This window comes from Halichoeres trimaculatus, unplaced genomic scaffold (assembly GCF_033239565.1).
Source record: "Halichoeres trimaculatus isolate MK-OKI-2021-1 unplaced genomic scaffold, fHalTri1.1 fHalTri1_scaffold_16, whole genome shotgun sequence".
NCBI classification, from domain to species: Eukaryota; Metazoa; Chordata; class Actinopteri; order Labriformes; family Labridae; genus Halichoeres; species Halichoeres trimaculatus.
This window is the reverse complement of record NW_027437194.1, coordinates 21,907,286-22,051,464: the sequence shown is the minus strand read 5'-3', so window position 1 is coordinate 22,051,464 and position 144,179 is coordinate 21,907,286. Positions and strand designations below refer to the sequence as shown.

At 40.9% G+C, this 144,179-nt stretch overlaps 4 protein-coding genes across 5 annotated transcripts; 2 read left to right on the top strand and 2 right to left on the bottom strand.

Moving 5' to 3' along the window:
• Window positions 1-74,291: 74,291 nt before the first annotated feature.
• On the bottom strand, window positions 74,292-81,300 carry foxd1 (forkhead box D1). The gene is made up of 2 exons (XM_074690856.1): window positions 81,267-81,300; window positions 74,292-76,320 (listed from the first exon to the last, which is right to left on the bottom strand). Exon 2 carries the CDS (start codon window positions 76,019-76,021, stop codon window positions 74,975-74,977), a length of 1,047 nt encoding a protein of 348 aa, XP_074546957.1. The 5' UTR covers window positions 76,022-76,320; window positions 81,267-81,300; the 3' UTR covers window positions 74,292-74,974.
• Window positions 80,468-85,545, top strand: btf3 (basic transcription factor 3). 2 transcript variants are annotated; one of them, XM_074690857.1, is made up of 6 exons: window positions 80,468-80,607; window positions 82,207-82,275; window positions 82,638-82,751; window positions 82,846-83,047; window positions 83,458-83,514; window positions 85,297-85,544. In XM_074690857.1, the coding sequence occupies exons 2-6, from the start codon at window positions 82,207-82,209 to the stop codon at window positions 85,341-85,343; spliced, it is 489 nt and encodes a 162-aa protein (XP_074546958.1). In that variant the 5' UTR covers window positions 80,468-80,607; the 3' UTR covers window positions 85,344-85,544. The 2 variants fall into 2 exon arrangements, with proteins under 2 accessions (XP_074546958.1, XP_074546960.1); XM_074690859.1 differs by having other exon boundaries at window positions 80,471-80,544; window positions 85,297-85,545.
• An 829-nt stretch (window positions 85,546-86,374) lies between these two features.
• Window positions 86,375-89,438, bottom strand: ankra2 (ankyrin repeat, family A (RFXANK-like), 2). Its single transcript, XM_074690475.1, has 8 exons — window positions 89,155-89,438; window positions 88,907-89,065; window positions 88,759-88,824; window positions 88,307-88,404; window positions 88,092-88,217; window positions 87,939-88,005; window positions 87,721-87,801; window positions 86,375-86,537 (listed from the first exon to the last, which is right to left on the bottom strand). Exons 1-8 carry the CDS (start codon window positions 89,429-89,431, stop codon window positions 86,482-86,484), a joined length of 930 nt encoding a protein of 309 aa, XP_074546576.1. The 5' UTR covers window positions 89,432-89,438; the 3' UTR covers window positions 86,375-86,481.
• A 2,649-nt stretch (window positions 89,439-92,087) lies between these two features.
• On the top strand, window positions 92,088-131,678 carry arhgef28a (Rho guanine nucleotide exchange factor (GEF) 28a). Its single transcript, XM_074690559.1, is given in 38 exon segments — window positions 92,088-92,313; window positions 95,023-95,080; window positions 101,148-101,292; window positions 101,378-101,770; window positions 105,610-105,799; window positions 106,352-106,541; window positions 106,984-107,035; window positions 108,720-108,735; window positions 109,818-109,860; window positions 109,944-109,993; window positions 110,216-110,256; window positions 113,362-113,447; window positions 113,547-113,818; window positions 114,250-114,412; window positions 114,523-114,634; window positions 115,043-115,123; window positions 115,713-115,755; window positions 117,408-117,530; window positions 118,129-118,252; window positions 118,722-118,842; window positions 118,912-118,967; window positions 119,086-119,146; window positions 120,743-120,878; window positions 120,969-121,084; window positions 121,888-122,028; window positions 122,195-122,445; window positions 122,521-122,646; window positions 123,726-123,843; window positions 123,929-124,183; window positions 124,277-124,353; window positions 124,452-124,630; window positions 124,719-124,810; window positions 124,914-125,099; window positions 126,167-126,387; window positions 126,702-126,749; window positions 127,109-127,627; window positions 128,418-128,706; window positions 129,780-131,678. Coding segments are annotated over 37 exon segments (5,322 nt in total). The 5' UTR covers window positions 92,088-92,313; window positions 95,023-95,047; the 3' UTR covers window positions 129,953-131,678.
• The last annotated feature ends 12,501 nt before the right edge of the window (window positions 131,679-144,179 follow it).

Sequence of the window (144,179 nt, the reverse complement as noted above, 5' to 3'; positions counted from 1 at the left end):
TATCATAAAAAGGAATAAAAACTGTGTTTTGAATCTTTTTCAAAACCAAATGATGATGATTTTTTTTTGCATTTTCAACAAATGTAATGAAGACGAATCTGTTGTATTAAATTTTGTCCTTCAGCTCAAACTTTTTAACCATGATATCATTAAGACCTGAAATTAATATCTTATTGATTCATTTAGTCATGTTATCTTGTCCCTTTCATCACACTGTAGCTAAACTGCCGCAGTGTCTTCCTGCTTCCTGCTGTCTCTCTGAACTCCCTCTATGGGAGCTTCGAGCTAAGCATGTAGGTGCAGCCGCATCACCAAATCTGACACAGTGATACCCAGGAGAGAAGATCAGGACAGAGCTGAGGATGAGACTGAATCAGGGTTAGATACAGACAAATTGATGAACGAGAGGAACTGGCTTCAGTCAGTCAACAAAAAGTTTTACTGCTAAGATTTACTGTTCATGGTAAAATGAACTAAAAACTTTTTCATTGTGCAAAAAAACAGAGTTCTAAACATGGGATCAAAGATTAATCAAATATTTAAAGGCATATGACTTTATATCCCTAATTTTCTATAAAACTGAACAACTTTACTCAGACTTTATTTTTTTCTTGTTCCTTACTGATGATGTGAGCACTGGTGTATTATGGGAGTTTTTTTGAAAATAAAGTAGAAATTACTTATGTAGGCCTATATGTTGTTTTGATTTACTGCATCAGAGGAAAAAACCTTCAGAAGATCAAAGTTTTAAAGTGAATTGATTTGAAGTTTGATGATGTTAAATGAGGGATAAACTCAGATCATTGTATGTACGAAGGGAAAGTGACGCTGAGCGCTGCCCCCGTGACGGTCTCTGAGGTTCCCTCCTCCTGTCGCTGAACCAACAGTAAGTCTAACATTTCACACTAACACAGATTAGGAGCATGGACTAAAGTCAACACGGCTGGATGTGGAAGCTGAGGTTATTTTGGAAAAGAAATCCTGTGTTTGTATTAATATTTCACCCCTGGGAAAACTTCTGTCACCGACAATTTAAAGGGCCCACGGCCAACATCACGTCAATTTACCGCTATGCACAAATTCAGGACTTTATTCAATCAGGACAGAAAGTCTGTGGTGGGTCAGAGAGGAGGGAAAGAGAAGAGGAGAAGAGAGAAAAGAGGGAAGAGAAGGAGAGAAAGGAGAGGAGGGGAAAGCGTGTTGACTTATTTCAGTCCGAGGCGTGTTCCTGTCCACATATGGTCCTGGTTTTGGCCTATATACTGAGAACCTCAGAGGTGACCCCTGACCCGGCTCCTCAGACTAACATGATTCTGGCTGTCTCACTTTGAGTTCAATTCGACCCCCGAGTCCCCCAGAGGTCAAAGGTCAGCTCCAGGGAGCAGCAAATTAACCCAATGTGTCAAAGCTGGCATGACACCATGTTCAGCAGAGCTTCTTTAAATGTTCTCCCTTTTCTTCTCCTCCTTTCTCCTCATGCCTCCTCCTCTCTGCTCCTGTCTCCACCCCTCCTCCCTTCTCCTTCTCCTCCTCCTCTCCGCAGGTTTTTAGATTCAGGGTTTATGGTGTGTGACTAATTTCCTCCTTTTAACCTCCATCATCCTTTTCTTTTCACAGTCCTCCTCTCCTTCTCTCTTTTTTTCTTCACTGACATCTTTTTTCCTCCCTCCTTCTGATCTTGACTATTTCTCCCTCTTTCACCCTGTCTCCCCCCTCATCTCCCCCCGGTCTCTGCGGTTGGAGAGACGTTTGAGTTGAGCTGTCACAGATTACGTCCGCCCGCCCAGCTGTCCAAACAGGGGGTGTCCCTTTCATTCCAGCTCACGTAGTACGAAAGGAGTCGGAGGGAGGCGGGGGGGGCTTTAACGCTCGTGTTTGGACACAAGCAATTATCTCTAATTATTGTTTTTCTTTTCAGTTTCCCCGTCCCGATGGAGGTCTGACGAGACGTACATGCAATAATCCGCTCCAGTCGTCCAGAATCAGCAGGCCCTTCGGAGTCCGGGCTCTGGTCCTGGGACTCTGCGGCTTTCATCTCAATGTGAGTCAGGAGTTGATTCAAACGTGGAGTGATGGGAGAATTAACCCCTGGGACCCAGCTTTCAATGGGCTCAGCTAAGAGATTATATGTGTTGATGGCAGCCTTTTATACGCGCTGGGCTTTTTAAAACTCCAGGCCCCGACACATCTCTGCTCTCACCTCGTGTTTCATCTTTCAGCCTGAAAATGTGCGTAAGACTGACGAATATTACCTAAAACAGAAACACTGCTCAGGCTTCTCCTCAGACGGCCACGGGGAGTTTACGTTTGGCGTGCAGCTACAGATTCCCATGACCGTCGCTGAGCCTCTGGGAGTCAGGCTCCTTTTAGCACATGTGAAATCGTGCCTGAAAATAAATGCACACAAACATGAACCGAGGAGCAGAAACATGTCGCTGATGTCACCCGAACCAGAACATCCTTAAGACTGTAATTAATGTGAAGCTGACATCTTTGGTGGTCCCCAGAAAGCTTCTTAAGCAACAGTGGAGGGGAAAAGAGACAAACAGCATCCGTCTCTGCAGCTCCACGACATGTTGCATCCTCTGGTTTCTACAGCTGAGCCAAACCCCAAGGATGGCAAAACAAAAAGCCACACGACTGAAAGATGCCTGACAGGAAGGGTGTCAGAGCAGCAACACTTAACTCAGAACAGATCAAAGTTCCCACAACTTTAGGAAAACGTTTTGTTTAGGATCAGGTGGAAAGACCCCCTGCTGGGCCTGGTCACACTGTCATTGATACGTCCCTGAATCAAATCATCTCAACTGAAAGAAAACTGTTCACTAAGATCTCAACATACTTTTCATGCAGAGATTAACTTTGCTTGATAAAAGTGAGCCGTCCTGACAGAGCTGACCTTTCCCAGAACAGAGAACAGAGAGCCAAGAGAAGAAAGCTTTTGTAGAATATTAGCTCAGTTTCATGTCTGCTTTTATAAAACCCTCAGTGGGAGAGAAAGCCCGCAAAGAACTCAGACCACAGAAACAACCCAACAGATATGCTGGTTTATGTCTTCAATAAACTCTTTGAACCCAGAGTATGAAACGTGGCTAAGCAGCTAACTGTGGGGTTAGCAGCTGCTAACTGTTAGCAGACTGACCATCAGAGGAGGATGACCATGTTTTGGTTTAAACCCTGGAACACAGGTAGCATAGCTTAATTTTAACTGCTAAAAGTACCTGAAAGTGGTGAAAGGCTAAATGAAGCAATTTAGCTTCTTGTTTGTCATCAAACCGCCTTCTTTTCAATCTCAAAGATGGAAACATGTTAGTGTGTGTCTTGAACAAATCTCAGTGTGTCATGTTGTATTTCTGTCTCTGTCCCTCAGTGTCTCAGGAGCTGTTTTGTAGGATTTTACCTTCAGTTGTGTGTCCTGTGTTTCTGTAGTCTTTCTGTACTTGTGGCCATCATGAGTCTTCACTTTCCTCTTTTATTTTGTAGGACTTACTCCCACTGTTTCCTGTTTTTTTTTTCTAGTAATTTTTGTTTGGTATCTTGGTTTTGTTTGTGAAATATTTTTGTTTTATCTGCAGTAGAAATAGAGTTATTGTCTTGAATTATATCTTTTAAAGACATTAATATCCAAATGTGTGCACAGTTTAGCTGATATTGATATACATTTTTGTATAAATTGACATAATTTTTTTAAATGAGCTCCTGGAGGAGTGATTTAGTTTATTTATTTCAAATGATGGGAATAATTTCAGTTTAAATCAACAAAATTTAAGTTTAAATAAACAAACTTTATTTATACAGCACTTTTAAAAAGCAATGTTACAAAGTGCTGTTCAAAATGGAAAAATAAAACAGTAAAAGAAATAAAAAAGAAGAAATGAAAGTTAAAGAGAAATGTAAGGAACTAAAGAAAATATATAATATATAGCTATAAAAGGCTAAAAACCACCACCAAATAAAGGAAAGGAAAACATCGGGAAAATAAATAAATAGATAAAAAATAAATAAATAAAAACAATCCCAACAACGATCCCTCGTGTTAAAGGCCGGCCCTGAAGCTGATCATTCTGACGCACACTGTTTGCTCATAAACTAAATAATAGATTTCTAAATGTTAAGAACATTACACAGACCACCAAGAAGTATATATGAGAAGTCTATAAGTGACTTTCACACATGTGAGCATGTTTGCTTCACTTCATGGAATAATTCTGACTCTGTGAAACTCATCTATGGAGTGAGCCGGGCCGCACTGAGCTATGAGCTCTCTGCGAGCTGTAAAGACTGAGAGCTCAGTGATCCTCACAGAGCCAGGGGAACTTCACATGACGTGTGGTCAGTTTGTCTCTGGTGTTCCTCACGTTACTGTGAATTAATAGGTGATGTCAAGGGGTTTCAACCAATCAGAATCATCTATCTAACACAGCCTGTTAATAAAAATTAATGATATATGTCTGTCTATACTTCAACCCTGTTAAGATTTAGATTACTCTTACTCACTGCGTTTACATGCAGCTTAAGAAGTCAGAGATTAGTCAGCACAAGATCAGACCATTACAATGCATGTGAACAGCTTAGTCAGACTGAGAACGGACTGAGCACAGCTCGATCAACACATGTAAGTAATGGGATTGGTATCCTATTCGAAACGTGCATGTAGGCTCTATCGGACTGCGGACTAGTTTATGACCATGATAAATAGGGTCCCTACATTCTAACACAACAAACAAAGAGCATGACAGCAGAAAGCAACAAGTCTCATTTTTGAGGCCAGGACAAAACAACCTTACTCAAGGAACTCCACATTTTTAAATTCATGGATGGGACGAAAATGGACACAGTGCTTCCTATCCAAGCGGGGTGCCACGTTCTCGGCCAGAAGTCTGATTTTCTTTTCTGCATGTATACACAGACCAAACGGGCATCTACATGTGGACCTGACCGGGCATAGGCCCACCCGCTTCTTGCCTCGGCCAATCAAGCTGCTTTTTCTGTTAATAAATCTGGGAGGCAAGGGGAATCTTTGGGCCTACAGCAGCGCTAAATGCTATTGTGCAATTCATTAAATTAATTCTGAGGCCTTGTTCACCATTTAGGTCCTGCTGCAGGTTGATTTCTGCCTACACCCCTGACATAGACACACTGGATTCCCCATTGATTGTACGATCGAGCTTTGACCTTAGTCAAACTGCTGCAAGCATGTAAACGTACGGATTGTTTTTTGGTTTGTCGGAGTATGCAACAGAAGTCTGAAGAACCCCTTGCAAAGAGAAAATATAACACTAACAGCTGCTAACAGCTGCTAACTCCCTCCTAAGATGTTTAAATCCTGGAAGTTTTAGAGAAACACTGAACTTTGAAAAACGATCTTTATTTTATCTTTTTATGGCTGTAAATGCCTCAAACAGAGACTAGAACGTGTGTGTGTCCTGAAATGTGTCAGTTTGGTGGTTAGAGCAGACAACAGTGTACACGTACGAGTTGACATGTATATGTGTTTGTATGCACATACATGTGGACATGCACATGTGTGTTTGTGTGCATTTGTCAGAGAAAGCTTTGTTTTGAGGCGTGTGTGGCGGTGGTTTGATTTCAAGGCGGGTGAAACATGAAACTGGGGAAAGCTGACTAAACAAGCCGCTCCCAGGTGGTTAATGGGCAGAGGAAAAATGACCAGTTGACCCATCAGAGACGATCCCATCTGCTAGATATTACACCTTCAACTGTTGGTCCCACATGTGTCTCAGGTGGGTGGTCCTAAGATAACATGGAGGACAGCTCCAGGTTTCAGAGCTGGAGCTGAGGCCATCACACTTTGATGCCTCTGAATCTTTTCTTTCTGTTAAAGCTCCTCCACAGCTCTCCAGTCATCCTGCGCTGCCTCAGAAAAGACTCAGAAAAGAAAAGAGTTTGTCTGATTCAGGGAGAAATGTGTGCTCAGGGATCCGACGTGAGAAAGTTGTCCCAGGTGTCAGGGGTTAGAGGTTGGAGGTCCTGGTAGTGTGGGTGGTTCTGATGAAGACTGTTAGCGGTTAATGAGGGCTGAACAGACACACTGATCACCTCTTTAATTCACAGGGGCTAATCGCTGAATATTCCCTTTGACAAGAGAGATTACACGCAGGCTGTGAGGCCGCACAATGGAGATTTACCATGTAATGTCCTCACTATAGAGCCCCGACACAAAACCAGGGAGGATCAGAGCCCAGGGGAGGCACAGAGGAGGGGGGACAGCGGCCAAGAGGTACAACCTTTGGGACAATGAGGAGGAGGAGGGGGCAGGGACCGGGCGCAGCATCACATGGGTTATACCCTGAAACACGGTCAGAGAGCGTTTCTATAAAGATAATCTGTCTGAACCAGTGCAGAGGAACAGAGTCACATTTTTACTCAGAGGGAGATTTATCTAAAGGAGGAGAGAAACCCCTTTAAAACATCTGCAGCAGAGGTCTTCAACAGGGAGTCCATGGCCCCCGGGGGGTCTGTGGACGTATTGTAGGGGGTCCGTGACATTTTTGGTTAATTAGGAAAATTTTCATATTTTCAAATATTTGTTACTCTCTACTCACTGTACCTCACCAATATTTCAAATGAAAGTGTAAATACACTAACCTGTGTAATTTCTGGAATCGCTTCATATTGAATGCACAATAAAGAGTACATTTATACATGGGACTAGGCCCGGTTTGATCTAAAACACAATTTAATATGAATTATTTATGTATAGTACGAGGTCCGCGAGTACGCTCTCCATCAGTAAGGGGGGCCTTAGTCTGAAAAACATTGAAGACCCTTGATTTATAGGACTGAATCAGCAAACAACACTTAGTCCACAGGGGGCGCTGACATTAACCAAACCTGAAACTTCATCTTCTAAATGTTTATATAGAGACTTTCTTTAATCTATAGACAAAAACTATCAGATACACAAAGTCTCTGAATTTCATTTTGTAGTCTTTGTGTTGCTTTTATTTCATCTCTTTGTGCTCAACCTTCTCCTCCAGGCTGGATCAAAAATACAAACCAAATGTTCTGGGATGTGGAAGATACAGAAGAGGATAAGAGCCACTAAAAAAAAAAAAAATGTCCAAATTTTTTATTACAATTTCTTCCAGAGAAAAATGTCAGAATTCTGACTTTAATCTCATTATTCTGATTTTTTTTTCTCAGAATCTTGATTTTAATTTCAGAATCCAGATTTTTTTCTCGGAGTTCTGAGTTTTAAGTAAGGATCCTGACTTTTTTCTCCATGCACAGTTCACTTCCGCATTGGGGCAAAGTGGCTTGGGCATTCCTGGTTACCAAAAGAAAAGCAACAAAAGACTGCCTTATGACGGCAGAGATCAAATAAACAATTTGTTTGCTGAAGTTGCATTAAGTATCTGTCAATGATTTATGGAGAATCGCCCAAGTATCTAGTACAATACCATGTACAACACCATGAGGAAAAGTTAGAAGTTTTGACTTAAATCTCAGAATTCTGACTTTTTTTCCCCCTAATAAATAAATAAAAATAATAAATAAATAAATAAATACATAAAACATCAATAAATAAAATTAAAAAATCAAAATTAGTAAATAGCAATCAAAAAAATAAAAAAACTTTTTTTTTTCTGTGGCCCTAATCCTCCTTTGTAGGAATACTTATTAAATACTAACTTGCATTGTTAAAATGTGACTCTATGAGGCAGCTTCACCTCTTTTTTGTCTCTTCATAATATTTATAAGATAAGTGTGAACCAGAGGAGAGGAAGTGTCTGTAAAGTGCAGAGGTCACGTGGTTAAGTTTCCCTCTGATGGACTCAGATCAGGTTATAAACACAGACTCTGAACCCTGATGTGGTGAACTTCTGAGCCTTCAGAGCCGATTAAACCCCGGAGAAAGACCGAGTGATGAGTGCGGAGATCTCTGAGGATGAAAGGAGAGCCGGTCGACACTTTCTGAAAATCTGAAACATCTGAGATTCACCTTCCAGCCCGTCACACAGACCATGAGCAGACCAGAGGATGACAAGAGAAGAAACACTCACAAGAAACTGATACGGAGGGTTATATTCCCCAACATCGATCTAGGATAAAGAAGGAGATTGTTGTCAGATGTAGAAGAGAGATGGTAACTCTACCACTTCACACTGCTCACAGTGTTTCAGACTTCATTAATTCTGCAGGAAAAAGAGATTCGAAGAACAACATGTTTTCACAGAAGTTGTTTGAAAGTTTTAATCTCAGAGTCTGAGTTTTATTGATGAGCTGACTGAAGAGCAGGCCCTGAAGTCCAACCCGTGCTGGATGGTTTACAGTGTAGCTCTGACAGAAACAATGCTGACATGTCGTCTGTCATGGCTGAGGATATTTCTCATGCTGTCATCAGGCAGTGAGTCCTTCTGTCCCGTCTGATTTATGATTTAATCCTTTAAGAAGCTCCCTCAGCATGTCTCCTCTCTCTGCGGTTTTCTTTGCATTCATGTTTGTTTTTATCCACATCATGAAGAGATGAAGCTGTGCTCACTGAATGATAACATGAAGAAAAAGGCCGGGTTTGCTTTGACTGTTTTTGGCTTTATTATTAAAGGAAACAATAATTCATGCTCCCTTTAAATCTGTGACAGACTTTGGGGAGACTCGTGTTGTTTTGTTGTCTAACCAGATTAGAAACACATTTTTGGGATCCAGACATCACGGCTAACACTTAAACTTAATGTTTAATTTATTACTGTAGTCATCACTTTTAATTTCATATGTTGTTCTGTATGACTGTCAGATTATGATCCAGAGTTTCATGTGACTCTGAGATCTGATGAGCTGTTACTCTGCAGACTGAAGCCATGCTGTTTCCACCGTCCTCTCTGTAGTTTCTTAACTTTAAGTCTTCTTCAGACGGAAGAGTGAGCTATAATCCCTGAAACCTCTCAGTCCCCAGCCCTAATTTTATAATGATTAATTATGGGTTTTTAACTCCTCACATCTCCTTTCTCCTTCCATAAGAAGATCAATATTAACACTTTCACTCCTCACTCCAAGAAAACTCATGCAGGATGATGAGAGTCAATCGTTCATCCTGTCTGTACGTTATGGATTAAAGTAACCAATGATGGAGCCAGAGGTATATTTAGTCATATTCCCTTGGGTCCATTACTGTCTCATCCATATCCCCTTTCCACCGGTGCTTGCTCGGGGTTGGTTTTAATCACGCTCTTTCTAAGAACCTGTTTGGTTTTCCGCATTGAACCAAGTTGGACCCACGTCACTGCGTCACTGTAAAACGTTGGTACGTCACATACATAGCCATTCTGGAGGGAGGTAGTATCAGCTGTGAACCCTTGGTGTGGGAAATGGCAACAAAGTTAGCTGGGAGCGCTTAAAGATGCTATGAGGAGGATCTGTTTTAATTGGACTGCCTCGCCACCTTCTGGTCCTAAGTCTCATGCACACTGTCGTAAAGACGTGACTTTGAACCAGGCATGTGTTTGTTTTGGAACATATTTCCTTTGTTCAAGACAACTTTTTACCGGATACAACGCGACAAGGTAAGGTATTTATCAACACAGTTACGTAGCGCTGTTTGAAACATTCTACAGTTGTCTAGGGCCATGTCCACACATTCCAGGTATTTGGGAAACCGGATATATTTCTATACATGTACACCTGTCGTCCACATAAAACCGCAGGTTTACATCACTAAAAACAATGTTTTTTAAAAATTCTTGTTTCATGGTTTTGTGTGGAGAGTTTTCGGTTCGTAAATGTCACATCTGAACGACTAGAGGCTCAATCTGATTGACTGGCACGGGTTTTATGTCTGGAAAACACTGCCCATTATGGGTTTGGCATGTTTTGAACCGCACTCACCGGCAGACTTACCCGCTGCATGTGGATGAAAATAATTTTAAGAAACGAATGTGGGGGGAAATTGTTTTTGAAAATACCTAGCTACATGTGGACATGGCCTTAAAATCATATTTTCTGAAAACAATGGCCAAAGTGAAGATTTTGTAAACTTCGGTTTCATGATTTTATGTGGACGCCGGTAAACAGAGTTTTTGGTCTTGAATGTCACAGCTGAACGACGGGGGCTCATTCTGATTGGCTGGCATGGGTTTTACAAACACTGCCCATTATGGGTTTGGCATGCTTCAAGGCACACTCACCGGCGTTTACCCGCTGCGTGTGGACGAAAGTATTCTTAAAGACGAACTGGGGGGATACTTGTTTTTGAAAATACCCAGCTATGTGTGGACATGGCCTAGAAGTGGCCCATACGTAGCGCTACTGACAGCCCGGTGCTGTGAGACATGTCTGTAATGTGTAACGTTAGTGAATCCTGGTTATGTCCTGCCAGTCATCTACCAATCAGAGCTAACGTAACCTCACTCTTCATTTTATCGATAGACTCTCAAGTTTGAACAGACCACTGCAGAATAACTGCTGACTGTGGGTTGGAATAAACATTATCACAAACAGTTAAACCCTTTTAGCCTCTAGCTCGGGCTGTAGCTGTCTCTCTCCTGTTTATCTTTCTTCTGCTCTTCTGTCCTTTTTTTGTCTGACAGTTAGGTTCCACTGTCCACAGTCACAAAATTAATCACAGAAATCGTTTCCAGCAGAGAAAAACTAGATCTCTCTTCTCACTTCTAAACTTTGTTAGCTGGCACTGTTGCTAGCTGTTGTCCTAGAGATTTAAAAGTGCCATAAATCAGTCCAGTCTTGCCAGACCTGATTGTAAAGCTCAGAAGTCGCATTTCGAAATAACCTACGTTGGCGCTGATAATGTCATTTTTAAGCGATGAGCAGGGGAGGAATGTGAACGCACAAGCATGAGGCAGTCATCTGTATAAAATAATAAGGTAAAGACCTGGTATACAAAAGACAAGGCATTGCTGCTTCAGTTTCACCTCAAGTTCAAGTTCTGAATGGGGAAATTCCAACAAAACAAACAATTTGTTAGGTAGCTTTCTTTTTTAAGAACGACTGTTTTCTATGGCTGACTGTTGGTCACGGTAGCCCTGCCCCTGGCCCCTGTCGTGCTTTAATTCTGGCCCAGCAAAAGCTGGTGCTTGCTAAGCACCTGTTTCGAGCACCTGAAGCCAGTTCTTTGTCTGTGACACCAGTGCTACTGACAAAAGTGAGTATTTAATACAGGCCACTTTGACCTGCTTTTGAAGTCTGTTACAGTTATCTGAAAACTTAAGTTACCATTTGGATAAACATATTTATATGTCCCCCTTTTCTGATTTCCTGAGCCTGATATTACACTGTAATGTTCAGTTACTTATTATTATCAGAGCCTAAAGGAACAGCTCTTAAGGAACATCTAGAGGTTTAGTTCTCACCTTTATATAAAATTCTTAGCTGCATTTTACGACAGTCAGAGCTGTTCATAGGAGGGAAATAAAGCTCTTTATAGTTAATAAAGGATACATAAAAGAAGGTTTCACTAAAAATGAAAAGGAATGAAGAGAATCTCAGGTTATAATTTAGTCGAGCAATGTGTAATTTCATCTACTGGAAGTAAAATGTCACCTCTGTTGAAATCTGCTGCCACATTCAGCTCCAACATTATAAATTCATCTCCTTGTGTGTGTGTGTGTGTGTGTGTGTGTGTGTGTGGTTTGGAGGAAAGATGACTGCAACATGTTGGCGTCTGCAGCCGTGAGAACGTACAGGGACCACACGTGAAGCTCTGCTCCATATCGATCATTTCCATAAACTGTTCTTATGAAGCTAATTGAGCTCCTGTTCTTCAGATCGGATCGCCGGCGGCGTATGAAAGTCAATAAAATGTGGTATTTGTGGGCTCCAGGATGAATCCACTTGGAGGTAAACGATCCAGCAGCCCTCTCACTTATTAACTCCTCTGTGATTTGTGTGAACATTGGAAAACCTTCTGGCTGAGAAATGATCGATTTTACCCCCATAGCAAGGGTGTGTGAGAGTCTCTCTTAGCCAAATGTACGCTGAGTAATGGTGCAGCACAAGTAGTTAATGCTCACTCCACTGAGCGGGATAAAAGCAGATAAAAGTGTCGATTATTGGAGGTTTTATTCCACGGGCAGCACGCTGGAAAAGTGGATAAAAAGATGTAAGTTATAACCACTAAGAACCATTATCTGTTGGGATATGAAGGATTTTACTGCATCCTTTGGTGCAGGAAAGTTGGCGTATGTGGATCCAGCTGCGCAGTGAGCCGCTCTGATGAAGCTCTGGACCGTAAACAGTCCCAGCCTGGTCCTGGAGCTGGAGGTTGTTGCAGTAAAATGGCATGGAGAATGCACGCTGTGCTCGCCCCAGCTGAGAGCCACTGCTATCAGATGTAGGGCGCAAACCGCAGAGTGTGGGACTGTGTGGGGCAGACCACCCATGAGTGCGCCTCCCCCTAGTTCTCCTCCTGCTGCAGCTGGAAGGGACACCAAGCTGGAGCATGGGAACCAGCAACGTGCAGCCATGAGCCGAGGAGTTGCTCCTTAAGCGGGGATATTTCTGGTTTAGCAAATGAGAGCGGGTTAATTTGTTTCCATGGCCTGCACAGGTTAGACCTTCCTTTCCCTGGGAAAGTGGAGGTGAAACTTCTACAGCCTGGGAGTCAGTTTGGAGATGAACTTTGTCAGTCTTTAGGGATTAAACTCGAAGTGAAAGGTGTTGGAAAGGAGTTGTTACTAATATTTAATTCAGGCAGAAATCAAAGAGATGAACTGTTCCCTAACATTTGATTGACAGGATTTAAAAAACTTGACAATGATGGTATTTGTCCAACCCTCGGGGACTTTTTTTGATGATTATTGTAGGTTTGGGTTTTGAGGGCTTGAATCAAAGTAAACCAAACTCAGCGTGTAAAGACGTACCTCTGTGGACCATCTCAACATTTCAGGAATCTTCCCCGTGCCCTCAAACAACCACATCCCCACCTGACCTCCTCCTCCTCTGACGGACTGGATCACAGGCACCCCGACCCCCAGCCTCACGCTGTTTGAAACAAGCCCTGTGTTCAAACACAAGAACCCAAAGCTGGAGCGCTGGTCTGTGATGTTTAGGTTGAGTAACCCCCTGGGTTAATAAACTCAACAAAAGTAAACCATTGCGAAATCGCTGCAATGAAAGCCAGGCTGAGTAAACGAAGCAGAGTTTATACCCCGGGATGGGTCTGCATGCGTGAAGCTTTAATATAAAACAGGTGATGAATGTGCTTTCACTTCAGAAAGAGGCTGAGAGGAAGGATCCTGCTGGACTTATGAGAAACCATGTTTGATGCACTTAGAGGCCTTTTACAAGACAACGGTTTTAGGATGAAACGCAAAGGTATCTTTGTGTTTCGGCATCTTGTGTTTCAGTCGACCTTAAATGGAAACTTTTGAAAATGGCCCCCAGAGTGGAATTTTGTTGAAACGTCATCAAGTGGAAACGCTGACGTCACACTCTGCTTTGTGCATCCAACAGTACAATAGTACAGTTATCATGATTGTCGCAGACTACCATGTTGTGCCTGTGTTGCTCAATCTGTTGACTGTCTTTAAACAAAATGAGCATCTGTTGCTCCATTTCTACTCTTAGCATTCACCAATACACCAGATGCTCGGCCCAACTCTACTTCGGTGGAGATCTACCAAAAGCCGCTTCCGGACAAGACAGTTAAGCCGTGTTTCCACCAAGCGGTCTGGTCTGGTTCGGTACGGTTTGTCACGGTTTGGTACAGTTAAGCCTGATCCCATTTGCGTTTCCACAGCAAACTGTGCCCTCTCGTGGTAGGTGGCGTGTAAGCTGGATGCTGAAAGCCACAGCTGTTAAACAATGGCATGACACAGTAGCAGTGCGGCACAGTTTGCCCCGCTAATAAATCGAAAGAAGAAGAAAAACTCGACACACTAAACAAAGAGCATAGATGGAAGATATGCAGCATTTCGTCCTCTCTGTGATTGGCATGTAGCTCTTTGATACAAAGAACAATCAAGCTTTGTTTCAGAAAAGACTGTGAGCCGCCAGGAGAAATGCAGCCGCTGTCGGTGTAAGTGACGATTCTTTCAACCAATCACAGTCTGCAGTGTGTTGCTCCAGTGAGCGGATCAGTTCAGTCTGGCACCCATACGAAAGGGTTCCAAAAAGTGGGACGGCTCGTCTTGGTTATTTGGGGATCTGTCCCGGGATTAGTCAGTGGAAATGCCACAAAATGCGCAAGACGAACCAAACCGGTCTGCTTGGTGGAAACACCGCATTATAGTGCCAACTACAGGCCTAGCATGCTTACCATAGTGTTTCCATACCATCAGTGTTTTTATTTATTAATTTTTGCTTGCTTGTTTGTTTGTTTGTTTGTAATTTTTTTTTTTTTTTTTGGGGGGGGGGGTTGTAAACGGGGCCTTATGCTGCGTTCCATTTGTACTCTGTAATCTAAGTGGGAACGCCCCCCCAAGGTCAGAATTTCTGACTTGTAAGTCAGGGCATCTACACCACCTCCGAGTTCCTAGTCGGAAATTCAGAGTTCAGGGGTAAAAAGTAATTAAGCTCCTGTTAGATTTTTTTTATTTTTAAATTTCTGACCAGTGTTTGTCGCGATAAATCAGCTGTATACATAGTGTTATACCGTGTTTATATACAGAAATACTGCTGTTAAGGCAGGTTTTTCTGATTTGGCAACTTGAACGCTGAACTCAGAGATGACGTGACTCCCAACTTCCCAGTTCCGAGTACAAATGAAACGCAGCATTAGCTTGTTGTAGGTTCTGCTTTTTCTAATGCAGTCATTGGATCTGGCAGCCCTCAAGCAAAGTGAAGCGCCAGCACTTATTTTACAAATGTAAATATGAGCACTGTGCACCTTTCTGTAACCGTAAAGCAGGCTGGTTGACATAACTTGGTGAACACAGGTTGATTAACAAAGTCGCAGATGAATTTAACGGGCTGTCATTGCTGTTTCATTTGGGGTGTGTAACGTCACTGGTTCAGAAAGCAGTTTGATTGTTGGTATGATTTGTGAACATACCACAGTGGATCCACTCACACTTAAGTGGTGGTGGTTTGCTGATCTCTGTGTGTGTGACTTTGAGCTTCATTTTGTTTTACTACTGCTTATTTTCATGGAGCCTGTGAGAAAGAAAAAGTTTCATCCTTGTGTTCAGCTCATGGGCTGAATGAAATTGCTGTAGATGCTATCGTTTCGGTATCATGGGATCTAACATGTACTGCAGGTCTTGGCTCGAGGGTTTAGTGGATTACATTAAGTTATCCCGTTAAATTGTCCGTTTAGTCTTTGCCCAGCGTTTAAATCTGGAAGTTAAACCGTCCAAACATGAAACCTGGCAGCCTCTTTTGATAAAGATCCTGCAGCTCAGAGTTTTCACCTCGCCTGATTTATATCTTATCTGAGCGATTATCCACAGAGTCTTCTGAGAGTTTGTCTTCACTTTCTCTGAGTTATTGCACTCAGGGTTTTATTTTTTCCAGGCGGGGGAACAAACAGCACACGTGGAGCGACTCCAGAGAAAATATGAACCCCAAGAACAACAGAAAGGTTCTTTTTAACTTCTTCAGACCACATCTCCCAATAAAAGCTGAACAAACACACCCTGCCACTTGTCCGGCCAGTTTCACAGAGAGGGAGGGGGCTTATGGGACTCATGAAAACTTCACCTTAACTCAAATAATAAAAAACACACACCATCCAAACAGGGCAGATTTGTTCCTTTGTGTCCTGGTCTCCCTGGGCCTCGGCTCGCTCTGACTCACTTTAATTTCAGCTGCTGTCTTGTGGCCTGTTGGTTCTTTCAGAGGGATAATAGGATGTAGATTTAAAAGATGTGTAATTCTCAGTGAACTGCAGGAAACCACATTGATGTTGCACGTCTTAAACAAGACACTGAAGGCCCCAGACCAGAACCGGGACATGGATTCTCTGAGCTCTTTCAGTGGAGGACAGAGCGGGTTTACGGTCGGTCTGAGGACGGGAGGGCCTGTGAATGGTTACTGTTCAATTTGTATTTGGTTCCCCGCTGGTCGCAGCGCTGAGATCAGAGCTGAAAGTGAAAACACATGGCGAGGGTCAGCCGGATCAGAGGACCACCACACACACGGCAGAGTGAAGCAGAAAGCCAGTGGGAACGTGTGTGAAGAAATGGATTGAATAAACAGAGTCAGCCATCGCCTGCACCCTATTATCCTATAATTTACACTGCATGGGAGCCTGGAAACGCAGCCGGCTGAAGGCGACCCGTCGGTTTCCACTGAAAGAAAACGGCATTCCTCACTTCATGCCAATCAAAGCCCGGGCATTATGGGCCCAGACAAGTTTAGGATTCTTTCAGGACTAATGTGTTTGTTTTACATATCCCAAGGAAATTATTACATCAACGCCAAGATATGTGTGCAGAAACAGACCAGCTTTGAAGATCTCAGCAGCAAAACATACATCTAATTACATAATAACTCTGAAAACTGTGTTTGTACAATCAATACTGAGGATTACATGTGGAGGGAAGAAACATGGTGAGCAAAAATGTGCTGTGCTGTGACAAACCTGCACCAGAGAAAGAGGAAGAAAGCGGAGAAGCAGAGGAAATTATGGGAGATGAAGAATTAAAACATCAGTTTGGGCTCTGTACTGAGTCAAATTATTACTCAGGCACCTTAGACCTCAACCACAGAGGGCATTACACTTTTAATTGAAGATGTCTCAGTTTTCTGTAAAGATGTCACAAATGATCCCAGAAAGATTCAACAGAAAAGCAGCTTTTTTTTAATCTGCAACTCATCTGTGAACACAGAACCCTCTCCAAAGGTCAAATCCAGCAGTTTGGTCAAGACAATGGCTCACTCAGTGCCCCGAAAAACACTTCATCTGAGGTCGCCCAGTGTCATTTCTTGTTGCTTTCCATTAGTTTGTTATTACGATGTATTGCTTTTGTGAAATATTACGACACAGTTTGAAAAAGACCTGGCAGGATGTGGGTGATCCAGGTCGAAAAAACCCCACCAGGGTTTGATTACGAAGTAAGAAGGTTAAGTCAGCCGCAGGTTAATCCAGGTGTTCAAAGTCTCCAAATGTAAGGATAAGTGCCTCGGACACTTTTTGAGGCTGTGTTATGCTTTCTGCACGAATGTGACGCACAGAAATGTGATGCGCAGAATCAGCAGGAGAAAAGGCATGTGGCTTTTATACTTCTCAACACATCCCAAACTACAGAGGGCAGTGTATCACAAATGTCTGTCGTAAACTAGAGTAAAAAAAGTTGTTTACACTGTTGAGACTTTTTTTTTTTTTTTTCAATTCCTCGCAAGGACTTGTTTATCACACAGTTATAGTTATCTCTAACCCCAACACAGTCGAGGCAGATGTCTGTCTAACATGAGTCTGGTTCTGTCCGAGGTTTCTGCCCGTTAAAGGGAAGTTTTTCCTTGCCATTGTAACTTGCTAAATGCTGCAAAGTCCTGTACTCATAGTGGGTTAAGATAAGATAAGACTCCTTATCTTGTCTTGATGTTGGGTTTCTGCTAATAAAATTTTATTAACATTTACGGGTCTAGACCTGTAAATGTTTTTGTAAAGTGTCTTGAGATAACGTTTGTTATGATTTGGCACTATACAAATAAAGATTGGTTGATTGATTCTGTATGAGACAAGTTCTATTTATTTAAGTGTGGTTATATAATTAATATTTTGATATTGTGGTCTGTATAATTTTTTTTTTCTGTCAAAGGAATGTGTTTTGTTGATACAGCTTGACATTTATCTTGGTGTGGTAGTTGGCTGTAGATTTTGGGACTTACGTGAGTTACAGTGGCATTAGGAGGGAACTGATACGGATGAGGCTTGTTCACATTTGTGCAGTTAAGTTTTAACAACCAGCAGTGGAGTCGCACGGTTTTTATACCATGTCCGTGTAGTGTAGCATATGTGAGATTTTGATTTACTCAAGCTTCTGGATAATTTTACGACACTTCTTAAAATAAAAGGTTTTTGTGTTTTCAACCAAAAGAAATGTGAAGTGGCTTAATGCTGCTAGACACAAGAAGACATGCGAATACCATGACTATGGGCTATCCAACAGTTTTTTGACTCCTTCACTCTGTGTGATGAATAATATGTAATTTCTTTTTGCACTTTGGGCTTGAGGAGCTCCGATTTGTCAGCATGGGGACACATGAAAGTTAGAAACTTTGGATGTGCGGGACCTTAAAATTTTCTGCTTTAAAGGGACTGTGTGCGTAGGCGAGGCTGCTGCGAAGACGTCATTCGTAAGCATGATGCGACACAGACCTCGCTGTGCTAGCTTTATAAGTGAGGGATAGAGTTTGCTTAAACCAGTCTATTTAGTTTGTTTATAACTTCTGAATTCATTCATTTGATAGCTAACAGCGCTTTAAGCTAACAGAGCTAATATAAGTTTTGTGAATCATTTTTTTATCAAAGTGTTTGAGGTAATATTTCTAACCACCTTTGCGCTAGCAGGAGCTGTTAGCTTTCTCCTTCGTCAGCGTTCAGCTGGATGTTGGATGTAGACATTAGTAAGGAGCGTTCTGAGGAGGGTCCTTTGTGTTTGTGCTCCCCGCCCTTCTCCCCCGCTGCCCGTGGGGCTGGAGGCTAATTGGAGTCAGTGTTGTCCCATTGGAGGACGGAGCGGGTTTTCGGCCTCTCGTCTGTTTGGTTTGATGGGCACTGGTGGAGGTTATCCAGCCTTTGAATCTCTCTGCTTATTTATCCAACAGCTGGGCAAATACCCGCAGCCCTTCTGCATTAAGGCTCATTTTTAAACATTTAGAGAAGACAGGGCTCAGTGTTTATGCCTCCATCTTCGCTCACATCTGCACTTAATATCATTCTGCAGACTCTACACAGACTCTACGCAGAACAAGGCCCCGACCCTTTGTTATGACAGGAGGATATTTTGAACTTTTTGAGGATTAATACTGTTTGCTTTCCTGCTCACTCCCTCAAACAGCTCCAGGGATCCAATAGGTTAAAGCTGAAGAGAATAACTGGATTTGGCAGGCCTGCAGTGGATGGGATATTGTTTTCAATTCATCTGCCACTTACATTACTCAGCTGGGACCCATTGTCTCTTTATCAATCACTCTTTTTATTCACATTTTCCATTTTCTGTTCGGTGGAAAATGTTCCATTTATTCCCCGTCATTAACTCTAATGATATCTGCTTAGTCTTCATTTTGAAACCCGACCAACGTGTTTTCATGTCTTTAGATTTGAACAGTGTTTTCACTTCTTCATAATAAAATCTCTGGTGTTTATCTTAACTCAGGAACAACCGCAGGCTCATTTCTGAGTTAATGAAAATAAAGTTATTATTTTAGAGATGATTTAAGGTCTGAGTTTGGAAAATAAAAATCCTGATGTAAACTAAATGATTGAAATGATGCAGAGTGATCCCACAGAGCTGAACAACAGCTAACAACACACTGAACTGCTACACATACTTACCCTGCCGCTGAGCAAGGCATCAGATCAGCACCTTATTGTGAGAAACAGTACCTGTGTTAGGGTGAAGTAGGAAAAATAAAGTCTAGTAAAAATAAAGGCTATTTTAACAGAACAAAGTTTTCAACTGTTTCTCACTAAAATATTCAGTGGAGCACTTCCAAACTGAGGTGGTCTCACAGAGTGGTCTGCATTTGTTGTCTATATGTCTGTTTAACATAGGCATGTGTGTTTATGTGTCACTGATACTCAGTACAGGCATGTAACACAGGAAGAGGTTGCAGTTTATACAAAACAGACTATAGTTTATACATGTTAACAGTTTGTAGTTCATACACAAGGGACAGTTTGTAATTTACATACGAGTAAATTTGTAGTTTACACATGAGGAACAGTTTGTAGTTAATACACAGAGAAGTTTGTAGTAAAATAAGGAACAGCTTTTGGATTGTACACACGGAACAGTTTGAAGTTCACACACGTAAAACATTTTGTAGTTTATACAAGAGGATCAGTTTGTAGTTTATACAAATGAAACAGTTTGTAGTTTACAAATTAGGAACAGTAAGTTAAATATACATGAGGAACATTTAGTAGTTAACACATTGGAACAGTTTGTAGTTTATACATGGGAAACAGATTGTAGTTTATGTATAAGGAACACTTTGTTGTTCCAACATGAAGAACTCTTTATAGTTTAAAATGTGGAACAGTTTGTAGTTTATACGCAAAAAAAGTTTGTGGTTTACACATGTTAAAACATTTTGTGGTTTAAGCATGGGGATCAGTTTTTAGTTTATACGCATGGAAAGGTTTGTAGTTTATACACATGGAGCAGGTTGGTAGTTAATTCACAAGAAACAGATTGAAGTTTACAAATTAGTTTATAGAATATACATGTGGAACATTTTGTAGTTAATTCCTTGTGGCCAGTTTTTAGTTTTAACATGAGAAACAGTTTATAGTTAATATATGAGGAACAGTTTTCAGTTGAAACACAAGGAACAGTTTGTAGTTTCAACATTAATAACTGTTTGTAGTTTAAAATGTGGAACAGTTTGTAGAGGAAACACAAAGAACAGTTTGTAGTTAATACATGAGGGACAGTTTGTATTTTATACATGACGACCAGTTTTTGGTTTAAACACAAGGAACAGCTTGTTTTTTTGATACACAAGGAACAGTTTGTAGTTTATACACAAGGGACAGTTTGTAGTGTGTACATAAAGAACAGTTTGCAGTTTTTACGTACGGAACATTTAGTAGTTTAAACATGAGGAACAGTTATTGGTTTGATTGACTGAAAACAGTTTGTAGTTTATACATGAGGAAACGTTTGTAGTTTATACATATGGAACAGTTTTTAGTGTGTACATGAAAAAAAGTTGATTGTATATTAATGAGGAACTGTTTTAGTTTTTATACAAGGAATAGTTAGTGGAATTTTTACATACATTACTATGTATGTAATACTATGTACTATTATTACATAAGGGACCATTTGAATGCCACACACTTTATAGTTTATTCATGAGGAACAATTTTTAGATTATACTACAGTAACATTTTTTAGTTTGTAGTTTTGTCAGATTATTTGACACTCCCTGAGGTTCATTTGCTGTAACTTTAGCCCTTGGACTCTCTGAGGTTGTTTTTCATATGCTATGAATGGGTTGGTCTGCTGTCAGTGGGAATGTGTGTTAGCAGGGCATCAAGCAGAGACACCAACAGAGCTAAAATGTTTGGCAACACATCAAACTAAAGTCTGGTGAGAGACCAACAAGACTTTATGTATGGTTGTGTTGTCTCTGATTTAAAGAAGCCGTCTGATGAAGGCTTCCAGCACATGGTCCCATTTATTATCTTCCCATATTGGTCTGTGGCATCAAGGACTCTGACTTCTCCAGCAAACAAATATTTGGCTGCATGTTCTTTTTGATTTGATTGATTCAAAATATTGTTTTTCTGGAAAATTCAACCAAAGAATTATCAGCTTTTATTGAACTTTAATTTGTTGGTTAAGTGAGCACGGCTGGCTCCCATTTGAGGTCTCACACTGAATGTTCTGTGGGCCAGGGACAGTTCTGTTTGAGGAAAACGGTTAATCCGAGGAACCATTTCAGCTAGAGCAATCAGAGAAGCTGAAAATGTAAAACTGGTCCAACCTTTTACTGTTAGAGCCTGAAACACTACAGCCTACACATTAACAATCAGTAATGCTGGTAAAGCGTTACTCTAATTTGAGCACTTTTTTCTGTAATGACTAATCTAACGCATTGCTTTTTCCAAACCAGTAATCAGATTAAAGTTACTTATCCAAGTCACTGTGCATCTCTAGATATTCTTTTAAAACAAAACATAGAACTTATTATTATTACCTCCGCCAAGGAGGTTATGTTTTTGGGAGAGTTTGTCTGTTTGTCTGTTTGTTTGTCTGTGAACAACATAACTCAAAAAGTAATGAACGGATCTTGATGAAATTTTCAGGAAATATTCAAAATGGGATAAGGAAAAAGTGATTAAATTTTGGAGGTGATCTGGATCACTGTCTGGCTTTAGGATTTTTTTTAAAGGATTCTTTATCATGGTGAGATAGGGCTGTTTTCACCATATGTGTATATGTCAGGGGTGGCCAACCTGTGGCTCGTGAGCCACATGTGGCTCTTTGCCTTTTGGTGTGTGGCCCTTGATCCATTCATAAAAATGTACATGTAAAGTTATGAGTAGCAGTGTGCTGATCAATCTAAAATATTGATATACTGATGCCAACGGTGGGATCAGTGTTGATCAATATTTGGATGGACAGATTGATACTTAAGTTTCAGTTTCTCTTCTCCAGTACAAATCCAAACACACAAACACAATGAATCTCGCTTTGAACATTGGAAATGTATTAATTCTCATTTATTGTCATTTCGTTTATGTGTGAGAGGAAGTGTGTTTGTAAGACCACGTGTGTGATGTGGTTCTTTGTAGTACCACGGTCATTTTTGTGGCTCTTGGTCTCTGACTGGTTGGCCATCCCTGGTATATATGAATGGCCAGAGAGCTTTGCAAAACAATACAAGAAAAGTTCACTGTAATTTCTGACAGTACGATCCAGATCCTGGCAAAATTCTGGATACTAAGATCTGGAATATGAAATATGTACTGGGTCATCAAAATTTTCAACACTGTCAGGTAACAAATTATCGTACAAACCTGCAACTAACACCGAATTGTAGCAGACAGTCTGCTGAAAGGGAGTATAACATTAAAGTAGGACTTAAGTGTTGTTGACAATCACAGTATGCTTGGTGGAGGTCTGTGCTCTCTGAGTGCTTTTCTTGTTATTCATTTTAATTGCTATGCCCAATTTTGCCAAATCCTGCAGCTGCATGTGTTTTCGGCAGCTGCTGAATGTAACTTATAAAGTTATTTTTAATCTAACTTAGTTACTACTAAAACTGAGTAATCAGTTAAGTAACTAAAATCCTTTATATAAAAGAGCAATCAGTTATCAATTACTTTTTCAAGGTAACTGTGGCAACACTGCTCATAATATACACATTCACAATATACACAGTCATGATCTACACTGCAAAGATTATGATATAATGTTGTTTTTGTATTATTTTAGTAAAATTCTTCTAATTAGACTTAATCCCAGCCACATTCACCTGACAAGTCCAGAAAAATGTCTGATATACAGATATTAAAAGACCAAAACAATACCTAAATTGTTTGTACAGAGTAAAAAAAAATAGAGTTAATTACATTTACACATTTACAGATTTACAGTTTAAGTTATCAGACACTTTTGTCTAAAGAACCGTACAACATGTAGCAATTGGGGGAGGGGGGTGCCTTGCTCAAGGGCACCTCAACAGTGGTTAAACTTTGCTGACACCTCTCCAGCTATCAGCCCAATTCCTAATCTCAGTCCATGCTGGGACTTGAACCAGCAACTTTCCAGTTACTAAGATATGTGCCTATGGACTGAGCCACTGCTGCCTGTTTAAATAGAATAATGTCTAAAAAACAATAACATAAGAAAAAAAAGGTTTTCTTTAAAGTGTCTCACACACACACACACACACACACACACACACACACACACACACACACACACACACACACACACACACACACACACACACACACACACACAGCAAGCAAGCGAGGCGAGCTGTAAAGTTGCCATAAGTGATTTCGAAAGTCGTATCTCTCTGAGAGTGAACGTGTTGTTCATAGACGACACATGAGGCGGGAAGTTATGGATGTTTAGTCGAGAAGGCTTCTTTGTGTCCCTTTTTAACTCACACACACACACACACACACACACACACACACACACACACACACACACACACACACACACACACACACACACACAGAAAACATTTCCTCGGCTATAACTCAGATGGACCACCAGCTATGCTCAGGATTTCACATGCTCCAATCCTCCACTCACATTATGAGTTATAGCTCCAGTCATAAGAGACAGAGAAAGCTTCTCCTCCCTTCATAATGAGCAGCATCCTCCTTTTTTGGCCATAATTAAAGGGACCGTCTGAGTAGCATGTGCAGAGATCGATCTTATTTCACATTCTAAATATTTGAGGAGGAAAGGGAAGACATGATTGATCTCTTTTTTTAACACCAGAAAACTGTTTTTATTTGATGTGTAGCTTGTCGGCATGTTGGCCTGATCGTATCATCTCTGAAGTTCTGATTCATTCTGTTTTTCTGCAGTGATTCGACTGACAGTGTCCGCTCTCTAACTCAAACACGTCTGCAGAACCAGGAAAACTTTTGAAGATTTTTATTCCATCCAACGTTTGCTCTGATCACTTCTGATGCTTTTTTTTTTATTTGTGCCAACATGTGAGGCAGACACCAGCAGCTGAGAGAGATTACTGATGATTAACTTTTTGCTCTGTGACAGTCGTTTCCTTTTTGTTCTCATATTTCTGGTCCCGATTTAAACCATCAGGCAACATTACGTATACGGTTATGAGAAATCCCAACTGAGGAATAGTTTCCTCATCTGACTTTTACAGACTGGGTACAGACTCTTAAATGTCGACACGCTAACATTTATTTGTAATAAGAGTGAACCTCACAACCACACCTGGGAGGGGGATGACGCACCAAGAGACGCACTGATGGTCCAGTGGCTAGAACACACCTAGAGCTCACATACAGAGCTCACACAGAGCTCACATAAAGCTTACATAGCTCTAATATCATATGGAGCACAAACCGCATAACGCACACATGAAGTTCTTATAGGAACTAGAAAAGCAATTTCTGAAGAAATTGCGCTGTGAATGCAGAATGCTGAAGCAGCTTGCGCTGAACTGCTAATGCAGAATGCTGAACATGGATGACTGAATATATGTCTGAAAATGGCTGAATGAAGTGTTAAAAAGCTTGCACTGAAATGCTAATGCAGAGTACTGAACATGAATGACTGAAGATTTCTCTTAAAATGGTTGAATGAAGTCTTTAAAAGCTTGTGCTCAACTGCTAATGCAGAATGCTGAACATGAATGACTGAGGATATGTCTGAAAATTGTATAAAGAACTCCTGAAAAGCTTGCGCTCAACTGCTAATGCAGAATGCTGAATTAGCCTGCCATGAACTCTTGGATGAAAGGAAATAAATGGACGAATAAATTGAATGGAAGACTGAATTTAAAGTTGAAATGGTTGTGTCTATTCAAAAATTAAAGGAATGAATCAAATTTTAAAGAACATGGATGGAAATAATGACCTAATTGAGGGTAAATGTAAGTCGGCTATCTTAAACCCTGTTAAAATGTAATCCTGTGTGTCCTGTGTGTGAGTTTTTAAACCATGTAAGCCTGAAGGCTGAGGCCCATCTGAAGCCAGATGTTGCCATGGTGATCATTGTTTACCAACTGCCATCAGAGAGCTGGTGGAGTCTGTTGATTCCCAACACATTCCCTTTGAAATCAGGGTGTAAAGGTGCTTGCAATTCTGACAAAAAGAATGATCATGAAGCATGAATCAGTGTAATCGTAAATTGGATTTAAAAGTTTGAATGGCTGAATCAATTCAAGAATTAAAGGAAGGAATTTAAATTTACAGAAAAAAATCTAGGAAAAAAAGGAGCTGACTCAGGGAAATGGAAGTCAAATGCTGTTAAAGTGTGATACTTTCTGCCCTGTGTGTGTGTGTGTGTGTGTGTGTGTGTGTGTGTGTGTGTGTGTGTGTGTGTGTGTGTGTGTGTGTGTGTGTGTGTGTGTGTGTGTGTTCAATCATGTAAAACTGTCTGCTGAGGCTTATCTGAAGCCAGATTTTACATTGGTGATCACTGATAAATAAACACACACATGCGTGTCTTTGTTCCTGGATGTTTTGATGAGTTAAAATAAACAGCTGCATGAGATCAAAGGTTTCCACGGTGACCAGCTCGTTAAGGGCAGCAGGTGCAGGTGCAGAACTTTGCCCTTGTTACTGTAATCTTCTGAAGATTTTGTGGCAAAGCAAGAGTCCGAATCTCCTGTCACCTTGCCAAAACCGTGAGGGCTAGAATAAAAATGAACACACCGTAGAAATCCTGAGACCCAGAGGAAGCTATCAATCTAAGTTTCATGCATGAAGGTCAAGAAACGAACCCAATAGAGCGATAGATAGATGAGGGAAATTTGACTGATCTCTGAGAAAACCCCTCAGGAATTAACATGGAGGTATATTTGGTTTTTTTTAACTTCTCATGACAGTTGGCCATTTTGTGAAAAAGTGCTCCATCCTTTTGCTTTAGGTTTTGTTTCCCCCTCTCCCCACTCTGTCGTTTGAATCTCCCACTCTGAGCTGAAACATTCCGTCCAATACACACCAATGTTAAACCGCTCGAGCTGAATTGCATCATGACCTTTAAAGGGTCATTGTGAAGAACCTATAAATGCTAGGAAACATTTGAAACCCACTGAATGAAGCCAAAATATAGCTGAATATTTTAAAGTTTGAATGGAGTTTGTAGCTGAATGTATGACTGAATGAGGAGGGTTTGAAGCAGGCTGAAAAAATGTCCTGAAGAGAAGAAATTTTGAAAATTTCGCATTCATCTCTATGGAACCGAAATTTCGTAAATTGTTGAATATCTCGAAAAGTATTTGTGAAAAGTTTCTGAAGAGTCATAGCCCCCTTGTCCCCACTGAAACACACGTTTTGAAGTTTGAACGGTGAAAATCGGTTGAAGTTTGTCTGAGTTTTAGCTGTCCAAAAAAGCGGGCGGAAGAATGAAGAAGAAGAAGAAGATTTTTTTTTGTCACAGAAGAACATATGCTGTGAATGCATTGCTGCATTCACAGCAATTACATAGAGCTCATATTAGGCTTAAATAGAGCTCACATAGAGCTTACATAGTGCACACGAAGATTTCATATAGAGCAAACATACAGCTCACATAGAGCTCGGGGAGCACACATAGGGCTTACATAGTGCACACGTAGAGCATACACAGAGCTTACAAAGCTTACACATAGAGGTCCCATACAGCTCATAGAGCTCAAATGAAGCACTCAGAGTAGAGCACGTATGGAGTTTGCAGAGAGCTCAAGAAGAGCTTACTTAGATAACATATAGATCACACATAAAGCCCACATTGTGCACTCAAAGTACATCTAACATAGATTACACATAGATCACACATAGAGCACATAGAGCTCACATTGAGCACTCAGAGCACATCTTACCTAGATAACACATAGATCACATATAGATCACACGTAGAGCTCACATTGAGCACTCAGAGTACATCTTACCTAGATAACATATAGATCACACGTAGAGGGCATAAAGCCCACATTGAGCACTCAGAGTACATCTTTCATAAATTACACATATATTACACATAGAGCACATAGAGCTCACATTGAGCACTCAGAGTACATCTTACTTAGATAACATATAGACACACATAAAGTTCACATTGAGCACTCATGGTACATCTTACTTAGATAACACATAGATGACACGTAGAGGGCATAGAGCTCACATTGAGCACTCATAGTACATCTTACTTAGATAACACATAGATGACACGTAGAGGGCATAGAGCTCACATTGAGCACTCATAGTACATCTTACATATATTACACATAGATCAATCATAGAGCTCATAGAGCTCACATGGAGAACACACAGCACACACAGAGCATGGCAGCACAGTTCACATAGAGATTTCATAGAGCTTACATAGATCATACATAGAGCTTACAAAAGAGCACACATAGAGCACCTATTGTTTTTCAGACATGCTTCATGTTGTTTTTAGCATGAACCCTGGGAAAGCTGCTTTCTGTGTTCGCCACATCCCTGCCAAATTTGCTGCCGTGCGTTCTATTAATATCTTGCAGGTTTCATGCTGCTGCATGCTCTAACTGTGCACATGCTGAGTGTAATGGGAAAAACCACAACTTAAGACCACTAAACAGTGGGCTATAATTTTTCTAAATTGTTTTAAAAGCCACATAATGTTAAAGGCTTGTATAAATCCCAGCCTTACAGACTCTGAGGGTATTTTAGCGCTGCCCCCGGGGCCTAATTATTATCTATCACCACATCGCTCTGAGCACAGCGTTAGCACAGAAACAGGTTGTCTGCTGCTAATGAGAGGTGGGTGGATGGAGGGTGACAGACTTGCGTGGCCTATGTGTACGCGGCCCACTGCACCCAAACTAAAGAGGGGATGGTGGTCTCCGCCATCAGCAGACATTAGGCTCCGGTGGGGAGAATAAGCCGGCCGTGTCAGGTGTCGGTGGACAACCAGCGTTGGTTAGATCCCTACTTAGGAGAGGACAAGGCCTCCATGGTCAGTGAGTCAGCCCAAAGAGCTGCTCTAATCCAATTAGAGATGATTTTGTTTGCATTTGTGTGTGTATGTGTGCATCTGTCTCTTTATTCCTGAGAGCTGTAAATCCTTTTGGATCAAAAGCTGATTTTATTTTGAAATGTTCAAAGGGACACAAACTGTTCTGGTTGTTCCAGCTCGTGTGAGAAGATGCAGAGGAGGCACTTTGTGCAGTTAAACAGGAAAACAACCAAAGCTGTTGTATATTCTGAAACGACTGAGCCCAAACACATTTATTTCTCAAACCATCTCTCTGTCAACATCATATCAGTCACAAGGGGCAGAAATGCCCGCCACATTTCCTCATGTGTTCCTCTCATCAGATAACCACCTCAGCGCTCTGAGCGGAGGCCCAGATGTGCACCATATGCAGATATGAAGCGGTGGAGGGTGGGAAACGTTGAGACGTGAATGACTGGTGAGAGAAACTCACATACACAGAAACATCTCTGCCGGCGTGGCGGAGCTCGAAATGGTTAATTAGGTTAAACAGCAGCTGGCAGCAGGGGTGGCCAAACATGGCCGACATGATCCGTCTCAGGGTCGCTCTGGTTTGTGTGGGCTGCAGAAATCACTTTTACATGTTTGAAGAATTCAACATCTGCAGGCTGCGCAAAGGAAAGCTTTGTGTTGGTTCATGACAGACTTTAAATAATTCAGGTTTAACGTTTTAGATCTGATCAATAAAATTAAAATAACGTCTCAGACTGACTTAGAGCTCAACACAGCAACACAGCCACAAAGTGAGCCCTATAGTTGAGATCAAAGGTCAGGAAGGAGATAATGGTTACCAACCTGAGGGAGGCCCTCACCTGTCTCAGGAAGGAGCAGGAGGGATGTTCATCACAGGTGGACAGAGATAAAGATACAGTTTCTGGTAACTCTAAAAGCCTAACCTCACACACCTGATATATCACATCTTTATCTCCACCAATGAGGTTATGTTTAGGGAGAGTTTGTCTGTTTCTTTGTCTGTGAGCAACATCACTCAAAAACTAACAAACAGATTTTGATGAAATTTTCAGGAAATGTTCAAAATGGGATAAGAAAGAAGTGATTAAATTTTGGAGGTGATCCGGATCACTGTCTGGATCCAGGATTTTTTTTCAAAGGATTCTTTATCATTGTGAGATAGGGCCGTTTTACCCATTTGTGTATATAACTCGTACGATCCAGATCCTGGCAATATTCTGGATACTAAGATCTGGAATATGAAATATGTACTGGGTCGTCATAATTTTCAACACTGTCAGGAAACAAATTATTGTACAAACCTGCAACTAACACCAAATTGTAGCAGACAGTCTGCTGAAAGGGAGTATAACATTAAAGTAGGACTAAAGTGTTGGTGACAATCACAATATGTTTGGTGGAGATCTGTGCTCTCTGATGTGCTCCTTGACCTTTGTTTGTGTTGAAAATGTAATAACTTTTTATATTTGTTCCTTACAGGCCACCATCCTTTGACCACCTCAGAAAAACATAACAAGTTTTCGTGCATTAAAAAAAACTAAAATGTGATTTTTTGAGATGGAAAAGCCAAGAATATTTTCAGGCAAAGCTGAAATAAAAGCTTCTTTCCTGTTATCAACCTTGAGTCACTAGTGATGACGCTCAGACTCCAGGTCCAAGTCGCTCATTCAGAATTGTTTTGTCTCCGTCTCCTGATGGTGGTCGAGCAAACAAAAGCGCTGAGCAGAGCTGAGGCCCAGTCCACGCATTGAATCTCTATTGTGATCTGAAACATACTTGAGAAACCCTCCACACCCACCGCCTCCCTCAGCACCCATTGTCACATGCAGACGCACAATTAAGACCACATTAGATCTTTTCAAGTACTGGTAATTTCATAAGAGGGCTGTTTCCCTCTCTTCCCTCCTTTTGGAAACCCACAGCTCCTCAAGAGCCTCTCGGGAAAGATGGGAAACAGATATTAACCCTGCGAGTGACGGCTCTCCAAGAGGCCTCCTTATTCAGAGCCCCCACATACTGTGGCACCTCCATTGTGAGACCACACACACACACACACACACACACACACACAAACACACACCTGCAGACTCCAACACACACATACACACACAGCATGGCCCTATATTCACACATGTGACACACACCCCTGGTGCCTATTTAAAGTTGAAACTCAAACAGATCTTGTCTGATTTTCTGTCTCGTGTTTCTAAAGATATAAACGTCCGTTTGCTCTGAGCGTTCATCTTTCTGCTGAAATAATTGAACTTTATGTTTATTTCTGGATCTGATTCCTTTTCTTTGGCTCCTGCTGAGCTCAAAGTCACCTCGTGCTGAGCAGCGGGCCCCTCCGTCCAGCGTGTGGGATGTAAATGATGTATTGTCCTAATTAAAAGAGTAAATATGAGTAATCCTCCCAGCATGCACCCCTTCTGAGGGGGTTTATTATTCCTGCTGAAGGTGCGACTCTGTTTTATTTACTTTGATCTGCGTATTTCGGACTCTTTGGTAATCAGGTAGAAAGTCATTACCATGTTATGACAACTGCAGCCACGGGGGCCGGAGCTCGACGCAGACGTTAACCCCGGTGAAATGGAGAGGCCTTCGCTTTCCTCAGCGGCTCGCCCACACGGCCCGCGGCCCCCGAGGAACATACATCAGAGGGCCAGGACTCCATTACCAGGCGGCCCTGAAAGGAGAGCAGCAGCAGAGGTGTGTGAGGGACCTGGGGGGAGGAAAAGGGAGAGAAAGTTTCTGGCCTTTAGGGACCAAACCCTGGAAATCAAAAGAGAATGAGTGATGGGTGTGATTTCTGAGCCGGCCTCTCCAACCTCCAGCCTCCGCCATAATCACCATTTAAAATCAGTATGTTTAAAAGAAGGACGACCAGAGATTTACGAGCTGTAGATTTCATGAGCTCAAATGAGAGGAAAGTCGATCAGGCTCTGTTTGTTTTCCTCTGAGCTTTGTGTCCATTTCCCTCCAGTTAACTAGAATTATCACAGCAGCTATTTACCATTTACACCCCAATTTAAACCCTCTGTGAAGTCTAAAGGCTTAATAAAACCTGCAAACTCTTTATCTTAATTGAAACAGAGCAAAGACAACATAATAACTTTAAAACTGAAACATGTTTTAACTGTACATGTAATAAATCTGTTATCAGCAGCAGCTCTCAAACAGTTCAGGAACATGTTTACTCTTCTACTCTGCTCTTCTCCAAACACACTCCTGAGGCTTGTACTGTCACAAAACAACAAGCCGGTGCTCCCTTTTACTCTTTGGAGTCCAGAACACCGTGTCCATGGTTTCAAAAAAAAAATGTCAGATCAGAATTCATCAGAACATAGAGGAGTTTTCCACTTCCCTCAGTCAATTTCAACAGGAAAGTCTGCTAGTTCTGGATCAAGTTTAATATGGAGTCATGTCTGTTATCAATGCAGTGATTGCTATACTAGAAATTCCTAAGTTGGGCCTAGCCCAAGTAAAAAAGTAAAAAAGAAGCTTCTCAGTTGGGCCAAGCCCAAATCTTAGATCAAAGGGAGAAAGAAGGAGACAGCAAATGAGTGCTTGGTTCAGTCATCTGACTCTTTCAACTTTATTCAGGTGTGCAGGGTATATATACCATGTGACAAACAAGATTGCATAATTGTGACCTCAAAGATGGCCTCTGAGACCATTAGCTGTAAGTAGTGCAGAGCATATGGGGGTGTGGAGTTACATATTGATCAGTCATGTAAAAGGTGGAGACGAGAGACCAACTTCTTACACAGTATGCTGATGTGGCAGGTAAACCTTGAGACTAGACCCCTGCTCACATTGGGTCTGTGCTAAGCACATCTATGTAAGTTCATTATACCAGTGATCTCTACTACAGAGTCATGTCTGTTGTTGATGGGGTGCTGCCTAAGGTCAATCCAGTCTTAGTCTTAGTCCTTGGATTCTGACAGCATGTTGACAAATTCAGCCCATTTTTTGGGGGGCTCTCTTACCTTTATTTCTCTGAAGAGGACAGGAGAGTGGACTGAGCAGGAATCCTGGGAAGAGGAGGAAAGAGCAGGGAATGATGGGAAAGGGGCACAGGCTGGTATGGAGCCCGGGGCAGCCAGCTCTCAGGCCTGGACCCTTGGTATGCATGGTGCTGTGTGTCTGATTGAAGCATGAGTGGCTGAGATAAAATCTACTTCCTGTTCAGCCTGATCTGACAGCTCTGTGGCCACGCCCTCCCTCAGACATGTTCACTGATGCTCCAGGATTGCATTTCAGCTATAAAACTCATTTCAGGGGGGTCAGACATCCACCCCAGGAGAAGAAACTGCTCAAAGGACTCCCGAAAATGGCCCTAAAGGAGATCATATTTTACCAGTTATTCTCCAAATATCTCACTCACACCTTGATGTAATGAGACTTGTGTTTCAGTCTTATAGGAAGCTGCTTATGTGAACTAAAGATCAACTTTCTGTGTGACCTCATGTGAGAAGATTTGAGCTGAATTTATCAACATGTTGGCAGATCCTGTGGTTGGTGATTGTTTGTCCTTTGTTGGAAATGTCCTCTGTGAGTGTCCAGAGCATTTTCTTACATAACAGCTCTCCTTAGTCACAGTTTTTAGTAGATATTAAACGAAATATCCCTTTAAAGCCAGTGCAGTATTTAAAGCACCAGGCCGTGTCTGTGTGAAGAGAGGCATTGCGTGAGCGGCAGCCGTTTCACCTTGACCGGCCTGACTGACGGGCGATGCCGGTGAGAAAAAGCCCTCATCAGTGTGAAACGTTGCCATGGTTTCAGCTGAGCAGAGACCCCTGATCGCTGGGACTGTGGGGAGGTTTAATACTCCCTCCCTCCCTTTGCTTCTCTCTTCCGTGGCTCCATGCCACAGCCATGTGGGGCTGCATCATGTCTGCCGGCCTTCTCACACGATCCCAGCACTATTGCGTGCAGAGGCTGCACTGAGAGCACAGCATTTTCACCCCACTACCTTACGCATGAGTAGGCTCGGGAGGGGCTGAGTGATGGAGGGAGGGGGCGGAGGAGAGACGAGGAGGGGGGATGCTAGATGGATGGAAGAGGATGAGACAGAGAATAAAGGTCACGTAACGAGGTGAATATCAGAAAAACAAACGGGTGATCGAGAAATCTAACGCAGAGACACGAGACAGAGACGAGGACGAGAAACAAGATAAGCTGAGAGACAGGAAGGGAACCTCCTGATGCATTATTTAGACCATACACAGACAGCCAGAGGAGCGCTTCTGAGGTATTACACACACACACACACACACACACACACACACACACACACACACACACACACACACACACACACACACACACACACACACACACACACACACACACACTTGCCAGCAGAATGAGAGAATAGTCTGAGCACTCAAGCCACAGACAAAACATTGAAAGCATACACACATGCTTCCTGCTCTCTCCATCGCACACAAAGATTCAGTCGCTTACACACACACACACACACACACACACACACACACACACACACACACACACACACACACACACACACACACACACACACACACACAAAGAGAAACAGTTATTTACTCATTCTTCCTGGTGGGAAGCACAGACTCACAGCAGATGTATACTTATCACATTTCATGTTTCAGATTTTGCATCCTGCTGAAAGAAAAAACAAAACCCTCTTTTTCTAACTTCTGCCAGATAACACAACGCCGTTTATATATAAATACAGTTATAAATAAAAACATACAGTTCACATTTCTTAGAGATCTAAGATCAGGTTTATATCTGGTTTCCTCTCTGCCTGTTAAAGTTTTGACAAACTTTGGTGTAAGTTAACAATATTAGCCTCCAGTTAAATCGTTCGGTCTCTTGAGACTTTCTGATGTGTTTTAAAGGGCAGATTGTTGAAATCTCAAATTGTTAACAAAGTTCTCTATATCATTTCGTTTTTCCACAATGTTTAACCAGTTCATCTGGGTAAGGCGGGTCCTCCTTACACCACTTTCTTTTAACAGCTGTCTTTGATGCCACCAATAGTCTTCCAGTCAGGTATCTGTCTTTGCCTTGTAAATATTTCCTGCTTTAGATCTCCCAAATACAACACTTGACATGTCTTTGGAAGTTCATAACCTTAACTTACATTTATCCTTTCCACACATCATCCCAGTACTCAGTCAATAACTTCACACATAGCCTAAAAAAACATAAGCGTGTCCAACATCACACTCTCCACAGTCTCCAGAAAAGCTGTGGGACAAATGAGAATCTAAAAATAAAAATTCTTCCATCCGTGGTATTCCCTCCACGTTCTGGAGCTTGATGTTGTACTCTGTATCCTACATGACATTCCACTCTTCCTTGTTTATTTTTCTCTCTCGTTACTTTTTACCATTTTACCATACAGAGTGGAAGTTTTTCTATTTCTCACCATGTTTCAATACAACCCTGATATTACTTTCTTGACTGTACTTCTATATGCATTACACAGTGTTACCGTCGATCATTTAAATGAATGTGGGGAATCCTCATAAATTATCTCCTTATTGAAATAATCTCTATTTTGTAGGTACATGTATAAGTATTTGTTTTCTTTGTCATATTCTCTCCTTAGTGTTAGAAAAATTCTCCTTTTCAATTTAATTTGTTGATATTGTTGGTTTAAAGTCCCTGGTTTGAAAATTAGTGTCACGGGCCATCCAACTCCAAACTGTTGCCACTTTAAACCAGATTCCCAATGTAAACCCTGTGAATAAGTTCAATAACTCCTTACCTTTCTTATACATGTTTCTGTTTGCAATCATACTCTGCACGACAATCAACATCACACCAACCTACCAAGCCTCCCTCATCTTTGGGTAAGATGGGTAAGTGTAGGTAATCTTATTCTCTGTATATGCCCATTCTAGATGAATCATGTCACTTTTTGGTCCTGCTATTAAAATTCGGAGGAAGGAATTTGCACCTGCAACTACTGAAACAAGTACAAGAGTCCTGGTCATGTTGATGTTTTCAATTCCCCAACTGAAATCCTACAAAAACAGAATATCTCACTGTAATAATAAAAAACTTAAAACTGTTGGCCTGAAAGTGATTTTTTGGTTAAGTAAACTAGGTATTTTCTGTTTTGTTCTTCAAAGTCTCAACTTCCTATATCAAGTTTGTAAAGTTGGTCTCATTTCACAGGTGAAGATGGCGAACTTCAAATTCTAGGTTTGAGGCTATAACTAAATTCTTTGAATCTGCTTTCAGCAACTCAAACCTACAGGGGTCTTAATCCAAATGTTCAATTTCCCCAATGTGCTACAATCTCCCCTGTCCTCGGGAATAAAATGACGGAGGAGTGGATATCATTACCATAGAGGTGAATATTTTTATTTGTATTGAAACTGTAGCTCAGTTGGTCAATTGATCATGACTTGATTAGTTTGTGTTTTTTAAATTAGTGGGGTGGCTTGGGCTCAGTGGTAGAGTTATTGTCCCTCAATCTGAAGGTCGGGGTTGGAATCCTGCTCCTGCAGTCACACAACAAAGTCAGACAGGGGGGTGGAGATGAATATGAACTGTGTGAAATTGATGGACAGTGAAAGAGACTAGAAGTGTAAAGTAACTTTTTGAGAAAAAAAATCCCAGGTTTGTTTGTTTACTTTCTGAGTTTTTAATACATTGGGCTCAGTGCAGACAGTTGCCTTGAATTTTTTTTTTTTTTTACAGTCTATCCACATCCTTAAAGAATGACATGGTTAAGGGTTTGCAATTAATTTCAAACAGGTTGGATAATGTATTTGTAATTTATATTCTTAGTAATGAATTTTTCTTTTCCTCCACTTGAAATAACTTTTGTTGTATTTTTTTTCTAGATGGGAAGTAATTAAATGGAAAGATCTGTGTTTTCTGCATATTTAGTTTACATCCTGAAAGGTAACCCTACTTTAGGAGACAGATGTCTGTCATGTCTGTTTTTAATGCTGCGATCTCCACGACAGCTCCTGTGTTCAGCAGCACACGCCTGCTGTGTGCCCCTCAGAGAGCTGGTGTGATGGGAACAGGTCTGTGCAATGGTCAGAGTGAATACAGCCTTTGATAGATGAGTCATTTAGCAGGAAGTTAGAGTGGTTCCTCACATGTCCGACCTTCTTTTCCTCTTAAGTGTTTTTTCCAGCGTTGGTTCCACTTTCACCCCTTTAAACTAACATTATTATCACAGGCATGAAGAGCTCACAATTATTCACAGCCCGCTCCTTCTCAAGCTCGGAAATCGCCTTGAAAATTAGGGAGGCCTGCAGAGTGTTCACTGTGTGTGTGTGTGTGTGTGTGTGTGTACGTGTATGTATGTGTGTGTGTGTGTGTGTGAGTGTGTGTCCACAGACTGTCAGATCTTGGACCGTAACATAAACCCATTTTCAACAGTTTCTCCTTTAATCATGTTAAGTAACAATAACAACAAAGAGGAAAAGATATCTTTAACTTCAGGACTAAATGAGGTCAAACCTGGTCCACATTATAAAAACCAAGAACCAGGAGAACGACTGCTTCTCCCTTTGCATCGGGTTTGAAATGTTTGGAAGCTGTACCATCACTAACATCCTTTTTAGATGCTCATTCACACGGTTCCAGATCAGATCTTTGGACCCATGAGGAGCTGGACTGAGTCCCTGATGGTCCCTCTGCTCTCCAGCCTCCAGGTAAAAAAGAGAGGTGGTCTTACTGTTGTTGTCGGACGAGCCTTAAACCAATTTGAGTCTGAAGTTTGTCGTGGTAAACTGAAAGGTGTGTATTTGGTTTATGGTGTTTCTGCAGCCAGCCTCTAGTGGACACTTGGAGGAACTGCAGTGTTAAACACTCCTGGCCTTACAGTCTTTGAGAGAGTGCTGCTTTTTCCTTTATGGTCAGATCTTTTTACTTCAGCCTCAGACACCCCAACCTCTGGCTGGTTTATTTCTGGCACCATGCTCCCCACAAGTCCTAACTGAGGCCTCTAACCCTATCTGTGTATATTAACATAAGCGTAAAGGATATTTATCAATTTATTTATTTATTCATTGGGGAAAATGATACATAGGACAACACTTGACCCATGAGACTGGAACATGTGACATTGCATGAGAACCCGAACCCACTGCGTAACCCTCTGAGCTTTTATTTTATTGAAGTGCTGACAAACAGAGCTGGAGGATGACATTTGTTGCTCTTTTGAATGATGAGGTTTGAAATATTTGCTTCTTAAAGCCATAAATCATAAAACAATAACTCTTGCTTTCACATGTCCTTTAGGTGATATTTCATAACCTGATGTTTTTCCTCAAACCCACGCCACTTACGGTCAGATAAACACACCAAAGGTTTAGAGAAACTTGTTTGGCTTTGGTCCTGCACACAACAAAAGGAGTTTTTTTTTCTCAGCTCATATCCTCGCTTTCTGCTAACATGAAGCTGGCCTCTCTCTGTTTACAGGAGGGAGTGAACTTAAATCCCTAAACCTCTGGCACAGGATCGATTCACTCCGGATTCAAAGCAGAAAGGGCCTGACAGTCGGGGAAATGATGTCACAGTGCAGAGAGACAGGTCGCCTGCAAAGCAGAGGCCTGCTTTGAACCAACTTATTTGTTGACAAACCGTAAAACAGGAGAGAAACACAGAAATGTGTTATCCCCTGAAAAACAATGAAACTCTGAGCTAATGAGTCACAGCGAGAGAGAACTGAACCCAGATGAATGTTCCTGCTGCTCCATGTTTGTGCTCCTCTGTATTCCTGTTTCTCTGCGTTCCTGCTTCTCCAGGTTTCGCTGCTTCGTCTTCCTGCTCTTTGCTGGACTTTAAACCCTCTCAGAACTTTCTGTTCCTGCTGGATCTCGGAGCTGCTTCAATGCAGAGACTCTCGCTGTATTGATAGTTTGGAGAAGGGGCAGGGCTTTCTTGGTTCAAATCATTTCTCCATGAAAGGAAATACTTTAGCCGTGTTTCCACCAAGTAGTCCGGTTCAGTGCAGTTTGGCATGGTTTGGTGCAGTAAGCCTGATCCCGTTTGTGTTTCCACAGCAAACTGTGCCCTCCCATGGTAGGTGGTTTGTAAGCTGGATGCCGAAAGCCACAGCTGTTAAATAATAGCATGACGCCATAACAGCGCAACACAGTGTACCTCGGTAATAAATCCAACAAAGAATAAAAATGCGACACAGGAAACAAAGAGCATAGATGGAAGACATGCAGCTTTTTGTCCTCTCTGTGACAATTTTTTTCGACAGTCGGACAGCTTGTCTCGGTTATTTGGGGATCTGTCTAAGGATAGGTCAGTGGTATCACTACAAAATGTGCGCTACACCGGGATGAACAGAACTGGACCAGACTGCTTGGTGGAAACTCGGCTTTTGTCTTGATCAGTAACTGAGTGTCAGATCAAAGCACGACAACATGTGGGGTTCCACAGGGCTCCACTTTAGGACCCTTACTGTTTCATCTTTTTATGCTTTTTCTGGGATAAATTGAACAAAGCAATCAGAGCCATAACTAGCATTGCTACGTTGATAGACACATGCAAACACACGTCTTTCCTCAGTCAGAACAATGTCTGTGAAATACACAGGAAACAACTCTTGTTACAGTCTGAAGAGTTCTCTGATCGTTTTTACCAACATCAAATAAAGGGTTAAAGTTTGAACTGCGACCAGAGACAAGAGGATACACACACACACACACACACACACACACACACACACACACACACACACACACACACACGCACACAGAGTTCCTGGGGGACCTGAGCTCATTCATGGGTTTTATTATTCGTCAGTTTTCAGGTTTTCTCTTAAGATGTGTCATTTTGTGTTTTTTTCTTTTATGTGGTTTCTCCTTTTCCGAGCAGTGAAGACACACACACACACACACACATACACATACACACAGAAACACACACACACACACTTCCCCTGTCCTTTAGGCCTAATGTCGTGTGATCATCCTCAGATCGGTCTCTCAGTGGACTAAGGCTTTTCCCGCTGCAGCAGGTTTTAGGCTGAGTGTTCGATACCTCTGGGCTGACTGGATCCAGATTTCTGGAGGAGAATCACAACAGGTTGTGCGTGAGAAGCGCCAGCCGTTGGTTCATTTGTTTGGAGGTCTGTTTGTCTTACTCATCCATGTGTGATGGTGTGTGAGGCAGCAGCAGAATGTGAACAGTATGTGTTTAATGTAGAAACTCTTTTGTTGATATTGAAGGAGAAAGACGTTTCTTTTGTATTAAACCTTTACTTTGACCTTAATGTTCACCTGCTCCCTCAGAGAGCCTAAAGGAAGCACCTCTGTGAAACAGACAGGTCTCACTCAGAGTGCTCGGGTATGGCTGCTTGGTACCTTGAGTATGGAGGAGTAGGAGATACAAATCATGAATCGGACTTGAACCCCATTCTGTACACTGGATAATATATGAGTCATTGGTGCTCATGAGTGAGGTGTTTAGGTGACATTAAGGAAACTGTTAAACCAGCAGAAAGCCCCAGTATGAAAAATGACCTCTAGGGGCAGAATAAATATAAAGCTGAATAAAATTTACTGTTTGAAGTAATTAAAGATTAAGAGCCCTACATTATTAGTTAAGGGGTGGAGCTTATTTGACTGACAGGTGGGTGAGTTGAATCCAGGCGGCTCTGCTAGATCTGCTGAAAATTGGTCAAGTTTTCCAATATGTCGACTGTCACATTTAGACCTCATCGGACCTCTTCAGAAAGCTGCCTGTCTTGGTTTACAAGCACCAGGCAATGATAAACTTGAGCAAAACATATTCACCCCACGACAATAGGTGAGGATATGACCTCTTTCACTCTTTCACCTACAACTGCTGCTAAACCAACGGACGCCAACAAGGTAGCATTAAACTGAAGGTGAGTTTAACAGTGGCAACAGACAGAAACATGGTCCTCGCTCCTGCACATCCACTGTTGACTGTTTACTTCCTGTTTGCTCTTCACATGTCCTACATGTATGTTATCATAACATTTTAATTCATACATATTAACATGTATTGTAAGAGATCAGAAAACTATATGGGACTCACCTGGCTAAATAAAGGCTAATTTAGAATAAGGAATAGTTTCAAAGAGTCCAGTTTCAGTCGGATTAAATATAATTTTTTTTCTCTCTGACTTGAACAAACAGAAACTGGCTCCTGTTTCAGGCTGCCTGTAATAAACTTATCAGTTTTGGTATGGCTCATCTTTGCAAAGTCAGGAAATGTGATATGTTTGCTGCATGCTTTATCTGGAAAATATCACAGGATAATTCAGAGTAATTAAAAATGCCAAGTTTAGTTTGAAAGTTTGGCTACATGTTAACACATTATTCAGCTAACTTAAGCTTCTGATGATAAACACACCAGGTCTTCATGGTGTCTCAATCTCAGCCTTCTGATGAAGCAGTGTCTGAGGGTTTATGAGTAAAAATGTGTTAATTTGAGGAAGGATGGAGGCCTGTCTTTCAGTCTGAATGTCAAATATTCTTCTTTATTTGTAATATAAACCCTCCCTGTAGCACCTCCATCATAGTCAGTGTGTAATGTCTCTTTTACCCTGAACATCTCCTCCTACCCTCAGACTGTCAGAACCTGCTGTGGATTATTGGATGGTGTCTGAATCCCTCCACGCTTGGTTGGTTCACATGTTGCAGCTCCACTTCAACTTCCTCCTGATGCTCATACGAGATGCAGATTGCACATGAGCTGTGTGACAATAAAGGCCCTTGTGGTGAGGGGGTCTGAGAAGTCTCCTGAAGTGGGCGCCTCTGCGGCCTCATTAACATGCCAAAGGTGTTAATGGGCAGCTGGCAGCAGTCAGAGTCTGCAGCAGGTGAGCAGCAGCGCCTGTTGAACTGAGATGCTCTGAACAGCTCCTAGAGTCACAGGAGGTTTGGGACGGCGATTTACAAATCAATGAGCACGTTCAGGAGGTTAATTCAGTCTGACATCATGTTCCCAACCTCTTCACCAGGTTAAAGAACCAATCCTGGTGTCCAGAGATGAATGAATCACATCACTTTCTGGTTCTCTGTGGTGTTTTTATTCCTTAGACTCAGAAGTCATCATTTGTTTCACATTTTGAGGTTTAAAGAGCGAGCTGAGAACAGAAAACCAAAAGGCTCCTTTAGGCTTAATCCATCCCACATGGAGGCAGGTTCAAGTCAGAGCACTTAAATGAAAGGTGTGAAAAAAGCCTTCACACTCATTCCTCCATGTGTGTGAGCACGGTGCAGTCAGAGGAAACAGAGGATTACAGACTTTCTTTAATAACATAGGAAAGAAATGCACATGGATTAATGTAAATACGATTTAACTGTAGATCAGCACTCCCCATCTGCTATTAAATCCCTTAAACACACATTACCGTAATGAACAGGATTTATTTCTGTAATAATGAAAAACACAAAATTATTCTGTACTCACATCTTTAGAATAAATCATAAACATTTATGCCAAACATACATATATCGATCTTACTTTTTTTTTAGTAAATTAGGCAGGATCTGTTTCATATTTCTGCTTTCTATAAAGAAAAACAAGAAATATTATACAATGTTATTTACAAAAACGTGCATTAAAAACGTGAATAAAACCTTTTCATGGGACAGGAAGATCCAGAAGATCATTTAAAGTCTGATGACACATTTCCCATCTTTCTGCTGAAGCTCCTCGGTCGTTTTTAACGAACTCTCGCGGTGTTTTAACACCTGTCCCGTCTTTCTTTAATTGTTAAGGAGCTTTAAAGTCTCGGCTCCTCTCGGCAGGAGGCCTCTCTGTCGCTCTTCCTCCCCGTCTCCTCTCTCCACCCTCCGGGGACTCTTGGCCCACATTTCCCGGTTTCCCCGTAGACTCGGAGCTCTCTGGTGAATGTGGACCTGAGTGTTCACGAGGAGGAAGAAACACACCGGCATCGCGTGCAGCTCAGACACATCCGGGCGCGTGACGCAGCCTATAGCCTGAGCACGAGGTGCTAATGTCAGGATGTGTTTAACGCTCCTGAGGCCAAGGACCCGGATTAATGATCAGAACAATGATCAGAGATCTGGTATCTTTTTTATTAGTTTCATTCACTTTATCATAGGAACTGCAGTCCGGTATTTTCCTGAGTGACTGTTCTGTGATCAGCTCCTCAAGAAGTTTAGAAACCGTACATTTAGGCTAAACCGCACATTTAAAACTGAAGAGATGGACATTAAAGATCATTTGAAACAAGCTTTTCACTTTTGAGTACGAGAAAAAGTTTCAGTCTAACTCACCCATCTTAGAGATCCTTGAGGAAAGAAAGGTGGACATCTCAGCATGTTGGGAAACAGATGGGATCACTTAACTTACATCTTTCATTTTATGAATAAACTCTCTTCATTTGTTGAACATTAAGGAAGCCTTCACTTTATTTCGTCTCATGTACTGTAAGAGTTTTCCTCCAGAGATCAGCTAAAACTTGCCCTACATGGTTGTGTTATAGGTAAATGTACAAAGCAGCAGAGACAGTTGGTATTGAAACGGGAATAAAGAGGACGGGGCTCTCTGTCGGAGTGACAGGAGACAAAAACTCAGGTTATATATGTCGATTAATAAAATTATAATAAATTATTTTCAGTGTTTTTCTTATTATCCGTTAAAGACACAAAACCTGAATTTGATTTTTCCCTCCTCCGCCATTAAGAAACCCCAGAAGTCTAAGTTAGGCATGTATTTATTAATTTAATATATTCATTGTTTAAAATGTTTTTTTTTTCTCCCAGAATGATAAATAAAGACTATTTCTTGTTTAGATATGACCCGTTTCTAATTTTGAAGTTAGACCTGTCTATTCAACTTCATTGTAGACCTTGTCAGAGTGTCCGGGCTCAACAGACTTCAGTAAGATTTATTTATTTATTTATTTATTTATATATTTCTTTCTTTCTTTATTTATTTATGTATTCATTTTGTAACAGTAAATCAGTAAAAGTGTCATAGACTGTTCGAATCTAACTTTTACAGATATTTTACTCCTGAATTCGTCTTTTGATAAATATCAAAGAAAATTTTAACACGTTTGGGAAGTTTTACAACACAGTTTTATTGAATTATTGATTTTCTCTTGTTGTTCGAAGACCTGATCCCTATCAGTTCAACCTCTCCCCCACTTTAAGCGAAGTCCGCTCTCATTTCTGTCCTTCTTATTAACGTTATATTTCTATTAGTTATTATTATTGTTTATATAATAATAATAATAATAATAATAATAATAATAATAATAATAATAATAATAATAATAATAATACATTAACTTTTTTCATTTATTTGTTATTTGCAGTTTATTGTAGCTTATATTCCGTTGCAGCACACTGGGGGCCTGCAGATGTGCGCTTTTGAGACTTCGATAGATTTATGCTGTCATATTCCTCCTATTTAAAAGTTTTGATATCAATTCTGATTGTCGGATAAAATATGTTTAATTGGTTTGGACATGTTTACAACACGTGACCAGCAGCAGGACAATGTCGTGTTGTTGTTTTGTTGTTGTTGTTTTTGTTGTTGTTGTTGTCTGAACCCGCTGGGTCTCTCTAAACTGTGTCCTGTCTCCAGCTGTCAGAAATCCAACACCTCTTCAATTAAACATTAATCCAAGCAAACACATGTGAGGACGAAAATATTAATACGTTTAAATAGTTTATCAATTATTAATCTATTCAATAATATAATGTGTATCCGAGCTTGAGTTGGCTATTAGCAAGTAAGTTAGTAAGTAAGTAAGTATGTAAGTAAGTAAGTACGTAAGTAAGTAAGTAAATAAATGTTGTCGGTACTCCTGCGGCTCTGAGTTGGGTCTCTGGATTCGGTCTCCCTCTCGTCTGTTTGATGTTAAATGTGACTTTCACATCGTGTTTGGAGGAGGAGGAGAAAAAGGGGAGCAGCTTCCTGAGCTCTGGGCTGAAACACACTCCTCTTTCATCAATGAGCCTCAAACCTCCCACCACGAAGCACCCCCCAACATATTTAGTTCACTTCATGGGAAAACAAAACATCCATTTTTAAACAGCTTCTTCATCGACGGGCCTGCTGCTCATTAATATTTGACTGATGGTGGCCCAGAATCTGTCCACATCAGACCAGTCCTCAGTCTATCAGTCCCCAGACTCAACCAGTCATCAGTCCACATCAGACCAGCCCAGTCCATAAGACCACGGACTCTGGCGCAGGGAGAAAATCTGGAGAGTTTCGGTAATTTATTGAGTTGCGACACTTCGCCATTAATCACGGAAGCATTGTTTCTGCCCTGCTCGGGGCTTTCTGAATGATTAGAGGCCAAACACACAATCCTGCTTAAGGGACACCCGGAAACAGCCGCTCTGCGCTGCCGAGGCGCGTGCGCGTAATGCGTAACTCCAACCAGAAGCAGCTGGCAGCATCAATTATTAACACACGGGCGCGCGCATGGGCGCGCGCACTGCACTTCCTGGGATGGAGCTTTTTTCATGTATGAACCATTACATAAGAGAGAAGAGTTCAGGTGAGCTGCCCGGTGAACATCCACAACATCCACATGAGGAGACAAAACACGGACAGCCCGAAGTAAAAACATCCGAAATGTTTGAATTATCAACAAAATGTTAGAAACTCAGAAAGACTACCGAGAAGTACTCTAAATTACAAATAAATAAATAAATAAAAATCGGGGTTAGAAATAGATAAAAAAACTTTAGGTAACAAAAGAAAATCTCAAATATTAGAAATAGAAAACAACTTCAGCCAAAACATCCTACGTGTTTTACCTTTTTTGAAAACAACTTGAAATGTTGAAAATTAATTTTCTATAACTTTTCGTAACCATGTAAGGAATGTTTTATCATGAAGATGAACGAGCAGAGAGAATATAGATTTTTTCTATTTTGGAGCACGAATAGGGGAGACCGGGGCAGTAAAATTCTTAGTTATCCTGTGCAGAAAACAGAAAACACACACTTGTGATCTTTGGACATAGGAAACATCATTTCAGCTGTTTTATGAAGTTTTTTTTTTTTTAATATTTGCATGTAGCAACTGTTGTTCTGAAACTATGGAGACTTAAAAGAATGAACAGAGTAAAAATGATGTTTCACTGAAAAGATTTTATGACAATTATTCTCAACGCATGTGAGATGGATCAAAGAAACATTTGTGGGTTTACAAAACAGGAAAAACTTTGAGAAGCAAAGAAAATGTAAAGCTCTAAGGACTGGGCTGATAAATGAGTGAGTGTATGGATAAATGAATACAAAAAAAAAAGATCTTTGTGTCAGTTGTGGTGAAGTTATCAATTTCTTTAAACAGACAGCAAGTGTCTAGCTGAGCATGCCCAGAGTGAGTGTCATAACTCTCTTATTTTATTGCGTTATTTTGTCAGTGTCACCTTAATATATAAATAAAGTACAGGAGACTGAAATAAAGTAATCCTTTGAGGAATTATTAAAAAAGAAAAAATGAAGAAGAAAGGCGTGGAGGAGAGAGGAGGAGAGGTGTCTCCATCCTCCAGTCAGTGCCTCAGCTCCACTGAATGGATCAGAGAAAACCGAGAACCAGACAGTTTCGAGCCTGAAGTCCCCAACCGGCAGGTTTACCTCAGCTGGACCAAAAAGCTCCTCCGTGTGAGTCTGAACTGCTCACAAGGATCCCAGCAAGTTTTCTTACCATCATTAAAAACATTAAATAAAGCTGGAGGTGGTCGTCAAGGCTTCCATCGATAGAGAGTGACGTAAAAACTAAAAACACATAAAGGAGGTGAAAATAAAACTACAACTAAATATTAATAAAATTGATATTAGTGATAAATACTAACATTCGATGAATAATGATATTAAATAAATACCATCAGGCTGAGGCCAAATACCTGAGTTTAAAGTTAGAGTTTATTTTATTTTTTCCCGTTTGAAAAAGTTGAATGTAAAACCACAGCTTGTGTTTCTGTCATTATTAAAGATATATCAAAAAGTTCAGAAATAAACTACAGCTCAAATTTTGATTTCTCAGGATTAGAAAACCAATAACCTATCTGTTAAAATACTTTAACCCCCAGAAATCAAACCATCAGAAATCTCTGAGTTATCTTTTTTTTTTTTTTTAACTGTGACTATGAGGAACAACTGATCCCATGAATTTCTTTATTTCTTTTCTTTTCTTTTTTTTTTCTACGTGCTGATGTTTTTCAGGCTGTGACAGAGGGGAGGAAATTCTTCTTTCCCGGTGGGAGCCCGTGGAGCCCTCGTGGAGCCCGTGGACTCAGAGCTCGTGGACTCTCTCCCTGTCTCTGTGTCTCCCTGTTTCTGTGTCTCTGCTGCAGCCTGCATGAATCAAACTGTTCCCATGATGTGTATCGGGGAAATGATCCGGCCTCAAGATATCTGATCCGTCTCGTTCCTCTGCTCTCTGCTCAGTTAAAGGTGCGTTTGTGAAATGTTTGTTTCTGTGTTTAGTCACATTTAATGACAACATAAACTTATCTTGAGGGCCATAATGAACGACCATTAGGACTACAAAGCTTTCCAAATGGAGCGCGTTAAAGGGGAATATTTGAGAGTCATATCAGAATCACAGCTCAAGTAAACCAATTTTCTCCAACAGGAATAAACACAGACTCAGTGAACCGCAGAGATCAAGCCCAGGGAATATCACGGAGTGTTTCCCAAACTGCTGCAGACTTCTGGAGCAATTAGGAGCGTTTGGCTTTGAATGGTAAAGGAAATAGCTTTCCTTGCTGTTAAATGTCACCAGAAACGCGCCCGAGGCGCAAAGTGGCCACTTTGTTTGGTTTAGCGCAAATCTCTCTCTCCGCTACAGCGAGGCTGATATCACAGGAGGACTCAGAGCAGAGTCTGTATCCTGCACAAACACTTCATACAGACTCTCTGTCAGACTGTAAAAAAGTTTTTTTTTTCTTTTCTTTTTTTCTTTCTTTTTTTTCGGTAATCCAAATTAAAATAAATTATTTATCAGATCTTTCTTTCCTCAGAAGATTTTGACCTTGTTATTTTATTTTTCTTCTATCTTACAGCCACTCTCATTAAACTATCTTTTTTTTATCAGTTAAGTAAAACTTCTCTATTCAAACATATATTTTCATTAAAACCACATCCTTAAAAAAAAAAGAAAAAATAAAACATTTTAGTGTAAAATGCAACGCTCTGAGCAGCTTAATGAGGAACATAAACCACAAGAATCACAATACAGAGCAAAACGCAAAGACCCCATCTAATGTTTTAATTAAACATGTATTATGAGGTTAATAACAACAAAGTGATAAGTTTCAACAAGAAAAAGTAATATTTATATGATTTTTGTGGATTATTACTGCGAAATAAATTGATTCAGTCTTTAGATTTTAACTTTAAAGAAGTTTGGGTATTTTACTTCATGTCGTTTTTAGATCTTAAAGGACTCAGACTAAAGCCAACTAAACTTTTTTTTTTTTTTTTTTTTAATATAAAACAGAAGAATTCACTTTTTAAGTTGAGGTTAGTTTCTCTTCATGTCAAGTAAATCCAGAAAAAACTCAAATGACCCCAGTTTAGTGTGCCCTAGTTTCATTAAGAATCTAAATTAGTTTTTGTGTTTCATTTAAAGCAGCAGATATTTTTAATTTATGTTAAACACTGAGAGATATTATTGACATGCCCAAGCGTCTCCAAACAGATCCTTTAAAGGTTTTTGTCCTGTGAAATCTGTCCTTAAATGATCGCAGAAAGTCAGAACCACGCTCATAACTTTCTTTCATTATTTTAGGATTTAGCTGCTCAGTACAAAGACTGATCTTTCACACATTCTACTCTTTCATGTTTCACTTTTTTAACATATATCTCCCAGCTGTGAACATTCAGATTGTTTGGGGTTTTTCCCCTCTAATTGGTGCATTTCTTTCTTTATTCACACAGTTAAAAACTTGTGGTCACACGTCCACAGAGTGGCAGGAATTCCCTCAGGTCAGAGAGAAAGCTGTGTTTTGAGGACCTTCTTAGCAGCCTTTGCCTCACTGGCCTTTGACCCAAACCAGCCCTCTTTAGTGAAGGAGAATAATCCACCTAACATGGATTTAAACAAACAGTGTAATCCATAACACTCAGCCGTTTGCACACCACCTCGTTCAGGTTATGAGCCCTGCTGCTGTTTGCACCGTGCTGCTCTGGGGCTGACTCACACCGTATTGTTCTGCAGCAGCAGGACTGAACTTTCTGCAGGAGCTCTGACTTCTAATGGAAGTGAAGAGCAAAGCTGCTGCTTCTTTTTGTACAGCTTCATGGCTTTGATTGGGTGATTTCTTCCAGTCCCTGGGTTTTGATGAAAATAGAGGTCTATTTAAGTCAGTCAGGGTGCCAAACATGCTAATTTGAGTCTGTGATCTTTTTTCTGTAGACTTTGATATTTGGCTTCTGTACCATCCCTCCCACTCTAATCTCCTGAAGTAGTATTAATTATGAATGGAGGTCAATGGCTTTCTCATAAGGTCTGTGCTTCTGTATGTCTATAACATGCTTTGTGGACTTTATTGTCCCTTGGCAGGAGGAGGAAGTTTTCACTTTAGTTTCCTGTCATAGGTTTACATTTAATGGAAGTAACAGACTTCTTGTTACTTCAGAGGGCAATCTGTCCGTTGAGGCAATCTGTCTTGTTTTTAACAACTTAGTCCTTTAGAAAGAGGGGCAACCTGAAATGGTTTACAGTTATTTAAAACTGATATGGAAGAAAAGGACTTGGCATAGCTATGTCTATATTTTTATCTATATCTCTAGATATAGATGTACAGGCTAGATAAGGGTTAGGGTCAGGTTAAGTTAGGTTCTAGTTACGTTAGGGCTAGGATGTGTTTGGTTAAGGGTAAGGTTGGAATATGTTTGAGTCAGGGTTGTGTTTGGTTAAGTGGATCACTGTTATGTTAGGGTTAGATAAGGATATGTTTGGTGTCAGTGTTAGGCTGGGTAAAGTTAGGTATGGGTTAGATAAGAGTTAGATTAAGATATGTTTGGTGTTTGAGTTGGGTAAGGATGTGTTTAGTATAAAGTTGGGGCTAGGTTAGAATATGTTTAGTTTAAGTTTGGGGTTAGGTTAGGATGTTTTTGGTTAAGGGTTGGGGTTAGGTCAGGATATGTTTGGTGTTTTGGCTAGGATAGAATATGTTTGGTTTAGGTTTGGGTTAGGTCAGGTTAGGTTAGGATGTGATTAGTTTAGAGTTGGGGATAGGTTGGAATATGTTTCCTTTGAGTTTGGGGTTAGGCTAGATTTTGCTTGGTTTAGGCTTGGGGTTAGGTTGTGGTTGGTTTAAGTTTGGGGTTAGGTCAGGTAATGTTTGGTGTTGGCGTTAGGTTGGGTTGTAAAATTTGGGTTATCTTAGGTTTAGGTTAGAATATGTTTGGTTTAGGTTTGGGGTTAGGTCAGAATATGATTGGTGTTTTGGCTAGGTTATCAATCAAACTTTATTCATAAAGCGCTTTTTATAGAAAAAAATGTAACTCAAAGTGCTTTACATGAAGAAAATTAAAAACAATACCTTAAACCCACCATCCCACCCCTGTTTTACGTAAAATACCCACACTCATCTACGCACCCACTAACAGACACACACACACACACACACACACACACACACACACACACACACACACACACACACACACACACACACACACACACTGAAAAATAGTGCAAGAAACTAAGAACAAGGACAAAGGCTGAGTATAGGTTATAATAGTGTGGTGTTGGGGTTAGGTAAGTTAAGCTGAAGTTAAGTTTGGTTTGGCTTATGCAAGAGTCAGGTAGGGATATGTTTTGTGGTGGGGTTAGGTTGTGGTTGGTTTAAGTTTGGGGTTAGGTCAAGCAATGTTTGGTGTTGGTGTTAGGTTTGGTTGTAATATTTGGATTAGTTTAGGTTTGGGTTAGGATACGTTTGGGTCAGGGTAAGTTAAGTTAAGCTTAAGTAAATTCAGGTTTGGGTTATGTAAGGGTTAGGTTGGCGTATGTTTGGGTTTACATTTGGATTTGTCAAGGTTATGGTTAGGTTAGGACATGTTTGGTGTTGGGATCAGGTTTTGTGTTCATGGTTTTTTTTTTGCTATCTGTGGAATTATAAATTTAATGTACAGTATTTTTTCAAATTTAGTCCATTTGAAGGTGTAACCTGTGAGCAGCTCACCTGTAGCACCTCTTTAGACTGTGAAACTCTGACTGTGAAACTGGTCTTTTCTGTTTTCCCAGCCCGCCCCACTCTTCCCCGCTCTGTGTGCGCTGCAGTACAGCTGTGTTTGTGGCCCTTGCACCTCTGCCCTCGCCTGCCTCCCCGCCGCTTCAAGCCTCACTGCTCCCCCCGCCTTCCTTAAAAAAGTTCATCAATATTTTGGTTGACCTTTGACTCGACCCGCACAATTAAACAATGGGATTTTGGGTACACTAAATGGCCTGGCTTTGCTACAGAGGGCAGACTAATGAGAGGATGTCGTCTTTAGTTTATAGCTCAGTCCAGAAAGCAGCGAAGCGGAAAAACAAGCCGACGTTCCGTTAAGCTGCCTCACGCAAACTTTCAAAGCAGGGGCACTTAGAATCAGAGCGAGCCTTCCAATGTCATTTAACTTCACTCACGGAGCCCCGCCTTCTCCTCCTTCTCCTCTTCTTACTCCTTGTCCCACTCCTCTTCCTCCCCCTGCTCTGCTCTCTGAGTTTTATTTCTCACGTTTGGTGTCTTTTGGTTGCATTTCCTCTCCAAACCACTTCTTGTTCTGTGCGTAACAAGAGAAACAAACATTCTGCAGGTTAATATGAACAGATGTAGAGGAGTGCTGACAGTGTTGTGCCTGGGCTGTCATACTTAGTCTGTGTGTGTGTGTGTGTGTGTGTGTGTGTGTGTGTGTGTGTGTGTGTGTGTGTGTGTGTGACAGAGAAACAAAGACTGTGTGTTGTATGTTTAGCTGTGTTTTTCATGTACTTTTCCCTCGGTCCTGCTTGAGTTGTTTTCTCAGTCTCCCAGCTGGAGGAACAACAAACTGCTGAGACCAACAACAGCCCACAGCTTTACAACACTTTGCAACACTTTACGCATTTTACGCACATTATATTAACTTCACTTTCTTCATCTTTATATTTCTATTTTAAGTAAAAAAAAAAGGGTAGTAAAGAATAAAGAAAAAAATTCAATCAGTTAAATTGAGATTAATTTAGCACTCACAGAAACTCTAAGCATCAAGGAGAAAGATTCAGGTTATGAACAAAATAAAAAAAGGCGACAACAGTATTCTAACAAAGATAAAATATCATTATTAAATGTAAAACTTGAATTTCAAATCTTAAAAGTCAACCTTTAAACTCTGTGAACATAAACGCACATGAACTCAAAAATTATTATCGATCACATTTCTAATCCAAAAAAAATAAGACAAAAAAGAAGGATACTTTGAACCCATATTTTAAGTTTAAGGAACATATTTTGCATCAGATAAATAAGAAAGGATGTACACACTGTATTAATGAAATAAAGATTTAAACTTTTGATAAACCTTGATGTCTCAGAGTAGAACAAAAACACAATTTATGACATTAGAGCTTCTACAATCCTACAGTTGATTATCTCTTCATCAAGTCCCTGAATTTTTCATCAGCAGTATTTAATTTTCACTGAACCTGAGGCTGAACATTAGGAATAGAAATTTTGTTCTGAAGCTGAACAGTAGACACGCTGTGTTTGGTCTGAAGCTGAACATCAGAAACCAGAAGTTTGATCTGAAGCTGAACATTGGAAACAGAAAGTTTAGCCTGATGCTGAACATAAGACATCCTGCTTTTAAAATGAAGCTGAGTTTGGGGCATTTGGAATTCAGTCTGAACAGGACATTAGAAGCCTAAGGTATTGGTCAGAAGCGAAAACTTAACAACAAAAAGTTTAGTCTGAGGCTGAACATTAGATTAACTTTTTGTCTAAAGTTGAAGAAACAAAACATTCTGACTGAAGCTGAACATTAGAAACCAAAACTTTTTTCTGAGGGTGAATATTAGAAACCAAACTATTGGTATGGAGCTGAAAACTGGGAGAACGAACCTTAGCCTGAGCCCAACTTAAGGAACCAAACTTTTTGCTGAAGCTGAGCATTGGGAACCAAACGTTTGGGCTGAAGCTCAACATTAGAAACCAATCTTTTGGTCTGAAGCGGAACATCAGAAACTGAAAGTTTGGTTGAAGGCTAAACATTAGAAACCAAACTTTTGGTCTGGGGCTGGAAATAAGACATGCTGCGTTCAATCTGAAGCTGAACATTAGAAACAGAGAGAATGGTCTGAAGCTGAGCACTACACTGCAAATACTGAAATCTTATCAAGTGTTTTTGTCCTTTTTTAAGTAAAAATTGTCTTATTATACTCGATATGAGCCACTTTCAACTTATTAATCCAGAACAATGTCTTGTTTCAAGTTATTAGAGTACAAAAATGAGGTTTGAATTGCTTGTAACCAGTAAAAAAATCTGCCAATGGTACAAGAAATAATTGCTTGAAAATTTCCTTGAGACTAGAATAATGTCTTAATACAAGTAACTTTTCTCTTGTTCCATTGGCAGATTTTTACTGGTTACGAGCAATTCAGACCTCATTTTTGTTCTTAAATAACTCAAAACAAGACATTTTTCTGGATTGGTCATGTGAATTTGGCTCATATTGAGTCTAAAAAGGAATTTTCTACTGACAATAAGACAAAAACACTTGATAAGATTTCAGTTTTTGCAGTGTAGAAACCAAAGGGTTTAGTCAGAAGCTGAACTGGCTCTGCTGGGCTGCTCAAGGATGTGTCAGAGCTTCAGTTTCATGTTTGCGTTATTAAAATATCTCTGAATCTATCATGACCATCTTACTGTCAGGGTGGAAACAGTCATGTTGTGACTATCATACATCTGAATGGTGGTTATACTACATCTGAAGCCCCTCCCCCCTCTCTGTTTACACACACACACACACACACACACACACACACACACACACACACACACACACACACACACTCTCTCTCTCTCTCACTATTGGTTCAATCTTTCGAGGAACCTCCTCCCAGAGCGACAGACTGGATATCTTTCGCTCTAATAATCTCCCACAAACGCTGCGTGTGGCTTTAGTGTCCCCGAGTGCTCTCCGCACGACATGGCTCGTATAGGACTCCCCATATGACCACACTGAAAACAAACACACTGCTCACGCACACACAGCCGCTCGGCTGGAATATTTCCCCTCCTCAGATTTTACACGTCGGCAGCTTAACGCAGGCTTTGTTCAGAGTCTCTCATGATGAATATGATACGTGAGCTAATGGTGCCAGTTCCTTTATTTGTGTAAAGATTAAAGCTCTAAAATATCACCTGATGCCTGAACGAGGGAGAAGCAGACATGAAAGTGAGAAATATTTAACGACAGCGAGCTGGGAGCTGATTGGCTGGAAACTCCTGTGAGTGACTGAATAGCGTGGCACATAATCCTTTAAATATCCACTTCTACTGAATCAAAGCTTCATACGGATGAAGATTTGATTCAGTTTGAGCTGTGGTCTGACAGAGCTCTGTGAACCACTGAGCTTTCCAGGTGCACAAACTGTCACTGAGAGAGCGCTACCTGAACACTAAGCTAAGCTAATCATGTGCAACAGGAAGTTAAAGAGTCTGCAGACATGGAAGGGACTTCAGTGTTAGGGTGCAGTCACACTGGGTATTCGTACCATGCTTAAGCACGCTTCAGCCCTAAAGTCCAGTTCATTTGGCCAGTGTGACTGCGAGGTTGCCATGCTTCAGCGCCATTCACTTCTCTGCTTTGGTAGGCTTTGGAGAGGGGTGCTTCAATGCACTTCATGCACGAACACAAGCACACAGACATGAGGTATGATCCATGACATATGATTGCTGCGACTGCTCCTCTCCATAATCGTTTTAAACAATAGCGGGGTGTTAGAGGGCTGTGTTGGACCAAAACGACTTAATTTAAGCCCAAAAGTCACTAAAGTTGTTGCAGTGTTCTCTAAGTCTTATCATGCTGACGCTGATGAGATCACGCTTTATTTCAACAGTCACTTAATGATGACATAGGTGGGCCATGCGTGTGTCAATCGTGCTTGACTAAGGCATGGCTTAAACCCTGTTTCCACCAAGCAGTCTGGTTTAGATCAGTACGGTTTGGTACGGGTTGGCTCGGTTAAACCTGGTCCTGTTAGCATTTCCACAACCAACCGTGCCCCCTCATGGTAGGTGGCGTGTAAGCCGGATGCTGATAGCCGCATCAGTTAAATAACAGCGTGACACCATAGTAGCGCAACACAGTGTACCCCGCTCATAAATGAATCAGTGTCAAAAACCTGAACACAGTAAACAAAGACCAACGATGGAAGACATCCAGCAATTTGTCTTTTTTGTGATTGGCATGTGGCTCTTTGTTACAAAGCGCATTCAAGTTTTGTTTCAGAGGAGGCTGTGAGCCGCCAGGAGAAATACAGCTTCTGTTGCACAGTAAGTGACTATTCTTTCGACCAATCAACGGTCTGCTTTCTGACATTGTGCATTGTGTTAGCATTGTAACATTTAGAAAGAGCCAGGCCTAGCATAGTCTTTATGATCAGCCAAGTTAGCAAGAAGTTAGCGTCTTACAGATTTGTTTTTAAGTAGGCAGCTAACATGAGCTCGACTGTGTCTTTAACCATGTGATATAGATGATGCCAGTTGACAGATCAGACCAGGATTTTGCGTCTTTTGGAAAGAGCTAGCTTACTCTTCAGTCTTGAAGTGCTATGTGCTATGCTAACAGGTCACTCCATTAAGTCATCTCTTTAATTCTTCTAGCCTTGTGCTTTGCTAATAGAGGATAGCAGGCTGCAGGTTGTTGCTAACTTCAAGCTGTTTTCAGCTTTGTGCCAAGCTAACAAAGTGCCAGGTAAGGTTAGCACAGGATCACAGTCTTCTAACAGTTAGCATGTTGAAAAAGCCTTTAAGCCAACTCTGCTTCTTTCAGCTCTGACTTCGTCCTCCAGCAGCTCCTGACGTCTCTCCTAAGGATGTCTCTGCTGGTTTATCAGAGATACATTGTCTCTCAAAAGGTAAAAGTTTTATGTTCTGTTCAACAGATTAAAAGTGGCTCGTTGTGCTCGTGTTTGTCCTTGATTAGTGTCACCATTAAAGCCCTGAAACATCAACAGAAGTGTTGGATTGGAGAACTGACAGCCTGAGAAATGGTTGTGACAAAGGATTGAGATGAATGGAGGTGGAAGAGGAGGACGGCGTGCACGAGATGGGTGAGACGGGGAGGCACAGGATCAGGGATGTGATTTTGGGCTAAGGGGAGGTCACAGAAAAGGAGAAGGGGAGTGATGAATCCCCGACCCTCAGGGGAGTTTCACACCCACGCAACAACAACAACACTCAGAGGGAAGTGGATGATGTCAAACAAAATCCATCTACAGAGATGTGAAATATGTGACAGAGAGTCTTTAAATAAAGACCGGTCTCTGTTTGGTCCTCTGTGACAGAAGTTTAGACCAGGAGGACTCGCTGGAGGCTCCGAAGCAGCAGCTTCATCACCAGAGAACCAGAGACAGCCTACGGACACTCAGACTGAGACTAATATGGGTTTTATGAAGCCACTCTGCCCCACCTCCTTGTCTCCTCTCCTTTTCCGTTTCTTCTTTGAAGCTGTCCGTGATTCCCTCTTTGAAAGGCGGCTCATCCATTCCCCTAAATGCTGATCTCTTCTTTGTAAAGTCTGCGCACCGTGAATAGGCAGAGCTCACAGTGACCGACCAGTAGCAGAGTCTTCCTCAGAATAATCTCCAATAACTGAAAAGAGAAGGAAAAGGAGATCTTTATTTCCTTCCTCTCGTGGTTTTCTGACCTCTCAGCTCTCCATCGAGGGCCCGCTCCATTCAGGAGAGTCAGAATGAAATTACAGCGTGAGGTCAGAAACATGGAGTCAGCTAAAAGCTGTGAGAGCTTTGAAGGACGGCTGGGTATAGAAATAATCATAAAATAAAGGAAATGATATTTACTGAAGGCAGAAACCTCAGAGCTGGAGGACTCTTTACGGCCTCTTTCTGCATTCTTGTGTTTTTCCCAAAGAGCTAAAGTTAGCACGGCTGTAAAGTGAAACATGATGCTGGTGTGTCACAAACATGTGTGCATGAAGCTTTAAATGAGGGTTTACTCACAGACGTACCTAAAATATCAGCTCGTCGTTTGCTCCTTTCGGCGTCTCGTCACATGGGGAACAGTTGTGGCATTTCGTTTTGTGAGCTAAAGATGACCAAAAGAAGGAAACAGTCGTTACCGTCGTGCTGGTGTTGGTGTAAGTTTTAACTTTACAATGGGCTGGTTATGACGGGCTGCGTGATGTTGTGTTTTCTCATCGCGCTGTCGGGTTTTTAGAGTCTTTAAATCACAGCCTCCTTCTTCACTTGTGGTTCATCTTCGTGTCCAACAGCTTCACTTATGAGGCTTTAAAACAAACGTCCTCAGGCAAAGTTTTACCGCCGCCGTCACATGGAGCAGACAGCACGTTGAGGTACATTTGTAGACGCTAATGTTGGATGTTTAAGGAGGACATAAATCTTCGCAGTGACTGAAAGTTTGGTCTCATTATTGTTTGATTTGTTTTCCAATTAAATCTTTGGCTCAGTGACACAAAGAGCTGCTTGGACACAAAGAGATGAAAAAGTATAAACACTTAAAAACACTTTTTTTCATCTTTTACTGGATAAAGGTTTGTAAAGAACATATTGCAGACTTAAGCCAGCAGTTAAGTGATTTAAAGGATAATTACATAAAAGTAGTATTTTTGAAACAGATTGTGAAATGAATTACCTCAGGCTCTTCTGGAGACATTTTAGCACGTTTGTTTTAACTTCCCCATTAAAAACTGGCATTCAATGTGACGTTACAGAGGGAGTCCATAAACATGGATCTGAAAGTCACTCCTGGCAATGACGAGGAAGAAAATCTATAATCTGTAAATATGATGGTCCTCAGCTTATAATTTTGAACCTGTTAGGCAAGATGGAGACCAGGAAAAGGACAGGATTAGGAGGAATAACGGCCAGAGGAGAGCAGTGAAGTTGTGGCGTACGAAGATCCAGTAGGGAACAGGGCAGGTGTGAGTGGCAGTGTTAGCTAGCAACATGTAGCCAAACGCTGTGCTCACATCAGTGTATTTAAAGTTTAAAATCAGATAAAAAGACTTTAAACTTAAACTTAAAAAAATAAGTAGAAAGTGTAAATGATGATCATATGCAATTCAGCTATAAGGAACTGCTTTTAAAAACGCCAAATCTAAACTTTTACCATGTTGTGTGTGGGAGAAAAAGAGTCATAGGTGTTACTTCAGCACTGGTTTCCCTATATTTTATTCCTGATGCAGCCCAGTGCTCGTGTTGTGTAAATAGCAAAAAAATGTACAAAGTCAATGGTCTCTGATGTTTAGAGCAGAATACAAGCTCACAATGTAGTCTACACACACAGGATGTACAACAGTGCACATACTGCGTGGTTTAATCAGTTAATTTGCTGATGCAATGAAATTTTTCTTATGAGACAGAGGACTGAAAGACGAAAGCTTCTGTTTCTGCTACTGTATATTTACCAAAACTTCTGTCTTAAAGGGATAGTTCAGTTTTAGTTCAGTGTCCGCAGATGTTTCCTCTGTATTCCTTTCAGTCAACATCTGTAGCAGCTCTGTGTGCTCCGGTTCATACAGGTATCCTTTTGGTTCCAACGTGAATGGAATTTCTTTGTCGCTGTCATAGTCACTCATTTTGAATTTCCTACGCTGCCTCACAATCCTTAGAGTACAAACAAAAGAATTACGATACTTGGTCAAACTTACACGAGGCTACAACTGGTGCCCGAAGCATAGCTCGTTTACATTCCCTACAGCTGAAAGGAGGAGAGGGGACGGAGTGTACTAGTGCTGCACGGAAGGACACATGACCAGTTAGTTAGGTCCGGATAAATGTTTATATTTCCGAAGACTTAATGCACTTAAAAAATATTTTATGTAGCGTACTCTTAAACTGTGGTATTACTTTTTGATTTTAGTTCTTGTAGGCAGAGAAAATAGCCTTTGAATTTGGTACCGTCTGTCCCTGTTAGCGACTATTTCCTCATCACCATCCATTACAGTCTGTGTCTTACTGAGGGAGAGGAGACACCTTTCTACTGTATCTAATGTCCTTAGTGGTCACATAGAGCTCATACAACTCCACTTCAAAAAAACTGAACTATCCCTTTAAAAGCCTACACATACTGTCTGGTGTCAGTTAGGTACACAAAGGAGAACGTAACAGAAGACGCACTTGAAGAAACACAATAAACACAACCTGTTACGCCCACTCACTCACTACCACTTAATATGCACACTAGATCAAGCCAGGTCAGAAAATACTGTCCTCTGTGTTATGTCATATGCAATGCAATGTTGGACAAAAAAGGGTGTTTTAAACAGCTGTACTAAACAGTCACTTCTTCTTCTATATTGTTGTATAACATTAAATTGCATAAAACCAACGACTGACTTATTCTGCAGCCATTATGTGACAATGTTAACCCTGTATTACTGAACGTATCATATTTGATACATGATTATCAAAGACATGTACCTCATCAACATGATAAATCGTTCTTTAAAAACCTGTTAAAATATTCAAGAATTGCATTTTACCCTCTTGCATGTTATCATTTCACTACAGGCAGTTGAAATTGTATTTGGGCCCTTTTCGAAAGGGCTGCTTTCATGACCACACACTTTTTTTTTTTCAGGAAAGCCATTGTTAATTTTGAAGAAGTTGTGGTAAGAATAACATCAAGATTGTTACTCATTTAAAAAGAAATAAGTGTTTTCTGCACTGAAAAAAACACATTTACTAAAAAAAGTTGCCAAAACCGCCCTATTCATCAGACATACGACGAATTCATCAGAATATGTTATAAACAAAATGATATAGCAATGGGTTTTTTTGGGTCTTGTTAAAAGGGTGGATAAATACATCGGTTTTAAAGAATTACTAAATAAATTTGATGAGTAGTCCTGGATTTAAATGCAGCAATTGTTGGAGTCAAATTTTTCTTTGAGTGGCAGACATGCTACCCTGTCTCACTGGAACGCACCGCAAACACCAGTTCAACCTTTAGATTGTCAAATGACAGTAAACAGCTTCTCCTTCACGCTGTGAGGAAGACGAAGCGTTTGTGGCATTCAGTATTAACAGTGAAACTGAGACACACCCAAGGTTATAATAGTTTTGGATTTGTCATTATAGTTTAGTTTTAATTAGTTTTGACATTTTTTTCCATTACAGTTTAGTTTTAATTAGTTCTAGAGCGGGCATTCTAGTTTTTATTTAGTTTTGATTTTTGCAACAAGGCTTAGTTTTAGTTTAGTTTTTCATACCTTATCAACCAGGTACAGGATTCAAAAAGGTCAGAGTAAATATTTTGTCATACTGTTTATTTTCAAGTCCAACATAGTGCTCACTGCTTAGTCAATGCTGATACTGAACTGTTGGCTGCTGCCTTAAAAACAAGAAAACAATATAAACTTGAATAAACAAATATAAATATAAATTATGCAAAACAATATAATATGAGCTTTAATAATTAGAAACTTGGACTCTGTAACAATAAAGTCAGACTCACATGCAATGAAACTATTACAGATGCTCTGATTCATTGCTTCTCTACGTTTTGTCCCAGCACAGCGCACAGACAGTCAGTGCAGTAAACAAGTACGCCCCAGTACGTCGCTGTGATGGTGCTGTGCAGCACTGACAACTGTCTAAAATTGGTTGGGAAAATACGTCGGATTAATTTCAATCCTAAAGGCTATTAATATTGTCAAAAACTATAACTAAGGGAATTTTGTCATTAATTTCAGTTAGTTTCAGTTAGTTTTTTTGAACACAAGACATAGGCTAGTTATAGTTTACTTATTGTTTTTGTTTTCTTTTCTAGTTTTTATTAGTTTGAGTTAACTGCAATGTATTTTAAATTTCAGTTTTCGTTTTTAGTTTCGTTTTAGTTAACTCTTATAAACTTGGACTCACCAGAACTGATAGATGGGAACATCTGGAGTGACAGACTTTAATTTGATCTGATCACTGGTCTCTTCTGAAGAAGCTGTTTCAGTAACTTTAAACTTTGTGGGAAACCCTCAGGGGAGTCAGTCTGTGTTTCAGGTTTAAGGAGCCATGTGCCTTTTGTAACACTTTATTTACAGTGAAACTGAGACTCAGGTGCTGCTCTGGGGGACATAATGCACAGATGATGGTGGAGACGAATGAAGCTTCTGGTCACACGGGACCTTTTCCGGCTCTAACTATAAGGAGGAAGGACGCAGTGGTCATGGCCACTTGTTGGCTGTTGGTCTCAGAGACGTCACAGGAATCTGACTGGTTCAAAGAAGAGTTGCTGCAGGTTTGACTTTAGTCTGTCCCAGAATGCAACAGGTTGATACTCACAGGATTTATCACCAGTTTACAGATTCCTTTAGACGAATGTGAATCCGACTTCAGCACCATGATTTATCTGAATCCTGGACACAGAGCCTAAAGACCTCAGCTGTAAAACAGGAGAATATACATCTCTCTCCCTGCAGGACTCTGGAGGCTGGGTTGGTGAAGGGGGGTCTTAAAGTCAGGTTTTTGTGGGGTTCCAGATGCTTGGTTGGAAAAAGCTGAATAACTTTAAGGTTCACTTGGTTAAAGGCTGTTCGACATGTTTCAACACTTCCCTCCTCTCCTTCTCCTCAGCTGCGTGTTTGTCTTAGCGCTGTGAGAGAGCCAGAGTTTGTGTTGTTCTTCAACGTGAATCAATCCTTCGACATTCTCTGCGGCCAAAAGCTGAGCTGGTGAAAGAACAAATACTAGGAACCGAGTGGATTATAGCGTCATTGAGGAGCTCGGAGAAGAAAAGCAAACTGTGTTTGAAGGCTGAGCAGAAAGAGTGAGAGAAGGAGTTAAACGCTTCCATCGCTCCACGTTTCTCTCTCCTGACAGCCCTCAGGCTCCAGAAAACGCTGCTGGATAGCAGAACGTCCCTGCGGAGCATCTCCAGGATAAACACGCTCATGAATGGTTTGCATTGAGAAGAGGATGCAGGGGAATACAGGGGTCACGGGTGGACCTCCCCACCAGGGGAGAGGTCACTGACCGCCCTCCAAGACGCCGAAAACCAGGAGCAGAAATTCTTTGGGAAACCCCTTCTTTTCTCTCCCTCCTCAGATCAGCCCTGAAGACAAAACGAGAACTTCTTGTGTCTCACAAACTGGGACAGAAAAAGTCATCCAAACTTTGCTGCAGAGGATGCATCCTCTGCTCTTTGATCTCTGTAAAAATCAGTCCAAAGTATTTCAACCTGACTTTAGGAGAGCATGATCTGACAAACCAATAAAACTGCTGATTTACCCAAAAGATCAGATAGACAGGTGATGAGTCAGGTGATGAGTCAGGTGATGTGTTAGTTGGGTCATCTCTTCACCAGCTTCACCTCTCTTTGGGATAAATACCCCATTTCCCATGATCGCCATCACTCACTGTTGTAGTAAACCTAACCTCAGGAAAATACCTTCAGGAAATACTGACCCAACCTCAACTACTGAGAAATAACATTTTAAATCACAAGTGTATAAAACAGATCTGTTAAATGACAACACAGACAGTCCTTTCAGGGGCTCGAAACTACCGGTTGGAGGTCCTAAAGGAACAAGCCAGGTCAGGTTGATGCAGCCATCTGCTTCCTTGCTTGCTTGTTGATATTGAGAAATTGTTGTTGTTATTATTGTTGATGATGCTATAATTGTTTATCTTGATGTTGTTGATGATGTCATTGTTAAAGTTTTTATAAAGCTGTTGGTGATAATGTTGCTCTTTTCTTGCTGTTGTTCATGATGTTGATGTTGCTAATGTTGTTTTTTGTTGTTTTTATTGTTGTAGATGATGTTGATGTTAATAATATTGATACTCTCATCCTTGTTGATGATAATGATGTAACTGATGTTGTTATTGTTGTTGATGTAGTCATTGATGTTATTGTTGATTTAGTAATTGATGTTATCTTTGTTGTTGATGTTATCATTGTTGATGTTATTGTTTTTGTTGATGTTATTGTTGTTGGTGTAGTCATTGATGTTATCGTTGTTAATGTTTTTGTTGTTATTGATGTTATCGTTGTTGTTGATGTTTTTGTTGTTGTTAATGTTATCATTGTTGATGTTATTGTTGTTGGTGTAGTCATTGATGTTATCGTTGTTGATGTTTTTGTTGTTATTGATGTTATTGATGTTATCATTGTTGTTGATGTTATCGTTGATTTAGTAATTGATGTTATCATTGTTGTTGATGTTATTGTTATTGATGTTATCATTGTTGATGTTATTGTTGTTGGTGTAGTCATTGACGTTATCATTGTTGTTGATGTTGTTGTTGTTGGTGTAGTCATTGATGTTATCGTTGTTGATGTTTTTGTTGTTATTGATGTTATCGTTGTTGATGTTATAATTGTTGTTGTTGATGTCATTGTCATTGTTGTTTTCTTGACCCTTTCTTGTTGACCTGTCTGTGGGTCAGAGGAATACTCAGATTGATCTATGGATGACCTCCTTAGGAAGCAATGCGGCCTCTCTTTAAACCGTCTCTGTGTTTATCTGGCACCTCATATCTCTGCTCTGAAACATGGACTCGCTCTGATCCAGCTGAAAGTTTCCAAATGTATTATTGTGTCCTGTTTGAGTTGGCTGAAGCTGGCCTCATGAATCAGGGAAGAATAAACAGCTGCTGAAGACCAACAGGGCATCGTTTGAGAAACTTCCACACGGAAACAAAACAAATACAGACTTTAAAAAAAATGTACACACTGTTTTCTCAGGACTCAACAAAGTCAAATTGATGACACGCTGCAAAAAATACACCTCAGTCCAGGGGGAGACGGGAACGTGTCCTCAGGACCATACAGAGAGAAAGCATTTCATCATCCCATATTTTGAATTTGGTTCACTATGAAGAAAACAAGAAGGAGCTGTGAGCAGGTACGAAAAGAAAAACAAAAAAAACCCCTGAGTAGATCAAAGCCTAAAATCTGGACTCTGGACGGGTTTGCAGAAACACTGGGCAGAGATGGACAAACATAAACCTCACAAAACCCGGCAAACCATTATCTCTTGTGATCTGGCCATGTTAAATATGTATCTGTGATTGCTTTAACCTTCATAACGACATGGTTTGATACTCCCAGTGTCTCTTTAACCATCTAGATATTACCAGACCAGATATTCACACAGAAATATACAGCTAGAGACTAGACTATTTGTATTCTTAAACCTAAGCTGTAGTCTCTTAAGTCTTGTAGAAGTTGTAGAAACTGAAGTTGCATGAAGTTGCCATCATTAACATGAGGTGATCCTGTTGTTGTTGTTTTGTTCTCCTGTAGTTTAATCCTCAGCTAAAGTCAAAGCTCTGCTTTCTCCGACAGGATATTTGAATGTTTTTAGATGTGAATATTGATGGAGCTGAATTACAGAGGCTGGTCGGGGCTAATTAATCTTTGTGTTCACATTGTGTGTGCTCTGAGGATATGTGGGTGTGTAAAAGCCACTTTTCCGGCGTTGCTATGTATGAGAGGGCAAAATGGAAGCATAAGTGAGGCACTCTGAGCCTGCGAGGTAAAACATGTAGAAAAAAGGGTTTGATTGTACATTCAACAGGGATTCATTCAGGTTATTAACTTTTGTAAACACACACCATGGATCTTTAACGGCTCGCTCAACTGCTGCAGTTTGCTGGGAGTGAGTAGGAGTGCAGCTTTTAGGGCCCTGATGTGATGGATGTCAGCTTCTGTCAGCAGAGTGATGGAGTTCAGCCTGTAGCTTTAGCCTGTGCTAACACAGGCTCAGGTCCATTTCAGCAGGTCTGTGGCCCCATGCAGGGCCCCAAATATGGATACGGTCACAGAATTGTGGGGCCCGACCACCCTGCAGCCAGGGGCCTGGTGTGGTGGACACCCTCTTCAGCGAAGTCGTTCCATGATAGAGGCCCCTGGAAATGTTGTGACAGGGAACAGGAAAGGAAGGCCGACTGATGAGGAAGTATTAAATAGAGCAGCATTTTTTCCATCCTTAGTGAAAACTCAACAGCTGAATGTGGCCAAAAGCAGTCCTTCAGCAGGCAGGTCTCCATCAGGTCTCGGGAAGGTCTTCATCAGGTCTCCAGCCAAAGATTTTCATTGTTTTACTGTTCCTTTACCCTCTGAGAGACATGGCAATGTGGTTGCCCCCAGGTATGTGTTTATTTCTTTGCTGAAAAAAGCAAAAACTTCCATCAGTCTGTAGGAAGTGGGTCTAGAATGAGTTCTGAGGCAGGACAGGAGGAGAAGAAAGTCCGATACTTAATTTGGGACGATTGTCTGAATAGAAAGAAGAACTAGAGGTTTCTGTTCAATCCCTCCCAGCACGATTTACAGAAGGATCTTAAACTTGATGCACCTGAGGGGGTTCAGGCTTGTTTGTAGGTGAGAACGAGATGAAATAGACTCTCAGACTCTGACATGTTCTGCATTTCCTCTCTCAATTCCCTCTAACAGCTGTCCTCTCTGCAGACCGCAGTGAGTTGTGACTCAGATGACAGCTTGACACTTTAAGGACGTCTTTCTGAGGGTTTCCTCACCTTCGCAGTGTCATGTAAAACCATACAGCGTATGATCAGGAAATCAAAGCTCAGTCACTAATACGTTACAGAGGGTCACAGTCTCCTCTGTAATGTGGCTCACATGTTGGCAAAGGCTTCATCCAAGGCTGGTGAGTGCATCCAGAAAGCCTCTGGATCTCATTGTGGTTTGATCTGTTGCTGTGTGTGAGCAGCATGTATGTCAAATACGGAGACAGACCCGGGCAAACTTCCAGGAGCCTGAACAGCACAGACAGAGGTGGAGTGCGTCAATCTGACCTCTTTAATGCGGAGCTCCAACGTCTGACTCGCTGCTCCTTCTCAGAGTCATCGACACACTGCGGTGAACCGATGAGGCGGAGAGCTGCAAGAAGAGGAGGCAGAGGGAGAGAGATATACAAACATGAGGGGGACGATGGGGGAGGAGAAGGAAAAGTGAGGAGGGAAAAGGCCGACATGGGTGGCTCCAGTGTTGATGTTTTTCTTTTGGTTTGAGTGACAGGACCGTCGTCACTGAGGAGTCGTGACATAATCCAGAGGATGCAGACTGAAACTCCAACTTCGAAGCTGTCTGAGGAAGCTTAAACCACAGACGTTTAAATACGGATACGAATTCCTCCGAACTGCAGGATCATGTTTCCCAATATGCTGGGCGACACACATATCTGAAACCATAACTAAGAATGGACATGTTCCTGAATTTCCAAAATATTAGCTTTGATTCAATAAAACTAAATAAAGCACATACTAAGAGGAGCTGAGAGCTACAGGGAAATGATGTGGCATTAGCATACAACATGTGCTACGAACAGAAATGTAAAGCTAGCCAAAGCTTCTAAAAGCTAGCTATTTGTGATCCCCCAGCAAACAACTAAAAAATTTTTTCAATCTATTTAATTTAAATTCAAAAGATGGAAAGACTGGAGGCAGCTCCAGGGGTGCTTTCCATGAGGGCTCAAATCTCCTCACAGAAGCTTAAAAGTTTAGATGATTCAACACAAACCACAAGTGTTTTTTCACCCCACATTTTACAGCTGTGCGTCAAGTTTGTCAAAAACACAAACTCAAGCTGTATCGAGGTGCAGTGCTTGAAAAGATTGTGACCCTTAGCCAGACAAAGCTAACCTAAAGCTAGCTAAAGCTATCAGTGTTTTAAGAAAATTAGGACCAGTCACAATGGCAAACCACACCATGCACTGGGGAGGGGGGCAAAAAGTCGTATTGGGGCCTTTTGGAGAATACGACCCAAAATGAATGCAGGTCAAGCTGTAGCTAATATTAGCTTAGCTTGTCTCTGGCTGCTCTGCTCATTTTACGTAAAATTTCTCCAATGTGCCGCACTACAATGTTAAATGATGAACAAAACCATGAAGCCAAGAGATGGTTAAACGGCTACTGATTAATCCTCATGAAAACTTGTTTATTATGATGGTTATTATTCTTTTTTTCTTATTATTTGTTTATTTTTGTCCCTTTTGGAGCTGTTGGAAATTGAGTAATAAGACAGCCATCATGCACAGAGATATACATTCTGGTGTGCCAATGTAATAAGTGGGGGTAGGACTCGAGAAGCTACTGCTTCTTCCTACTCCCTTCCTACTTATAAAATGCTTAATTTATTGGTTAAATAGCATTTCATAGCTGCCAACACACATGCATTGGTCGAGAGACACATGTTTGGCTTTATCCGCTCTTACGCCACACCCCCAATTTCTCAAGCTGAAGTTCATCTTCAGCAAAAGACAAATAAAATCTGATCTTTTATTTGTTATATACCTGTTGAACTATGGCTTAGAGCAGCGATTCTCAAATGGGGGTGCATGTAGCCCAGGGGATATGTAAGGGCACTCCAGGGGGTATGCAAGATTAAAAATACATATAGTTAAAAATAAGTAGCCCAGCAAAATTCCTTTCACATTATGTGTTCAATCAATAATTGAATCAAATATAAGTTAAGGTTCATAATTGGAATACTATACCCAGTGGGTTGTTCATTTCTGCCCTCCCAAGTAAATAAATAAATAAATAAATAAACAAACAGAAGTCTTCCTCATACCAGGATAACAACACAAAGAACAACATTGTGGTTGAAACAGCAGCAATGCTGCTGAAAAGACTAAAGGACATGCGCTAAACCAGAAACCAGATCTGGCTAAATTCTGACAGTATTTGTAAAAATATGCTTAATGGGAATTACGTCCACAAGTAGCAACCCATGAAAGGCCTTGTGATTTTTTTATGGGGCGAAATTAGCCAACAGTATCATGAAGCCAGCACAACTTCAGCATTTTCCTTAAAAAAAAAAAAAAAAAAAAAAAAAAAAAAATAGTTTATATCTTTTTTTGTGAATAATTGTTTGCTCATTTATTGTTAAGTTAATAATTTTAGTTTGAGAACAGCCCTTTATTTTAATTTTATCACATAGTTGATGAAGTTATAACGTTTGCATATCCGGTCACGATTTTCAGGGTTAACAACAATGTTATTGTTAAAAAATATATCTCATGAATTTAGACATGAAATGTACAGCACTGTGTTTTACGTCTCTACTATTCAAACTGAAACTGCCTTGGTCTTATCATAGGACACTTGGCAGAAGAAAAAATCACAGGTGGTATAACACTGAAAAAAGTTTGAGAACCAAACCACTGATTTAGATTGAGAAAACACCACCCGTTATTGATAAAGCAATAGACTGTAAAGACTGGAACCAGAAAAAAAGCTGTTGCATGGTCACAATAATGGGAATGTGTTTCTGCAACGATGAGTTATTGTTTTTATGGAATTCTCATGCTTTGTCAGAGTCAGATGTTGACAGGTATGGGTTATTGTATCGTACATCCTGAAACTTTTTTAACAAATATTTTTGTGGACCTAAATAAATAAAGGAATAAATTAAGGTTTATAGCAACAACATGAAATGCTAAGTTTGAGATAAAAAATAACAAACAGTAAATATATTTTTATATCCTGCCAGTGTGGAAGGGAACTGTCAGGCCGAGACTTCAGACTGAGTCCAGAGTCAGGACGACAAAATCTGAACGTCTGAAGCAGAACTCATCAAATGCACCAAATTCTAGCTGTGTGTTCACTGAGGGTTAGCGATATGCTAGCTGTGTGTTAGCCATGTGTAAGCCATGTTTTAGCTGTGTAAGAGTGTATTAGCTGAGTGTTAGCTGTGTGTATATTGTGTGTACAGTGTTTTTGCATGCTGTATGTTTTTGTGTGCAGTTGTGTGGACCGTGTGTATGTTGTGTTTTTTTGTGTTAGCTGTGTGTGTTGTGTATAAGATGTGTGTTTGATTTGTTTGTTGCTTGTTCATGTATGTATTAGTGTGTTTTTTGTGTATTTTGTGTGTTAGCTGTGTTTAGATTGTGTGTTGTGTCAGCTGTGTGTATGTTTTGTGTACACTGTGTGATTTTGTGTGTATTTTGTTTTTGTGCTATTTATATGTTGAATATGTGCTGTAAGTTCATTGTGTGTATTTTTGGTGTGTTCTGTGTGTTTGTTTTGTGTATGCTGTGTGTGTGTTGAGTGTATTTTGTGTGTGTGCTGTGTGTATGTTGTGTGTGTTCAGGCAGTCTGTGTTTAGAGGCCGGCTCCACTTGGAGGTTAGGTTGGGCTCCTGCCTTGTGTCAGCAGCAGCAGCAGCAGTGTGTGTGTGTGAGAGGTGTGTGTGGTGTTTGTGTGTGGTGTGTGTTACCTGGGGGTGTCACCATGATGAACTGGCTGCTGGAGCTCGATGAAGTGTTTATGACCGAGAGGCGTTGTTGCATGTAACTAATCAAGCCTGAAGCTGCTGGTTGAAGCAGAGCTCCTTGAGCAGGGCGCAGCAGTAATGTGATGATGCTAAATGATGTGAGGGATGCAAACGGTCAGCAACATCACACAGCTGCTCACAGCTGCTGGACTCCACATTTGGGGCTTTCCAATTAGCTGATTTGCTGTGTCCAATCTTTGCTGTATTTATTGTTGTAACCTAAGTAGGAGATGTCTCAGTAACCTCTGTGCTTTGTTTCAAGTGGACAGAATAATAAATCCTGCTGTAACAAATGGTTTGTTTCAAGCCGCCTGTTATTTTATCATCACATTCTGCACAAGCGTGATGGATAAGCTACGGGCCCCCGGTTGTTTGCACGAGCAGAAAGCATGCCAAAGCAAACACGTGCACAGCTAAAACAGAAAAAAGTGAAAAATGCAGCAACATAATTCTGTAGCAGAACCCCGGATCTGCTGGGTTCACTCCGAGGTGAGAGACAGGCAAGATGTAGAACAAATAAAAACACCCCAGAAAAGTCTTGAGCTGAATAAATTATGTGCAAGGACGCGTAAGATTGCACTTCATGGAGTGTTGAAAGCTCTGAGTTTCTCCCTGGCCTGTGGAGGAGAGGTGGAGCAGAGCCAGAGGTTTTAATTCCTCTGTTAAAGCGGACTGTAAAGCTCATCATGTGTACTCATCACTGCACCAAACTGAACTTTCACCAACACTTTGTCTGTGCAGAGGAGGATCAAAAGTGCTGAAAGATGACAAAAGCACCAATCCCTTTTTGTGACGAGAGAATGCAAAGAAAGAGGAAAAAGAGAAAGAAGGAAAGAAGAAAGAAGAAAGAAAGAAGTAATGGGTCCAAAAAAGAAAGAGCAAAACGATGCCATTACAAAAGGGAAAAGCAGAATCCATCCCACAGCCACTCGTGTGTAGCAGGTCCTTGCAGTTGTGAGCAGCCTCTAATTAGGCCAGTATTCAGGGGTGGCATTAGTTCCCAAACTTTTTAATGGGGTGGAAAGCAGAGCTCCTTTTAGAGAGAGGGGATAAGTGTAGCGACGCTTCCATACGCTGAATAGCAGATGGAGAGATTCTGCACCTCCCTGGGAGGTATTCACTCTTTTAACTCTCTTTCTTATTCATTCCCTTCAATTGCTCTCTTTTTTATATTTCTCCTCAGTGTTTCTGAAAACTTCACAGATGTTCAAAGTGTTTGACGCATGATTGATGTTCCACATACAGGCTGATGAAACCATTCAATGCAAACTTCTGAAACAAGTTTCTGTGTGGAGACTGAGATTTATTAATGTGCAATGTCCCTTTAATGCCTGAGAAATCAAACAGATAAATACAGAGCCATGGCTAAAGACTCAGTTTGTATTTTTAATCTTTTCACTTTTTCCAACACAAGTTTAAGTTTACCTTAAGGCCGGATCAGTTTACTTTAAACATGAATAAACACTTTAAAAAATAGTTGTTCAAAATCTGTGTAAATACAGACATATACAAAATAAAAAAAGTTTTATATCTCCTTTAATCTTAAATAGGCTGGTGCTGTTAAAGTTCTTATAAATAGCATGAAATAACTTTATTTTTAAAGTTTTAAATCTGGTTTAAACTTCTTCAACTTTATTTCTATCCATAATCAAACTTTCATGACAATTTTTTATTATCAACATTATTTTTACATAACATCTAAATAATCCTATAAAAGAAAACGCAAAAGACAAGCTCAGTTTCTTAATGGGGGACTATAAGTCGTCCTCAGGTGGTGTTATAAATAATTTAACATTTTTACAGTGGCTGTGCTTCATCCAGATTAACGCACTCAGCAGATCTTTTAGGGAAAATTCTCAATCCACGTTTACACTTTGTATTTTCACATCATTCACTTATTGTAAAATTTTTTTTTAGACATTACGTTTCTAAAAATACAGAAAAATATATTCCAGCTCCTGAATTTCAATGTAAAATGTCTTTACAGACAAAATACTCTTGTCATACGGATCTATACAGAAATAATGGGACATGAGAGAAACTGGTTATTCAGTTTTTATGTGTCTTTAGGACCAAAGTGTGTTTTTTAAACTTCTCCAAGTTAGTTCTGTTTGTTCTGCAACAGCTGAAACACTTAACGTTATGAAAACATTTATAGATCCTTTTGTTCACGTGCAAATCTATTTTTGAAAACCACATCTTCTCTGAGTATAGTGTCAGTTTTCGCTTTATTCTGCAGATGTTAAGAAGGGACGACCCTACGAGATCAGTTTAACAGTCATTTATCGAGCAGGCCAGGTGACCTCACTGTTTACCAAGCCTGTAAGTTCATAACTGAAGGAAGAATCGTCTTTATGACTTCCTGAGAAATATAGATTATTCTCACAGCCTTGAATGCCCCAACACATTTACCCAAAGCCCAGTGTCTTTTATGGGCTGAGTGTGGTGCTTTATCCCCTCTGCTCGTGACCTCTGACCCCGCAGGATAAACTGCTAACTGAGCTTTAGTCATGCTTAAGGATGCTGATGCCCACATGATCTCTGACATGCCGTGAAAAGACCCTTTTTAAAAAAATAAATACTGCTCAGTCACGCTCACTTTTCATACTCATGCTATGAAAACAAGTAGCACCATGCTTCATAATGATCACACTTTTTTACTAGTCATATTTTATCTACCGATCACATTTTATATACAGCTCAAACTTGACATAGTGATTTAATAAAACATATATCAATCAAATTTTAAAACCCAAGTCATCTATTCTTTGTAAACTGGTCAAACAGGCTCACTGTGTAACTCCATCTGACATTTTCACACGAGGGGAAGAAAATTCGCTGTTTTTTTGTCTATTTATTTATTTATTTTTTTTTTTTAAGTTTATTGTCCGTTTTTTGGATCTACATTTTATTGTCTTCCTTTATAAAATAAGGGAACTACTTGTGAGTTTATTTAATTTTTTTCAATTTAAGAATGCTTGGGAATTTTATGGTGAGTTTGTTAAAAAAGAATAAAGCAATAACTTTAACAGCAATAATAATACCTTTGACAATACTAGTTGTACTACTAGAAATAATAATGGGAATTATAATAAAAAAATGAGGGTGTTTCCCACTGTTCAATAATGATGTAGAAAATAATTGGGTAAATATGATTGAATCTTTTTTTTCTGGCTGTAAATATTTTGGACCTTTTTTTTATGGATTTTATCCTTTTAAAGATGGCGGTCATTTTATCACATTAAAACATTTTAGCTAAAAACTAAAAAATAAATATATATATTTCTATTGTTTCTTTCCTGGTTATCTCCAACAAATAAATCTGTGACCTCTTATTGAAAATAGCCTATAGGTAAACAATTAGACAGACTGATCGCTTGGTGGATTTTATCCATTTATTTATTTATTTAGTTATCAGTTTGTTGAACACTAGATTTCATTTATCTCTCATTTGTTAATTATTATTTTCTGTATCTTAAGCTGCGCCTTCAAAAATGACTCCATAAGTGTTTTTATTTAGTTATTTATTTTCCAAACGGCCCGTCCGTCGTGCAAGCATTAAAAGTGGATATTAAAGTTTATTTTAGTGCCTTTTCACTCGAACCCGGAAGTCCAAAACAAGCTCGGCTATTTATTTGGCACAATAAAACGTCATAAATTTACACAGAGGCGGGTAAAATAATAGCGCAGGGTCTGATAAAATGGTTAATATCAGCTGAACACGGGCTGTGGAGTGTAGCTCGTCTCTAATAGGCAGAAATAACAGAGATAGATATTTCGAACGTTCAAATTATTGAGATATTTTTAAGATATAGGCCTATGAATTAATTGCCAGTAACATATCTTTCAGGTAGGCTATATGAATTATCTGCAATTATGCTTCGACTGCGTTGGAACGCATGCGCACATATTCACATGAACAAAGGCCACAGCTAGCTAATATCCAGAAAACGTTGTAAATAGGAAATAAACAACAAATCAACGGGCTAAGAGAGGCTGCTGATGGGACTTTACACAGGAATTCCTCCTTCAAAACATTACTGATATTAATGTATTAAGAAAAGAAAATGACAACCACTTTTACTGTTACTGTTTGAGGAGGTGAAATATGCTGATAAATACAACAGGCAGCCTAACACACTGCTGGTGTTGACTCTTTAAATACTTCTCATGCCCTCATGTTAGGATACATATTTATGTCCTAAAAATGAGTTTTTTTACGGACACCATTAAGAGACTCCCCCTCCATAAAGTCCTGAGTGAATTCAGGCAGTTGTGAGGCGTGTTATCTCATCGATTATCCCTTCTACCTCCCTGTTTAACCTTCTCCGTTTGTAAACAACTCCATACAACTGACCTCCTTCTCCTCTCCTCAGCGTGTCTGTCTCTCTGTGCGTGTTACATCATCACGCAATAGCTGTCCTCCCGTGGCCTAGTGAACTGCTCTAAGCGCTGCACCAATTTAGCTATCTACTACACACACACACACACACACACACACACACACACACACACACACACACACACACACACACACACACACACACACACACACACACACACACACGTTGCTTTGAATCAGGGGAGGCAGCACAGCAGCGGAGGGGCGAACACATCCAGTCACGGAAGCAGCGGGTTGTACAGTAAAGAGGAGCAGGAGGCCTGACATGCAGCAGAATGACGGTGAACCAGGTTCAGCTCATCAAAGAGCTGGGCTGGAGTGTGTTTTGGAAACGAGTATTCATTGGGATTAAAAATAGCCTATTAAGTAATCTACTCACTGGTCTATGTTTACCATATCGCCTTACAGTGATCTGCACATTTCTACGCGCTATGTTTGCCCTGTGAGTCACCACACCTGCATATTAAACACATTAAAACACAAACATGTGAGTAAACTAAGGAGAATAATGAGTGTGTGAGGCTGCACCGAGGGCAAACTGCGCCAATCAAGAGCGGATAATGAGCTGAGGAGTGTTTTTATCCGTGCACATCTGTGGATGGCAGCAGCAGCGGATAGATCAGCGACCTGAAGCAGGTAAAACAACCTCCTGCCTAAGCCCGCTCACACCTTCCGTGTCCGGGCAGCGAAATAATGAGGATGAGTGAGAGGGGTCAGATAACAACAGGCCTGGTGTGCGCATGTTCAAAAGAGGATGCAACAACACACCATAACACGCGCGCTTCCTGTTTTCTGAGGTGTTCTCTAAAGTGGAAACACTTTTAAACCCCGATCAGAGGCCAAACACACACACACACACACACACACACACACACACACACACACACACACACACACACACACACACACACACACACACACACACACACACAGCTGCACTTTTATTACCTCTCAGGATCAGAACCCTGCACGAGCCAATTAACAGCACAAAACACTGAAGAATAAAAGTTTCCGCCAATATCATTTTAACACCCTTCCTTCTAAAACTTTCTTCATATGCTGAGGTTCTTAAAGTTCAACAGCTGAATGTATCTATACATAAATAATTTTAAAGTAATAATTTATCTCCAAACAAATTCCTTTTTTTGCAAAACGAAATTTATTCTTGTTGAAAAAACAAACTGTGTAAAAATATCACACTTCAGTTACACAATAGTTGCCCAAAAAGTACATAGTTTGAATTACTGAAATAAAACACACACTGCATATTATTATTATTTTTTATAAATGTAGGACTTTGCTCTCTGTGTCTTTAATACAAAGTTCAAATCAAAACCGTAAAAATGCTTTGATTTGTCAAACTAATAAAGAAGAAAACATGGATGTGTTTGACACAAATACATTATTATCCTATTTTAAACACGTGATCATTATAACCTGTCCATTAAAATCCTGAGACGCCCTAAACAGTGACTGAATTTACTCCATGGGAACACGGGGACGAGTTGGTGCTTTAGAGTCTGATTCACACCGAACAAAGGAACATAAATATTCTTCAAACAGCATGAATATAGGCACAGAGTGTGTTTGTTCATGTCCATCATTCAGCTGCGTGCTAGCAAACAAACGTACAAAAATAATCCTACCTTCACAGAGGGACGTTTTTTTGTTTTGTTGCTGTTTAAAGTGTTCTTGTTAAGACATTTTACGTTTTCAACTCTGCTCGGAAAGTTTTTCAACCGGCTGTAAAGAAAACACGCTCCCAGGTTGGCCCAAAGAGGACGCTGAGACCGGGACATGGACCGGAGGAGTCCTGGGCCAGAGGCGCTCACAGACCCGGTGATGATGCTCTTTATCAGGACGGGAGAAGCTGCTGCGCCGTGCGCTGTGCCGGCGTTTGGCGTCTAACACCCGCTGGAGCTGCTTCCAACTCTGCTAGGAAAGTTTTCAACTGGGTGCAAAACCGCTCCAGGGTGGTGGCCCGACGACTGGTTGGCAGCTGGACCCCCCAGGGAGGACGGTAAGACCGGGACAACAACGGGAGAAGTCCTGGACGGGCTCAGAGAGCCGCCGATGATGCTCTCTATGGAGAAAGGGGAGCGCTGCACCGGGGAGCTGGATTTCTGCGCCGGGGCTGCAGCTTGCACGCTCCCTGAGCCCAAACCGGGCGTCAGCTGGGGGTAAAACCTAGTCCGGGCTAAGTCCGTGGTGGTGGGCATCAAAGATGGAGCAGGTATGATGGTCCCTGTGTGTGCGTGCCTGGAGTGCTGCTGCTGTTGCTGCTGGAAAGCAAAAAGTGCAGAGTGTGTGTGGTATGACTGGAGCTGGATGCCGTATCCTCCGCAGCCGTACGGTCCGTATCCGTACGCGGCAGCAGCGGCCGGGATGAAGCTGTTGTGGTCCCGCAGCAGGTCCTGCGCCTGCTGCCGCTTGAAGCGCTTCCTGCGCCTCAGAAAACTCCCGTTGTCAAACATATCAGCAGACTCCGGGTCTAAGGTCCAATAGTTACCCTTCCCAGGGTTCCCGGGCTCCCTCGGTATCTTCACGAAGCAGTCATTGAGGGACAAGTTGTGTCTGATAGAGTTCTGCCACGCAGGGAACTTCTCCCGGTAGTAGGGGAAGCGGTTGCTGATGAAGTCGCAGATCTCGCTGAGGGTCAGCCTCTTCTTGGGGCTCTGCAGAATGGCCATGGTGATTAAGGCGATGTAGGAGTAAGGGGGCTTCACCAGGGTGTTCTTACCCGCCGGCTTGTAGGTGTCCCTGGAGGAGGTGGAGCCGTCCAGGCACGCAGGAGGAGGAGATCCGGAGAGGAGGATGCCATCGTGCATCTGAGCCACCTCGTCCACGTAGGAGCGCGTGTGGTTGTCCCCATCCTCCCCTTCGCCGACCACGTCTATGTCGGTCTCCTCGGACAGGATGGAGGCATCCGACATCTCGGAGCTCAGAGTCATGGCTCACACACTCCGTGGCTGTGCCCCTCCGACGGATGAGGAAGACGATGCTGCCCTGCCCTCCCTCTTCAGCAACTCATGTGAGGAGGGGGGAGAGGAGAGGAAGGAGCACGTGTCGCTGAGAGATGGCCCTCTTACTTCCAGATATTTCCATATGTGTCCGGATTATTCTAAAAACCTCAGAGTAACGAACAGTCTCCGGTACCAGAGAGAGACAGAGATGCGCCGGGGAACCTGTAAAAGGTCCAGACCTGAATCACGGAGGGGGCGGACCTTCTCCTGGTGTTTATACCGCCGTCCTGATCACGTGGTTTGAAAACGTCACCGAGACAAATAAAAAGAGAAGTTAGAATAAAAAAAAGGTCTTTGGAAATTAACTGTGAGTGGGTTTAAAAAAAGTCCGCTGTGGCCTGCTTCCTTTCTAGTGGTCGGTCCTGGAGGTCAATAATCTGCAGCTCTTATTTCGGCGCAGTTTTTGGCGCAGAAATAGATTTTTGAAGATTAAAAAAGATCTTTGAAAAGAGTAGCCTAATTGGTGGTGAGGTCATCTCCTCACTACAGCGGAAACTTTAACGACGTTTCCATTTATTTAGGCTCAGCTATAAGGAGCAGAGTTCACGGACCTTGAGTGCATTTGACAGCTGATATGTATTTTTATACAAGCCCATGAACCAAGACTTTCAGGTTAAATAATACAGGGAGCAAAAAATACCTGGAGGTTAAGTAAAGCTGTTGCAGAAATGACATCCAGGGAGACCTGTGATATTTCATGTGAACACCGTGTCTCAGGGCCGGGGCTGGTGCACCAAACCCAGGCAGCTCGGTTTGCGTGATCCGGTAGTTATCTAGATTATCCGCGAGCCATTTGTAATGGAAAAGAGTCAGCTGTTAACTCGAATCAGTCACGGGTCACGCAGAGCATGCAAGCCCCAGATATAAGGCCTCTGCCGTGCGTCTGCAGCACGGAGCAGAGCTGAGAGCCGAGACATGTCTGTTCTTTATTTTATTCCACTGAGGAGAACATTTACTGAACTAACCTGCTTCAAATCACGGCTCTTTAATTTACAGAAAACTGAGCGGAATAATGGAGGGTTAATGTGCAGTTAGTGTGTAAAAAAATAAGTTTAGAGGAGTCAAGCGAAGGCCGACATTAGCAGTAAAATCAGAGACAGTCCTGATAATATAAATCATTTTAATCATAGAAACAAGAAGAATGCTTTAAGAGTGATTAAATAAAGTGTGAATATTCACCATTTTTAGAATTTAGCCCTGAACGTTAATTTGTTGCTGTGCTTGAACATAGAAATTTGAAGCTGTTTTTTTTTATTTATATTCTAGAAACAAGCGGAGAAGCTCCCCACAATACTGGAACAGTTCATACAAAATTAGCACATTTATACACATATACAAACCGAACTATGATGGGAGTTGTTAAATCAGGAAACTTTTTAATTCCGTGTTCTTTCATTTACTCTACTTTATCTCTCCCTTAAGAATGATTTTTTTTTTCTAAATGTAAGAAAATATATTTAATATATTTATATTTTTTTCAACTAAAAAATGAAAATAAATAATGAACTGAACTATATACGGTGGCTCCTCAACACTTCAGCCCCCTCAGGAACTTCACTGTGGTTTCCATTTGAGCAGCGCCATCTAGCGGTGAAACTACCTCTCAACTCCAAACGGTTTCATCCTGAAGTGATAAAAGCTGCAGATGTGCCGCACATTTAGAATTACTTCATTTGAAGTAAAGTTGAGTCCAGATTATAAAGTTTATCAGAGTTATTGATTTCTGATAAAACACACTGAAAGTTTCAACTACAGACCGTAAATAAAATGAATATATAAACAGCACATTGTTCATTCAAAAGTCTATTAAAATAATTAATATATGGGCAATATAATGTTCATACCATAATCAATCAATTAAATAAAAATATAAGCAGTATATTGATTATACCGCTATAGGCCTAAATACACATAGTATACTGGCCATATCATTGACTGTAAAAAGAATAAATACGTACACTTTGATTTTTTTAAAATCATAGACCGTTAACGTGAAAATTATTTACAGAGTTTTTATCATAGACTGCATATCTACTTATGATGTTTACAGTCTGGTATGAACAGACATGTTGGTGTATGGAGGCCTGCAGGCCTGCACAGAGCACTGTCTCACAGTCTGATCCTTCTTCCTTAAGTCTGATTTTCCTTTATAAAAGTGTGTTTTATGACATTTGATCCTGAAAGGTAAACTTTAAAAGCCTTTTTATTTATAAAATAATGTTATTAAGTTGGTAAATGGTGAGCAGATCTTACTGTCATAGATATCAAAGACAGTTTTAACAAATAAATCTAAATTTTTGTTGAAATAAAATCTGTGAATATTTAGTTTGACTGGTTCACATTTACAGAAACATGAAAACTTAAATGGGTTCTTTGTTTTGTCAAATTCTCAGGCCTGATAAACTTTATTAAAAAAGGCTAACATGAAGAAATGAATTACTCTGAGATTTGATGTACTTAGGTTACAGATGACGTGTGACACATACACATTATTTTGTAAATAAAGATTTTAGGACAGGAGGACTTCATTTCAAGCATAAAAATCTATTTTAATTATAATCATTATTATTATCATCAATAATAATAACATCATCGTTATTATAAGTAGTAGTAGTAGTAGTAGTAGTAGTATACCATGTGAGAGCATCAAATGATTGTGGAGAGAATATTTTAATCTGCATCTACTAAGGGAGACAGAGAGACAGAGAGAGGGAGGGAGGGTGGTGGTGGTCTGCAGAGATTTCTGGTTAAAGCAGGATCATGAGTGGGGAAAAAACAGAGGCTGGCCAATCAGTGCACAAACATACCCACATTATCATCAATTTTCAGAAATTACTGAAACACTAAACTTGAAGGAATTTTCAAATTTTCTTCTCACTCTAGAAGTGTGTAAAAACTTTTTCATGTTTGCTTCTCATTTTTAAAACTTGTCTGGCCATCCTTAATTTTTTTAATTTAATTTAATTTAACTCACACCTCTGTCATCTATTGATGGCAGATGCTTCTCCATCCTTTGGACCTCTTCAGGCGGTCATCTGTCCCATTCATTAAACCACAGAGTACAAAGAAAACTTAGGCTATAAGTGTGTCTGCATGTGGACGGGACAGAAAGTGATAGCAGAGCTGTCGACATTAAGAAAAAAAATATCAAATTCTCTTTATTTTAGTTAAATTAATCCATTCAGCATTTTCTTTGATGGAGACCTAATGAACAGTTCTGGGAGCTACAGAGAAACAGGAAAACTTCCCCAGACTAGTCTGAAAGTCTTTAAACCTCTGTTCAATGAGAGTTCAACAAATCAAACCTAAAGAACAAAGTTCTTCTTATTTTATGACAATATCCTTACAAGAAGAAAACACTTTATTTTCAAAAGGTCAAACTAACATTGTCCTTTGTTGAATTTATTTAATTACAACAAAAATAAATAGTTAATATGTTGAATATTAATTCATGAGGGTTTAAAAGAGTATCCATGTGACAAGGCTAGCACTTATAACACGAAAACATGTTTTGATTTATATATAATTTCAATAAAACCTGCTTATAGTAACTCGTGCTGTCATCAGACATTATCTTTCTGCATTAAGGTTTGGGGTCCTCTGCATTAGTTTATTTACTTCAGCTGTAAATAATGTGCTACATCCCACCCACACACACACACCACACACACAGAGAATGTCTGTAAATTAACCTGAAGTGTTCTGGTCTTTCAAAGCTGATCTGATGGATCAAAGATGATCACAGTCGAACTCTCAGAGAGGATAAAACGATATAATTCACCTTTGTTTACCTTTATTTTATCACACAGGTGCACACACTCTGTCTGAACATGTTTTTTTTTGAATGAGTTGACGCCTGTGAGTTGATCTCATGATAAATCATAAAAGTAAAGGATCAGAATCATCAACAGTTATTTATTCAGTGCAAAAAAAAAACAAAAAAACAAAAAACAGAATAAACCATATGAAAAGCCCCTAAAAGATAAAGTAGCACCTGCACCATGAGCAGCAGTCAAGTTGTAGTGTTGTATTGATGCTTTCAGACTGAAGGTTCTGTATCAATTCTAATAAAAAATCCAGATATTTATCGCAGGTGATACGATAACAATACCATATGAGTCAGTACAGCCATATATATCACCATAATGTTATTACATCCTCATCCTACTGAACACCTACTGGTAAAAATTGTATACATTTAAAGGCAGTGTGATTTAGTAAAGTTTGTCTTCAGAGACGTTCAGAACATTTATCTTCCTCTCCTTTAAACATGCCAAACAACAGGTCTTCACATTTTATTTGGGAAAAAAATGTTACAGTTTGCCTGCAGATCTAAACTCAGGGCAGACAAACTTTTTCATATCTGACACTGCGTCTGTGCCTGCGTCACTTCCTTCCCCCTCTCTCTTGCTTCCATCTTGTTCCCGCATGTTTGAGCAGTTAGTCTTCAGGTCAGTGAGGAGCTTTAAAATCATTCCTTTCTGCACTGTAACCTCCTGATCCGACCACCTCAGGTAAGCTGAAGCCTTTCCTGTCCAGGTGTCTGAATCCTGCCCTGACTGAAAGCTGCTGTCGGCTCTGAGAGGCTGAGGCTGTCTCAGCCTGAGCCGAGGGGCTAGCTGTAGTTAGCCCTGGAGTTATAAACCACACCTGGTTTCTGTTATTTGGTGACTCCAGAGAGAAGCCGCACCTTGTTTTCTGGCTGCATTGATCAGGGACATTAGTTTTGACCTACATGCCACTACCTGCTTTGGCTCTGGGCTAACCTGTCCGTGTGCTGTGTGGCTGACTCCGTTTGTTGTCCTTTTAAATCCCACCAGACAAACCATCAGCTGTGTGAAGCTAACAAACAAACCTTCAGCTGTTTCTCTGAAAACTTGTGAATTATTTTACTCAGTGTTTGGAAACCCCCCACTCTCCTCCTGAATATGTCTGCTTGTATGTTGCATTTTTTGGGTGTTTTAGCCGCTGTTTTAACCCACGACTGGTCTTCGGCATTAGCATAAACGATTGCTGCATTTTTTTTTTAACTTTAAGTTCCTGAGTTAAGAACAAACAAACGAACAAAACAGTTTTTGTTTGGATTGAACGATGAGGATGCATTTTCTTTCAGTACCGTCACCTAAAATGAGAAAAGTTTATTTATCTTCCGCTGAATGAAAGCAACACTCACCTGAGGAAGTTTGACTCACCCGCCATGTTTGTACGGGAGCTCAGAGTGGACAATCAACACACACATATGCTTCTACTGTCCCACGGGTCCATTAGTGAGTCCAACGACTCAAACAGTTTTTAATAATTAATCAATTTATTTATCATTCATGTTGCTAAACACGGAATTCACTGAAATGGGTCGTGTTCAGTCGTGAAACACTTTTTTTTGTTTTTGTTTTTGTTTTTACCTGTCTGGGTTAACTGATAAGCTTCATAAGAGTGCGCATGTGCAGAAAGAAATACACAACTAGAAATCCCTCCGTTTGTAAACTTGATATCTCTTTAGAAAGAGCCTCACGTTAGCTCATAAATGAACAAAATCAAACCCAGGGGGAGTTGGGGGAACTCAGACTCCTCAGACTTGCTGGGTATAGTTACTGGCCCCAAATAAAACTTAGCTCCTGGTGTCACTCTAGATGTTGGTTCTGTTATGGTCTCTTGTCAGTCAGGAGTCAGAAAGAAGATGAACCCTGAGACAATACTTAGTTCCTAAAGTAATGACCCACAGGGTAAGGTTTGAGTCCCAGATGAACTCGCATTCAAACCTAATTTATGGTCTCAGAGCGAGATGAAGAGCAATTACTAACACTTTGTTATCTACAGGTGACTCATCTGAAGTTTCTCTTGTCCCAACTGTCCTGTGAATTGTCACGGTCCTGAGCTTTTTGCCTGATGTCTGTTCACTTCAGTCAAATTAACACGCTGATATTAGCAGCGGGAATGAGTCTCATGTTGTGTTGCTCAGCCCTTTTTTATTTTTCGTTGAGTTTGTCAGGATTGCAGTGTTTCTGAGCCACATATAATAAACTTCTCTATCTCTCTGACAGCCTTCAGGATTAACATGCAGCTGGTCTGTAAACACTATAGTAACTATTTATGAAATTCTGTTTGTTTTCCAGATGAAAGAAGCAGCTATGAATCAAGAAAAACTTGCAAAACTACAGGCACAAGTCCGCATCGGCGGAAAGGTAATGGATGAAATCAATGTTGTTGATGTTTGATTAAAATCAGCATTTCTAGAGATGTCCTGGTTTGTCAGACTTCCGGTTCCGGTTGTTTAATCTTGCCAAACCACGTGACCTCTCCTCCTGACACAGGAAGTGAAACTAATTAATGAACACTAAAAGTCAAACTGTAGAAAAACCACAAACACAGAATGACTGATCAGCAGCCTCGATGTTGGTCACTCAGATCTGGTTTCCATCACAACAGAAGCCCATTCATTTCTTAGCCACAGTATAAATAGTATAAACTTCTATAAATAGTATACAGACACACAGATGATACATGAGGTTTACACAGATGTGTGTGTTTTTGACCATGTCCACAGGGCACCGCTCGCAGAAAGAGGAAGGTTGTTCACAGAACAGCTACAGCAGACGATAAGAAGCTCCAGTTCTCTCTAAAGAAACTCGGTGTCAACAATATCTCTGGGATTGAAGAGGTAGGAATGATATCTGAGCTCTTTTTGTGCCTTTGAATGTGATCCAGCTCCACTCTGATCGGTTCTGAAGCTGTGAACTTTGCTTTCTTTGCAGGTCAACATGTTTACCAATCAAGGAACAGTTATCCACTTCAACAACCCCAAAGTCCAGGCCTCACTCGCTGCCAACACCTTCACCATCACCGGCCACGCTGAGACCAAACAGCTGACGGAGATGCTGCCGGGCATCCTGAACCAGCTGGGTGCAGACAGTTTGACGAGCCTGAGGAGACTTGCAGAAACTTTCCCTAAACAAGGTCCGTCCCAGATTAGAGTCAGACATAAAGTTCTTTACTTACATAAACCAGTCTTCATGATCAGATGATCGGGCGGGAGGAAATTTAGAAAAACCCCCCATAATGTCTTATTGTTTCGGCACCTGCTCCATGGAATAAAAGTTGCTTATGTGTTATTAGTGAGATGTGTTAAAATGCATGTTGGGCTTCTCCGACTCTAAAGTCAGAATTCTTTGAAAATGGCAGAAAAAAAATATTTAATTGTCCTGAATTAGCTAAATGATAAACACAAGGATTTTTGGTCCTGCAGCCTGTCTGAGCACTGAGCCCGTTTCTGCTGAGCCTCAGAGATGCCTCCTTACCTTCAGGGTTTGGTTGTTTTGGGGGTTTTATCTCATGTGAGCTTCTCACTGGTCTTCTTGTTCTTGCAGCTGCAGATGGAAAAGCACCAATAGCAACAGTAGAAGAAGAGGATGATGACGTTCCAGGTGAGTGTTGAGTTAATCATAAAGAAAAACACTCAGCGGTCTCTTCAGAAGACTCCAGCTCCACCTTTAAATTTTTCTTTCTCTCCGCTAAAGCTCGTCTTTCTTTTCTCAAACTCCTCTGTCTGATTTTTTTTTTTCCTGCGACTGAAGAAGTTCAGCAGCTTTGTTTTCTGTGAGCTCACATGAAGGAGGTTCATCTCTGACTGCAGGTTTTTCTATCTTACTGTTTATTAGAGCCAGTTTGTTTTTCTCTGTGAGCTGAACATGAGGTTAGCATTAGAGCGGTCTCAGCCTTTTCAGGACCTTTTTCTGAGGGAACAAACGATTATTCTGGCGCTCGGTGGTGGGAGCTGTTGGAAGTTAATGGCGCGGGGTTAACAGCCTGTTGTCATGATGTTGTTTTTGGCATTAAAGTTCCTTTTTGTTCTGGGGGAACACTTTTACTCAGAACTCTTCGATTGTTTCCATTTTAACCTTCGACCCCGTCGTGCCCAAACTTGGCAGATTTCACAGAGATCTTTTTTCACACCATCTCTACAGCTGCTGTCAGAAGTTGTGACAGGAAGGAGAGATGAGAAGAACACAGTTATCAGGTTTCAGAGAAAAACACCCCCTGAACAATTTTCGGACACCGTGATGGTTTCCTCAAACCTCTGACGAAAACGAAGACTTGTTTTCATCCTGGATCAATCTGCCTGATGTTTCACAACCATTATTAAAAATATAAGTTTGTCAGAACAATTAAAGTTTGGTCAGGGATTCAGTTTCCTGAACTCTGGGATATTGTCTACAGTACGGGGCCCTCTGCTGGTCACTTAGTAACCCTGAGGAGTGTTTTTAGGAAGCTGCTGGTTCAACTGTTTACTGCAGTTTTCTTTAAAAGTCTGTTTGACCCAAAATACCAGAAGAGCTGGGAGAGAGCTACCTGCTGCCTCATCCTGTATTTACAGAAGAGGCTGCAGCGCCCTCCTCTGGATGAAGTGTGGTGGTTACCACAGTGTTCAGGACACATCTTTTTTCTTTTTTTTAAAGTGCAACAGATTTTTACTATAACCCACAAACAAGAACAACAGTGCTTGAGCAGGGGCAGCAGCATTAAGCAAACAAATAAAGCAACAGAATTCTTGGGTTTCCCAGCTGCGCCAGTGTTCACTCCCGGAAGAATCCTTCTTCTTTTCCTCCTTAGATTCAGTTTCTTAACCAGGTTATCTTTCACCCACAGATTCTTTTCCACGTCTTCTTTTTTCATATTTCATTCTTTAACTGCGGTTATATTTGAATGTAATGTCAATTCGTCCTTTGCTGTCTCAAAGTCTCAAACAGTTCATACATCTGTGTTCACTGAGCTGTAAACTAATCGTCTGGTTAATTTTTAGCATTAATGTTTTTTCTTTTACTTGAATCATGAAATAATCATAGTGTTTCTTCATACTCCCCACTTGGTTTCATTTCCCCTTTTTCACTTTTAGTGTTTAAATTTAGTTTCTGCACTTCTTTATGTGTGGGCTTTTGATTCATCTAATTCTATCCAAATTGCAAAAAGGAAATAAGAAGCAGCTTTAAGGCGACGCCAGTAAGAAAAAACCCTAAAGCTGAAGTCAGAGAGCCTCCCGTCATGGTTTCTCTTTTTCACCTTAAACGAGTACCTGAGGAATAAATGCAGCAGATATTTCCATCCATGGAACTTTTGGGTCTTTAAAATATCCAATAAGTTTGTGACTGGTTTTCTATTGGCATTATTTTTAAGTCCCTCTTTTACTCAGTTTCTCTCTGTTGTTTCAGATCTGGTGGAGAACTTTGACGAAGCGTCCAAAGATGAGGCCAACTAGAAGAAACAAAGTAGAGTCTGAACCTGACGGGACCAGGAGGTGTTAAAACACCTGAGGAGAGGAATAATTTGTGGACATGTGGTGCTGTGCAGCGTCTGTAACATCCAAACAAAGCACGCACTCTGTAATGAATTTTTCTGAGTCACGTTGCTGAGCGTATACACTGAGGCTGGAGGTGTTTTAGGAGGACTCTGTGTTTCCATCAGACTGTGAATGTTTGAGCTCTGTGTGTTCTGCACAGAGAGAAATGTGTCCGATGGGAAGTGATTGTATCCTCTATGTTACTGAACCTGAACTCTCTGTGGCCTCGCTCAAACCATTACATCTGGAATAAACCTTTCTACTGTCCACACACAGCTCATCCCTGTTTTCTGTCTTTCTAGTTTCTGTCCACAGGTCCATCTGAGATGATGAACTCTATTCTGAAAAACAACAAATACTTTCTTTCCACACCTCCACAGAGATCATTAATTCTTTTAATTAAATAACAGCTTCATTATTAACAGTGATCCACTGACTGATACAGAGGTCAGGTCACTAAACAGTATAAAACCCAACGAGCCTCACGCAGACTCACAGAGGTCATTAAAGTTCACATCAGAGGACACATCACAACACGGAAACAAAGACGTCATCACATTACAAGGACTCAATATTTCAAATAAATAATCACAAAATAACCAACAAGCATTCAAACTTGAAAAACATTTCAGATTCATGTCAGTCCAGTCCTCAGAGACATGCTCCTCATAGAGACCACAAGGCCATTTACTGATAATTTAAAACAGCCTTTAACTCGGTTAATAAGTTAGATTTAAAAAAAAAAAACACTTCATGGCGGGATCACACCACAGATGGCGCTGTAATGTGACGTACAAGAAAAACACTTCAAACAAACATCCTTCTTCAGGTTAAACAAATGAATTCTCAGACCCAGCGAAGCAGACTTCCCGGTAGGAAAAAAACGTAGAGTCAAACAGAAAAAGTGAAGGTTAAAGTAAAGAGGTCACATCATCACCATCCCAACAGAATGAAGCTGGTTTGATGAAAAGTAGCAGAAAAGTCTCTCTATGGACCGAATGTTCTTGTAAGCTCGCTACATGATTGTCCAGAGCCTGGTGTCTCTGCAGCTTCAGATTCACTCTCTGATCCCCATCAGCAGCTTCAGTAAGTGAGCCTCCATCACCTGTTGGACTGAACAGACAAACAGTAATTTGATGTTAATGCAGAGCATTACACATACACCTGATCAGCCTGACCCTATGTAGACTTTGTCCTGATATCTAGAAAGAGGATTTTTCTCTCTTGGACACGGCAGCTCCATCAAGAACGCCAGATTTTCTCAAAGCTTTATAGAATAAACTAGAACTTTGCTCATGTTGGCAAAACCCTGATTTCTGAAAAGTGTCAGAAGCACAAAGAGCGTGTTATTATGTCTCGTAGGTTCCTCTGGATAGAAGGCCAGGTGCTACAACACTAATGTTAAGATGACCGTCCATCGCTCCTGCCATCCTTCTCTTTCTCTTTATCATGGGTGATTCTGCTCAAGGTCTCTGTTAAAAGAAGTTTAACAGGAAGTTTCCCTCCTGTGTAACTCACTAAATACTGTAAACCACCTTACTCTCAGAGGGTTAAGATGAGACCAGACCTCTTATCTGGTCTTGATGTTGGGTCTTTATTGATAATAAAAAATTAGCAGGCCTAGACCATAGACTGTAGATAGAGTGGACAGCTTTTACCTTTGTGCAGTTTTGAAACTAAAATACCCCTGTCACAGGTGCCACCACTGATAGACTTTGTGCAGCCAGAGTCTGCCCAATAGAGGCTATGAGGGACTCAGAAAGAATCTGAACAGAGCCGGGTGACAAAAACAATAATATTTTTTCTTTTTGAGAGTCTAATCTCTTTAAAGCTCTTCCTACTGACATATTTTGCAACACCCCCCACCCCCCACCCCCCCAAAAAAAAACAAAAAAAAAAAACACAAGAAGGCAGCTGTCAATCATTGTTAAACGTGACGTAAAGCCTTGTTTTTAACCTCTTGTAAGTAACGAAAATGAAACTTTTAGAAAAAAGAGGACTTAAATACAAAGAAACCAAATAATTTCTTCAAATCACCACAACAATCGGATTTCTACGACTTATTTTTCAAAGTTTCACCACAGCCTATCTGGAATGGCTGGGGAGATGGTTTTTTCGACCTATACTGCAGCCAGCGACCAGTTTTTTGTAGCGATCTTACTTTGAGCCGAGCAAGACGACATCCGTTATTTTTTACGGTCTATGGTCTGGGCCTGTACATGTTATTGGGATTTATCTTGAGATAAAATTTGTGATGTGTTACAAAACAAGACTGAATGATTGATTGATTGCTTACCACTCCTGTGACCCATGGCCACAGCCATGTCCATAGCATTGAACCCAGAGTCTGACTCGATGGTGGGATCAGCACCGCTCTCTAAAACACAAACACAAGCACTGAGTTCGTCTGCTGTTTGAGTTCACACATTATATGTCCTAAAGAGTTTTTTGATTGATTTAAGGAACATATTAAAACATTTTTTCGTAGGTGTGACTAATAAGATGTGTTGTCACCTAAGAGGATTTCAACACAGCGCACATGGTTCCCATGGACAGCGTACAGCAGAGGGGCTCCTCCGTTCTGAAAAGAGAGAGAAATGTCACTGAGGGCCAAACAGACAGACAGACAGACAGCTTCTGCTTTAAACACCAGACTCGCGTTCTTACCCAGTCATATTCATTGACATCAACTCCACAGTCAATGAGCATCTTCACAATATCCGTGTATCCCTTACTGCAGGCCAGAGACAGCGCGCTTTCCCTCCCTTTGGCCAGGAGGTTGGGGTCTGCACCCTACAGAGAAGAACAACACATTACCTTTCCCTGAATGAGGAGGACATAAAGAAGATGTCTGGATATAACAGCAACTGCTTGTTTCCTACATTCTGGAGCAGAAACTCAACAACAGCGATTTGTCCATGAGCAGCAGCCCACATCAGAGGAGTGAAGCCTTCCTCGTCTTGGAGATTGATCACAGTCTCTTTGAAACCAAACACAAAAGGACAAAACCAGATTACTTCATTCTTAAAATGACATCAATATCTAAACATGTTCTTCACAGGATTCATGCTGACACCAGAAAAAAAAAAAAATGGCTCATTATACTGGAGTTGTCTGGCTCTGCTGAAGTACCACACCAGTACAGAGGAAACCGTGAGCTGATTTAAAGAAGGTTTGGATTATTTTATCACTGCTTGAATATTCTTTCAGGAGCTATTTGGATACATTTTTTTCTGCTTTTTAATGTGAGGCTCTGTTTTCTCTGTTCAGTGAGTGATGATTTGTGTATTTCAGACCAAACATAAACCTGGGTTTGGGAAACTTTCCTGCTTACCCTGTTCAATCCTGCTGGCCAGAAACACCATCTCACCCTGGGCTGCGAGCTGATGAATGGATAGAGCTGAGACAAAGGACATGTGTATTAGTTCACATCTGAGTAGTTATCAAAGGAACAGAATAATAATCCAAACTGTAGTACTTACAGTGCACTAGCAGAGGTGTAGAAGACACTTCGTTGCCTCTGTGTTTGTTGGTGAGGGTCGTCGACTGTTTGATGGGGGAGAAATGTTTGGTGGTGGAGGGTGTGTAAACATGGCGGACTTGTATGCCTGGAGAGGGAGAGGTCTGGATGTTGCACTCAGCTGAAAAAGAAGCAAATGAACAGGTTACTTTAAATCAACTGTTAGAAATACTCACTGAACAGAATTATTATCGATCTGCTTTTTCTTACCTTTAAATAAAACTGAAGCCACCTCCAGGTCAGAGTTCACCTGGTCTTGGATGTTCTTGCTCTCCTCCTCATTCAGAGACTTTACAAATCTGGAGCAAACGTTCATATCGAAGCGATTTGGCAGAATGAATTTGATCCCCATGGCCACATTCTGAGTGTTTGTGTCGTCTGGGCTTCCTCCCACCGACGGCTCTGTCTTGATGGAGCTCAAATCAGGCATCACACAGATCCCCTCCATGTCCTGAGGACAGTCTGCAGCACCGTCCGACGCCGACATGCTGACCACAACACTGTTCACTCACTCAGCACACAGTAAGGTAACACTGAACACACACTGTTGAATCACTCAACACACGGCGAGGTGACACCCACACACTTAACACACACTGAGCTGTCAAACTGCGGACCGGGCACACCTAAGGAGCAGAAATACAGTCTTCATGAAACGCTAAGCCAAACCTTAGAGTCAATGAATTAAAAAAGTGAAAAAAAAGCCATTAACCAGATACAGATAAAGACTACTACCAGAAATAAACAGATAAGGAAATAGCAAGAAATAAAAAGACAGAAAAAAAAATAAAAAACAATAACCACACATGCACAGAAAGAAATCAAATGAGATAAAAACAGCCTGCTAGCTGCTGATTAGCATGCTAGCTGTTGTCATATCGTCACGCTAACCTAAACCTTAACTACCCCATTCAGATTAATACAGAAGTGTTAACTCACCTCATTTTAACAAACCACCATCACACACACCGTATCTCACTCGTCCAATCGTTAAAACGTTAAATCTTTACATCTTATTTGAAAAGCTTCCCTCGATGTTTTGGTACACACACGCATGCGCGAATAATTTAAAGCCTCCGTGCCTGAGTGCATCTACCAAAAACCTCCCCTCTCTTTGGTTCCGCAACTTTTACATGATACCGCACCGGTGTCATCTGAATCATACAATACTTCTACTAATTAATAAGTAAAACGAATAAGGATGATAATAAGTAAAACGAAACTGTACCTTTTTTGAAAATATAACATTTAAAATGAAAATGACTAAATAACAATAATAATACCAATAGTAGTAGTAGTAAAAAAATAAGGGTTTTACCTGGTCGTGGATGCCCCTTTGTATGTGTACAGGAGGCATTAGCTCCTTGACCGTCCAGCCACCAAAAAAATAAATTATAAATAAAAACTGACCTTGTTAGAGGTGAACTATCTCAGCTGTGTTGCTGTTTTGCATGTTGCATTTTTTTCCACACCTGAATTTATCACATTCTTTTGTTGATACTTTGAATAGGCTAGTAAGATGTCATATTTTTCGAAAGGCAAAGAAGTCATCTATGCTCTCCCAACTTTCAAAAATAGTATAAGTCACAAACTTATTTTACACATATCATTGATGTGCAGTCTCTGATGAAGGTTGGCCTGATGTGTTGAGCGAACTGTTGTGTTCCTACGTGCTGCTTGACTTGTGTGGTTCATTGTCTTCTGGTTCTGATTCTGGCCTCTGTGGTTCAAACCTCTAGCCAAAGACATAACCATGAATCAGTATGTGTCAAAGTTATGAATGTAGAGGTGATGATGATGCTGATGGCATCACAATAAGTTACAGTCCAGATATATCGATTGACCCAGAGAGAGAAAAGGGAATGTCCCTTGATTTAATTAAGTATGTTTTGTGATTTCCCTTTCTTGTGTTTTCTAGTGTTCCTTTTTTCTGTCTGTGTTGGACTCCACCTTCCCTGGGTTTCATGTCCCAAAGAATCATGGAGTCATCAACATCAGCCACCCTCCCACTGAGAAGGAACGGTTTGGTTGTCCTTGTCGCTGCTTTAGGACTTAAATAACAAACACAGATTAAACATATCAAACAATGATAAAAAGATGAAGAAAATTAACATCTCTAAAATGTTACCTGATCACTCTCTATGTTGAAGCCTTTGTTTTCACTTCTTCTTGAAAGTTGCCTTTCTCCAACAGAGGGTGCCATCGTTTCACAGACGGAGGGCTGAAGAACAGTATGTTTATTTCTTGTTCTCCTTAATTCTCTAAAATCATTCAATCCTCCTTCATAATCAACCCTACACAAACTGCAAAGTGAACTTTGACTGGTCAGACATCCGTGTGAGCGTCTTCTGTGTGTGGTCACAGTGTCAGGCCATCTGAGAGCTCAGAGATTTGTATAGAAGTGCATTAATTTTATTTTCTTTACGTGAACTTACACCAGGTCAAATTAATCTGAGTTTTTCTAAGAGTCTTTAAATAAATATATGTTCCGATATCTTTACTTATAGTGTGGTTGATATGATTATATAGAAAGCATCTGTTTTAGATAAACTCAGCAGGTTTTAACAATTTTATTTATTCCACATGTATGTTATTTTTTGTCCATAAACACATTTTTTAACTTAATATTTGGGTATAGGTTTTTTTTTTAAATAGGCTACACATACTTCTTTTCATTTCCCTTTTTCCATTTTTGAGAACAGAACTGGGAAAGTGGGACACTTGAAAAGCTGTCCACATATTTGAAAACACTTATTCATCCGAATCTTTCAAAAATTTTAATATTTATAATGAAAATATTGGAGTTTTCGATATGAAGTACTGTACTTCATCATGAGCAGGATAATTGATTAACATTCACTTTTTCTTATTGGTTAAAAAAGAAAGTGTCGTCACTTTAGCTCGTCTCTGATTGGAGGAAATTTACATGAGTAACAGCCGAACCCAAACAACTTAAACAAAAAAATTAATTTACAGAAACTGTAGTCACTGATGCATTTTCACTTTATGTATGTATGTGTGTGTGTGTGTGTGTGTGTGTGTGTGTGTGTGTGTGTGTGTGTGTGTGTGTGTGTGTGTGTGTGTGTGTGTGTGTGTTAGCTGAGGGGGCTGGCTGGATCAGAGAGGAGAGCTTCAGACAGACTCGGACAACACCTGCCACAAACTGAAGACAGCGACGGACTGACACACAGACACAGAGAGGCAGTAATGCAGAATAACATCAGCTACAACAATAGTAATGATAATAAAGATAAGGTTTTGAAACCACCTTTTTCTACTTTCGGGACTGAAGGAATCAGAAGAAGATAAAGAAAGTCCTCGGAGGAGAGTTTATGATCGGCTGCTGAGAGCTGAAGGAGACGACAGCAGGTAATGGCAACCTGATCCATCCTCAGAGTAAACCTCAGGAAACGAGCTTTAACTTATGGCTTTAACTTCACTACAGACTAAGAGCATAAAGTTGAGTCTGCAGGATGTTTCTTTCCTGAACATTTGAAAATGTGTCGGACTGAATTACCGAAGTTACAAACTGTGGTGCGTTCACTGGGGAAGGGAAAAAACTGTTTCCTAACGTTACTTATTCAGACACCTACAGACTCTCGATACATTCACATACACTTCCCTCCAAAAAGATTGTAGTGTAATTTCTGAATTATTGTGTGACGATTATTGTAAAGCCGTTTTTGACCTCTTAGTATGAAAGTTTATGAATTGCTGTGCTCAGAAGCTTCACATGAAGGGTTTTTCTGTCCTTATTTTCCTATTTAAAGATTAAGAAAAAGTGTCTGTAGGGCTCTGTAAACTCTGCCCCTGAAGCTCTTTCTTTGGTGTTAGTGAAAGTTTTCACTTCTCTCTGACACAGTGAAAAATCATGGTGCTAATTTAAGAAGCTTTGTGCCTATATTGAGCACCTTTTAAGATATTAATAACAATGCTGTGATGTCTTTCAAAGTGAAAGCTGCAAGATTTCCCCTCTTGGATCAGAATATAACAAATAGCAGCTTGTTATGTGAGAGCTATTTGATTATTCAATCATGCATCTCTCATAAACCTTCAGAATGACAGGACCAACCTGTTGATATGTCTATCACATACATGTCAAAAGGAGCTCTCTAAATGCTTTGGGACGGCGTGCGTTCTCTTGTTATGTGTAATCTCTTTTCTCACGCTCTGCCTCAGAGTTGTGGCCGACAGCCAGCTCAGGTTTCTCTCTCACGTTGAACATGTTGGTGGATGAAGTCAGACTCAGGGAGGACAAGAGCTGACACAAAACCCGCGAGGACTTGAAAAACAAGACGTCAGCATTTATGATCCATTCTAAGCCTGCAAAGGAGGGGCCTAATTTTATCCCTTCAGGTTATTTTTTGATCAAAGAAGATTCAAAAGGTGTGTGTGAACGCTGATAGAAATGGATCTTTGTAGGTTTTCTTTAACCCTGACACAGACTCCAGCAGTATCTCTGGATGTGGACTCAAAGAGATTCAGCCTGGGTCTGTTTGTTTTGGATTATGTCACATAAACTTTCTGTCTTTCCACTGTAAAGCAGGAACACACCCAGGCCTGTGGCAACGTCCACTCCTAAAAAGATGAAATAATGTCACAGCACGCAAACGTGATAGTGATATTATTGTCCTGTAAACCCAGAGGACGTCTGACTGACAGGATGTAATAGAGGAAAATCTCTGTAAGAAATGGATCCTGTTGTTGATGCAGGTCTTCTGGGTCACATGATACTTTTGTTTTTATAAAATAACATGAAGTTATCATCAGGTTGACCCAGATTCAGGGAAACAGAAGGCCTGGAGCCTCCTGGTAGAGGTTTGGGACTCAAAGTGATGTCAGATGAACTGGATTAACCTTTGTTCTGGTAGTTTTCATTAGTTCATTCATTTCGTTGGTGTAGTCTGTGCCTGTTTCTTTATGTTGGGGCTAATCTGGGTTCACATTTATTATCTGATGTCAGATGAGCTGGGTTTGGCAGAACTTTCCCCACCAATGCTTTAACTGATATATGATATAATAATAATGATATGATAATCACCTTTATCAGCTGGACATGCAGTGCAGTCACTCCACTGTGTGTGAAGCTTTGAACTCTTCACAGTTCAGAGTCACAGGGGATCAGGTGTGCTGATATCTCCTTCAACGCTGCTTGAAGAAATGTTTGTAAATGTTTCACACACAGATAGAGCAACAAAAAAAAAGGATTGAATTTTGGGGCTAACACTGCTGTGATGATCATGTGCAGTTCGCAGAAAAGGGGGTAATATAATAGGAGATGTATTATGTCAACAAATACACTGATTTCACAGCTCAGATTTGATGAATGGGGCCAGTTTCAGTTGACATTACAAGTTGAGAGTTTGCAGGGGCGTTGTAACCAGGTTCATTTTCCGCCTTATATTACCTCCACCAAGAAGTTATTGTTTTCGGGAAAGTTTGTCTGTTTGTCTGTGAACGACATAACTCAAAAGTAACAAATGGATCTTCATGAAATTTTAAGGAAATGTTCAAAATGGGATAAGGAAGAAGTGATTAAATTCTGGAGGTGATCCGGATCACTGTCTGGATCCAGGATTTTTTCTCAAAGGATTCTTTATCATTGTGAGAAAGGGCCGTTTTCACCATATGTGTATATAACTCCACGATAAATAGTCAGATTGCTTTGAAAAACAGTTTAAGACAAGGTCACCATAATTTCTGACAGATGTAAAAGTACGATCCAGATCCTGGCAATATTCTGGATACTAAGATCCAGAATATGAAATATGTACTGGGTCATCATAATTTTCAACACTGTCAGGAAACAAATTATGATACAAACCTGCAACTAACACCAAATTGTAGCAGACAGTCTGCTGAAAGGGAGTATAACATTAAAGTAGGACTAGAGTGTTGGTGAAAATCACAATGTTCCTTTCCTGAGCAGGTGGAGGGTTCAGGTGTTTCTGTTGTCTCATAGAAATTGAAATCAAACAATTGAATGATTATATCTGTCAGAACAGCTTCTTGGAGCAAACAGATGAAGTCTGAGTGTTTTCATATGAATAATCTGACTGTGAAATGTTTCCTCTGCAGGTCTTCCTCTGGTGCATGGAGGAAGATGGAGGTCAACAGAAGACAGGCTCCTCTTTATGTAAGTGCTTGTGTGAGTTACTCCACCTGTGTTGGGGATCTCTCTTAAAGGTTCTCTGGATATTTTTGGGTGTGTTCGCTTTCCTTATTGAACCCTCTTTTCTCTCCCTTCCCATCAGTAGCACATCACTCTAGTTTTTCTTTTTCTCAGTCTAACCCTCCTCCTGCTCGGTTTTTGTCTGGCAGCCTTGTGTCGCAGGTGAAACTTAAGCCTGGAGGGTGTCAGTCTCTTGGGAGGCAGGAGTTACACCGCCTGCTTACAGCTTAGAGGCTCGCACAGTGAACACATGAGGCTGGAACTGGAGGACGGAGCAGTTAGTTTCTTGTCTTTTCTCCATCAGCAGGGCACATTTAAGTTTGGGAGGCCTCTTTAAGTTCAGGGAGCTCTTTCTTTCTGAAATGGTAGAAGTCTAGCTCCATCTGTCCTCCCTTTCCTCCTTCAGTCCTCTGAACCCACCCTCACTCTCTGGCCCTAATTCTCTTCTGGGTTTTGAAGCCTGGGTGGGCTGGCAGTTGAGACGATGCCAGATTTCTGGTGAGCAGAGTGTCTGCTGGTTTTGCTGTGTCACCAGTTTCAGATGGGGGAGGGGACGCTCCCTGATGGAGGAGCAGTCAGAAACCCGGCATGTGAATCATTACGGGCTCAAACACACCTCCATTAAGAGGAAGTGGCGTCTCCGCCCTCTCAGGTCACAGCTCAACAGAAGAAACTCTTTCTGCTGAATGAGATCCAGGCCTCAATGCCGGCTTTGTGTAGGCGAGTCGAGGCGCTTCCTCAGATATAAAAGCTGTTACTGAAACACCTTTACCGAAGTGTTGGGATACACACCTCCACACGCTGAGCTTTGCACGCCAACAGCACGCCAAGAGCACACACTGTTGGACCAGGTCAATGGATCAATGGTTGCATTAGGCTGCAGGCAGAAAGTGAAGCACTCTGTGTTTGAGAAGGTTTTATTGGGCTCCAGGTCTGGACCTGAGGTCAGACTGGTTTGTTTCTGCAGGTGTGTATGTGTGAACAAACTTAATGGCAGGCGCATACCTGCCAACTTTAGACTTTGTCAAAGCACACACACACACACACACACACACACACACACACACACACACACACACACACACACACACACACACACACACACGAACACACACACACACACACACACACACACACTTTGTCCAACTAATATGTCTGCTTGCCTTATTTTTACCTTTGTGCATTCTCCTAAAATGTGCCCATGTTTATTGCTGCTCAGTTGGGTTTGCCAGGTTTGATGACAAGTATCTTACACACTACTTTTCAGTATGTATGAGCCTTAAATTGGTACCAACATGATAAATCTGGAGAAATTACAAATCAAGTGTTCAGCTGGTGAATGGGTTAAAAAGTTGGAGACTCCTGCAGAAAGCTTGAGTGTTGGTAGCTTAGCAGGCGCACTGTTGTCTAATGATGGTTGGCTTAAAGAAAAGGGTCCAACTCAGGTGTCAAAGAGAGAAATACACACAAACACATGATTTTGAGTTTAAAGATACCCTCAACAGATCACTTTAGGGTTTAAAATCTGAACATCTTCAGGTGCTCCTGGCTGAATGTACGGACAGTTTGATGATGGGCTGAGATCAGAAAAATGTTTCACCACAAACCATCATCAGCAGGCTGAGGTCAGAGGAGGTCAAAGAGGGTCAAAGAAGGTCTAGATGACTGAGAACTTAATCTGTCCAGCTGGATGTGCATCCTCTGAGTTTACTTTGCTCAGATTCAACAGAGGGTCAGGTTTCAGGTTTTATCATCAGAACATAGGGACATGAAATGACGAACATTTATTGGTTAACTTTCCAACTGCTTTACCCCCCAAAACTTTGAGACAAGTACTTTAACTGTTATGATGGAGAAATTTGAATGATTGTACCAGTGATAGAGGTCCCCAGAGGATGAATCAGCACTGATGATAAAGGACCAGCAGCTAGTCATGGTTTTTACACCTTCTGAAATAACTCAATTGTTGGGTTCATTTTATCGTACAGAAATTCGTAATCGTCAGGGGGTGTATCTTGAGAAATTTGGTCACAGCCTGAAACTCTGTCTCTTTTCCCACAAAGTTAAAAATTCAATATCACACAGACCTTTTGAGTGGCGGATATCTGTTGAACTTCATTTCTCAGTGTATTCACAGACAAAATTTTTCCACAGAGGATGAAAGAGTTGTTAAACCAGGTGAGGGTTGACAGACCTTTTCACCTTTGTTATCATGTCAGTCCCATGGTAGTGTCATGTTGGCAGCACGTTAGCATTATATTGGCATAATTTTAGCATCATGCTAGTATCATGTTAGCCTCATGTTGCTTCATGTTAGCATCAAATTGGCTTTATGTTAGCATCATATTAGCATCATGTTAGCCTAATGTTGCTTCATGTTAGCATCAAATTGGCTTTATGTTAGCATCATGTTAGCTTCATGTTGCTTCATGTTAGCAGCGCGTTTGCGTCATATTGGCATAAATTTAGCATCATGTTAGCCTCATGTTAGCAGCAAATCAGCATCATATTGGCTTTGTGTTAGCATCGTGTTAGCCTGACATTAGCTGCATGTTGGCATCGTATGAGCAGGTTGCCTTAAAGCAGCTCTCTCTGTTCTTTCAGCTAACATGGCTGAATTTGGCATTTGACAATAGCTGTTAGCCTAGCATACATCATGTCATGTTAACTGGTGTTAAAGATTAGCCATGTCCTTGCTATAGCATATTTGTGCTATGCTAGCAATGCTATGCTATGCTATGGTAGGGGGCTGAGATAGCAGCCACAGTGCTCTTTGATCTTGTGGGTATCAGTGTGTTATGGGTCAGTGATGTCATGATTGTTTGCATCTTCACTCATGTCAAACCAAAAACAGAGAAAACTTGCTGTGTTGATGTGAGATTAGCCTGTAAAGCCCTAAAAAACAAAACACTTGAACAAATATACACACATTGGGCTGTCACTTTGTGTGTTTTCCAGTTCTTAGATATGAACAGTATTGGTTAAATGTATTAAACTTGTTGCGCAGAATCCAAGTTCCTCTTTTTTGCTGTTATGTAACAATAAGTCTGTTCTTGGCAGCTTTTTGAAAATGTTTCAGGCTCAACTCCAGCTTCTCTGACAGCCCTTCCTGACATGCAGACTGGTTATTAGTATCTCATTTGCACAGCAGATTAAATCAGAGGTATGTGTCTCAGCTGAGTATGAGAAAAGGTTTACAGCACAGTTCCAGCTCCCGTAGACTTCAGATAGATTCTGGTCCTTTGACTGTCTTCAGGTGTTGTGTCTGTGAATCTTTAAAAAGTTTCCCTTTTGTCCTTATTGAGCTCCTGTTTCCGTGAGGCTGAAGGCTCACTCATCGTAGAGCTTTATTTAATGAAACCAAATTTTAAATATGTTGTTTTGATTGTGATTAATTAAGAATATTGGAACCAAAGAGTCCCCTCCGCGCTGACATCAGGGATCTGTTTGTTATTGGAGTTGTTTTTGTTGTTGCAGCCATCAGGCTCCCCTGACGTCACCTTCGTGTTGCACTCAGGAGATCACAGCAAAGAGCCCTGATGACTGCTGGTTTCCTGGAGACCACAGGCTACAGATCTGAGGTTGTTTTTCCTCTGAACGGTCAACAACACAAGGAGACCATGAACCCTACACGTGTGACAGAAGCATCGACTCCAGAGATATCTGCTCTCGTATCAGCTGTTTTTCTTTGCCCAGAGCTTCTGTCTCATTGTGTTAATGTAATTAACCTTCACATTGCACATATGGAAAGCATGAGCTAAAACCACAAAGTGTTGAATATTTTATCATCCTAGGATCAGGTTGTGTCATTATAACGCCATAGACGCGTTTCTTATCCCAGCATGCTTCACTCTCTTCTCTGCCTTCAGAGACAGTTCAGAACACTGGAGCTGGACTGTCAAAAAGAAAAAAGACGTCAGAGCAGAAGAAAGCTTAACAAGAGAGTGATAGAGCACAGGCTAAACAGGGGCTAAAATGTTTGTGCTAATGTTCATTCCAACCCACAGTCAGCAGTTATTCTGCAGTGGTCTGTTCAAACTTGAGAGTCTATCAATAAAATGAAGAGCGAGGTTACGTTAGCTCTGCTTGGTGAGGTTGGAGTTGGTAGATGAGCACTGGTAGGACATAACCAGGATTTACTAATGTTACACATTATGCACAAGAGCACTGGACTATGAGGAGCAATAAACAGATAATCATCTTGCCTTCTGTACGCCAAATGACGCTACAAGCTGAGTTTACAAAGTTTGATTACCATCACGTTTCAGACAATAACTCTACGTAACTCTAAGTTAATACATTACCTTGTCGCTTTGAACAAAGAAAAGAGGAGTTAAATAGAGTATCTGCTATCTTTAACAGATGCACAGATCCTTGGTAAGAGTCACATCCTCTCAACAGTGAATGCTAGTGTTCATGGGAAGTGGAGTCTTTATCCTGGAAAACACTAGCTTTCCCAGATAGTCCTCACAGCCCCTTTAAATAATAAAGAAAAAACAGAGTTTCTGCAACATTCAGATATTTTGAGTTGAGATCAGTTATCTGTATGTAGCATGTTTCATACAGTCTCTATAAAACGTGCTGGTGATCTTTGTGATGTCAGCTGTTTGTTTCTGAAGCAGGGTTTTGAAGCCTTTTCTCTACAGGAGCTATTCGAAAAATTGAACTCATTTGATTGTTGTTTGAGCGAGGATGAGATAAAACAGAGGCAGGCCTTTAGCCTCCTCCCTAACAGATACAGGTTGTCCATCTGTCAGTCATATCAGCTCTGCCCTTATATGGACAAAACTTGTCAGTCTTAAAAAATACCACCAAACAAAAAAAAAACTTGTCAGTCTAAAAATTTCATAAATAAGGAGTTACAATACCTTCTCCTGCGTTCAGAGTGTGCTGATACAGAAATGAAAGCATTTGTATTTCTGCTGTGAAAATTGGCTGTTTGAATGGGTGTGTATGTGATCGCTACTGTTTCTGCAGACAGCCTCTAGTGGTCACTCCAGGAACTGCAGAATTTTCTCACCTTACCTATCAGTCCGGAAAAGGAGTGATGGGATGATCTTTGTGTGATCTTTGTTTGTGTTTGTGTCCTTTCTCGTTGACTGAATAGCATCTTTCCCTGTCAGTAAATCTCTCAGCTGAGAGGGCGTCATCAGTGATGCATGAGTGAACAGAGTTTAGACAAGGTCAAAGTAAAAAGAGGGTCAACCTAATAGAAATAATGAATCTCATTATGAAGGAGACTCTCAGCAGGGTGCAACTCTCTCCTATTGTCAGAAAATCACTGTTCTCTCTTTTTTTTCTGTGCTGCTGAATTTTTCTCCTGTTTCCAGCAGAAAAAAATAATCTTCAGTTCTCAGCTGCCAGATAATGCACATTTTCACTCTTCTCCTTTAATTATTATGGCCTAATGACACAGCCCTTCATAAAATGCTTTTCATGCTGTTTTAAAATCTGATTTTTTTTCTGTTTTATTGTGATTAAAACAAAAAACAACAAATTAAACTAATATTAGTCTGAAGTGAACATTTCCTCTAAAGATGAGACCAGGTGAGCAGGACTTCTCAGGTGTATTCTTGTCCTGTCTTGCCAGAACGCTAATGCTGTTATCTCTTCCTCTGGTGGTTAATGAGACTCTGCAGAGATTGGCAGCTGTTTGGATCCACTATTAAAATGCCCTTCATGTTGTTTAGCTTACACAGTTGAATTAGGTCATAGAAACTAATGGTTTCTCACATGGTGTCAACGAGCAGAAGTGATGGGTTATCGTGTGTGATCAGGTCGTCTGGTATCGATCACAGCCTGGTGATGATTAACAGAGTGGTGAAAACAGTCTCTGCTACGCCTGAAAGTGTGAATAATGTTTTTGCTGACCTCTTTTAAGAGTTTCTGTTGTTGAAAACAAGTTTAAGCTTAAAATCTGACTTTTAAGGTGCAGGAAGCAGCCAGTATTTGACACTTTTTTGTGAGTTTATTGTTTTCTGAATCTTTGCCGCTGTTTTTCTGAATGAAACATTTCTCTTTTTTTTCTCAGGGACAAGTGGAGGTCTGTATAACCCTACAGAATGAAGCTCCTGAAGATGCAGAATTTTATGTTGCTGTTCAAGGCTCTGAATTTACACATGTGACTCCAGCTAGAAGAGGAGCTGATGGTGTGACCCTGAGCTTCACAGCTCCTGGTACGGCCTTCGTTTAGTCTCTACCACTGCTGACATGTCTCACTTTCTCTTTCTTTGTCTCACTTCTTCATTTACCTGTCACCAGGCCATGACCACGTGGAAGACGTCACTGTCACCGTCTTCTTCTGTGTAGGAGAAGAAGTAAGGCCGTGTGAGGGGGGAGCTTCCCTGGAGTACCTCAGGAACGTTTCCCAGGAAGCTGCAGAGTACCTGAGTGCTAACAGAGATCAGCTCGGATCCCAGAGCTACCTGGAAGTCCTGAAAAGGTTTTCCACATCAGCAGCGGCAGCTGACCAAGAGTTTTCTGAAGGAGCGTTGGACAGCTGTGGAAATGACAAACTGTTAACGCAAACTCCAGGTGATGACACTGGTCTCAGAAGGCTGGACGAGGAGATCACGCTGGCTATGGCCAACATGGATTACTTTGAGCAGTGGAAAAACACACACCATCAGCCTGAAGGAGGTAAAGAAACAACAGGTGAGTGTAAACCTGGTCTAAGGCTCATTGTTACAGGGTGAGATCTGTGAATTATTTATGCTTCATAAATAAAAACAATCAAGGAAGAAGAAAGGAGGCTCATATCTGTGTGAGGTGAGAAACTACCAAGCTGAGTGAGGCTGAATTTCACATTTAGGATGTTTATGAAACAATAATAGTCTGGTGGTGTGAATTAATGTAGGTAAAGGAGATAATGCAGACAGCAGTAAAAATGTGTTACTGCTTTAAACTCAAAGCGTTTCTCAAACCTTTGGAAAATAAAAACCTCAGAACTGCTGTGGTTTTATGAACCGAGCCTGAGATGAAAAACAGCCTCCTCCTCTCAGGTCAGTGTGTTGCTCTGCTGTTTTGGTTTAAAGAAGGTTTGAAACCCAACATGAGATCAGACTGTACGGCCAAACTCTCTCATCACATGATGAACGGGACCAGCCAGGCAGCCAGGCAGAAGCCTGTGCACTCCAAAGACGGAGCAATTACTGCCATTATTCCTCTGCACTCAGATTAGAGTTGTCCTGCAGACCTCTGTGTCTGTTAAATCAACTCCAGAAACCCTCCTTTGCTTTGCACTTGCTCACTTCTTTCTGGCTTTAAATTTATTTTGGTATTTTTCTGATGCGTCACTATTTCAAACATTGATGTTTCATATTTTTTATAAACCTACAGTTTGCTGAGGTTTACCTTTTATCCGTCAAAGGTTTATTTTTAGTAAGGTTTAAAGAAATGTGCAGATTATATTCACACATAGAACTGCTATATGCTAAGAGATATACTGATTATTATCCATATAGGGTAAGGGTCAACCTGTTACCATTGCAAATTTAATCTGATCCATAATATACAGAGATGAAAAAAACCTAGAGGGGTTTAATTCACGACAAAAAAACACAACACCTTTCTAATTTCTTTAGCTCCCAGCTAATGTTAGCATTTACCCAGTTTCCTTTTAAATGAACCCTAGCTGGTGTGCTAACAGTTTTATTCCCCCTACAATCAGGACATCATTTGTTTCAAATTTTAAATCTCTTTCCAACCTGTCACCCCATTTCTACTTGTTTTTAAAAATTGTCATTTATTTATTTTTGACTGTTCTATTTACTTCAATTTTATTCTTTTTTGTGCTGGAGTACTATTTTAATTGTATTAATGCAACTATATTTATTCACCATTATTCTATTTTTTTAAAAACTTTTTAAACTTGACAAAACTACTGCTGTTTTAATTTTTGGCTCCCATTACCTCTGTCAATGAGGTTATGTTTTTGGGAGAGTTTGTTTGTTTGTTTGTCTGTGAAAAACATAAATCAAAAAGTAACAAACAGATCTTGATGAAATTTTCAGGAAATGTTCAAAATGGGATAAGGAAAAAGTGATTCAATTTTGTAGGTGATCTGGATCACCGTCTGGATCCAGGATTTTTTTAAAGGATTCTTTATCATTGTGAGATAGGGCTGTTTTCACCATATGTGTATATAACTCCATGATAAATGGTTGGATTGCTCTGCAAAACAATACAAGACAAGGTCACCATAATTTCTGACAGATGTAAAAGTATGATCCACATCCTGCCAATATTCTGGATACCAAGATCCAGAATATAGAATATGTTCTGGGTCATCATAATTTTCAACACTGTCAGGAAACAAGTTATCGTACAAACCTGCAACTAATACCAAATTGTAGCAGACAGTCTGTTGAAAGGGAGTATAACATTAAAGTAGGACTAAAGTGTTGGTGACAATCACAATATGCTTGGTGGAGGTCTGGGCTCTCTGAGTGCTTTTGTAGTTGCTATAATCATAACTTTAGTCATAACTTTTATTTATTTATCTACTTTATAGCATATGTTCGTTTTATCTGTCTTACTGTTCTATCTCCTTCATTTTTTCACTTTTTTTTTTTTTACTTCTGGTCCTTGTGGTCGACAGTACTGGGTTTTTGTGCTGCCTGGGTTTTCTTCCTCTGCTGTTGTGTTTTTATGTCTTTACTGTACAGTTTAAGGATTTTATTATCACTTTGTAAACTATTATTTTTAGAGGTGCTATATAAATAAAGCCATTATTATTACTTCTCTAGACAACAGGTGTTAAAGCTAACATGTTCAAAGCTAGCTGTTGTCTTTTGAGGATACATTTTAATAATTTTTAGACAGAATTGTTAGTACAATAGTTAACTTTATGTCATTATTTTTGTATTTTAAGTCTCCAATAAGCTTGTAAATGCATCCAGACTCATAAATAATTGTGACTCAACCCGAAAGTGGTTGAATGCTAACATTAGCTGCTTTTGCTAGCCTCTAATGGGATAAATGATGTTTTATTTTAACTGCAGCTTAATGACTCTTCACATTCTCACCATCAGTTTTCCACTGCATCACTAATCCCTTTGGTCTTTAGCAAGTGCAACACTGAGTCGCTGTATCCACCCCTTCACTGAACAGCAACAAATAAAAAAATACTGTCTGTTAGAAGCTTGCTTTGAAAACGCAGATAAGCATTCAAAACATGGGCGGTGCAAATGCAAAGCAGCGTCAGCCTGAACCCCTCAGTGCCCTGTTCACTGCTCTGTTTGACAATGAAATTCCTTTTGGCTGAAATTTGCTTAGAGAGCATGTTCAGCATTCACTCCTCAGTCAAACTGGGTCACAATTAGCGGCGCCATTGTGGAGATGGAGGGCATTTCAGTTCATGTCAGGGCTCCAGGAACAAGCTGGCTGGAAAAGAGGGAATAAGTGATAAATTCTTCTGCTCAGGGTTGAAAAAACTGATCTGTGGCAGCTTTCTGCTCAGGGGCAGTCCAGAAGATATAAAACATCTGCTGCTCTCAAAGACACATTTTTATGCTGCTGTGCTGACTGAGCAACGAGGATGTATTGAGAAGATTTGTGTTGAGCTGTGATCAGCAAATTGTGTCACCTTGGTGCTGGGTCACGTTAGCGTGGGTATTTAATGTTAAAACATCATTGACTGCCACAGTCAATGGGGTTTGTTTATGTCCATTATATCACCTGCTTATACTCCTTCATGCTCGGATGCCCAAACGGGCAACAGGCAGCAACTGTTTGAGAGCAGGTGTTTGCTTCCAGTTGTTGTGCGAAAATTCTGCAGACCTCATATTAGCCAGAGCAGGTCTAATCAATTCACAATCAATTATTAAACAGCACAAAAAGCTGGGATTTTGTGATTTAAACGGCTAAATGTGCATAGGGGGAGCACACACATGCCTCATGGTCACCTTAGGGACTCTATCTTGGTCTTTAAGTGCTTCACAGCAGGAGGTAGCTGTCAGTTTATTTCTCAGTTTAATGCTACTGACCCACGATAAAGCCAGGATGAGCTTTTCTAGGAAACACCACTTAGACACATACAGGACAAAATCAGCAAGTAGAGGAAAGTTTCTCTTGGGAGCTTTAAGGAACTGGCAGTGAGGAATAATAAAGGCTAGTATGATATCCTATAAATGTGCTGATGAACACTTGATTTTACTTTCTCCCACAGTATTGTTAAAGGTGTCATTACATAATAATCTGTAACATTAGTCTGGAAAATTTGTTTGATGTGTCAGTCAGCTTTGGTTTGACCTTTTAAATCACAAAAAAATTACACACAAACAGAGGCAATGGTTTAAGCTTTAACTTGACCTTAGTTTAAAGTAAAACTTGAGTTATAGTCCCCGTACATTTATTTATTTTACCATCTGCCTCGCATATTAGATGATAATGTGGTGTACATTAATTTAAATATTTTTGGAAAAATTGCAGTATGAAGCGTGTCTCTGTTACTGTATCAGTCTCTTATCAGTCCATGTGTCTGTCTTTTATAGCCACTGATCTCCAACCCCAGGAAACCCTGCTTCACCTTGCTGTGCGTTTAGGTTTGGTCCACCTCGTCCGATTCCTGAGTCACCAGCCCAGAGGCCAGAAACTACTGACGATAACCAATCAGGATGGAGACACGGCCCTCCAGCTGGCTCAGAAGGAGGGACAGCATGAAGTGTTACGGCTGCTGGCAGAGTAAGGCCACAATTTTACTGATACCCAATAATAAGCAAATCAAGCGATGGTTTGTGAGAGAAGAGACACAAAGAGAAATGTCTGGATTCAGATACAGCTTTATTAGTTCCAGGAACCTTTTAAAGGAATTTCTTCTACTCTGTAAGAAATTCCTTTGAAGGGCTCTCTGAAATCTGGTTTTAATTCCAAATAAAGGTCAACCTTTCACTTTCTAACACTATTAACAAGCTGTTAGAAACAACACATGGTCCAAGACCAGGCTGGAGTCAGACTTCATCATCAGCCCAGGGACCTGATCACTTCCTCAATAAAGGTGAAAAGTACACATGAGCCTTTATAAAAAGATTGGAAAAAAGGGTTGAATGATGAAATAAGAACTTCTAAAGTGGTGCAGAGAGGCTAAAAACCTATCCTTGGATCATATAAGAGGAAGAGCACAGGATGACTGATGCAGATCTCTGTTGAGGCTGGATCATGAGCCGTCTCTTTGTCCAACATTTAAATGTGGATTATGTAAAACTTGATTTTGTTTCTCTCTTCCTCTTTCATCAGTTCTCCAGGTCCTGCAGTAGGCCCTGTTCCCGGTGTGTGGTGTGTTTGGTCTGACTGCTCCTGCATGCTGAGCTTCTGTCCTGGGACAAACTCGCTGACCCTGACCACGCGACGGATACCCGGCAGCTGCCCTCAGGACGCCATCCTGATCCTCAGGGAGAGAAGAAGAGATCCCTGCATCCTCAAACTGGTGAGAGCAAACTGATTCTTATCCTACTTCTGTCCCACATATCATCATCCTGCACAAAGTGGGACAGGCAGGGTTCATAATGTCCTCCTTCTTATCCATCCTTGCTGTTAAGATGTGATAACATACATAGGTTTAGTTCAGGCCCATGTAAATAGTGAGTCCTTGACTCTCTCATGCTCTCAAACTCCCTATCAGACCATTTGATAAGAGTTAACAGTAAACCACAGAAACAGAGCAGTTTCTCCACCAGTGAATCAAGGAAATGAGAGTGTAATGTGAAAAAGACAGACAGTCTATGAATTATTGATAACTGGTGATAACTTTTTTCCATTGAAACATATATTAAATATTATAATTGCCTTAAGCTTTAAGGTGCTTATGTAATTTGTTCCCTGTTACTTAGGATGTGAGTGTTGAAATGAAGGATGTGTTTTTGTTGCAGATGAAGGAACTCCGAGCTGACACTGAGGACGATAAAGACAAGTTTCTCCTATGTGATAAAAGTAAGGTTACTGATGATATGGAGCTAACAGAAACTAAGTATTGTGAAAATTAAAATCAGCTGTTTATATATGAGCTCAACTGACATGTTGGTAAACTTAAAAGCCAAAATTACCTGAAAATGTGTAAATACAAAATATTCATGCACCCAACATAAAGGTCTAATGCCTGGCCCCATGCTAGCCCTAACTTTGACCCTCTATCTCCCCAACCCCAACCCTAACTCTGACCTTCTGACTCCAACTTACCCCAGCCTTAAAGTCTGACCCTTTAACCCCCTAACCCCTGCCTTAACTGTGACCCTCTATTCCCCTAACCCTAATTGTAGCTCTGACCTTCTAACCCTAAAATCCCATACCTGACTTTGACCTTCTGACCCCCAAACCCCAATCCTAACTCAAACGTTTTGACTCCCACTTACCCTTGCCTTAACTGTAACCCTCTAACCCCCTAACTCGAGCCCTAACTCTGACCCTCTAATCCCCCCCAAACCTTAGCCCTAACTCTGACCCTGACCCTCTATCCCCTCAACCTTTGTCCAAACTTTGACCCTCTTACCCCCGACCTCAACCCCAACTCTGACCTTCTAACCCTAAAACCCCACGCCTGACTCTGACCCTTGAACCCTTTAACCCCCAAACCCCAACCCTAACTCTGACCCACTTACCCTCACCCTAGCCCTAACTCAAACCTTCTTACCGCTTATCCTGACCCAACTGATGCTCGTGTTGATTTAGAAATGCGGTCTTGTCATAGTTTGTCCACTGGGGTGTGTTACTCTTCTTGATCTAACAGTACTCACAGCACTCCCGCAGCCTGCAGTAAATGAACCTATGTCTAAGAGCAAAACCCAGCAATGCCTTGAGTGAAGGAGCCAGCCTCAAGCAAAAACTTGAGGCTGGCTCCAAAAGTCAGAATTATCAGAGTGCTGAATTAAAACTGTCAGCAGGCTGGTTGAGAAAAGCCTGTGTCTAAAAACCTAACATCACAATTTATGCACACTGCAACACTTCTTATTACCCACATATTCTGCACATATTAAGATGAACAGTTGTGCATAAATGAATGTAATTGGGGGCATTGTTGATTCCATAGGGGGGACGTGTTGTAGCTGTTAACCAGCAGGCTTACATCCTGCCTCACCTCCACCTCTTCATCTCTTTTCAGTTTGATTAAAGTTATTTAGCATTTCTTTTATGACTGCCATTGTTTGACTCAAGACCCCAGCTTCAGAAACCAACAACTTTGTTACTGAGACTGCTTCCATGCAGTCAGTCTGCAGCATGTGCAGTAAAGCATCTGTGTCTGAACACATGACTCTGAATTGCCATTAGTTAGTGCACAGCCAAACCAGAATGTATTAGAGAATCTCTGGAAAACGAGCCACACTGATCCCAACCTCAGACATCCATCATTTGCATCCAAAGGATAGTAAGAAAGCACTCCCAGCATCCATAAAAGTTCTTCTTCTTTACCCAGGGTAACGGTTTGTGTGTTTTTTTCTGCTTTAGATTAAACTTCTCACTGAGCAAAGAGACATCCAAAGGATGTTCTTTCAAAGTCATGTTTTGACATCCAACTTTCCTGAAAGTGCGGACTCTTACCCCAGATGATGTCTTTTTACAACATCTACTGAATGTCCATTTATGACGTCCACAGTACCTCTCCCTAAAAAAGCAAAGTCTTTGTCCATGTCAGGCCTTGAACCAGTGTCCTTCCAGTTCTAAAGCCAAGTCCCAATGAACTGAGCTACTGTTGCTGCTGATGCCACCATGGTCTTTTTAGGCATTCTTATTGTTTTTATTAGAGATGCACTGATCTAGTCCTGGTATCGGGTATCAGCCTTATCCAGCCCCTCAAAGCTGGATCTGGGGTAAAGGATCGGTCCAAACTTGAGACTAAGGCTTGACCATGATTTAGCCGACCAGTCTTATCCCACAGTAGGACATGCAGGTTATTATCTGACACTGGTATTGGATCGGTATCAGTATCAGTCGATACCCAAAGCCCTGGTAATGGTATTGGAACCAGCAAACTTTGATTGGTGCATCCCCTAGTTGTTACACTACTTCTAGTTTCTGTGCATTAACTGTAGTCCAATTTCTGATGGTGGCATACTGTTCTGGTTCATTTCCTATAGCCTCATTTGATTTTTTCACCAGCAGATGGTGACTGTAAATGCAAACAAAAGTGATAAACATTTCCACTTCAAACCTGCTGCTGAGCCAAATTAAGCTACAGGAAAATTAACCGGTACAGGATAACAAATCAAAATTTTAGAATGGAAAACCGCAAATGTAAAAAAAGAAGTTGTCAGTAAGTAACATTCTGCATCTTCAGGAGACAAAATAAGACCGGTATGAAACCATACAGACAGACAGATCCTTCTCAGCAGCTCCTTTATTTTCTCTCTTCATTATGCACAAACATTTGGTTTCTCTGACTCAACCTGTGGCTCCTGTGTCCAGTAACCATAGAGATGGCACACTGCTGTATCGGCTCATAAAGGGAGGCAGGAAGTGTATCTCAGTATTGACCTTAGCCCTGTCCCGACTTCTGCAGCCGCCCATTAATCCTCTTGAAATAACAACTGCTTGGGGGGGAGTGAGTGCTCTTCCTCTGGACATGCTGCTTTGCACGAGCACATCTCCTTTGCCATTTTTTTGCCATTCCTGGATAGTCCAGTCGCATCCAGAGGACCTGAAAGTCTGATGAAGTGCAGGCGAGTGTGAAAGCGTCGACCTCTGATTAAATATTTTTATGTTGTGCAGGCAGAAGCAAGGAGCTCCAGGAAGAAGCATCTTTGGCAGTGGACAACGTGAGTAAAGATAAATAGTTTTTCATAAGTGCTTGAATACTGAAATGCTTTTGAGTTAAACTAATTATTTTTCTGTGTTAAAGGTATTTGAAGAACAGCTTTTTCTGTCTTTGGATGACGATGATGAAGAGGAGTACCTGTCCACATCATTAGGTAGATCTTCTATTCTTCCAATTTTTCATTATTAATCTATTTTTATACCTTAACGATTAATTCTCTTGAAAAAAGATGGGAAACAAATTTCCCTGAGAAAAACACTGCTTTCATTAAACATTTTGGCAGTGCTGCTAAAGCATCTGGCTCTCATTGTTCGATAGCTGAGTCATGCCCAAAGGACCTGATGTCGTGCCATCAGCTTTTCCTGAGAGGAGGACGAAGAGGGTTCTGACATATCATGCATCAACTTTTCAGGCATTGTTTTTATTTTGCCAAGGCATTAGCTTGATGATAATGAAATAAGGGTGTGTATTTCATTAAAGAAACGCTTCTGCGGCTGAACTGAGCAGCAGGCTGTGGGGACACATAAAACGCTGGTTGCAGAGGCTTTCTTGAACATTATGCAGAGCCCTGCTTTGGTTCACATCATGAGGAATCAATAAACTTTCTGCTTCTTAAATAGGAACAGATCATTGGTATCTGACCTACTAACTGAATATATGTGTTATTCTTGGGAGTCTGATACAAACACCGCCAACTAAAAACAAGAAAAGGAAAGAAGAGGTGAGCTTACGTAATAGGTCATGTGAGGGTAGCAAAATATAAGCAACTTCATCATTTAACGTCCAATTAGCAAGCAGTCGTTAAATTTAACTTTTCAAACAGTTTGGTGTTAAGAGCATAACTTATTTGATGGTTTTCAACAGCTTGTTGTTAGATCAAGATTGTTTGGTGTTGTAAGAAAGGCCAGAACCCTCAAGACAGCGACGTAGCAGCCTGCGTTAGCTTCATGGGACTTATTCCTTTCCCTTCAGAGAGTCAAACACATCCTGACATCCAGTCGTTTGTCTTGTACATAAGAGGACACAACAACACAGCAGTGCTGGCAGGAGATGACCAGATGTCTGGGGTTTGTTTAACTGGATTAAATGCTGAATCTTTCTGACTGATATCACAAAACATTAGCAAATATTGTACTCATAGTCAGAACTAACTATGTGCAAATACGTTTTTTCCAGTGAAAATAATAAACAAATAAAGTTTAATGCCAAGAAACGTATTAGTTATTTTTTCTTGTTTCAGTCAAGACTATTTTAAGAGTCACAAATTTAGCTGCTACCAATGTTAGCTTAGCTTGTACAGATTGGTTATCACTTAGCTAGGCTAATACTCACGTCGCGTCCAATGTGACATTGGCAAGGAAAGATGGTCTTAGGAAGGAATCCTGCCTGTTACTGGGACAAAGACAGGAATGGGGTCAAACTGGTCCCCGTCGCTCTCCCCCCTCGCTGAGCCTGTCACCCTGCTCTGCCATCCCCTCCCCTCCCCCATCACCCCTCGATGGGACAGTGGAGCTCTATGCCTGAATTTAGAGGTGGGGGGAACGTAAACTAGTTCAAATTTCACAAGTTTACGAAAGCTAACATTTGGGTGAGCCACATCATACTTTAACCTTAAATTCTCTGAAACCACACACACACACACACACACACACACACACACACACACACAAACACACACACACACACACACACACACACACACACACACACACACACACACACACACACACACACACACACACACACACACACACACACAAGCTTGGCCAGCACAGACTCTTCCCGGCTTGTTAAAACTTTAAAGGAGGATGCTAAAGTGCTTCAGGTGTTGCTGTGGTTACAGTGAATGCTAATTTCCTGTGTGGCAGAATAATGAGGAGTTTGTTGTAAACCCTGAAGAGACAGCTGAATGGAGCCTGTAGCCTCAGTGTAACCGCTGACTGTGAATGTATTTTAGGTTGTATTGGTAAGTAAAGAGAAAGGCATGTAGCGCAGTGTTTTTCCCAAAGGTGGACTGTGGATTATTGTTCAGTATGTAGTGAAAACAAACTGTGCCTCAGGGCCTTTGTGCTAAGCTAGCCTTGTAACTTACTGTTGGAGCTAATGCTGCCAACATCTTCCAGTGCCATTTACATTAAAACCTCCAGAGATGTTGTATCTGTGTGTAAGATCCACACACACTCACAAATACAATAGAGAAGGTAAAAACAAGAGAAATGAATAGGATATAAGAAGTTTTCCATGCTCGCATGGACTCTGTGTGAGAGCAGTGTAGAGGAAATGCCTCTGTGATGCCCAGGATTTCCCTGACATTAGTGCAGGCATGGCTGGGCCACACATCAAAGTCTGGGTGGGAAATGAGCAGAGAGCCATGAAAACGGCTTTTCATCAGGGGAACTAATTTTCTACCACTCCTGTAAATGTAAGCCAGAAGTGGTTCATGTGTTAAAAAACATTCACTCCATTCAGGCACTGAACTGAGGCCAGGCTTTTAGTTTTTTTTAACATTTTTTTCTTTAGGCTGCCTGGCCCTCATTCTTAAACATTGAGTACACATTAAAAGCTAAAATGAGCTAAACCACAAACTTTCAGAGCAGTAGCATATACTTGAACATAAGAAAGACTTTTTCTATCATTCCATAAACAGATCAGTCAGTTTTACCGGAGAAAACCAAGACAACAGGTCCTTAAACAAGGTTAAAGGCATGCTAACATGTTGCCTGTTTAACATCAAGTGAAGCATCTTTGCATGCTAGAATGCTGTCAAACAGCTATTATTTTAACCATGAATTGATGTGTTTGCATGCAAATGTATCACAGCGAGTTTAAATCTAACACAGGTAAGGAAAAAAACTCTTTATTTGTCAACTATCGAAAGCACAGGAGGTCACTGATTCTATCAGAGGCTTAAAACCAGTGAAAGGGTTTATTAAGGGTCAGTAAAACAGTTTCCTCTCAGAACTCAGATGGTACCTAACCTTGACTCTAACCCTACAGTCGGTAGGTGTAGTATCTGAAGGTCTGTGTGAAGACAAGCCTCTAAAGGTCAAATAGCGAGCAGCTATGCGGTGTCTCATCACATTTTCCCGCTTAGCTCTAAGCCGGTGACATTTGAGTGGTTAACAGTTGATGAGTGATGATCTTTGACCAGAACGAGGGCTAATCAGGACCTGAAGTCCTCTTGAGAGGTTGTTTTGTTTGTCTTTTTGTTGTCTGGCATTTGAAAAATTCTGTTGTTTGCTTTAGATTTTAGGCTTAGCCATTCTCCTCCAGGAGCTGTTCTCAGTTTTTAAGCATGTGGCTGAAGTTTGGACGAATAATAATAAAAAAATGGCTTCTGTCCACGCTCTGTGACAGTTAATCATTTTGAGGGATAAAAACAAATTCCTAGAAGACATCTGTAGAAGTCGTAGTTCATCCCCACTTGGAAGAGGGAAAGGAAATCTGTTTGAGTTATTATAATCAATACTGAAGCTAACCTGAGGCTGTTTTTCTATCACAGTAAATGGACGTCCAACACCGTGCACTTCAGACCGTCTGCTCCCCATGATGGACAGCAGGGATCAGAGCCTCAAACAGCAGACACAGGTCATCTATAGTGTTCATGTTAAACCCTTCAAACATCATTTGGTGGTTCTGTTTCAGACTTTTTAAATGCTTTACGCTCTTTTCCACTTTTCACTATAGATTGGGCATGAAGACATCCAGCTCACTGTGAGTGGAGTGACGAGCGACAGCACAGGGACTGATGGTAGTTTATGGGACGCAGCAGACTCAGAGGATCCACTTCCTGCAGCTGACACTCCTCTACTGCTTCCAGAGGACCCCCACCCTCTATCCTCACCTTTCCCCCTCTTTTTCTCTCCTGCGGATCAGGCCCTTTCTAGGCTCACCCGTCCCACCTTTTCTGAGTCGACCAATCAGAGGGAACTTCCTCCCATGGACACTTGTGACCCGAAGTATGGAAAGGAAATGATAGTGCTTTTGTTTCTATGTTTTAGCCTGAATGAAATTAAGATTTAAAGATTTGAGGGAGCATTGGTCAACAGCCAACCAAATGGATCATGAAATCATGTCTTTTGAAGGAAATGTCATGATATTGTAACTTGAAATAGGATAAGTCATGTTATTGTGCCTTTTTACAGGCTTTTATATTATATGGCACAGTATAACTTTTTTGTTTCCCGAAAGAAGTCAGTCTCAGACTCATGTCTTACACCTACATATCTGCCTTTCCAGCTCTCTGAACCAAAGTAGACCCTTCATTTTTCACACTACAGGAAGTCACTCTGATAATCATCTTCTGCCTCTATGTTCTGTAATAATTTCTCATTGTACATTTTCTAATTATTTTACATGTATAACTGATCCTTTCCCACTCCTCTAACAGTCTTGTGTCTCTGGAGCTTGAGGAGGACAGCCCCGAGCCAAAGCCTCTGCTTTTGCCGCTCTTGTCAGAAGATGAAGCTGAAAAGAAAACTTGTTGTCCCTCTGCAGACCTCACTTGTACTCGCACTCAGTCTGCCTCCTCAGCGTGTGAATCCCCCACTACAGTAAGAGAGCTCTCATGCTTTCTACGATACTTTCACTTCTGCTTATTTCATGAGAACAGTTTCTGCGCTGAAGTTTCCTCATGTTCTGAGTGTCCTCTTTTACTTCCTAGGATGTGGGTGACCTTGGGATTCGACTGCGTTCATATTCCTACTCATCCCCAAAAATCACTTTGCGTCCTGCTCGTTTTCATCGAGACAACCATCCTGCAGATATGAGCCCTGGTCAGTATCTCAGGATCATTTCACCTCCTTATAGAGTCAGGACTCTAAACTTATGCTTTCAGTTACTAACACTGACTGCTTGGTGTGTCACCAGTGGGGAAGTCTCTCAAGTTAATCTTCACTTTCAGTTTTACTCCAGCTTTACTGGAGGAAGCCACTGTAGCACAGGAAACAACTCTGACACCTACAGACAGAAATACATTTAAAAAATCTGCAGACAGGTCAAAAGATCAGGTAAATCTGAATTGAAACAAATAAAATATGTGAAAAGTAAACAGATTGAAATTAATCTGAATTTTCCCGCTACATGAGTCCGTCATTTCACTGACTCTTTTCCTGCAGCTGACTGAAGGCAGTTTGTAGTTTGTAGTTGATGTGTGAGCGGCCTCTGTCCACTGTGCTTTGTAGATGCCGTTCTCCACAGCCACAGCCGACCTCTCCTTCAGGCCCTCTCTCTGTCTAAATCTCTGTCTCTACTCCACCTGGGGAGTAAGTACCGGACACGTGCAGCCGCCGCTTTGCTTCAAACCCAGCATGGCTGACATAACGCTCTCAGTGTCTCTGTTTCTGTCTTTGTGGGAGGGAGTAGTGAAAATGTGGCCACTTCTGTCTGTTTGCATGTGAGTGTGTGTATGTGTGTGTGTTCGTGGCTCCCTGTCCTTGCTATAATCTGAATGTTACTGAGAGTGGACAGAGAATCACATGATGTACATTCGCAGCCTCTCTGAAAGATGAAGTGTGTCTCTGTGTGGATTTTCATTTTATAAGTCTCGTCTTTGAACCTACTCTTTCTGAATCTACAGGTGAGTTGTTCTCACTTGCTTCTGTACAGGTCTGGCTCAAACAGTGACAGCTTCTCTAGCATGAAAAAACACTCTGCAAGCTTTTCCATGTTGTGTTGTAAGAAACAGATGTTTGATGCTCGCTGTGAAACAGAAAAACTTACCATGTTTTGAATGTTTTCTAACTCCTCTCAGTGTTTATCATCTTCAGCTCTTTGTGCAGGTTTCATACAGATTTTGAATGGTATAGAGGTCTGTGGCGTTTTTTAACTTCTGCTTATTGTTTCTGTTCTCAGAGCAAAGACCCTCCATGATATCAGAGCAGTCCAACGATAAAAGGTATTTTTGCTCTTTTATTTAAATCAAAACCAGTCAGACTCTGATTAAGATGGTATTATTTTAATGTTGTATTCTTATTGTAATATTATAGATACTATATTATCTATACTATATCTATATTATCTATACTATATCTACTATATTATTATTATACTATACTATATAATATTATAGAACTATTATGATAATAATTTTATGCTACATTTAATTTGTTATAATGTTTAAGACTTTTACTCATTCTTGATCTAATTCAGAGGGAGGCTGATTCCACTTTAGGGAGATGGTTTGTCTTTGATGAAAAAATAAATCAACTTTTGGTAAATATTTGGTTTTAAAAACTATGACTCCATGCATATTTGTTTAAATCCAGTAACATGTTTTTGATAGACTTTCAATTATCCATTGATTCAAGAATCATAAAAATACATACATGGGTTATACATCAGAATGCTGAACAAATGTATTAGACCACCTTTTGTGTAAATTAAGAAACTTTCCAAATTCATTTTTTTTTTGTCTCAGTGCATTCCCTGTGCTTTGCTCTTTTTATTCCCAGACTCAAACTAGCGCGCTGGAATTCTCTGAAACATCAGAAATGAAATAACAATTTTAAACTATCACAAAAACACATTTTTTTCCCTGTTTAATAATGACAGTAAATAAGTGTTAAGTGGCAATCAAAGAATAATGATGTGCTTAAATTTTTCCTGCTTTCTTTTAAAAAAAGTTCATTTGAATATTCATGGGTAACAACAATTATTATATTTCAGTGTTAAAAATGTCAATTTGGTTAAAGATCTTGCACATACTGGTGGAATAACCATCACAGAAACAAACAAAAAAAAAATTAGATTATCAGATATCTATGATTAATTCAGAGGCAAATGCCTTACACTGGCTGGCAGTGTAATAAATGTGTTAAACACTCTGTACGTTCCTCCTTTCATACACTATATCTGGGTTGTATCAGAAATTGAGCAGCAGAAATATAAATTTGATATGCCGTTAATGAAAAAGACAAATGTGACATCTGCATTATGGGCTGATCAGCTGATGTGGATTATTTCACAATAGTCCAGATTAATTAGTGGACAGATGACTGGGTTTGTCTTCATATTGAATATCTGTGGCCTGCTTTAGGGTGTTAGAAAAAATGGGACTCAGAGGTCTGTTGGGTCATGATGAGGTGAGGTCTTGATCTGCTAAATTCAAACTTCTGCCACACATCACTTATTTTTTGGTACAATTTCAATAAATCTTTAATTTACTATCAGTCCTCCTTCAGTATTCTGATGCACACATGCAAACTCTGATCTGAGAGAAAAACCCAGGACTAAAGGAATAAGAGCTGCAGTTCTGCTTTGACCAGCTTCAACCTTTGCTTTCAACATGCTTTAATTTCTGTTAGCGCTCAGCTGATACAAAATCCTTTAACTTGTCCTGCCAACAGCCATAGATCTTCTCCTCTCGTGGTAGAAAGCTGGCAGGTTAGAGGTTAAAGTCACATAACATCTCAGCATCTCAGTACATGTTGCCGTTTCATGGTCAATGAAAAAAGAAAACTTAAATATTCAGGGCCTGGATTTCTCTTTGTGGCTTCTCTTCAGCACTGAAGTGGTCATGTGTGTCCATGTGTGCGTCACTCTCTACAGGGACATTAGTTTCCATAAGCGAGCTCAGTCAGCCGATGATGATGATGATGATGATAATGATGAAGGCAGCCTGGAGCTGGCAGAGTCGCTCCAACATCTCACCCTGTCAGAGTTTCTCAAAGAGTATGTAGAGCGTCAGAGCTCCATGAACCGTCGGCTGGAAACTAACTCTAACAAAACTTTCAGCACACCTGCAAAAAAAACAAACATCACCTAAAGTCACTGTTAAGTCTGTCTTTCTCACATCGTAAGCTGATCTTCTTCTCTCTGGCTTCCTTTGATGGACTTGTCTCTTTTTTTCCCCTTCTACCCATATCCCATCAAACCCTTTTCCTGTCCTCTCCTCTGTCTGACACGGCTCCTGGTCATGTCTTTGTCACCGCTCAAGGATGTTGAGAATGAACAGTTTCAGTTGCTTTTCTCTCAGCTGTTTCACTAAATCTCCACACAGTGCAGTGAATGATGAGTTGTTTACTTGTTTGGAGGCACATGAGAGTCTGAACTAACCATTAACTTAAGTTGTGAATCACCTTCATGTCTGTTGTCTGAGAAATATTCTGAAGCTTCTTCCTGCGCCTGTCACACCTGTATTTGTCATAAACTCACCTGAAGAAGAGACAGCATGACTCAAAAGACTAACGTGTCTGACAGCCAACAGCTTAACTGCCTGAGTTATAAAACACAAAAGCACAAATGGCTCTAACTTTATTGTCTTCTGCAGAATTGAAGAGGAGGAGTTGGATAGATACACCATCCCGACGAAGGTGGAGTCAGAGAAGTACAAAGTGATTCGCACGTTCAGTTTTCTGAAGAGCAGGATGTCCAGTACGCGCAACAAGACCAAGGTAAACAGCCCACGGCTGGGAATTAAACATACAATTATCAAAACAACAGCAAATCATTTTTCTGGGGGTGAGGACACCCAGGTTTGGTGTATCTGTCTTTCTGCTCTCTGGGAGAACAAACCAGGAAACACGTCTGAGGAAAGTCCAGAGTGACAGAGTTACAGACCAAACACGGTGTCCAGCCTCTTTCCTTTAATGATTAATCCTCAGGGTTGAGTCAGCACGGTCACTGGAAGTCCTGCCCGACCTGTGTCTGTTATTTATGCTCCATTTCCTCTTCTTTGGACTTTCTTGCGGTTCGGGTGAAGGCGGGGTTTCCTTCCAGGCTCATTTATCTGCTTACAGTTTGGAGCGTTCACACAGTAAATGGACTGAAGCACAAACCCTGGTTAATAGGAAATGAATGAAGAGCTGCTCTGTTAGCAGCTGTTTGTTGTTTTCATCCATGTCTCTGGCTTGGTTTTCTAAGGGGAAAGGGAAGGACAGACAGCCAAATGGACATCGCTTCAACACCGGAGCCTGTTTAGGCCTGACTGTGTGTGTGGTGTGTGACAAACCGGCCTCTGGAAAGGACCTGCTGCACTGTGCCAGTAAGTTAGAGGCATCATTTCTTTGCACCAGATCGAACCAGCTGTTTCTGAAAATATCCTTCTCCCCAGGTTGCACTGCGATGGTGCATAAAAGCTGTAAGGACTCTCTGCCTCCATGTTTGAAGGTGAGTTTCATCTTTCAGTGTTGGATAAAAAAGGTTTTAAGTGCTCGTCTCCGCTCCAGCCTGTCCTCGTGTCTATTGTTTAGACACTGAAACCGGCTCTCTCATTTGTATTACTTAGAAACTTCAGGATAAGTATGCAGTCCCCATGGTGAAGAACAGGACAGCATCTCTTCCACAGAGTGAGTTTATACAACAGTCCTCTCCTCTCGCTCCTCTTTTGTTTTTTCTTTGTCAGGTTTCAAAGAGGCCACGGCCGAACTTTTAGATACTGTGTTCAATCCAAACTAAACTCCACAGGTTTGACATCAGCTCAATCCTGCACACGTTGCACATCAGTATTCACATATGACCACTGCAACGACTCAATGTCAACAGATGTCAGTTTCTTTGGGCTGATACAGATTATTAACATGAAAATGAGTCTTAAACGTAAAGTTTGGGACTATTACCAACCCCCAAAAAACAACAACACCCCCTTTAGGAAGCAGACATGCTCCTTTACAGGACTATGGATGTTGGTTGTGGAAGTGAGGACAACATGACAACATAACTAGTTTTTTTTTTTTTTTTTAAGTTATGTGTGGGTTCAGGATCAGATTTGCCCTACTTACTTCTTTGACATTATTATAATTATTATTGTAATTATTATTATTATTATTATTATTATTATTATTATTATTATTATTATTATTATTATTATTATTATTATTATTATTATTATTATTAACAACAACAACAACATCAATACTAATAATACTAAAAATACTACTACTACTACTACTACTACTACCAATGATAATAACAACAACAACAACAACAACAACAATAATAATAATAATTATTATTATTAGCAGGTTTACTTTGAAGGTGTTTGACTAGGAGCCAGCTGAGTTAATAGAGTGTGGGGATGATGTGATCTCATGTGTGTCGGAACACTTTAAGTAATTTTAAGTAATCCAGACGGGTAGTGATGAAGGTGTGTAGAAGTGTCTCTGGCGTAGTGTGACTGAGGGAGGGGTGAAGTCTACATATTTTTTCCTGGTGGAAAAATGCAGTTTTACTTATGTTTTTGATGAATGTGCAGAAATAGAGGGTGGAGACTAATGTTCCGCCAAGATTTTAGGCAGTAGAAACAGATGGAGTTGTGAAACCTGGAATTTCAGTCGTGAGACCTTTTGCAGTGTAGCTGGGGATGCCATGAGCAGAGCTTCTGGTTTATCCTGATGGAGTTATTAGCAGTTGCTGGTCACCCAGTCATTGATGTCATGTAAGCAGTACAGTCAGGTTGGGTGGTAGAAGGAGTCAAAAGGCTTTGTGTGGGTGAAGAGTTGTGTATAGTTAGCGTAACAGGGAAAGTTGAGTCCATGCTTTGGAACTATCTGTCCTAGGGCAAGAATTTAGAGTATAAAAAGAAGTGGTCTAAGAACTGAACCTTGGGGGACACCTTGGGTGAGGATGGAGAGTGGTGACCAGAAGTTGCCAATAGAATCAAGTTGTTGTCATGCAGTGAGGTTAGACTTGGACCAGAAAAGCCGTGCTTTGCTAGCAGAGCAGCCTATGTGCGTTGGTTGCATTAAGTCATGCAGCCTGTCATTACTCCAGTTTGTGAACCTGGCACATCATAGTATGAATGACTGTATGTTGGTGTAAGTGTCTTCTTCACGGAGAAAACAGAGAGTGGGGCTCAACTTCTGTATGAATTCATAAAAGCACACCTTAATTTTCAAAAACACATGTTCCTGCTGCCTTATTTCTGTTTTTTTTTTTCACCACAGATTTCACAGTGAGAGACAGTCCGCCTCGGCCTGTGACCCCCGTCTCCACCTCTCCACCTGTTGTGACCCCGAAGGAGAGGAAAGACACCACGGCCCAGCCCAACACACTCTCTGGGAGCTTCCCAAACAGCGACAGGTCGTAACCCCTTCAAACTTCAAAGATTAAAAAATGGTTGGTCAGATATCAGGTTAAATAAAACCTGAACTTGTCTTTCTCTGCAAACAGCTGGCTTAGTGAAAGCCCAGAAAAACAGTCTGACATCTCCAGGGCCATCAGTCGATCAGAGGAGCTTCTGCCAATTCCAGCATCCTCCACGTCCACAGACTCATCCATAGGAGAAGGTATCTGATGAATAATGGATATTATTATGATTCAAACAATCCTAAAATGAAAAGTCCTCATAGTAAAAGGATATGTCTCTATGTCTTTACAATTGAATTTTTGTCCTGAAGAGCAGGTCACTGAGTTTATGAGGTTCTTTAAAGGCGGTAGGCTCAGAGATGGAAACTGAGGAACAGAAAGAAAGAAAGACAGAAAGAAAGACAAATGTCAAGGAGCTGCTGACTGGGTATCTCCATCCTGTCGGATGTAAAACAGGAAATGGAAAAGGTTGAAGAACAGAGTGACTGTGGTAAAAACAGAACTAGAAGGAGAGTGGAGTCGTAATCCTGCTGACTGATCTGTGATCATCACATGAAAGTCATCAACCTTTATTTATGACAACTGAATTGGGTCATTTAGAAAAGAAAGCAAAAGGCAGACAAACAAGAAAAAACAAAACAAAAAGAGGATTGACCAAAGGTTACTGAAATCCTGAATGAGCTCAAATAGATAAAAGTGATGAATCATTTAGGTCTTCAGGAGAGAGTGTTTGGCAGGTTTGTAATAAACTTTCTAAATCTGTCTTGACTTCAAGGAAATCCAGTAGTTTGTTTCAAGAGAGCAGAATTGAAAAAAAAACAGCCACAAGGGAAGTCAAGGAACAGGTAAAACTGGAAGATTTGAGGGAGACCAGCCAAGCTCAGTGGCAAACTCAACAGGATGTTATTCACATTGAAGACCTCCATAATCAGCTGCAGGGACAGGGAAGATTTAGATGGGTGAAAATGATGAGTCACACCTGTCTGTCCTTTTGTATCCACAGACTGTGTTGATGCATACACCCACAGCAACATGTCGGCTGATGCTGTGGATTACGAGGCCGAGTCGTGGAGTCTGACAGTGGAGCACAAGTTCTGCAAAAAGCACGACAAACGAACAGTGAAGAGGCAGGATGTGATCTTTGGTGAGCAGCTGTCAGAGTGGAGAAAGAAAGCCTCTGGGATGTGTGGGATTCTCCCTCTGACTGTATTTCATGTTAAACCTCCTGAGATTGAGTTACATGTGTAGCTCTCCAGTCTGATTGAGTCCATGTTTTTAAGTGGCGTGACCAATGTGACTTTCTAACACAGAGCTGATGCAGACCGAGCTCCACCACCTGCAGACTCTCCACATCATGGCCGAGGTTTTCAGGCGAGGTATGAAGGAGGAGGTGCAGCTGGATACGGACGCGGTGGAGCGGGTCTTCCCCTGCCTGGACCAGCTGCTTCTCTTTCATCACGCTTTTTTCGCCGCAATGAAAGAGCGGCGGCACTGCTCAGCTCAGCCTCAGGGACACAGGAACTACCTCATCCAGAGAATAGGAGACGTCCTGCTCCAACAGGTCAGCTGGTCCTGAAGGACGACAGTGTCAAAGATAAAGCATCGCTAACACCTGACAGTGTGTTTGTTTCTGCAGTTTTCAGATGAGAACAGTGAGAAAATGAAGCAGGTGTACGGAGATTTCTGCAGTCGTCACAATGAAGCAGTCAGCTTTTTCAAAGAGCTGCAGCAGCACAACAAGAGATTTCAGAACTTCATCAAGGTACCTCAAAGATTTTTAAACCTGGTCCACATTTTATTAGAGTTTTGTGCAATTATGACTAACAAGTCCAGAAAGTTTGAAGGTTGCCCAAGAATTTACTAAACAGTAAAGGGACAGGAAGTCTCATGAACGCTTATCTGTGTGATATCTAAGAGCATCCCGTAGAAAATGTTGGTCTTCTAAGAGGCTCAGGTTTTAGTTATAGCTGTTTGTGTCTGAAGCAGCTCTTCTTTTCACCCAGCAAAAGATCCATTACTCCATTTAGTGAGACCTGTGAAAGAAAGAGGTTTCACTTCAGATGTTGGAGTTGATGTTCTGCCTTTGCCTCAACCTGTTGATGCAGTTGTGTTTGTGTGTGATGCTACCACACTTAATAACTGTAAAAGAGGCTTCACCTAAAACATGGGACTTTCTAGTTTTACCTTCTTCTAGTTTTGCTAGTGTCTGTGGTCAAAGCTATCAAACCTTGTTAAACAGAGATGCGTGACTTTACATTTGGGCATTGGTTGTAAATCACCTCTTCTGCAGAAAAACTGAAATCTTATCAAGTGTTTTTGTCTTATTTGAAGTAAAAATTGTCTTTAAATAACTTGAAACAAGACATTTTCTGGACTGGTCAGGTGAATGTGGCTCATTTTATTTCTAAAAATTTTTTTTTACTGAAACTAAGACAAAAACTCTTGAAAAATTTCAAATGTTCAGAATCCAAATGTCTCCCCAACAACATTTCCACAGTAACTCATCAGGCTCTGTTTCCTGTTTTTGGAAGGTAACTTGGAAAGCGTGGGATGTTTTTGATTCAAAAAGTCTCAACAATGACGCAGAGCTCTGTTTCTGTAGCTGTCTTTGTATTTAAGACAAACAGTCTAAATTTGAAAGCCTGTCAGTGGAAGAAAGGGAGTAGTTGACTGGGAACAGTTAGCGTCTGTCTTTTCAGCCTGTCTCTTTACTACCAGGTCATTTTTAACTTTATCTTGAAGCAGCTAGACTCCTAACTTTTCAGCTGGATACACTCCAGCTCGGATTTAAGCCTCCTTTTTGGAAGTTTTGGCATTAACTTTTCATGTTTCTTTTTCAAGCAACAAGGCAACAATTCTTTGGTTAAACGGAGAGAGATCCCAGAATGCATCCTGTTGGTAACCCAAAGGATCACAAAGTACCCAGTGTTGTTGGAGAGACTTCTTCAGTACACTCAAGGTTTGTCATTCACCGCCCTCTGCTGGTCGCACGGTGCAGCTGTGAAAATATGAAAGTAAAACTGTCTTTCCTCTTGACTCTTCAGAGGAGACGGAGGAGCACGCAGACATTTCCAAAGCTCTGGCCCAGATTCGAGAAGTGATAGCTGCAGTGGACCTGAGCGTCAGCGAGTATGAGCGGCATCAGAGGTTACAGGAAGTGTGGAGTCGCATGGAGAACCGCAGCGCCGCCAAGCTGAAGAACGGCCACATGTTCCGCAAGCAGGATATGATGAGGCCAGGACAAACTTTGAAGCACCAGGGCCTGCTGCTGTGGAAAACAGCAACAGGTCGCCTAAAAGGTGACACAGGTGTTATAGATACATATTATGATTGTGTATATGATGTAAATGAGCAATCAAACTATGTTCTTCTTCTTTTCTTCCTTTCCTTAGACGTCCTGGCGCTCCTTCTCACAGATGCATTCATCTTCCTGCAGGAAAAAGACCAGAAGTTCACGTTTGCTGCTGTGGTACGCACACATCTATTACCTTGCACCTCATTATGAGTTTTTTCTTTTTCATCTTGGGTTTCTGATCACACCTCCCTCGTTTTTCTGCTGTGTATCAGGACCAGAAGCCTCCGGTCATCGCTCTGCAGAAGTTAATTGTGCGCGAAGTGGCGAATGAAGAGAGAGGCATGTTTTTGATCAGCGCGTCGGCTGCAGGGCCTGAAATGTACGAGGTCCACACGGCATCCAAAGAGGAGAGAAACACCTGGATGAGGCTGATTAGAGAGGCCGTGGAGAGGTGTGTTTATGTCTGGGCTTATTGAAAAAAATAAAATATTCAGATTTAACGCTTTAGGCAGCAACTGACCTTCAGCTGATCTGCTTAGCTGTCCTGAAGAAGAAGAGGAATACACAAGTGAGTCTGAGGAGGAGAAGAGAGCAGCTGAGGCCCGGGTTCAAAAGATCCACAGGTTCCAAGGTATTAAAAATCCTCTGAAATGATTTTTTTTATCTCTTAGTGTACTTTAAACCTTTTATTTTTTGGATACTTAATCTCTGACCCTTGTGGCTTCCTGTACCAGAGAGTCTGCTGAGCCATGACCAGCAGATCTGCTCCAGCCTGGAGGAGAAGCTGCAGATCTTCACTAATCTCTCTGCTCTGGGCGGGAGGATGGACTCCTCGCTGGTTGGACCACATCTGCTCATCCAGCCGCGGTTGGAGGAGGCGCCGCAGGCCGCCGTGTTTCTGGATGCAGCTTTAAAAGAGGGTGAGAAAGTTTGACAGCATGCAGACTTTGGCTGATTATTGACAAAGACTGTTTTATTGTTTTAATGAGGTTTCTGTAGAAAATCCTCACAGTGTTCTGACACTCAGGTGAGCTGTTACTGTCTCACAGGTAACTGTTTTTTTTTTCTTTTTTGAAGTTATTTTTGAGGCTCTTTGTGCCTATATGGGTACATATTCAGAAAAAAGGAAGACACAGAAAGTAAAACTGGGCTTGACACACTGTAAAACACTATATACATAAATATAAAATAATAAAAGCAGGAAATGCTTGATACATGAGGGGTTTAGAGTTACCACGGCAAAAAAAAACCTAAACTGGAAGAAATGATGACTAAAATCAACCTAGGAGAACGTCAAACTTTACAGAAACAGCTTCTGACGTAGCTTCCTCTGTGCTTTAAACATGCTTCATAAATAAAGACCTCACTCTCTCTCTAGAAATGCTGGCCAAGGGTTTAGTAAATAAAGGTGAAGTAATGAGCAGTTTCTATTTTGAGTGAGAAAGTTAGCTTCTACTTTAAAGAAACTTTTTTGCATTACATTTTTTAGGTAACAATTTACCTAGTGGTAAGACTTCTGGCTAAATGTTTTGTTTTTTTCCTGAAACAAAACTGAAAGAAGCAAAAAAGACCCAAGTGAAAGAAAATAAGTGAAACTAGAGTAGTTACATTTCCTTGCAGCAAATGTGTTGAAATGCTGACTCTTTTTCTCATATGACATTATCAGGTCTGTGTGGTTTCCATGGTGATGAAACATCTTCATTCATTTCAATGGGAAAAAAACTGTTAAAAGTGTTGAATGTTATAAAAAGTGAAAGTAATAGAAATGTGAAAAATTCAAGGAAACTTCTCCTCAGCTTGCTGAATTTTTAAAACATTGAACGGTGAAAATCCAACAAAACTTTAAGGCTGTGAAAAGTGCCAAAAAATAAAGAAGATTCCTGAAAATCTCCATCAGTGGTTGGAATAACAAAAATACAGTTATGAGTAAATGACCGTACACTGACTGATGGACTCATTTCACACTCGTGCCCTTTTTATTTCCCAGCTGAGAACCTGAGAGCCGCTCTGACATCTAAAGCCTGTTCTCCATCAAGGCTGGACCCCGACACAGACTTCCTGTTCCCTGCCGGCTCCGATGCACCTGAGCAGCTCAGCTCAGATTCAGAAACCTCACCTGAAAACCCTGAAAGCAGTGAAGAGAGTCTGACTGAGCTTCGATGTGCAGCTCCTCTGCAGAAAACTGACACAAACATCATCCACTCAAAGGTACAGCTCATAAAAACTCCTGGTTTACTTCACTGTGTATGAAGATTGTGACTTTAAAAGGTGTTAAATACTGTCAATTCAGCACAGGTTATAAGAGGGAGATTTCAGCAGTGTTGTAGGTTAACACATGGCCTTTAAGGGGACACTGAAGTTGCATGAAATCAGCTTCAAATTCGAGTTCTCCTTTAAAATATAACAGGAAATTATTTTGACTTTCCTGTGAGTGGGAGGTGAAATGTTAAACTGAGATTTACACTGAAAGCTCCCCAGCCTTCTTACTCTTGCATGTTCTGTGTGATTTTGTGTATTTACAGGTTGTTCAAAGTGTCCAAAGCCTGACACGGTTACTTTACAGTCTGCAGGTGAGTCATTCAATATGCAGCTACTTATAATCACAGTCTTCTATGCTGTCCCAGTATCTCACCAGCAGAGGGGGCAAAAACACACACTGTACCAAAGAAAATCTCTGAAAGCTCCCTGTGTACATTTCTGAGTGCTCTGCATCCTGTCTTACATCTGAAGCTGAAAATATCTATTTTAGCAGCAGTGATGTTGAGATGGGATCATTTTATCATGTAAAGATTTGTTGTTTTCCTGTGAATTAAAACATCAGATCACCTCGTGAAACCCCATCTGTAGTTGTGTCCTGCTTTGCTTTCACCTGATGCACAGGTGGGTTCAATAGTTGGTAACACCGTGCATTTCATAAACTCTCTTCTAGGCCGCAGTGACCCTCCAGGACAGCTGCTACGAGGTCCAGAGGCTCCTCCTCCAGGAGTCCGGCCGCCCCTCTCCCCGCACCCCTCGACAACACCTCCCCAGCATCCGTGTCAACTCCCTCCAGGAGCAGGAAAAGCAGCGCAACCTAGAGAAGAGGAAGGAGGAGGTAGCATCCACACGACGGCTCCAGAAGCACCTGTGCCAGGAGAAGGAGCGCTGGGAGAGGGAGTGCCAGGCCAGGGAGAGCCAGCAGGGGGAGCAGGAGAGCCGGCTGGAGGAGCGGGAGAGGCAGTGCCGCCTGGATGCAGAGAGGCTGAAGCGGGAGAGGGAGGAGTTGGAGGAGCAGCTGGAGGAGTACCAACAGAACCTAGAACGGCTCAGGGAGGGTCAGAGGACTGTGGAGAGGGAGCGGGAGAAGCTGGAGAACCAGGAGAAGCTGCTGCAGACCTGGAGGCACGGCCGGCAGGGGAGTCTGCCGTCTGTGGTCCCTCACATGGTCATCCCTCTGGACCGCACGCAGGTAAAGTTTAACCTGTGTCAGGATCATAAAATATCCTCTGGGCCCAAATCTAAATTTATCTGACATAATTCTGACTGTGGAAATCCTAAAACTAGGTTTCAAACTTTCAGTCAGGATTAGAAGAACAGTAAAGGTGACTCCAGTGGAGAGTTAAATTCACTCAGGGAGCACAGCCCTCCGCCAAGCATACTGTGATTGTCACCAATACTTAAGTCCTACTTTAATGTTATACTCCCTTTCAGCAGACTGTCTGATACAATTTGGTGTTAGTTGCAGGTTTGTACGATAATTTGTTACCTGACAGTGTTGAAAATTATGATGACCCAGTACATATTTCATATCCAGGATTTTAGTATCCAGAATATTGCCAGGATCTGGATTGTAATTTTACATCTGTCAGAAATTATGGTGACCTTGTCTTTTATTGTTTTGCAATGCAATCTGACTATTTATCATGGAGTTATATACACATATGGTGAAAACAGCCCTATCTCACAATGATAAAAAATCCTTAAAAAAAACGGTGATCCAGATCACCTCTAAAATTTAATCACTCATTTTTTATCCCAATTTGAACATTTCTTGAAAATTCCATCAAGATTTGTTTGTTACTTTTTGAGTTATGTTGTTCACAGACAAGCAGATAGACAAACTCTTAAAAACATAACCTCCTTGGTGGAAATAATAAAATCACTGTAGGATTTGGGACAGTTGTTCATGGGGGTCAGAGACAGATGGGATGTGGAACGCTGGCTCACGCTCATGAATTCATCTTTTCCTTTATTCTCAGGACTCGTCCTCGAGCCAATCTAGCAACCATGCAGGTAACGGCTCCGTGTTTGTGAATGAAGCCGCCTTATCCAGCACCAGCGTCAACAACCGCCACATCAACCACAAAAAAAATGATCCCAGTGCACACAACTGTCTCAATACCCTGCTGGCCAGATCCAACAGCAGACAGCCACCTGCCAAGAGCCCCAACAGTCAGCACTCAGACCCACACCCACAGGGCTGGGGGACCGGGACAGGATACCTGTACGGCTCCTCAGGTCAACTGGGGCTGCAGCATGAGACCACAGGTTAGGATTATCTTTGAGTTTAGTCTAATCTGTACCTAAGAAAGCTTCATGAAAACTTCAAGTGAAGTTTGGGTCAATGGGGGAAATTTCACTTCCTGATGTTTCCTGCTCTGATGGAGGCTTTAATTCAGATAGAAGGTGACCACGGCCAGGTGTCAAAACTATTCTGTCACATAATAAATAAGAACTGAGTGAATTTTTTATTTACCTTTGGAATCAGCTGAAAATGACTTGAGATTACTATCAAACACTACAAGACCTTATAAAAACTACCAACAGAACAAACAGACAAAATATTAAGTTCAGCTAAGATTAACATATTGAGGCTGTTAAATAATTACCTGCTGTCATTGATCAACTTATCATCACAAACACATCACAAGCACTTACTGTCTGATGAAACATTTTTGCTCAGTGAAATCTGAAGGAAAACTTTATCGGAGGCTTCATTTCTGTGTATTCTTGTTTTTGAATAACTTCGTATTAAAGAAGTGTATATATATACACTACCAGTCAAAAGTTTGGACAAACCTGCTCATTCAATGTTTTTCTAAATTTGTTTTTTAATAATTTCATCATTGACGACATTAGATCTATGAAGCCAGATATATTGAATCATGTAGCAAAGAAAAAAGTGTTGAATAACTATAAATATGTTTTATACTTGAGGTTCCTTATAGCTGCCACCATTTACTTTGATAACAGCTGCAAACTCTTGGTCATCTCTCAGTGAGCTTCGTGAGGGAGTCACCTGAAATGGTTTTTACTTCACAGGTTTGGTTTTGAACAGTTGAGACAAAATGTAATGTGTATTAAATCCTGTTTGAGCAGCTAATCATTTCACACAGAGATAAACAATGATGGTGCAGTGTTGTGATGGCTGTGAGATGTGTTGGGGCATAATGAAAGTGAGACTAACGGTGAAAGTGTGTGAGAGTTGACAGCCTTGCTTTATGTGCACATCCCTTTGGGACTCAGTCTCTAGTGGCGACTCAGGGAACTGCATTTTCTCTGCATGGCTCTATTTTCAGCCCCGTTCAGAGAGAATAATTGTGTTTACTGTACCCACTTAGATCTCAGCCAAGGCTTCATTGGAGACACCTGGTCGTCAACTGCAGGTGGAGCTGACCCGTATCCAGTACTGCCACACACAAGTGACCCTCAGCTGGACCTCAGCGCTCTGGTTTCCTTAGAGACTGTGAACACAGGAGATGAGGGCAGCGAGGAAACCATAGTGTATTTATGAGTGTTGAGAAGTTTCGGACTCTAAAGAACAGCTAACTCAGCTCTTAAGAAAAGAGAAAGACTTTCAGGCTGGCCTCAGAAAGCTTTTCTCTATCTCACTGTCTTTGTCATGCTTTTCTTTTTATCCAGTCGAGATATGTTTGTGATCTTTTGTCTCTTTTACTAAAGTGTTAAGTTGCTGGAGACAGAGAAACAAAAAGAAACTTTGCTTGTTTCAGTGTCATGCACCTTAGCCTGAGGAACCTCTGGGTCATTAATATGTCCTTATTTTTCTTCAGTTTGTGTGTGTGAGTGTGTGTCCTCTTCTCATTTTTGGCTGTCCCTCTGTGCCTCCTTTCTTTCCCTTGGTCCCTGATGATTTATGTTTATTTATATATTTTTTTACTGAGTAAAAGAACTAGCATGCTGTCATTCTAAGCAAACATCAGACTGTTCTCTCTCTCATGGGAACTTTTCTGTGCTGGGACATAAACTTCCTCTCCCTCCTGACCTTATTTACTCAAAGTCTTTTCCTCTGTTTTGTAGCTGTTGACAGAAAACAAGCCAGTCCAGTTTGCCCTCTGAAGCCACGTTCAATCATGAGTTTCTGAGAGATCTCTTTGGAATATTTTCACAAGCGTTTAGTGTGCGGTGTAGAGGATTGTGAAATTAATAATCAACCAGAACCATCTGTATGTCTGAGGTCTTCCATAATTTATGAATTGTTAAAGATCTGAAAGTATTTCACTTTGTAGCTGGCAAGCTAATGCTTTGCTTGAGAGATAAAAACTGACAGCTGTGCAACAATTCATGATCCCCCAGAGGTTAAATCTAAAAAATTTTACACTCTCATGACTCTCGTTTATTAACATGAAAAGGTGAAAATACCCATCTGCAACATTTGTTCTTGAAAAAATAGCTGAAGATAAATTTAGCTTCTGCCGTTGTTTGTGCTATGTGCTAAATTAGCCAACACTAGCATGCTAACATCCACAGAAAACAAGTCCTGTGATCTCAGGCAACATCGATCCTTCTGAAAATCGCACGCTGGGTCAGGCTATCCAATCAGCGGACTGGACCATTTTACTCTTTGGTTTAAGGATGTTCTCTCCCTTTAAGATGTGAGACCAAAACATGGCACCAAAGAAAAGGACAGCACAGACTGAAAAAAAAGCCCACAAACAAAAGACCCGCTTCTTGCACTGTTTCACATGCAACTTATAACCAACGACAGTCCCAGGGTATTTATTAGATTCAACATACTATTCAGACGTCTGACCTTTTATTACAGGGTCTAAAATCAGTGAGCATATATTTGGTTTCTGACATGTTTAGCCAAAGTTATGACTCCTTACAACGCTCTATGAAGTGATAAATGACCGGGCCATGGCTGGACTTCTCTTCCTGAAGTGGAATTCAAATAATCATCTTCATATTTTATTATTGTCAATTAATTGTCAATCTCTGTGTCCTCTTTCTATTCCTACCACAACTTGAAAAATCTATGTGTTGTATATTTTTTATCTCAAATTGACACTTTTTTGTGTAAAGAGGTCCCTGTGCCAATGTGTTTCAAGTGTTAGCAGATAAATTAATCTAAATTTGAACAAAACAAAGCAGTGACAGAATTTTGATGTAATTTTTGTCACGTGTATATTCTGTTTGTTTCTGCTTTATTTATTTATTCCAATACAAAGGAGCTTCTGTGTTTCCAGTGCTTTGTGTAGAGTTGTGTTATCCGTTTTGTGGCTGTGTAATCATATTGATCCTCGTATTGATAAAAGTGCTTTTATTGAACTTAAAACATTGCCTTGGGTTTCTTTGGGTTATTACTGCTCAGTGAAGTTGTTGGTAGATTTCCAGATGTTGTTTGTAGTATGACTGAGAGAACCCAGACCCTGAACACCAAGCAAAACCAGTAGTGTGTCCCAAATCGCATACTTCCATACTGTGTACTCAAAATTTTCAAATTGAGTGTACTAAGCATACTACATACTCACTGGCTTAGTGCGCAAATTTTGAGGGTGTAGTGCTGTCCCAAATCGCATACTGCTGAGCGCCATACTTACCGGGAATGATGACATGATGTCGACCTCTTCTTCTTCTACATCTAATTGTGACAGTTCCCGCCAAACACCGCCCCTATTTGCCAGCGAATTTTCAAAGCCTTTTCAGTAGTATATTAAACACAGCTAATAACATGATCAGCAGTGTAGAGTTTATTAATAGGGGTTGGTGCAGCTGACTGAAGCTACCGAGAGAGCTACGCGGGGCACTGCGGCAGTTAAAATACATCCACAAATTAAATGTTTGAGTGGTGCTTCTGGTCATGTACTCACTGTGCAGGGTCTAACCCGCTTGTTATTATATTTACCTGGTTCACTGGGTAATGCTAGGGCCCCGGTAACTGTTAGCCCAATGAGCTTTAGCATTCCAGATAGCTGTTAGCTCAACTAGCATCAGCACAGCCCAGTGTTTCTCAACCCTGGTCCTGGGGACCCCTGCCCTGCATGTTTTAGATGTTACCCCACTCCAGCACACCTGATTGGTGTGTTGGAGTCGGTAACATCTAAAACATGCAGGGCACGGGGTCCTCCAGGACCAGGATTGAGAAACACTGGCATAGCCTATCATTCTCAGAACAAAACAAACAAAAACAAGTTACACCACATACACAACGTCAACAGCTGATGGTGATTGGTGGAAACAACACGTGTAAAAAAACGACATCAATAAGTTACATTTATACATTGCTGCCAGAGGAGGAAATGAGTGCATTGAGTGTCCACAGCTGCATACTCAAAATCCGGGCTGATTTGAGTACATCATCCTGGTACTTTTGCATACTCATTTCTTCGCATACTATGCATACTGTTTTTCATTTTGACGCAGTATACTCAAAACTTTGAGTATTTGAGTATGGAAGTATGCGATTTGGGACGCACTACAGGATTCCAGCTTCAAAGGTTCAGGCTCTGTAGATCCTGCTAATCTAAACATCTAAGCATCTAAACACGCTATCTCACATGTTTTTCTTAATGAATTTAAAATTCTATTGATTTGTTCCCATGTCCATTGTAGGCACTATATAGATGTCCAAGGAGATGTCACCATTTCTAAAGCATGTATTGAGGCATTTTAACCACTAGAGGGCAGCATACGCTCTGTTAGATTAACAAGATTGCTCTGTCATACGTTGACTTGATAGCTGAATTGTTGAATTTGCTCTTGTATTGTGTATAAGTTATTATTTTCTCACCCCAGGGTGTGTCTCTCCTGGAGAAGAGATCTAAAAACAGACTTTTCAAATACTGGTTCTTGCGAGTCCATCCTAACCCTGCAGAGACCTTTCACCATCTCACGTCACCACTAATTAGACCACGACCTGCAAGCTGCCGCAACATGCACCCGTGATTAACTTGTTGATTTGAGGTTTTTGGAATTGTTTTAAGATGTCTCATCATAAGATCTGTTTGCTGTTAACTTTGAATGTGATTAACTGTAGTCAGCTGGTTAGGCTCATCTTTCTCTTGTCTATAGACATCTGAGACAGGACTGTCTCGAGGCACAAATCTTGGGAAGGGTACAGAAAAAATTTCTGCTGCTTTGAATGTCCCAATGAGCCCAGTGGCCTCCATCATCTGTAAATGGTATCAGTTTGGAACCATCAGGACTCTTCCAAGACCTGGCCGCCCACCTCAACTCAGGGAGGTGACCAAGAACCCAATGGTCACTCTGTCAGGGCTCCAGCTGCTCTCTGAGGAAAGAGGGGGCCCACGGGAACTTGATTTTCCCCATAGGACCAATGAATCATTACTACTACTTCCAGGAGGACGACCATCTCTGCAGCAATCCACCAGACCAAGTATCCAGAAGGAAGCCAGTCCTTTGTAGGAGGCACACAACTTTTTTTTGCATGAATGCCAGGTGCCATGTTCAAAGAAAACCAGGCATCACTCACCTGGATTATACCATCTCTTCAGAGAAGCATGGTGGTGGCAGCATCATGTTGTGGGGATGTTTTTCAGCAGCAGGGACTGGTAGGCTAGCAAGGACTGAGGGGAAGATGAATACAGCAATTTACAGAGACATCCTGGATGAAAACCTGCTCCAGAGCACTCAACACTCAATACTTTGTAACTACTTCCAAAGGTGCATTTACAAAGTATTGAGCAAATTCTGTGAATACTTGGGATTTCTTTCATTTTTTTTTTATTTGCAAGCTAAAAAATCCTCCCTTTCTCACATTGTCATTATGGTGTGCTGTGTGTAGAATTTTGAGGAAGAAAATGAACTTATTCCATTTTAGAATGAAACTGTTTGATAAAATGCTGAAAGAAATTAAGTGCTGTACTTCCCAATGCACTGCAGCTCATATGTTATTGTCTGTGCAACACCTGGTAGTTGTAGTTGGGCATTTTAAGCCCCATTTCCACCAAGTGGTTCAGTTCAGTTTGTCTTGGTATGGCACGCATTTTTTTGGCATTTCCATTGACTAATCCTTGGTCAGGTCTTCAAGTCAACGACCTGTACCATCCAACTTTTTGTTACTCTTGTTGGCGTGCCAGACCCCTGAGGGCAAACCCCAGAAAGTTGAGCTACAACACTGCAGCCTGTTGATTGGTCGAAAGAATTGTGCCTTACCGTTTAACAGCAGCTGTATTTCTCCTCCCAGCACACACACACAGCCTCGCTACCCTGCTATGTAAGTGAGGCTATCTGCATCCAACTAACACGCCGCCTACCAAGAGGGGGCATGGTTGGCTGTGGAAACACAAACAGGATCAGGCTCAACCAATCCGACCCGTACCAAACCGTACCAATCCATACTGGTGGAAACGGGGCTATAGTAACCTAACTTATGTAAGAGTGTGGTACTATAAATGAAATATTAACTGAAAAGCTCATTTTCAAAATTAAGGATACAAAATACTTTTTAAATGCACTGAAGCCAGTGAACTGCAAATTCAAATCCAAAGTTAAGTCAACTTGAAGCCTTTTGCCACAGCCCTGTCAAGATGCATGTAGTGTGGATTTATTAACATACCTGCGTTCCTTCCCCTGTGGTAGAGCTAAGCTTATTGCCTTCAAGTGACAGTGCTGCAGGTCGCTCACCAATCAAGTTTAAGTAGTGTTTGAAACCATGTGCTCTAAAACTTGGTTGTAAAGTGAGGCAGTCCACTCCCTCAACCAGCCTACATGCATCTTAAAGGCTTAATTTACATCGTAAACATCTGTAATGAAGAACCTTCATTAATTATGACTGACATTTGCCATGTAAAAATTGCACAGCAGGAATGCACTTGAAATGAGAACCATAAATTATTAAAAGCACTTTTACAGTACTTTATTGGCGGCTTTTGCGCATTGCATATTTAAAGGGGCTGTGAGGAGTTTCTCAGTGATCTCGCAAAAGTCTACCTTCTAGATATATGCCCGTTTGTAATCCACACTTTGAAATTAGATTATCAGCACCATTATTACTGGTTACAGGTTAATTTCAAAATGCTTCTTCTTAGCTAGCTGAAAAAAACCTGTGTTTTTCTCTGCTGTAAACGATTTCTGTGACTAATTTTGTGGTGATGGTGGACCGTGGAGCCAAAGTGTCAGACAGAAAAAGGACAGAAGAGCCGAAGAAAGCCAAACGGGAGAGTGATACAGCTAAAGGCTAACACAGGGGCTAAACTGTTAGAAATAATGTCCACTCCAACCCACAATCAGCAGTTATTCTGCAGTGGTCTGTTCAAACTTGAGAGTCTATCAATAAAATGAGGAGTGAGGTTACGTTAGCTCTGCTTGGTAGATGACTGGCAGGACATAGCTAACCAGGATTTACTAATGCTATACATTACAGACATGTCTCAGAGCATCGGACTGCCAGCAGCTCTAAATGTAGCCGGCTATTAGACTATGGTCCAAACTGACAGTGTTGTTGTCACGTTAGCCTACAGATACGTGGGGGCATCGGGCTGCCATAGCGCTACATAACTGTACGCACAAACACCTTACGTTGTTGCGTTGTATCCACTAAAAAGTTGTCTCGAACAATAAAAACTTGTTTCGATCCGATCTTGATTTGGTTCCAAAACAAACACACACCTTGCTAAAAGTAATTCACCACAGTTTGCGCGACACCCGGGCCAGAAGGCGGGGAGGGAGTACAATTAAAACAGATCCTCCTCATAGCATCTTTAATATCATTATCTATTGATAAATAAGCAAACAGTGTTGAAGAAAATTAACCTATGATTGATGTGTGGTTGTCCAGCTGGTGCTGGCTCAAGAGCACAGCTCTGTCTCTCTGCTAAGAGAGAAAAGAGCCAGAGAGTTACGCAACTCTGGTGTCTCCTGCGCTCTCTGGAGAACGCAGGAGATGAACTCCCCCCTAAATTAGCTGGCAGCTCAGTTGAAAGACCTCTGCCTTTGACTGACCTCCTGGCTGTTGCCAGGGCATTGATGGTCATTGTCAGCCCAGACACAGCACTGACCAAGTGCCTTGTGTGTGCAACAATGGCCTGAGTGTCACAACGGCGGGTGCATGCCACACTGGACACAGCTCTCACCTCCTGCACAATAGCCTGTAAACCCATCCGCCTGATTTCTCCAACTCTATAACTTCAAACTTCATTTTTCCTTCATGGCCACTCTGCTCTCCCAAACTCTCCATGGTGACAGCTGGTTGCATGCACTAAATCCTCATTTAAATAGGGCGGTTTGCATCTGTTATCTATTGCGGCTTCAGTCTTAGTAGATCACCTGCAACATGCCCACTTGCAACTTGCACATGCAATTTAGCGCTTGTTATTTGGGATCTTTGTAGATCTGGCCCATTGTGAAGCATGCTAAATTGCTGTGCACAGGGATGCCTAAAGTGTGCCAAGACAACATCTCACACCATCACACCACCACCAGTCTGACCTGTTGACACAAGGCGCCATGCTTTCACGTTTTTCTGATCCTACTATCTAAATGTGGCTGTAAGACTCCAGATTCACCAGACACCATTTTCACAATCTTCTATCGTCCAATACTTGTGAGCCGATGCAGATCGCAGCCTCAGTATCCTGTTCTTAGCCAACAGAAGTTATGCCGCGTGTGGTCATTTGCTGCTGTAACCCACCTGCTTCAAAGTGCTGTGAAGTCAGAGATGGTTTTCTGCAGATCTTGGTTGTGATGAATGGTTATTTGAGAAACTGATGTCTCTGTATCAACCATGTGATGTTCAGAGTCAATTCAGCATTTCCTCTTTCTGATGCTTGGTTTGATCTTCAGCAGACCGTTTTCACCATGTCTATACCTAAATACATTGAGTTGTTGCCATATGTTTGGCTGATTAGATATTGTGTACACATAGTATATACTGTGAAAGAGAATGTATTAGTTTTATATTTGTAACATCTTATATATCTAACCCCTTGAAACTGTGGTTTTAGGCTAAGACATTATTTAAACAATCCTTTTGAGCAACATTCCAGAAGACCGGAGGCTCACTAAATAACTGAGCTTGTGTGCTCAGTCTGTTCATTTCAGGCTGAAGTGGGGTGAGGTGCAGTGCAAGGTTATATTAGTCATCATCAGTGTCTAGTTGCATTTCTCTGCAGATGAGCAGTATGAATAAGACATCAGATGCGAAAATGTTTGTTTTTATTCCGGCCTATTGACTGGACAGCTAGCCTCAGCAGACACAGTGAGAGAATGCTAATAGCTGTGCTTCAAAGCACGATGGCGAGGCGGTGGTTTTAAAGAGCCTCCTGTGAAGGAAAAATCAGTTGGGAAAGCCCTTTAAGCATTTAGCAAGGAAATCCCAGGCAGAGCTTTGAAGGAGGGGGAGGGGTGGGAATAAATTTTTTGGGGAACCCAGTGTTCACTGGGTGGAGGGGCTGTGGGTGCAAGAGATTAAAGCTATGTTCCTCGAACATGTGCTCTCATATTTGATTTAAGGGTTTAATCACCTTAAAACTGAGATGTCTGTTTCGTGTGAATGGGTATTTTTATATCTGTGTGTGTGTGTGTGTGTGTGTGTGTGTGTGTGTGTGTGTGTGTGTGTATGTGTGTGTGTGTGTGTGTGTATGAGAGAGAGCGCGTGCGTGGTGTGTGTATGCATGTGCATGCGTAGCTGTAGCACGCAAAAGAAGGCCAGGGCCCCCGAGACAAACGTGGCTGCTTACTTGCAAGGTTGCCATGGAGACCGAGGAGATGGGAAAGGCTCTGTCAGAATTGCCATTAAAATGGAGAGCAGCACACCACTGCATGCCTGCAGATGCATACACACACACACACACACACACACACACACACACACATGCAAATTCACACAGTGTACTCATGTAAAGAGAAAAACAAACATGCAGTCCCACACTCACACACACACACACAAACATTAGAACCAACATGCCGTTGCAGAATTCCTCTGCATCAGTGGAGATGCAATGTTTTTCAAATGAGGATGTTATTGGTGTGAAACATGCAACCCAAAAACAACCACAGTAACATCATTCATGTCATGTAGTTGCCCAGGGTACAGGTGTGAGCGTTTGTACATATGCACGTGTTTGTGTGCATGAGTGTTATACAGGGATAGTAATAAAAATAGTGCTGTGGAAGACAAAATAGCTGGACTTAGTCATCTACTTACAGACTGGAAGCTTGTGAATGCTTTAACTGCCGCATGCTCATCTCCATCTCTTTCTCTTTCTGTGCTTTCAAAAATCCCTTATTTTGAAATGAGCACAGCTTGGGATGCTTTCTGGGCAAATATCTCTTTTACAGCTTTTCACACATTATGATATAGTTTGGGGGTTGAGGGATTAGGTGTAGAGATTAAGATATTGCTAGTGCTAGTGACAAAGCCATCGCTGACCAAAGCCGTTTCAAAAAACCCTGTAACAGCTCAGACTGGCAAAACACCAGACTAGAGATCAACTTGTGTTTTGACTTAAGAATGAGCCTGTTAATGTCCAACTTTCTCTGTGGGATGCATCTCTCTCAAACTTTTTTTTTTTCCACAATCATTAATTACTTATCTGATAAGGATACTTTGGCACATTTAAACTTGTATAAAAATACAAAAGGAGTTTTCATAGTGGAAACTTCAAAGTTGTCCTTTGTTCCGAGGGAAAGTTCCTCAGGTTAAAATGCAGTTATATTATATCTGCATGTTCCACCCAAACAACTCAACTTAGGTTTTATCTGTACGCAGAATATTTTGCCAGAAGTGCTGTGGAACATCTGGGTACTTTTGGCAAACTGCAAATGTGCACCAATACTTTTTTTTGGGCAGCAGTGGCTTCCACCGTGGCATTCTCCAATTAACTCCATTCTTTTTTCAGGGTAAAGGAAGTCACCATACCCAGATGTTACAACCTACCAAACTTTGGTAACATTGCCAGGGTAGAGTTGTATCATTTCTCAGATGGCCAAAGCAAAAGTAGCACCTGCAAAGGTCACAAGCATTTTAAGGGCGTGGTCGCACTGGCCATCCAAACTGTGCTGTACTCAAGCAGGATTGCCTTCCTGCAGTGCTGTTCCCCCGCTGGAGGATATGGCCTGCAGTCACACCACTTCAGTATGAACCAGACTTTAACAGGTATCACACACACGCATGGCCCGCCTATGTCATCGTTTACACAAAGCATGATCTCAGAGTCAGCACAATGAGATACAGAGAGCACTGCTACATCTTTAGAGGCTTTTTGGCTGATGTTAAGTTGTTTTGGTTTGACACAGCCTTCTAACAACCCCGCTGTTGTTTAAAATGATTGTCGAGAGGACTGGTCAAGGAAATCACATGTGCTGTCTGTATGCTTGTGCTCGTTAATGAAATCTAAGGTTGATTTGACCTGACAATATCGTACCCTAAGCCCATACAAAATGCACAATGAGGTAAAACAAAGTTTCTTTACTTGAATAAAGATAATTTTTATATTAGCCCAAATCTTTTTAGAGATGTTTTTTTTAGAAACAGAAGAGTTTGGCAGTTTGACATCAATATATATTCCATATCCAACATGAGTCGTGGAATACAAGGAGTTTTGTACAAAGAAGCATCGGGACCCATTGACCCGCAGAGTCTTTCATAGGGTGAGGTTTCACTGTCAAAATACCTCCAAAGAGAGCACAGGAGTCAGATATATCAAACAACCCGATGATAAGGTCAAAACGGCCAGATGGGGGAGAAAAAAGTGCATTCTCTGCAGAGAAACTAGGAATGTTCAACGGTCTACTCTCTGAAGGTGTCAACTCTGTGATGTGGCCCTTTTCCATTTTCGAGGCAGGTTCTGCTACATGAGTGGTATTAATGATATTTAGAGGTAAAACAACTGGATTTAAAAAAAAAAAAAAAAATTAAATTGCTTTTGTTGTGTCTTTGTTTATATGATGCTGTTCTTTTTATCTCCTCATTGCCAAGACTTGATGGAATCATACTCAGGAGTTCAAAGGCCTGTGTATTGATGATCGTGTGGGATTTTTATATGGTTATTATGTCCTTATTGTGGTAGATCTTTAAAAAAAAAATCCCGACATTATAAGATCACCCATACTGTAATAGCGCAAGTTGTCTTGGAAAAAAAAAACAGATTCATGATGAGTACCAGTAAGGGTTGAGGTTATACATGAGCAAAATATGGCAGGGGGTCCAAAGCGTTACATGTTTGACAGCAGAGAATGATCCCTGAGCTGGAATCCTTTGGGCATTTGTCTGTGTGAACACAGCCTCAGTAAGAGTTATTAGTCTGCACGCCCACCATTGAGAAAGGTTAAACTAATGTGATATTAGACCTTAGGGGTAAACAGTTGATTCCCAGTAGACATCCATGTCTGCTCATTTATTAAAGAAATCATGTCCAAGGAAAGGGATTTGCAAATGAAGGGTCTATGCTAACTTAAGTCTTGATATACAAACAGGAGGTATCGTTACCACAACATGAGTTTTCATGAGAGATTGCAACAAATGCATACATCTGTGTATAAAAGTCTGTTTCCTCCTTCTGTCTTCAGTGTGTTCTTCGGCTGGCTGACTATACTTGTGTGCTAAATCAAATAGATTCAAATTTTTGCCCAAGGCCAAAGCTGCTGTTTCATAATATTGCTTTGCTGCCTGCATTATGCTTTTTTTCAGTCTCTGGATCCCCGGCCTTCATGTCTACTTTTTTCATTCCCTCTCTTTTCTTCTCGGACTCTTGCAGCTTAATTTAGGCTGCTCCACCCACTTTTTCTCTCTTGCTGTCATGAATTCTCAAACAAGGAGCATGTCTTTGTCTCCTGCCTCTGTTTACTTTCCTTAATGCCCATTAAAATTACGCATCTTATATTAAAGCGAAATATTTAACACTGTGGATTATGAATGTTACATGTGATTATTAAGTTTTAGAGCAACCCATCTTTTTTTTTTTTTTTTTTTTTTTAAATCTGTGCCTTTTATTGCCCCATTATACTCTGGAATGAAAGCATTGGACAAAAACATTTGAAAAAACAAACAAACAAAAACCAAACTAAAACCTAGGTTAAGAAAACTTAAAAAAAATAAATAAAAAAAAATCAATTGATAAAACAAAATTTACTCTCAACTTTTGACTTATTCAAACAATCATCTTTAGCATATATAACAAAAAGATCTTCCCAACTCTGTCCCAGTAGAAGATCCCTTAGATATTGGGCATTTGTGGTTTTTAAGTTCCTTTTCTGACTAAATAAAATTAAGTTTAAATAACTTCAGATGTATTTTGCTTTGGTAAAAAGCAACAACTAGAATGATAAAAATGAAAAAATAAGATTGAATGAAATATCTGTAAATTAAGTAACACATGAAAACAAATTACGACATTGTGATAACATGGTTTGACACACTTGCAATCTTTTGGTGACAGTGGGCTTTTTTTTTTCCAACTCCAGATGTCTGTTGAGTCATTTTCGTGGCATGAATTTAAGAGGGAGTCAAGCTGTTGTGTCACATTATGTTACACCCATGCCAGTTTCTGCTAATGTAATTACGTCAGTGTTGACATTTAAAATGTCATCAGCCTGGTTTCAGCATGTGTATTATTTGATACAAATAATTTGCTACTGCAATTAGATAAACCATTAATTCCACTTCACTGCATTTATGACCATAAAGTCATCCAAAGTGAACTTCTCTGACATTTACTCTGTGGATCATGTAAGAGTGGCCAGCCCATTCTATTCTATTCTATTCTATTCTATTCTATTCTATTCTATTCTATTCTATTCTATTCTATTCTCATGTCTTGTACTACAGATCATACAGCAAATAGGACATTTGTGCATATTAGGCTGTTGGATATGCATTGCATACTGTATGTAAGTGGTGTTTTATTCACTGGCCTGTGAGATGCTGTTGGGGAATCGAGGAGAGAAAACACATGAGGGGATGGAGAACAGACAGAGGTTGTAGATACTTGCAAAGTGAGGACAGTAAAGACTGTATGCTGTATTATTTATCTCCATTCAGATGTAAGTTTACATTATTAATCCTCAAGGGAAACACATTTCATCTCTGGTCAGAAATATATTGTATGCTTGGTGTGTATAATGGTGGTCTTTTGTGTTAGATTATTATTACTCATTGTTTGAAATCACAATGCAGAATTATATCAAACACGGTCAACAAAGTAGAAATTATAAAGGTATTTCTGAATGTGGTTCCATCATGAGCTTTTAGCGCTCTGAGCCACTAATAGAAATGAATGTTGCCTCCCCCTCCTTACAAAACCGATTTAATCACACAAATGTGCCGCCAGACTCACCTTGGTATGCTTGTAGCACATGTATCTAATCACAGTTTACATATTTTTGTGTTTGTTTGTGATTCTTTGCCTTTGGTAAGGTCAGACCACAAGGTAATAGTTTCTTAGGGGTTCCCTTAGGCTTGTGTGTGTATAAAATTGTACTCAAGCATTAATGTTTGTGTGTGTGTGTCATCAGATGTGCACATTTATATACTGAGAATGATATTGGATGACCTCAGATAAATCTACGTCTTGAGGACATCCTGTCCCTCTTCATATTTTAAGAAGTTATTTTTGGGTTCGACTGACGGTTTCCAATGAGATTAGAATTATGATGAACTAGCCTGAGGTTAAGCAGAGGATGTGAGTTTATAAGAAGGGAAGGTGCAGATTTTTGGATTTGGGTTTTAAATTTAGACATAAATTATTTAAGCAAAGATTAAAGTTCAGCCTGAAGAGCTATTGCTGTGCTGGAGTGTAAAAATGTAGGGACTCAAATAATTTCTGTGTCATGTCAATTACTGTGGTTATTATTCAAAGAAAGTGCACAGTTAAATTAACATTGCCATAGCAACCATTTAATGTGCTATTACTGCTCATATCCCCCAAGCTTCTCAGAGAACATCTGCCCCTATTCATGTCACATGTCTCTTCATGAGAAGTGACACCTGATAATCTTCAAAATTCACACAGATACAAAGGAAGAGAGGTTTAGATCCGCCATGAGAGGAAAGAGGTGAGCTGCCTTTTTGACAAAAGCAGAGGTCATTTCAAGTTTTTAATTTTAAAGATCAAAGTCTACACCTCCGTTACAATTTCTGAGGGGGGAAATGTGAGTGGTTTGATGAGAAAATCTTTATTTGGTTGTCTTTTAAAGGTCCCATATTACATCATTGATGTCTTCATGAAATGGTAATAACATGTTTTGGTCCAAAAGGCCAATAAATCAAGCACAGCAGCATTGTTTCCAGGCTCTCATAGCCCCTCTGTTCAGAACGCTCTGATTTAGTGGGTGTGACCTTTATATGTAAATGAGCCATCGCTGATACCGCCCCGCTCTTCCGCGTCATTGAGAGCGGTGCCACGAGCTCCGAGTGCACAATGTTTAGAAAACACTGAAGCTCGTTCACCGTAACATTACAGGCTAAAACAACAGGCTAACTGCAGATAAAGTTAGCATCCTGAAGCTAACATAGAGACAGGGGGGACACTGAGGTAAAGCTCTTCCATCTGCTCCACAGCACACAGCATTTAAAATACTCACATTTCCAGGGTCCGAGTTTTGTTGGCGGATGGTTGGTAATGGGCCTGGATTCAGGACCAGTCTATTCGCTAGCCCTCTGTTGTACTGTCCAAAGTTGGAAAAGCAGTCGGCTGTGAAGTGACTAGCACACACATGCACAGTTTTACTGAGTGTAGCTGGCACATTTCCTTGATATCCTTGACTTAGTCTTGTCTTCTTCCGAGGTGGGAAGCTTGAGCATGGAACTATGTGGCTGTTTA

Excerpts from the sequence above, each read along its gene's own strand:
- foxd1 (XM_074690856.1), bottom strand. The coding sequence starts at position 76,021 with ATGACTCTGAGCTCCGAGATGTCGGATGCCTCCATCCTGTCCGAGGAG.
- btf3 (XM_074690859.1), top strand. The coding sequence starts at position 82,207 with ATGAAAGAAGCAGCTATGAATCAAGAAAAACTTGCAAAACTACAGGCA. Across the intron at positions 82,276-82,637 it reads AAGTCCGCATCGGCGGAAAG|GGCACCGCTCGCAGAAAGAG; the intron begins GTAATGGATGAA and ends CCATGTCCACAG. Across the intron at positions 82,752-82,845 it reads ATATCTCTGGGATTGAAGAG|GTCAACATGTTTACCAATCA; the intron begins GTAGGAATGATA and ends CTTTCTTTGCAG.
- ankra2 (XM_074690475.1), bottom strand. The coding sequence starts at position 89,431 with ATGTCGGCGTCGGACGGTGCTGCAGACTGTCCTCAGGACATGGAGGGG. Across the intron at positions 89,066-89,154 it reads GGCTTCAGTTTTATTTAAAG|CTGAGTGCAACATCCAGACC; the intron begins GTAAGAAAAAGC and ends CTTCTTTTTCAG. Across the intron at positions 87,802-87,938 it reads CTGTGTTGAAATCCTCTTAG|AGAGCGGTGCTGATCCCACC; the intron begins GTGACAACACAT and ends TTTGTGTTTTAG.